Source organism: Microplitis demolitor, chromosome 7 (genome assembly GCF_026212275.2).
Source record: "Microplitis demolitor isolate Queensland-Clemson2020A chromosome 7, iyMicDemo2.1a, whole genome shotgun sequence".
In the NCBI taxonomy this organism is placed as follows: Eukaryota; Metazoa; Arthropoda; class Insecta; order Hymenoptera; family Braconidae; genus Microplitis; species Microplitis demolitor.
In genome coordinates this window covers 14,535,594-14,657,489 of record NC_068551.1, presented here as the reverse complement: position 1 = coordinate 14,657,489, position 121,896 = coordinate 14,535,594, and the positions used below count along the sequence as shown (strand labels likewise).

Sequence of the window (121,896 nt, the reverse complement as noted above, 5' to 3'; positions counted from 1 at the left end):
TGCGTCTTCGCTCAAATATTCATCGATTTTTATTTATTTTATTTTATTTTTTTTTCACAAAAAGGAAAAAAATTATAAATACTTATTGAAATGTTTTGAAATTTTGCTATAATTGCAATTATTCCGCAAGCTTTGTGCTGTCCATATACAGTACACTGTAAAAATTTTGCGGAGTGAATGTGGGTAACTTCGGAGTAAATGCGGAAGGGATGATTTTATATTTATTGAATCCTTTCGGAGTGAAATTAATATTCAAATTCCGGATCAGAGTTTTAAAACTCTGGAACTTCGAGTAACGGAGTAATCTCGTCTTGACATAAAATCCGGGATTACTCGGAATTTACTCTAACCGGTGGCCAAGTCACTGGACTAACTCTTGTCTTGGCCCGAGGTTACTCGCACGGAAATAAATTTTCTTTAATAAAATTTTCTTTAAATAAAATTTACAGTAGACTACGGTAAAATTTGTTGAAAAAAAGTTAAAAATCATATCACTTACCAACAAATGATTAGGTCGTGCCATTCGTCCCATGATTACCGTGAATATAACGGTAATTTTTAAAGGAAATTTCTTTCAGTGTATAACTAACTTAGTAAATTAATCTTGAGAGCTGGGGGGCTCGCCTCGTTCTCCTGAAATATTTGCTAAGTCTCACAATTTTTAAAGGAAAGGGCCTGGTGGTTTATTAAGTAAAAGATTTTTGTTTTACATTATCAAAAGAAAATACTTTTATTTAACCAAGTACCCAATTTATAAGAGTATGAAGCTTTCCCCAAATTTTATTTTATCGAATTGATTTAGAACTATTATAGCATTGAGAGTTAAATATTTCATTTTACGCGTGAGGAGACCAAGAAGTTTAAATTGGAGGAGAAGGATCACACTTACGGCATACCTTATGACGTGTTCTATCCTCGTAATGGTAAGTGGAACTGACCCTCAATAAGCATAGACAGCAAACGTGGCAACAACTAACGGGAACACAGCACTCACTTAAATTTTTCTATCCACTGCAGCTATTAATCAGACGACCAACTCAAGTTATGTACACAATAACCCGGGTCGAAAAATTTGATCTGTTTTTAATCAACTAAAAATTTTAAGTTATTTTTATTCAATTTTAGTTTTTATTTATATTTCATTAATATGTGAATTTTAATCTAGTTTTGCCCTTACTATTCCTTATTTAGACTATTTTCAGACTTATTTTCAATAATTTTTAGTCTGTTTTTGTTTTAATCTAGATCAAAATCAGACTTTTTCTGTCAATTATTTTTAGTCTGTTTTTATTCTAATCTAGATCAAAATCCGACTTTTTCTGTTTATTATTTTTAGTCTGATTTTGATCAATATTCGATTAAAAGAGATTCAAATTTTTTTTTTATAATTATAATGATAAATAATATAAACAAAAAAATTAATGAAAGTTTGATATTTTCTTACACATTGATATAAAATAATATTTATTTAATAAATAAATTAGCCTCAATTAACATATAGAGATTACTTAAAAAAAATTTAACTTCATCCTCCTTCTTTTCTTCTGATAGTGCATCCTAGTAACTGAGACTTTCTTTGAACATACATTCTGAGAAAAATCAACTATTTTCTTCTGGCTTCTTCTACCTCCAACTCATTCAGTTCCTTATCATCATCTGTTAGATATTTTTATAAATACAGAAATTTATTATTATAAGTTTATATTCAAAATGAAAGAGAATCTTAATTTAAAGAATAATTGGAGAAAAACCTTGCCATTAAAAAATGAATTATTCTAAGAAACTCAAAGATTGTGCGACACTGAGTAATCTTAATTTAAAAAAAAAAAAAAAAAAATTACGGGACAAAATTTTTTTTTAATTCTTTGCTTAATTAAAAGCGTTATATAAAAGGAATAAATTTGCATTCAAAAAATAATTAAAAAAAGAAATTAATATTTCCATTTATGGACAAAATTAATTACTACATGATTTATTAAAAATAACAAAAGTGAATAAAGTTCAATTAAACTGCTCATGGAAAGTGATTCGGGAACATCTAGATATAGAGGATTATTTAAATTTTCTTGATATTTAAAACATGCTGTTGCTATTTCATATTACAATGTCACAAAGAAATATTTTGATACGGTTTTTAATGTCAGAATATTTTTCGACTTTATTCAGTGAATTGAGGAAATTTTCGTTGAGATTTTAACGCCAATTTTACTACTTTCGTTAAATATTATTAATATTCTATCAAGACAACTAAAAAATATAGCTGCCAGATAATCATTAATTGCTGACATTCTTAAACAAAAGACACTAAGTAAATAGTAAACAAAAAAATCGGTCTGTCGGTTGACCCTGCGGGCCAGCCCCAAAACTTCCCGCCTATTTCGAGCTCCTTGAGCTCAGAAAATTGTTGTGGATACATTTTCTCTTCGAGCTCGAAAATACTTTTGTATGCCTTTGTTTTCGAAAGAAAACGTTTTTTACGATTTTTTTTCAAACGATATCTCTCGAACGAATAAACCGATTAAGACATTCAAGGCGACAATCGACATGTTTTATTGAGTTCTATAACTGATCAGATTTTTGAATTGATTCATCAAGTCGTTTTTGAAATACTTTCAAAATACTAAAAAAAAAAATTTGGAATTAATCGGGTCAGTCATTTCGAAAATATTTGGAAAAATCCATTATCCACCATTTCTTTCTCCCGCGATATCTCTCGAACAAATAAACCGATTGAAATGTCTAAGGCGGCAATCGGCGCGTTTTATTGAATTCTAGAGCTGATTAAAATTTGAAATCGATCGCGTCGGTCGTTTCAAAAATATTTAGAAAAAACCATTCTTCACCATTTCTTTCTCCCGCGATAACTCTCGAACGAATTATCCGATTTTGATGTTTGAGGTGGCAATCGACGCGTTTTATTGAATACTAGAGCTGATTAGATTTTGAAGTCGATCATATAAGTCGTTTTTGAGAAATCAATAAAAAACTAAAAAAAAAATTTTTTTTTTTTTTCGTAATTCGCAAATATTTTCGAGTCTATTCAATCACATGATCTGAAATTTTCAGGAAAGTTGACGGCCAACAAGCTCTTTCGATTGCCACCTCAACCATCCAAATCGATTTATTAGTTAAAAAGTTACAAAGAGTTTACACACACACACACACACACACACACACACACACACACACACACACACACACACACACACACACACACACACACACACACACACACACACACTCGGACATCATTCTGAAAATAGTCAGAATAGCTTCCTAGGACCTCAAAACGTCGACATCTGATGAAAACTCGATTTTCAAAAATCGGGGTGAAAACAATAACTTCCCGAAATTTTTGAAAATCGTCGATTTTCTTAGCGGGAAGTTAAAAAAATCCATTCTAGATCTTAGAATACTTTTTATAAATTTTTTCTAGACATAAATGAAATTATTATAAGTCCACGATTTAATCTAGTTTTGTCCTTGCACAATTTCAGAATCAAAATTTTTCTAAGTTCCAGAATTAATCTAGTTTTGTCCTTCGGTATCGCAATTGTTTTTTAAAACAGCAAATCAAAAACAGCTTAAAATTTTTATAAAAGATCAAAAATAGATCAACTAGATCAAATACAGACTAATTAGTCCAAATGCAGCGCAGTTAGACTAAAATCAGACCAAATATTTCGACCCGGGAAGTTAAAACTGGGACTTAAGGAGGTTCAAGCGAATCTAATGTAAAAATAATTTTCTAACTTTAAGATTTGAAACTTAGTATACATATAAATAAGTATTAAAGTTAAACTTTATTTTTTAATCTCGTTCATGGATAGAGATACATATCCCCGACTAAAAAGTATTGTGGGATCGCCCAGAGTATACATGTGGACTTCATTAGGTTCCAATAAGGCATGCCCAATAATCTAAAATCAGAAAAATATATTTCGTTACCTGATAAAAAAAGATTTTAAGAAATCAATAAAAAACTAAAAAAAAAATTTTTTTCTTTCGTAATTCGCAAATATTTTCGAGTCTGCTTGATCAAATGACCCTACATTTTCAGGAAAAATGATGACCAACAAAGTATTTCGATTGCCGCAAGAACCATTCAAATTGGTTCTTTAGTTTAAAAGTTATAGACCGGTAACACACACACACGCATAGACACATATAGAAACTCGAACATCGTTCTGAAAATAAACAGGATAGCTTCCTCGGACTTTTAAACGTCGGCATCTGATGAAAACTCAATTTTAAAAAATCAGGCTGAAAACAATAACTTCCCGAAATTTTGGAAAATCATCGATTTTCTTAGTGGGAAGTTAGAAATCGGGGTGAGACCAATGACTTCCTGAATTTTTAGTAAATCGTCGATTTTCTTAGCGGACAGTTAATGAAATAAAAAAATGAATAGCAATAAAAATAATTATTTCAACTATTTACGAGCAAACGAAAATAAATATGTAAATTTGTATGAATATGAAAAAAAAGTTTGTTTGTTCTATCGATTTGAAATAAACCTCATCGCGTTTATATAGATGTCAAATATTATTTTTTACGTATAATTTAAATGTGAAAATATTTATTAAAACAAATACATAATTTTCATGCATAAATCTTTTTATCACAATTTCGTCGAAATACGTACGCAATTTTAAAGTAAAATTTTTAACATAGATGTGATGAAATGTTTCGATGTAAAATAAATATAAGCATTTTTTATTTAAGACTGCAGTAACAGTAGGAACATAGCCGGAACATTGTAATGTAAGTGTGACGACAAAAAAGAATCACCAAGATTATGTCACTCGGTAAGTAACATGTATGTAATCTTAATGTCTTATTTACGTCACGAATTTGACGGATCACATACATTACAATTTCATTATATCATTAGAATTTAAAACCTACGTTTAATTTGTTACGTTACATATTCTCTGGACGTTATATTACATAACGTTAGCGTGTTCACTGGGAATTATTACTTCAATTTTCAGTAGCATTTATCTGTAGCATCATTATCGTAGATCGATTAAGTATATGGTCGTGCAAGTACATTTTAAACGAAATACTGCAGTATTTTAAGACCAAACCTACTTCACTGAGTTTATAGAGTCGTTGATGGGGTGACCAATTACTATACTGTACTGAACAATTATCAGTAGCATCGTTTGCGTAGATCAATCTAGTGGCTGGGTCTTAAAATAAATTTTAAATAAAATAAAGCAATATTTTTAGCCCTAACCTACTTCACTGTGTTTATAGACTCGTTGAAGGGGTGACCAATTACTACACTGTACTGACCAATCATCTGTAGCTTCGTTTGCAGTGATCAACCTTGTAGCTGAGCCTTTAAATATATTTTGAACGAAATATTAAACGAAATTACTATACTGTACTGACCAATTACCAGTAACATCGCTTGCGTAGATCGAACTAGTAGCTGGGCCTTCAAATATATTTTAAAAGAAATAACGCAGTATTTTCAGTCCCAACTTACTTCACTGTGTTTATAGAGTCGTTGGAGAAGTGACCAATTACAACACTGTACTCTGACCAATTATCTGTGGCATCATTTGCGTAGATCAATCCAGTGGCTGGGACTTTAAAAACATTTTCAATGAAATAACGCAGAATTTTCAATTAACATGTCCTTCAAGATAGAATTACATTCGTTTGATTGGTGACCATTTCTCAGTAATATTATCTGAAATCTCATTTCACATATTAATACGAGATATTTACAAGCAGTAAATATTCCACTATGACAATAGAGTCGTTCGTGCTCAAACCTATTCCCACACTGTCCGTTTTAGTTATCTGAAATAACATTTTCAATATGTGAATGGTAACTATGCTTCTAATTACTTCATACGCAGAATTATGCAGCATCGACTAGATTTTTCTGTTTAGTATTCTCTGGTATCTTTGGCGTTCAATATAGATGGTCCCGACCTCCTTTTTTTACTCAATTGCTTGTTGCGTGTCGTTTCATTTTTGATTTATTCAAAAAAGCCCTGATTTTTAGCGTATAACATGTTCAATTACGATGTTGCAAACATAAGAAAATAAATGTATTGCTTAATGTACTAATATTTTACTGTTTGTTAGATAGAAACGTGATAATCGTGGAGGAGTTCATATACTTAAGACCAAAAAAATGAATAGCACTATGTAAAGCAATGACCAAATTAAAATTCATCGTGACCATTTATATACTTCTGATTTTGATTAAATTGAGCTGTGAAGTGAGTCTGTACGTTCATTTTGGGGTACTAATATATTTCAGGTGACCTTGGAGTTTTGAACTTCTTTTTTTGAATTTTCTGTTTCTGACCAATTAATGATAATATTTGACCATTTTTTCTCTTTTTCGGCACCATCAAAATCACGGCTAAACGATGATTACTGAAACTACTGAAAATCGCTTTTTCTTGCGCACAGACCGCTGACCAAATTATGAATCGCATTGACCATTTAGTATTAGTCAATTTCCATTCGAACAGTATGTTTTTGGGGGCTGAATGTTGAATTTACCGTGCTAAAATTTTTTATATGGCCTTGGAATTTTTAAACTCAAAATTCCGAGAGTCAAAACCCTAACCAAATTACGAAAGTTACTGACCAAATATCACCAATTAGTGACCAATTATTCTAGCTGTGAGTGAGTCTAATATTCCTACTTTCCCGTGCTATCGTCGAAGAGCTCGATGTTTTTTTACACGGTCAGACATGATTTTATAAATTGTAAAATTTTTTTTAAAAACAACGATTCAGAGCTTTAAAAAAAAAATAACACTATCGTCACCCGGTTACCGTGACGCTCTCTCGTAACTGTTTGATCATTTGTATAAAGCTTAACCATTTTTGTTATTTTACCTGAAAAGAAGGGTGGGAGTATATGGGTAGGAATCTCTCGTGCGAGACGCTTGGATAATTTAGATCAAACTTCGCCGACTTTCCGTCGGCTCGCAAAGTTTTACAATTATGATTCGCTTCTTGCACTTCGAGATTACGAAGGTAGCTGTTTAGAGTAGAAATTTTCTGTATTTAAATTTTCTTTATTTAATTAATACAGCGTAAAATGAAAAAATGGGCTAATGAATGCTCTTATGGAACTTATAACATTAATAGTTTTATAATAATTACAGTAATATGCAACAGTGCGTTTCGACTTGAAAATCGAGCGCCAAAGTCTAGTTGACCTATGGCGATCTATTTGAATGACTTTACATTAATTAACACTCATTAGTCACTCGGGGCCATGTCAGAGGGCCCCCTGGATCGAATTCTACTTAGACAATAGTGGGGTAGTTTCCTACCCTCAGACTTTTCCTTTAAAATGGCTAGCAAGCAGTTGTTCGAGGACTTAGGCCCTGGCTACCACCCAGAGCGGTCCAGTAGGATAGTGGACTGATGACGCTTAGCGAGGTTCCTACTCTACGCCCAGAGCTCAATATGATTCACTTGAGCCGGCCTAACGATAAGTCTCGTCACATCTAGTCATTCAGTCCAGTGATAATTTTATTCAATTTATCTTATGTCTTTGAATTTGTTTGTCCGTTATTAATAGACGCATTGATTATTTTATAAATTATTTATTAGAAGAACGTTTTAATTGACCACATTTTGAGTCAAATTTCTATTCGCGGTTACTTAGTAAAGTTAAAGTTAAATTAAAATTGTGCCGATAAAATTCGTGAGTGTTACCGCACCATTGCTGTTCATTTCCTGCCATTTCTATCACCGAAGATTGGGTCTACGACGTTGCTGCCACGTTTGCTGCCTACGCTTATTGAGGGTCATTTTCTATCTACAACTACAAGGATGGAGCATGCAGTAAGGTACAGCGTAAGTGGGATTCCGTCTTCCCCAAATTAAATTTATACTTGGTCTCCTCCTGCGTAAATTAAAATATTAAAACTTATACACCAAATTTTATTCTAATTAATTCTATTCGAGAAATTTACATATTGTAAATGGGTATTTAGTTAAATGAATATAATATTTTCTCTTCGATAATGCAAAACCAAATCTTTCACTAAATAAACCACCAGGCATTCCTTTTCCTCAATAATTAATAAGCCCAAATTTCATGGAACGAGGCGAGCCCCTCTCCCCCAGCTCATAAGATTAAATTAATTAAGTTAATATTAAGTAACCGAGGCCTGGACAAGAGCTAGCCAACCAAGGCTTCACCGGTTATAAATAATGATGAATTAATTATAATCCTGGGAAAAAATGATTTTGCCTAATTATATATAATCACTTATATATATTCAGATCCTAAAATTGGCCAGATCAGATTATATATAATCATGCATGAACGAATATAGTAATTTTTAAAATCTCTTAGAATATCTGTAAGTTATTAATTAAGTAGTTTGATTAGGATTTATTGTTTTTATCAATATAATTAATTAAAAAAAAAATCCTATCCGTTCACTACTGTTTTAATACGAGGTCACCCGTCCAATTAATGTCCCACGTCGATGCTGCTTAACTTTGGTTATCGCTGGATTGTAGTTTGATCCTCTAGTCTGTTATACACTTATAATTAATTAAAGTTTATGGCATTACTTAATTCAAATATTCAAATCGATACATCTTACGTAAATAAGGCGACTAATGATGAATTTGGTGTTGTACGTGAATTAAATAGAATTTATTAGATATATATATAATCAAATCTGTTTATCTATAAACCTATAAATATTTGTATGTAAATCGATATCGATTTATACTTTTACATCACTGTCGAAACCTTTGAACATTTTTTAAGTATTGGGGATTTAAGTTTGATTGATAGTTGACAAAATAAAAATTTAATAACATTGATATTAAAAAATTATCATATTATGTAATATATATATATATATATATATATATATATATATATATATATATATATATATATATATATATATATAGGACCTATATACATAATTAAATATTTATAGGTTTCATATCAATTAAGTCTGATCAGACCTAATTACGTATAGACCTATATCTGATTATATATGTGTTTATATCAGTCAGATCTGATCTCATCTAGTCATGTATTAACTCATGTATAATTATATATAAGCCTATATATGATCATACATAGGCAGATATAATTCAGATCTGATCAGATCTAATTATATATAGACCTATATATAGCTTGATATATAGTTCGAGACATAATGTATTAGTCAGACATGATGAGATTAAATTATATATAATGTCATGCATAATTATATATAGAGGTAGATATGATTATATATAATCATGCATAATTATATTGGGAAACTTAGAATTCTGATACGCCAACTGGTGGCTACAACTATAACTACTCGAAGTAGGCTAAATCATGAATGTTTACATGTGTCTATACGTCTATCAGCTAATATATAAATAATAAATACTTTATTGTCTCTATAATTATTGTGTTTCTATGAATTAAAAAATTGTTTTTGTTTAATTAAAAAAAATTTCGAATTTATAAACATGGAATTACCATCAAAAATAAGTAAATGTAACATATATTGTTTGTATGGTTGTAAAAGTCGTGATTCTAAAAATGATAGTACATTTTTCAATGTTCGTCAAAAAATTGCAAACATGGTTACTTTGAAAAATAAAATGGATCAAAAAGATAAATTCGACCGTTTTGATGATTGCTGACATAAATAAAACAGTTTTGCTACCACGTGCTTGCATGAACCATCAAACCAACTTAACAAGATAAACTCATACCAACGATCCTTTCACTTTTGAGAACTTGAACATTTATTTTATCCGGATCATCTCGAATACTTGATCATTGAAGACAAAAAGTAATGAGTGTGAATGCAGTAGACATCAGACAAATTTAAAATCATTAATGAATAGAATAAATAATTAATAAAATAAAATTTTTTAAAAATGCGCATTTAAAACATTTTGAAATTAATAAGTGCATGTTTATAAATATTAATTTTTAAATTAGTTACTCTATTTATGGTTTTTAATTTGTCTGATGTCTGCTACATTCACATTCGTAAAAAGTAATAATTTTTAAACAATTATTGTCCTCACTAACTTTACCAAAGTTCAACAAGTTTCCGTGATTTATTATATTTCCATCACCGGTAAAATTTTTATTTTGAGGTATTCCACACACAAATTGACAAATGTCTTGAATTGACACCCGCATTATTTACTGTAATAAACTTTAACACTTATAATGATTTAAATAAATGATCAAAACATAAATAAGCCAGTTGATTTTGTATAGTTAACATTCAGAGCAGCCTACTTTGATTACTTTATTTTTTGGCCACCAAATGACTTATATCTAAGCCACGCCCATTCTAAGGTTCCCAATATAATTAGGCAAAATCATTTTTTCCCGGCATATTAATAATAATATGTAATTTAGTAATGTAACTCACTAAATAATAATAGTAAATTAACAAAATAAATTTAACCAGACGAACTAGGTGTTAAAACTGACAATGCAAATTTATTATTGTCAATTGTTATTGGCTGTTGGTAAAAATCAGCAAAAACTCTTGAATTTAAAGACCAACCGTCCTATATTACCTCACGGGTAAAACAGATATATTTGTTGTGAATATTTTATTCCGAATACCATAACAAGCCTCACGGGCATAAATACGTATACGCTATGTCAAGGAAAAAACGACCGCATCTCGTGCTAACGTTTAACCATAATTATAAGACTAACAATTACCTCCGTTGTTTGACGCATTTGATTCAGGCATCATAAATAATGGGGTATCTTGGACATCTCGTGTAAAAGTAGTCTTTCTTATGAGAGCAAAACCCGACAACATTTCATCTATTTGGTCTTCCAATTTACGCAGACGTTTGGACGTCCTCACCTTTGAATGTTCTCGGCTTTTGGACCTCTTCTTATCCATTACTCAAAAATAATTTAACTAATCGCTCTGATGTGTGGTTTGTTTGACACGAAAAATATGAATGAGTAAACAGTTACAAGAGAGCGTCACGGTAACCGGGCGACGATAGAGTTATTTTTTTTTTAAAGCTCTGAACTTGTGGTTAAAGACATAGAAGTAGTGATACTACCTTCGTAATCTCGAAGTGCGAGACACGAAGGATAATTTAGTTTAGTCAGCCGACCAAAAGCTATCTTTTTTATTTTAAAAAAGGAAAACACATGATTCTTTGATAATAAATCATGATGTTAAGCATGGCTAATTTAGTTAGTAATTAACATTTATAACAAAATTTTCAAAACATTTTTATAACTATAAATATAACTCTCAAACATAATTATTATTATGTTTGAGACATCGTGAGAGCTAAAAAAACGACCAGATGAAAAACAGAGTTCTACATAAAAAAAAAGAAAACATTAACGATAATTTACTGATCGAGTGTATTTTGGTGTAATCTATGATTTTAGTCCAAAGACTGCCAACAGATGGTGTCTTGCAAGTGGCACCATCTATTAGATCCCCTTGTAATTAACCATTTTTGGAGGGTATATTGGCCCTTAAGGTAGTTTGGCAACCACAACTCTCAAACTTGACCTTCATTGTTTTATTTTTATTTGAAAAATGATACTTAAATATACTCGAGAAAAACAAATCAGAATTTTTTACTACGTCGTTTAAGAAATATAATTAATTAAAATCATGTAATTATACACGGGCTCTCATGGTTCCCGGGGAAAAATGATCAGACCTGATCATGCCTATTCATGTATGATTAGGCCAGAGATTAGACCTGATTATGCCTGTTCATGTATGATCAGGCTTGAAATTAGACATGATCAGGCCTGATCATACCTGCCTATGCCTGTTCATGTCTGAAGCGTTAAATACGCTCAGGCCTCATCATACCTGTCCATGCCTGTTCATATCTTTTCATGTATGAAGTGTTAAATACGCTCAGGCCTAATCATATCTGTTCATGCCTGTTAATGTCTGATCCAGCCTGATATATGGGATTAAATTTAAAATCTTAGTTATAATTAAGTATAACTAACTTAGTTATCTATCCTGCAATTTCTCCACCTCCTCTCTCTTTTCCCATCCCCAAATCTTCACCCCATAACTCACCACCGACCTCATTAACTTATTGAACAGCCATATCCTTCTCCCCCAGTCGTTCCTAAACATTCTTTTCCCTATTCCCCATATCTGCCCTAACACACTCGCTCCTTTTCTCACTCTCTCTCTAACATGATGCTCCTGAACCCTCCCCCCCATTCACTTTCAATACATACCGGAAATACATATACCTTCTCACTTCTTCTATCTCCTTTCCCAACCACCGCCAGCACACATTACTATACCTCATGATTTTTGTCTTTCTTGTATTTACTTCTAACCCTTTTTCTTCTATATACTTTTCCAGTGTCCTTGTCATTCCTCTCATTTCCCCCTCCTCCTTTGCCAAGAAGACCACATCATAAGCATAAGCCAACGCATACACCTTTTTCCCTCCTCCCAGCTCCACCCCCCTCGCATCTGCCTTTTTCTAACTTATCATCCATATATGACAGAAACAACACAAACAGAAGGGGACTCAGCGGGCATCCCTACCTGACTCCCCTCTCCGTCCGACACTTCTCTCCGCTCTCCTTTCCCACTCTTACTTTATTAGCCGTCTCACTTAACACAACTTCACACCTCCTCACCAGTTTTTCCCTAACCCCCTTTTCTTTAAACATTCGAACAATTTCCTCCTATCCACCAAGTCAAACGCTGCCCTCAAATCTACGATTAACAACATCAGCTTCCCTTTATCTTTCCTAACCTCCCTGTTCACCAAATAATTTAATACATAGATGTTGTCTATCGTTCCCATTCCTTTCCTAAACCAAGCTTGACTACGTGGAAGCAACCCTTGTCCATCTACCTCCTCTCTCAATCTCTTTTCTAGCACTCCTACGTATATCTTATACGCAGCCTGAGTCAACGTCACCCTCCTATACTCTTCCACTACTCCGCCCTCTCTCTTCTTCACAATTGGTATAACCACTCCCTCTCTTCATCCCTCTCACCACCCTTCTCCTTTCCACACCTTACTACATAACTCCCATAATGCAACCACTACTTCCTCTCCCCCATACCTCCATACTTCATTCGGTATACCATCCTCCCCCATTGCTTTCCTATACTTCAGTCCCTTTACTACTTCCTTAACCTCTTTCAACGTAATGCCTTTCTCCTCATCTTCGACACTCTCTTCTCCCACTACTTCTCCAACTGCTCTTCCCTCCACACCCCCTAAGAAACCTCTAAAGTATCTGTCCCATTCTTTCATCTCAATACTCTCATAAACTCCCTTCTTTTTCTTTCTGCCCTTGTTAACTACCTCCCAGACCTGTCCCTCTGTCCTTATTGCTTTACATTTCTCCTCCCATCTCTTCCTCTCGTCCTTCTTTTTGTCCTCACACAATTTTCTGAACCTTATTTTTTCCTCCTTATATCTCCCCACATGCCCTTCCTGTCCCCTAACTAACTCCAGCTCCTCCCTTAATCTCCTGTTAGCCTCTCTGCATTCTTCATCCCACCAACCATTCACACTTCATTTACATCTCACTTTCATTGTTTCTCCTATGCCCTCTCTTACCCTCTCACTCAAATCCACCCACCCTTCTTCTACTCCTCCATCCCCCCATCCCAACCCCTAAACTTTTCTCTAAACATCTTAACTCCCCTCTCCGTCCATATCCCCTACCTCCTTCCTTCCATTTACCCCTTCCTTTCCCTTCCCGTCTCTCTCCGTCGATCCAAACCACTACCGGTAGATGATCTGAGTCAGCCCTCTCTACCACCTCAAACTTTTCCACTCTTCCTTTTGTCGCTTCATTCATAACTACATAATCTATAACCGACCGTCCCCTCTCCCCTATGAACGTCCAATTCCCCTCCTCACCCCCTTTCACCGAACCATTTAAGATTTCCCACCCTCCTTCTTCTCGTAAGCTGCACAATCTCCTCCCTTATTAACTACCTTATCTTTCGACTTTCTCCCCCCACATGTCTCTTCCCCATTCACTCCGTACTCAACACCCCCTCTTCCCCCGTCCTCGCATTAAAATCTTCCCTAATTATCACTTTCCCCTCCACACCTTCCACCCACTTAGCTAACAGCTCTGACTTCCTAACTAAATCTCCTTTAATATATACTCCTACTATCCACAACCATTCCTTTCTTAACTGAGCCTCTCTCTCCGACCATCCTTCTTTACATTTTCCTGCTCTACCTAATTCTATCTCCTCCATCACCCCCCATCACCATTCCTCTGTTCACTCTACCCTTTCCTTTACTCCCCACCACCTTCTGTATCTCCCATTTAAATCCATTTTTATATCTGCCAGACACTCCTTTTCACCTTTTTTCATCCAGCCACGTGTCTATCATCACTATCACATCCTAATCTTTTAACCCCACCCAGAAATCCTCATCCTTTTTTTTCAATCCTGCCACATTCCAGAAATCAACTTTGTAATACTCTTTTTTCCCCCTCTCCTCTCCCTTCCCAGCCCCCTCTTCCCACCACCTTCCTTTTCCTTGTCCTTATTCATTTCCCACCCTCTTTACCCAAATTTCATTCACTTCGTCCCACACTTTCAATTCCTCACTCACCCACATCTTAATGTAACCTACTTTCACCCTCTTTGCCTGCATTCTCTCTTTTTGCGCGTCTCTCTCTATCATCCACCTGGTCCTTCTGTCCTCTACCATTAGGTCATCATCAATTCTTTCACTCTCCCCTTTTAATCTGCTTTTTGCCTTCATAACCTCTTTCTTTTTCTCTATCCCCTCTAGTTCCACCCATACTATTCCCCTCCCATCTTTATTTATACCTCCAACTTTTCTCATTTTTACCCTACCTCCTGCCACCCCCAGTTGTTCCCATATTTTGTCTACCTCCTTCACATAGTCCTCCCCCTCTTCTAATTTAACTCCTCTAATTACAATATTTTTCCTTCTTGTCTCCCTTTTATCCATTTTCACTTCTAGCTCCCTAACTCTTCTTTCCTCAAACGCCTTTCCCCACCTCCTCCGTTTTTATTCTCTTCTTCTTTCGCTCCCTTACCGCTGTTCCCACCTTCCTTCCTATCCTTTTCTAAGCATTCTACCTTTTTCTCTAGTCCCTCTATCCTTTTTCCCATTTCCACCCTCTCCTCCTCCCACCACCTCCTCATTTCTTCTTTTTCCTTTCTAGCCTCCGATGCCAACTCTTCGACTTTCGTCCCAATCTTACCGCACTCCGACTTCATTATCTCTTCTACCATTTTTAACATCTCCTCCATTTTTACTTCCTTCTTCTCTTTCTCCGGTGTCTTTACAACTATCCTACTCCTTTTAAAAACCTCAGCCTTTTCCAACTCTTTTCACAGTCTAACTTCCCCCTCTTGTTCTATTTCTTTTCGCTTACCTCTAAGCACTGCCACTACTAGTTCCCCTTCGCTGCCCTTCTACTTAGCTTTACTCGTTCTATCACTGGTCTTTTTACTATTACCTCATCCCCCATTCCCCTCACTACTCAGCTCTTCTACCTACTTTTTTCTTTGCCTTTCCTTTGCCTTGCTTTCCCCTTTTCCCACGCCTCCCTCCGACTTGACTCTTTAACCTCACTTTCTTTTTCCCTCACTAACACACCCTAATACCTTCACTTATCCCTTTCGCCCATTTCACTATTATATTTCCACATACTCTAGAAAAATTCCCTCTTTCCCCTCTACTATCTTCACGATTCTTTTTCCCCTATCTTCGCCTAAAACCCCAAAATATTTTGCCTACTATAAGACCCACTCACACTCACTCTGTCGCCGGAAACGGAAGTCTATAGCTAACTTAGTTATAATTATATATAGCTAACGTAGTTATAATTATATACAATTTATATATAATTTCATATTCAACTATAAATCAATAATTTATAAATTAGATATAAAATTTTGTCGACTATAAATTTATCATGTTGAAACGGTGCAATTTATATCCCACGTGGAGATGATGAGAGACAAGTTGCACGTTCACCAATTTATTTCTTGCAATAAATTTCCACAATATTCACTAAACTCAAATTAACTATTCATTACGTTATTTCTAAATTAATAATACTGCGACTTATTTTTCTGAGCAATCCACGATTCTAAGTGGCTGAGGACCCAACGACTATCTTCCAACGTTGACAGTTACTTACTTTGACCACCGTTACAGGAACAAAATGATACCAGCTTCGTAGAAGGCTTACCTGTGTCGTCACTTGACTCTGAGTATCTGCTTCGCCACGTGAAATAATTATTTAATACTTAACTAAGGGCAACGGAATATATTTTCTAGTGTAAAATAACTTCTCAACACGTGATTAACTAATGAATAATTTTATTATAAAAATACTGATTCTAATGAGCACTTAGCCCACGGAAATAATATTCCCAATTTAATAAAAAGTAGCGACAATAATGCCCAAAAATATAATCTGAACGTTAACTTCAAAGATTCCACAATTATATTTAGATTTTATTATGTTATAATATAAACGTGACTGTTCACGGTAATGGCGGACCAGAGAAGGAAGCTTTCCTCTCCCCGTAAGTTTTTCGTGGGTCCATCACTTTTCCACGTGGTGATTTATGGTTTTGGTACCATCTATGATCAGGCGTCGATACAGGTCATCGAACGCTAATTTGGTTGCTTTGCCCCACCCTAGGAGACACGCTGTATAGGCCCGCACAGTATCACTCCTGCAATCCGGCTGCGTATACCTCTCAATTGATGGTGAGAGAGGACACCAATAGCGCGTCGCTATTGGCTAATTGGCGGGTCGATTTAAGTCCCTCTAGGGCTGTGAACACATCACTTGGGGTTATCGTTGGAGAAATATTCATAAATACTTCTCTAGCTGACTAAGGTTCCTTGGATAACCTTCAACAAAGAAAAGGTGCTTCTCTGGTTGGGCACGCGGATAGTTTAAATAATAAATATTAATCAGAAATGACGAACGTCTCGTCATAATGCATAAGATATAAAATTTTGTTGACCAAGAATCTATCACGTATAAGATTTTTATTACTTGAAGCTCATACGAAACTTACTTTTTAAGTCAATCTCTTAGGTCAACAGGTAGTGGGTTGAACTTTCGAGCGCAAGGTCCACGGTTCAAATCCTGCACAAGCCCGAATTTTTTTTTTAATCTTTTTTTTTATAGAAATAATTATATATAATTGTATATAGCTATACATGATCATATAGGGCTATTTTTTTCCTGTAATTTCTTTACCCGGATGGGCATGATCAGACATGAACATATCTGATCAGACCTGATCATGCCTGGCCAGGTCTGGTCAGACCCGGTCATTTTTTATATCTGATCAGACCTGAAGACTCATGCCTGTTTATATCTGATCAGATCGGATCACTTTTTCCCGGGATGTCTTTATTCAATTCTACAAAAAAAAAACATTTTTTTCGATAATTTGATACCTAAATCGTATGATAAAAAAGTTTCGGAATGATTTACCTCATGGTTTTTTTAAAAATAAATTTCTTAATACTGTGATTAGTTATCTGTCGTTGTTTTTTAGACGGACACTTTCTTTCTCCTACGTTTACTAGAGAAAAATGGCAGGTTCATTGTGCACGCTCAATTTGAAATATTCACTGAGTGAATCTTCTAATGTGCTTCATGATATCAATAATATTATTGAGTGCTATTTCCACAGTTAAACATTGTTTCATTTTTTCAAATATTTATAATTCCAATAATGATAATAATTATGATAATAATAGTAGTTGATTTATCGAGTGCGATCGTGTTTAAGACGCGAGTGTGAAGATTGGTGCCCGAGCCGAAGGCGAGGGTACCAACACACGAGTGTTATTTAATAAATACATTAGTTTCTGTGACAGATATTTGAAATTTACTACATTTTGTGCCTATAAATGGCAGGTTATAAATACGCGTTTATTTATTTGGTAAGATTGTTTGAAGTATTTGTTGAAAATTAGAGAAAAGTCGGTCGTTTGCTATCGCACATATAACCAAATAATTTTTATTGATCCGATGATGACGTCACTATAAGAACGATTAGGTATCTTTTTTACCAGCTATATCTTATCCAATATTTTCAACTGCCGGCTATAGGCGCTAAATGTCGTAGATTTCAAGTGTCTGTCACAAAAAACATATATCATTCAAAATTATTTACATAAGCGCAGTTGACATCCTTTATGTCGAAGTTACATTTACCTATTTAAAGAGTAAATAAACATGACATGTTAGAGAGATTATGGTACAAACTGTAAAAAATTTATGTCAGTTGGTATAAACTCGAACTATTCTAGTTCTAGTCAATAAATTTTATAATTATAATTAACTTTTATATATATTGATTTAATCCTAATTAACACTAATATTAATGATGACGATAATTGATGAAAACAGTTGTTTCATTACTTGTAAAAAAAAAAAAAAAAAAAAAGTTATTTTTTCGACTTGGGAATGCGAGGGCCAAACTACCTTAAATTTTTCCTTATCACAGAAATTATGTTACTCAAAAATTTCACTTAAAAATTTGATTTTTTAAGTCGCTTAAAAACATCGAATATTTGTATTTTAAAATAAAATTTTCAGTAGAACATTTATTTTTTTTGTAGGTATAGTAACGCTTGTCATAGCGAGAATAAAAATTACAAAAAAAAAAAACTCGATTTTTTTAATAATGAAATTTCTAAAATTTCTGTGAGCTTATTTGTAAACTGAAGGTTTTGAATTCAAATGTAGTAAGAATTTTTTTTAGTAGATTTTATAAAAATCTTACTGTTGTATGTGTCCTCATGACGCAACTTTACAAAAATTTTAACATTTTTTACCTATTTAAGTCAAGTAGGTTCCAAAAATACTATTGGTGAAAAAGTTTATATATGTATATATATATACGATATAACGCGTGGTTCTCCCACAATAGCATCCACAATTCTGTACCGATCTTAATGAAATTTTTTTTGCATACTCTTTAGCTAAAGAGTTCGGTTCAGTTCGAAGATGAGCTAAGTCGGCCGAAAAGTTTAAAAGTTATAGTCATTTAAGGATTTTTTAATTTTTCAAAAAATTCAACTTTTCTTGATTTATCTTTTGATCCTAAAGAGATAATCTTTTTTTGGTGATTGAATCTTTATGTTCATTTGATTTGCTTTAATTTAAACTATGTTACTTACTCTTTGGATAATTTCTTCTAATACTTTGATGAATTTACAAATTTTCAGAAAAATAGAAAAAAACATTTTTTTTTACTTTCTCATTTAATAACTTTCAAGTAATACATAATAGTTGAATCTTGTTAATATTTTTATGTAGCTTATCTAATGAGCTTCATATTTCAGTAGTATTTTTTTTATATTCAACGAAAATTACCTATTTATTTATTGAAATTTAGCTGTTGCATTCGTTTTTCCACTTTTTAATAAATTCATGTAACTGTTCCAATTTTGATTCCTGCCGTGTACACTTTTAAAATCTCAAAATTAAAGTATACATAAAGTATTTTTTTAAAATTGACAAGCATAAACATAATTGATCTTATAAGCTTTAGATGAATCTTTAAACGCCACCGCCTACCTTACAGATTTGAATAATTAAATAAATAATGAAAAATCTACTTCCATTTCGGCTGCCGAATGGCTTTTTTTTACAATACACTAACTTTTCAAGGAGTGAGAGTGAAGAAAAAAAAATAATTTATAAATCTAATCTAATAAATATATTACTTTTTAATGAAATTATTTCAGATAATTTTATATATTATTTATTTGAGTCTTTGAGGGTTCCACTTTTCCCTGCTTATCTTTATTGAAATGGTATAAAAATTGACGTTCATTGCATATACTATATTCATTAAATGCTTATCAAAGATTTTTTTTAATTTGCTTTAATATATTGGTAACTCGATAAAGAAAAAAATAAAAAGAGGATTATGAACAAGACGATATAAAATGAATTAGATATAGCGGATAAAAAATGAAAAGGTGGAACAAGAAATTTAATAAAAGTACGAATATCGCCAATAACTCTTCACTCATTTGCGAATAATTTCCACTTTATCGGAAAATAATTATACTTTACGGCAGGGTCTCTTGACGGTTCTCAAATCGTTCAATTATACTTTTCCCCTGGTTACAGTCGTCTTTGTCTTGCTGATCTATCGAATCATGTCATTGCTCTTTATCTTTTGTACCTTTCGTGTGCGTTTAATATTCTATCTTTCTCGTTTCCGTCTTCTCAACCGCTTTCTTCAACTCTCACACTCTCTTCTCATTCCCTTTTATTTCGTCTATCTTGGCAACGACAGATTTTCTATCCGTTTGTTCTATAATCGTTTTTGCGTTCTCATTAGTTTTTTCTACTTATTTTATAGTTGACTTATTTTTATTAATTTTATATTATTTCATGAATTTTAATATTTAACTGTAATTCAAATAATATTAAATTTTTAATTTATTGTTTCGTTTAAGAAACTTTATTAATTTCAAATTTAATTGATTCATTAAATTTTTTTAAATGAATAAAAAATATTATCAAAGTTATATATATTCGAAAGTACAGTCTCCAAATATTTTTAATTGTTTTTCTTTCATTAATTTCGGAGAACATTATACAATCATCTAAGCTCATTTAATTATTTTGTTGCGGGTTTTTACTGAAAAAAAAAAATCAAGAAGGTTCACGGAAAAAAGAAAACAGGAATAATTGCTGTTCGAGCGAGCATTTATTACATTTTCAAATAGTAACGCAGCGCTTCATAAACGAAATTGTAAAAGTTACAGTTTGACGCCGCGCAGTAAGTTTTACATTTTATGCACTATACTAAACGACACTACGTGGAACAATAATTTTATATGAGACGACCGTGAAACAGAAGATTCTTATTACTATAACCTTTAATATTAAGGCATGGCTAAGTGCAACATACACTCACATATACTATTTCAAAAATATTTACGGACAATAGAGCAGGATTAGTATCTGCGTACATTCAGTTTATGACAGAGGGATTAACCTTGCCAAGTCTGGTCGCACCTATTATTATAGTCGAATATTAGGGCGCCACTGGAAGATGGATTCGGCCTTCCAGAACCGGATGTTGTAAAATTTTATTTTAAATAAATAAATTAATTAAATTAATTACTCAGGGTCGTTTGTAATATTTTGTGAGAGAGGAGAGGGATAATGAAGGAGGCTGAAGTAATGTATCGATAAAATTTTAATTTAATTTTCAATTATCAAGCACCTTGCTTTAATTTTATTTTACCTTTATGACAATTATTATTTTACTTATACAACTAATATTCTTATGACAAACTAAAAATCCTTATGACAAAATAATGCATTTCCTGAACGTTACTTATGACAAATTAATGCGTTCCCTGAACGTTACTTATGACAAGCTAATTGTGTCCCCTAGATGTTTTCTTATGACAAACTAAATTTTTATATCGTCTCCCGGACGTTTCCACACCCACACACCCACTTATATATCGTCCCCTGGACGTTAAACTTTATAATTTTGTCCCCTGGACATTAACCTTAACCAAATTAATAAATCGTCCCCTGGACGTTAACGAACAATTTATTTAAAAACATCCCCTGGAGGTAGACTTATTTTAACTTAATCTGTCCACCGGACCTATATCACAGACACAGTCAATTTTACTTAAAATTACTTGACTCGACTTCTAACTCTGTTTTATTCTGTATCAACATGACTTCACTTTCGTTTTACTCGATACTCGAACTTGATTTTTCCAGTATACAAAATTCAATAATAATAAAATTTTTCACAGTAATTTCACTAATCTTATTTAATTCAGTTGTTTTCATTAATTAATTAATTTTTGTTAATTTATTGAAATATTAATTAATTAATTTTTTTACTGATAAATCTTTTTAACATATGCTTCCAAAATTCATATATTCATTTTACGCAATTTTTAACTTACCGCTAAGAACATTGCAAATTTTCAAAAATTCGGGAAGTTATTGGTTTCAGTCCGATTTTTGAAAATCGAATTTCCAAGAGATCTTGACGTTTTGAGGTTCTAGAAAGCTATCCTGACTAATTTTACGATGATGTCCGAGTGTGTGTATGTATGTACGTACGTACGTACGTATGTAAATATCTATAACTTTTGAAGGGATGAACCGATTTTGATCGTCAAGGTGTCATTCGACGCGGCTTGCCAATATTTAGAAGCTGAAAAAAATTGAGCTTGATCAGTAGGGCTCGTTAAGAGATATTCCAAAAATAAAATTTTTTGGAAAATGTTTTTTTTAGATAACTTTTAATGTGCTAGATGGATCGATTTCAAAATCTAATCACCTCTAAAACTTTATAAGCCACGTCGAATGCCATTTTAACCATCAAAATCGATGGATTCGTTCAAGAGAAACAGTTGTCGAAAGAATTAAAAAAAATTTTTTTTTTAGTATTTTCGAAATTTCTCAAAAACGACACTTTAAATCAATTTTAAAATCTGATCAGTTGTAGAACTCAATAAAACGCGTCGATTGCCACCTTAACTGTCTCAATCGGTTTGTTCGTTCAAGAGATCGTTTGAGAAAAAATGGAAAAAAAAACGTTTTTTTTTTCGAAAACAAAGGCATACAAAAGTATTTTTGAACTCGAAGAGCTCGAAAATGTATCTACAACAATTTTTCGAGCTCAAGGAGCTAGAAAACGGCGGGAATTTCTGGGGCTGGCCCGCAGGGTCAACTGACAGACCGATTTTTACTGATAATTTTCATTGACACGTACTTCAATACTCATACTCAATTTACTTCTACTCACTCAATCTACGACTGACAAAATAATCTGTTTCTAAATTTCCTCGACAACGATTTTATCGTAATTTTCTAGCGTCTTTAAAACTCTGATTTTTCCGATTTTATAAATTTTATTTATAATTATTTTATAATTACTTTAAAATTATTTGAAGACTAGAATTGCGTTGAAATTGACTAGAATATTCGGCCATTGAGTTGGCGTCACGAGGCCTGAATTTAAGATTTTACAACACGGAAAATTTGTCTAAAGCGGCCGACAGGTCTGGGATAAATTTATAATTGATATTGAATTTAAATTAAATAATTTATCGGACAATTTACAATTGATTATTTAATCCAGAGCCTTAATTAGTTGTAATTTACCTAGATACCATATTTTGCAATCAACCGACGAGCTGCTAGCTGATGTTCTGCCTTTCTTCTCTATAAGCTGATGGTCGGCTGGATTTAGCTGGTGGTCTGCTTTTCTTAACTTTGTTGGTTTCGTCTCGTTCTCTCGTCTCGTTTTAATTAAATTATTTTTAGTGTTATAATCTGTCAATGATCTGTACAAATTAGTAATTTTAATTTATTAGAGGTATCGGCCAAGGAAAAATAACAACTAATTGTCGAACATTTTTGGGGCCAAAGTAATCGATAAACTCGATAATACATTTCAGACGTTTTAGATTAAAATATTAGCGTGAGCATAAAAAAATTAACTTCATTTTTTCAGATGATATACCGAAAATATCATTGAGGATGAAAAAGAAAATGTAACGACAGTTTTAACTCTTTTGATATTAAGATTGTAAAGTGTAGTATTGCAATTTTTCAATCGATTGAATTTTATACAATTTTGTGAAATTATTTAATGTTTCGCAAAATTTTATATAAAATTTTTTTAAATTTCACATCACAACAGAAAATTAAAAAATTTGAAGAAACTTTATATAATTTTTTATAATTATCATCGAGGCCGACAAATATTGTTTTTATAAAATTTCATATAAGTTCATGGAGTTTCTTTAAATTTTGTAAAAATTCATTACAAAAACTTATGAACTCTGTCTTTACCGGCATTTCACTCTAAATACATCAATTAAGCACAAGAACTCTCGGCATGTGGACCAGTGATCAACGTTCAGGACTACCAATCAAGAGGAGCCGTGTTTGAACCCAGCAGACGCCCAGGATTTTTTCATCATTTACTGCTATCAATTCTTGTGTTTGAATTTATAATGCGTTCGCACGGTAATAATCAAATCAAAAATTCGGTATTAAATTTTTTTTTTTTTTCAAAAATATTTTTTCCGGGTTGATGATATTGACATCACCCATATGTCATACTGACGTCATGGAATGTCACACAGACATCACATTTACGTCATGTATTCGTCATTAGTTTCACATCATAATCTTACGTAAAAAAGTGTGAAATAATGAGTCACACCTGACTCATTCATGACTTATATCTTACGTAAATGATGACATAGCGTAACGTCAAATTAACGTCAATGTGTTTACTGGGTTATATCTTCTTCGATTCGGGTCTCTTCGATTTACCTCCGGAAAACTCATCCCCACTAATTAATTAGCCAAGGAGAGGGACAGATATTCCGGTCTCACTGATGAGCGACACCTGGTGACACGTCGAGTTACTTAATTTAATAGACCGGATAGTATTTAGGACCTGTTATCGACCGTGGACAAATTCAAATTTAAATTAAATAAATAGTCATGGGAATGTAATTTACCCTTTTACAAGTTAATTGCCGTGGTACGGTCTGAAATTTCAATATCTAAAATGTAAAACTTACAAATCCAAATGCAAGTGATTCCATGGAATTGAAACACAAATTTTCAATGTTCAACGTTTAATGAATGGTTGTCAAACTGCAAAAGTTAAAAAAGTAAATTTTAAATTTTCTGAAACTTATTAACGAAATTTTAAAATGTAGTTTTACTATTTTTACGTTTGAAATAATAAAAGTTCGTGATTGCTAAGACATTGATGATACTTGACATAGAAATTTTAAAAATTACAGTGTGAGATGTAACAGTTCCATTTTCTACATTAAGGTTCATAATTGAATGCCCATACTGTAAATCTTCTCGAACCACTCAACAAATTTTCTTATTTGATACATTAATTTTTACACAACGGCTAAAATGTAATTTTTACAGTTTTAAAGAGGAATAAATGATTTTTAAAGAAACAAACTTTCTGTGAGCAAAAGGTAATAATTATTTTACATTTTGTTGTGTACGATTTACATTTTCAAACTGTAAATATTACTGCTTAATTTGCAACTTATTTTTTACAGGATAAAATTTAACAATTACAGTATACATTTTAACTTTTCAAATTTTTAATAAAGCGGGCTGGTTTTTACATTTTATTCTGTAACTATTCCAGTTTTACTTTTTCCGTGTTTTCAGCAAAAAATTATTTCTTTTATAGATTACGTTTGTTAGTTTTTTTTTCACCTTCGATTAGGATTTATTTTCAAAACACAGATTGGCATGTTATCAGTATATGGGGTACCGTTTTTGAACACTTTGCTTTGGTAAAATGAATTTGTGAAAACTTCCCTGTTTAAAAAATTTCATAGAATCCAATAGATTCTCATATTTTCCTATAGAGATTTTATAAGAATAATGAATGAGTTTTGTAAGAAGTGCTATAGTTAAGTATAGGGCCTTATGCATACAGTTATGAAATCTATTGGATTTTTTAAGCAGGGTTAAAACATAATTTGATTTATAAAGAATGAAAAAAAAGAAGTTGTTAATATGATAATCTTATTTAAAGTATCTTTAAAAGCGATGAATAGAAATAATTATGATGCTTTTGAATATTGTATAAATCATCTTATCAAAATTTTTAAAGTGTTTAGAACAGGAACTCCAAAATACCGGAACCAGTACACGAAAAAAATGAACTATATATATTTAGAACGACAAGTAATGTAATGATAAAGTAATCAGTAAATACTGTCATTCTAAATAGTAATTTTTTTATTTACAATTAAAACGTGAATAATTACAGGTATAGTATAGTATACTGAGTAGGAAACATGTGGTTATTTTTGTACTCATTTCTTTTACATAGTTTTTGCTTATATATAATTATTAATTTTTGGACATTATATTTTTGCAATCGTAAATTTTTGGTGAATTGGTGTATATATAAGATTTCCACTTTTACTTGTTATTTTACTTGTTTTTGGAGATAATAGTATTTCATTACTTTGGAAGTTATACGTGGTGGTTTATTAGTAGTGAATACTTGAAGGTTAGACTTTATGATTTATTAGTGAATAATAGATGATAATGCCGTACGTTCTGTGTTTTTCTGAAATTACTGATGTTGTTCATTGCATTAAAGCTAATTGTCAACATCAACACAAATTTCATCCAGCTTGTGTCAAGTTGAAATATAGTCTTAGAACAGCGACTGAAGCAGTGGAATATGTTAAGAGGAAGTGTCCTGATTGTCTGAAACTAGTCTGCTGAATTTAATGTCAAATTTAGATTTACGTTTAGCTAAGCTTGATAAATTTGATGAGCTGGATAAATTGGGTGCTTTTCAACAGTCAACAAATGAACTTCATGATAAGTTTGATTCCTTGAAAGCCAGACAGGATGAACTAGTTGTGAAACTTGATGATTTACAGCAAAGAGTTGATGATTTAGAGAAGGGCAAAGGTGCCGTGGGCTCTACTGATGTTACTGACAAAATATCTAAGGCAGCTGATCTGCTAGTCAGCTGTAACTTTGAACAGAGAGCTCTACAAGTTAAAATATATGCTCTTTCTGAGAAATTATCTATTTCAGGGCTACAAGAAAAGGAAGGTGAAGACTTGAAAAAAGCTGTTGACAATCTTCTAACTATGAACCCTCCGCTGGAATTGTCTAAGCTGAAGTTTGCAAGAAGAATTGGTAGGCCTGTGCCTGCTGGGACACGTGCGGCCAAACAAAAGCATAGAGATGTTCTAGTTAAGTTTGATAGAAAGGAAACTGTGGATTCCATCATTATGCAAACTAAAAGCATGGATATTCCAGGTAATAAGCTAATTGTTGAAAGTGATTTATCATCGGATCCTGTTCGTCGGCATCCGTCAGCACTCTACAAATTTAGACAGGAAATTATGAAATCTTATCCTAAGCTCTTAGCCAAAAATGTCTGGATATCTGGAGGAGTAGTCTTTGTAAGATTCTCCTCGGAAAAGCCTCCGCTGAGGCTTTTGCCATCATCTGGATTTGATGTTTTGAAGGCTAACATACAATAACTAGGATCTGCTCAATCATCATCAACGTCTTATATTTTAAATAATTTAACTTTAACTTCACAAGATTATCAGCCACTCAATATCTGTAATGTTAATATTTACTCACTTAACAGCAATTTTAATTTATTTAAGGAATTTTTTAGAACACATATTTTTGATATCATAGCTGTTAGTGAAACCTGGTTAAACTTTAATATGTCGATGCACAGTTTGGGCCTCCATCATTTACTATATTCAGAAATGATCGTGCTAACAAGAGTGGAGGAGGAGTGGCGCTGTACATTCAGAATTCACTTTTATCAAAAGTTGTTCTTTGATCTAAGTATATTCCAAACCATTCAGAATATTTTCTCATGGAGGTATAGCAATCTTCAAGGCAAAAAATTCTGGTCGGTGTCGTTTACAACCCTCTGTTATCTTATTCACTAAATCTACTAGAGTCTGATCTGGATGATGTTACGCCACATTACAATCATGTCATACTCCTTGGTGATTTCAATATTAACATGAATGTTGTCAGCCCAAAATCAGATGTATTTATGGAATTCTGTGGATGTCTAGGAATGGACTTACTTAATTATAAGGATACTTATCATAACGCTAACAGTCATTTATGGATAGATCATTGTTTAGTTAGAAACTTGGACTTAGTTTTATCATCAAGACAATCTTCTGAGCCATTTCTTGCTGACCATGACCTTATTTCACTACAGTATGATTACAAAGTGCTGATTTCTAATCGAAAGAAATTTTGGTGTAGAAACTGGTCTAGAATTGATGGCGACTATCTACAGCAATTATGTTCAAGTTTAGATCTCGAATATCTTATAGATAGTGATTCTGTTGATACTATGAATAATTGCTTACATGAACATATTAGAGATGTCGTTGAAGCCGTTGCACCGCTGAGAGAAATTAATGTTCGAGATAAACCTGCACCATGGATTAACAGTCATATCAAGATACTTCAACGTCGAAGATCGAGGCTTTATAGAATCTTTAAGAAATCGGGATTTGCGTTTAAAGAGTACGTCAATTTGCGTAAAGTAATCAAGAATAGAATTATAGAGGCTAAGAAAAATTACTTCGATCAGTGTTTTCGGGATCTTAAGAATGCGAAATCGTTTTGGAATGATTTGCGTAAATTAAGTTTAGTTAAGAGTTCGGATTCAACTGTTAATTCGAATATAGATCTAGAAGAATTAAATAACTATTTCGTTAATGCGGCTGGAGATCCTTTGGATTTAATTGATTATGAGTATTTTGATAGAGTAGTCCCAAAATATCACAGTTCCTTTGCATTTAAGTCTCTTAACTGTAATTAGTCAAAGAGGCAATCATGAGAATAGCTTCTATCTCGATGGGTCCTGATGGTTTTGATATCAAGATGTATAAAATACTGTTACCTTACTTTTTGCAATATTTCACTGATCTATTCAACTTTTCTCTCTTCTCTTGGATGTTTTCCATCGTCCTGGAAGCGGTATTATGTTGTGCCATTACCAAAGGTTCGCAGTCCAAATAATTATTCAGATTATCGACCAATTTCGTTAACATGTACGTCATCGAAATCGTTAGAAAGATGCGTCCATGATCAAATAATTGATTACTTAATTATTAATGGGATAGTTAATCAATATCAGACCGCTTTCAGAGAAGGGCTAAATACACAAGATGCTGTTCTGAAATTGTGTGATGATATTCGATCAGGTATGGATGACTCAATGACAACTATTGCTGTTTTCTTTAATTTTAGTAAAGCATTTGACTCGATTATCTTTGATATTTTGATTTATAAGTTAAAAGCTATGGGCTTCGAGATTACAGTTATTGATGGGGTTATATCGTATTTGAGAGGTAGGCAACAATCAGTCAGAATTATTATATTAACGTTACCAATGGTAGCATGTCGTCGTGGAAAGATATTTTGAGTGGTGTTCTACAGGGAAGTGTCCTGGGTCCACTGCTCTATTTCATCTATGTTACTGATCTTGGAACTCTACTTAAACGATGTTTACATCTATTTTACGCCGATGATCTAGTTATTTATTTAAGATATAAGTCACAGAATATCGATTATTGTGTTAGTACTCTTAATAAAGAAATTTATATAATCTCAAAATGCTGTGAAAAAATGGCTTAAAATTAAACCGGGATAAGACAAAATCAATCATTTTTGACACTTTGCGAAAACTAAATGACTTTCAAAAACTAACTATTCCTAATATCATTGTAAATGACGTTGTCATTAGCTACTGTAAGTCAGTAAAATATTTAGGTTTAATTTTGCAGGATACAGTAATCTGGTCTTTACAAGTAACTGAGGTTTGCAAAAGCACTATGAGAGTGTTTGCCCAATTGAAAATGAATGGTGATGTCTTCAAATTGTCTATTATGCGATGATTAATAACCACTCTAATCTTTTCTATCTTTGACTACTGTGGAGCAGTCTATACTGACATTACTAGTCTACAGCAAATGAGATTACAAAGAAAACTTAATGCATGTATCCGGTCCATTTTTTAAATTTCAAGGTTTAAACATGTCGGTTATTACTATAATGAGCTTCGATGGCTCACTCTAAGGTCTAGACCGGAATTTTTCTTATCTTGTATTGTTTATAAAGTAAATTTAAATCAAAAGCCTCTGATGAGGAAACAATTGTGTATTCTAGAGCCTCGTCTGCATAGAGATGAAGTCCGTCAGGATCATCTTGCTTTGCCAGGATGTCATAGTGCTAAGTATGACAAGTCATTTATTATATCTGCAATAAGAATTTGGAATCAATTGTCTGATTATTGTACTACAGAACCTACTTTTGCGGAATTTCGGACATCTTGTTATGAATATTTCTTAAGCTTAAACTAATGTTAAATGGATAATGGAATGATTACTTTTGAATTATAATTGTGTGATGATTGAGAGTGATATTATAATGTTATATTAATTAGTAATGTAATTACTTTTACTCTTTAGTATACTATGCTATTATTATGTTATACTGTATTATGGGATGGCCGCAAAAAGCTTTGACTTCATGGCCAATTAAATAAAAATAAAAATAAAAATAAAAATAAAAATAATAATAATAATAATAATAATAATAATAATAATAATAATAATAATAATAATAATAATAATAAGAGCCCACGGTGCATGTTGTGTGGCCAGCGGGGATTTTGTTTACCCCGTGGCGCATCGTGGGCAATGTAGGTCAGCCTACGATCTGCTGACCTACCAATCGCATTAGGTTAACTCCCTAATGTAAAGTATACCTGAGTTCAAGACGATTCTGAACCCAGAAGTGCTCCCCACAACCTGCCCTTCTCGGATGAGGGCAACCCACTAGCTGGGCGGAGCACCGAGATTCCGAACGATGACGACCATGGCGAACAACGGACTGTATTTAGGTGGACGGAGGAATTACGATCCGGTCTCTTGATGTGCTATAATAACAGTGAACCGGAGCGGAGAGGCTACATGGCGAGGATGAAGGCTTTCTGGAGCAATATGCATCCTAACCACAGCCATCTCTCACAACAACATCTTCGAGACTATGCCTCTCATCTCCGGCAAACTCGAAGATCACTGTTAATGAACAGACGATTATCTCATCGTCTGTCTTTTCCAGCACAGTTACATCAAGAGAGACGTCGTTCTTCTGAAGACGCCGACAATGATTTTAACACACGGCAAGTATGTATCTCAAAGAAGATACACTACCCAAAACATCTACTTGACACGGAGAACCAAGAACTATCTACCTGGATTCAGGAAGATTCTACTCTACTCACTATCAATCAAGCTGTATACGATGCTGCTTTCTTACTCTTGACTCCAGCGAGAAGAAATACTTCTTCTCCTGAGGCTAAGATGAGAGGGCGCATTGGGTAGCTTACACTGAAGATTGATGATCTCCGGAAACATGTTTCCCGCATCAGTGTGTGATTGAGTACGTAAATGCACGTAAAGCATTTACATCTAAAGTCCGCCGCATTGCGGCTGGACTACGATATCAGCATCACACACTGAATAAGGAAAACCTTTTTAACATCAGAGAAGGTTCCCTTAACAGGTTGCGGGCTCTAGTGACTGCTACAAAGTGACTAGAGAAAAACTGAAGCTACTTACCGATAACTCTTTGTTTCGGTCAAGTCCTTCACGCTTTCTGACATTTAAGACATCTATTTCTGGCGATCCCCCATCCATCGAGCGAGTAGAAGCATTCTGGTCCGAGTTGTATGGTGATCAACCAAACGTGAATCGTGACACTCCAGCTCTCAACGTTTCGAGGCATTTTGTCGACAACATCGCAACGACAATCTTGATGAAAAGAGCCCTGAAGTCAGCGTGGAAGAAGTTCGTTCAGCTCTGAATAATGGTAAAAACTGCTCTGCTCCGGGTCCAGATGGCATGAACTTGTTTTGGTGGAAGAAACTAACATCTACCCATAGTCATCCGGCCCGGATTTTCACAGCGTACATCAGAGGTAATGAACCAATTCCTTGCTGGATTGTAGAAGGGTGAACCGTGCTCATCCTGAAGAAAGGAGACTTGTCTGACCCGAAAAACTACAGGCCTATCACCTGTTTGAATGCGGTTTACAAGATTTTCACCAAAATCTTGAATAATCGCATTTTGCAGGAGATAGACCCTGTATGGCAGCAGATATACGAACAACGTGGCAGTAAAAGAGGCCTGTCAGGTTGCAAAGAGAATCTGTTAGTGGATCGTTGTGTCATTCAAGACGCGATCTACTATCAGCGCAACCTGTCAATGGCCTGGATTGACTACCGCAAGGCATTTGATTCAACATCTCATGAGCTTATTCTCTTTTTGCTCAAATGCCTTCGGGTCAATCGCGATACAGTGGGATGCATTCAGCGTACGATGCAACTTTGGCGAACACGGTTCCACATTTCATGTGGCAACGACAAACGTGTAACCGAAGTTGTACAGTACAAACGAGAAGTCTTTCAGGGAGATTCTCTGAGCCCTCTACTGTTTTGCATCTCACTGCTGCCAATATCTGTTACACTACACCGCACCCGTGGATACTTAGTGGGCCCACCAAATGATCGAAAATATTCGATCACCCACTTACTCTACATGGATGACCTGAAGGTGTATGCTCCTGATGAGGAACACCTTTAGACAGCCTTGAATATTGTAGGGGAGTATACCCAGGATGTCGGCATGGCTTTTGGGTTGGACAAGTGCGCGGTTGTAAATCTGGTGAAGGGTAAGTGTTCTGATGTGCGTGAAGATATCGAGTTAGTAGATGGGAGCGTCATTGACCATCTTGACGCCGGAGAGTCGTACAAATATCTAGGGATTGATGGGAGTTCTATGCAGGACGTCTCGAAAATCAAAACGACTCTCTGCAGTGAGTATGTGCGGAGACTCCGGAAAATCTGGTCATCAGAACTTTCCGGAAAAAACAAAGTCTCTGCAACAAACATACTTGCTGTCCCGATACTTCTCTACTCTTTCGGTGCCCTTAAACGGGCCCGAAAAGAGCTCAGAGACCTCGATATCAAGACACGCAGAGTCATGAATATGCATCGGAGCATGCATCCTAAATCCTCAGTCACCAGATTATACCTTTTCCGGCACATCGGTGGGAGAGGTTTACAGAGCTTGGAGTGTCTACACGATCGTTTGGTTTTGGGTATAACATACGAGATTGTCAATTTCACTGCAGACGACGACGACTTCCTTATGCAAATTGTTCATAGTCATGAGAATAGGCATAAGGGAGCGTTTTTATAAAAGACAGCAATGTACGCGGCAAAATCCCTCGGTCTTGGAAGAGTAAACCCGCTTATTGGACTCCCTAACGAGGAATTTAAGACAGTCGTCAGGAACACTGAACAACTAAAACTGCTCAGTACGCATATGGACAAGTCCATGCACAGCGTGTTCTTTAAACACGTGCGTGAACATGGCTTGTCCACACAGCTGACGTTTTCCTTCCTTAAGTCAGCTGGCCTGATGTCCGAGACCGAAGGCTATATTTTTGCCTGCCAAGATGGTGTAATCAATACTTTTGAATACCGTGCTAAAGTGCTCCAGATGCAGCTACCCGACACTTTGTGTAGGGTTTGTAAACAACATCCTGAGACGCTTATGCATCTTTTGTCAGCATGCCGTGTGCTGGCAAGAAATGCATACGTCCAGCGTCACAATGCTGCTCTGCAAGTACTTTATTACCACCTCAGACATACTCACAGTATCGATAAAACACCAGTGCTGCCTTATCTGCCAGGAGATATTCCGCAAGTTGTTGAGAATGACCGTTGCCGTATTTATTGGAACATGCCATTCGCAACAACGCGGAAAATCGACCACAATAAGCCTGATATTGTGCTCTTCGATAAAACCGCTCGTAACATTTATGTTATTGAATTTTTAACTCCAGCTGAATATATCATCACGGTTAAAGAAGACACAAACACGAGATATATCAGGATCTCCTGTTTGAAATTGGCAAACTCTACCCAGGCTACCGTGTCAAGCTTGTCATGCTCATTTTTGGCGTCCTAGGAGGGATGAAACAGACTTTTGTATCTGCATTGGCTGGAATCCCAACTTGTTCTTCGCAAGTTGAGTTTTTGGCATCGCGGATGCAAAAGGCTGTCATACTCGGATCCCTCCGTCTCCTAAGGTAACGAAACTTGGCCTGCTGCGCATGCTGATCATCTTGTTGATGAAGCATCGCAGCAGTAACGATTTGGCGCTCAGGTAAGGCCCTCGGTAGAGTCGGACTACTGGGGATAACCCATTAAGCATTTAACTTAAAAAAAAAAAAAAAAAAAAAAAAAAAAAAATAATAATAATAATAATAATAATACAGGATAAGTTTGAAAATTTAGTGTCTATGCAAGAAAAATTTCTATTTGAACTTTTAAAGTCGTCGGATGCTTAAAAAATTGACGACGCGTACTATAAAATTTACCATTTGGGATGTTGAAATTCTCCCTATTGACACCCAGGTCCCGGGTTATAATTTCAAGCACTAATTTAAAATTTTTTTTTTTTTTTGTAGTTTTACCCTGTAAATATTTTATAATTTAATAAAATGAAAATTTTTCTATAAAATAACTAGTAAATTTCAAACAACTGATAATTTTTTAATCAAATTCGTCCAGCTTGATACATTTAGGAATGAATGTTATTTTTTGAGTAATTGAATTTTGATTGCAGCTATTACTCAAGCTGATTTATATAGAAAAAAGATAAAAGTCAGATGTGAATGAGAGTGCGGAAGTACGTGACTGATAGAGAGTGAAAAAGAGATGAGAAAAGGACGATGACGGGGTCATCATAGATTTATACTGATACTCTTTTTGTAAGGGAGCCTGAACGTGGGAGTTAACGTAGATGAAGAAGGCAAGTGGAAGTGAGTTGGAAGGGACTAAATTTAAGGGTAGAATCTCTTCTAGCATGCGTGAATGCGCTTTTATAAAGAGTGCGGAAGGTGAATTGATATAAGTGAGCGGTTATTTCGCGATCGTTTTGAATTTCGCTGTGAATAGCACTCGCATCATATATAATATATTCTTATATTACATACACTTATATTCAGACACCCATTATTGATTTGGTATCTACATGAAAGGAGGATCTAAATTAAAAATTAAAGCAATATGATTTTATCCAAAGAAAATTATTATATTTTTATTCTAGCATATACTGTCCCTACACGGAAAAAAATAAATAAAACTGGCTACTCTTTTTTTTTTTTAATTTATCAATAAAAGATACAAGCTGTGGACTACAGTCCATTTAGCCTAACACATGTACATGGGCTTGTTAAAAGTTACAAAAATATATATGTATCTTATTGTAAACTAGCTTTATAAGGTACTTACAATAAATCTTAAACTATGATATATAAGGCGCGAAGTCTTAAGCATCATTGCAAGTACAACAAATACTTAATTAGAAAACTTATATCTTGATTACCCTTCAATATCTATTTACTTAAAAAAAAGTTGAGATCATTGTACTTACACACTATTCAATAAAAAAGGCATGTCGAAAATTTCGTACTTACATCTCAATTAATTAATCAAAGACTATAATTAAATTCTAAATAAGTAAATACGTGTTAAAAACTGAAATTCTTTTATTAATACTATTGATCAATTTCGCAATTGCATAAATTGTCCCTTCCATCATTGTAGATAAAAATTTGGAAAATCCAAAAGTGCACGACTCATAATGCTCATTTATTATGAAATAATAAAATAATAATAAAAAAAACGGCGGGAAGCACGAATAAATTTAAAACATACACAATTTTCTTTCATTAAAATTTGTTTTTTTTTTTTTTTTTTTTATTATATTAGTATTTTTTTTTTATAATTATAAAAGAATTTACTCAAAACATGTCGATTAATAACAAAAAAAATATATGTAAATAAAAAAAAAATTTTTTGATTGTTAAGCACACTCTGATGCTTCGCATTATGAGTCGTGCGATAAAAAAAATTGAATTGAAAAAATTTAGGCTTACCAATTAGCAATAATAGAAAAAAAAATTAGTTTTACTGGGACGGTAATGCGCAAGCGCCCCAGGTAGAATAAATGTACGTATAATGTATAGATATATTACAATCCATGTTAATTTTACATAGATATATGTATGTATAGTTATACAGCCTTCTTATTCTTTTATTAATTGTAATTCAACGACACTGAGTTGCCCAGCCATTTGTAATAGGGGACGTACAAATCTTTCAAGGAATTTAAAAAAAACAAAAATTTGATTCAATTACTGGATTTTTTCGCAAGTTATCATGTATACGGGTTTCATACTTGACGGACAGGAAATTTTTTCAAACTATTGTAGCAACTGGTACTTATAAATTAATATCACTTATGCACTACAATAATAACACACTTATATTAGAAATAATAACACCACAATTAACTGCAGTAAAAGAAGGCAAAGAGATATATAGTTTATTGATGTACAGATGTTTGCTGTTAAGATGTCAATATAAGACTGACTGACTTAATCGCGCATCTATAAAAACAAGAGAAGAAGGCATTTATTTTCTAGTAATTTAAATATTTTAAAACATCAGTTTCACATTCGTTACACTATATTGATGTTTTTTCCGTTGTTATTGAACTAAATAAATTTTTGAAAAGTATGAAACTAATCTCCATTAAATTATCTTCAAAAAAGTATGCAATATATTTTAATTCCGTGAACTAACAATGGTATAATAATTTAAATAGTTGCCGAAGTAAAGCGAAAAATATTTTTCGATCGTAAAGTACACTCTGATGCTTCGCATCATGAGTCGTGCAAAATTGATTCGATATAGTAAGGTAGTAAAATTCTCAATTTCTTTAATTCTTTAACCAGTTCTTTTCTTGGTTCTTCATAGATCTTACATTGCCGAAAAATGTGATTGGCTGTGTCATAATGATCTAAAAATTCACATAAAGGAGAGCTCACAATATTAAATCGTGCTAAACTAGAGTTAAAGCTAGTATGGTCCGACCGAAGTCTGCAAATCGATGCCATTGACCTTCTTCACAAATGCAAATTGCTAAACTACGCCTGTTGTTTATTTAGAAAATAATTATCCATATAATAGGTTCCCTTTGCCTGGCCCAACGCACGGCACCTGTCACGAGACTCATCTCTCAAGAGAATCTTATTTTTATTTCGGAAATCGGATTAGGGTAAAGTCAACTGAGAGTCGTGGCCACTCATTATGGCATCTTTACCCGAGGAAAAATGTTTAGATCTGACCACATATAATTATATCTGATCAGATCTGACAAAGTAGATCTGGCCAGATATAATTATATTAGGAAAGTTTATTAAAGGAATTATAACTGATTGTAATTAATGAAAAAATCCCGGTCACTACTGGGCTTGAACCTGCATCCTTCCGATTCAAAGTCTTTGATGTTATCCACTGTGCTGATCCACGTATGTGATCGCGTGAGTGTAAATCACTAGATATGAACAATTTTCAATAATAATACAATGTATACATGATTATCTCTGAGCAGATATAATAAGATCTGATCATATTATGTGTTGTATTTAGCTTAGATAAAGTTATATCTGATCAGATCTCACGAGATACACGCAGATCTGACCAGATATAAACAATTTTCTATAAAAATAAGACGTTTACATGATTATATCTGAGCAGATATAATGCGATCTGATTGTGTCAAATCTCAAATTTGGTTCAGATGTAGTTACATCTAAACAGATTTTACGAGATATACGCAAATCTGACTAGATATAAACAATTTTCTATAAAATTAAGACGAATACATAATTATATCTGAGCAAATATAATTAGATCAGATTATGTCAAATGTTGTATTTAGTTTAGATGTAGTTATATCTGATCAGATCTTACGAGATATTGTAACAGTGCGTTTTGATTTTCGACTTGAAAATTGAGCGCGAAAGTCCAATTGACCTTACGGCCATTTACTAGAACTATGTTAATTGACACTCTTTAGTCACCCGTGGCCAGGTCAGAGGCCCCCTAGATCGAATTCTATTGAGACAATAGTGGGGTGGTTTCACGCCCTAAGGATTTTCCTTTAAAAGGGCCAGCAAGCAGTTGCTCAAAGTCTTAGGTCTTGGCTACCATCCAGAGTTGACCAGTAGGGTAGTGGATTGATGACGCTTAGCGAGGTTCATACTCTACAAACAGACCTCAATACAATTTATATGAGCCGGGCTAACGATTAGTCTAGTCATATCTAGTCATTTAGTCCAGTGAACAGTTTTATTTCATTTATTTTATATCCTTGAGTTTGGTCGTTCAGTATTAATAGCCGCAGTAATTTTTATAAAATATTTTTTTGAAGAACGTTGAATTAGCCATAAATACATTTCTAGTCAAATTTCTACACGCGTTCATTTAGTAAAGTTAAAGTTGAATTTGATTTGTGCCGATTAAACTTGTGAGTGTTACCGCATCGTTGCTGTTCGTTTCCTGCAAATTTCTATTACCGAAGATTGGGCTTACATCGTTGCTGCCACGTTTGCTGCCACTCCTGCTGAGGGTCATTTTCACCTACACTTACAAGAATGGAGCATGCAGTAAGGTAGAGCGTAAGTGGGATTCCGTCTTCCCCAAATTAAAATAATACTTGGTCTCCTCCCGCGTAAATTAAAATATTAAAACATATACTAAATTTTATTCTAATTAATTCTATTGGGAAAATTTTCATATTGTAATTATATGGGAATATTTGGTTAAATAAAATCATAATCATAGTGTAATTTGTTTTCTCAATTTTATTTTTCCAACCTCGTAGGATTAAATTCTTCTTTCCAGCCACATGTCCGGTCAACGGCAGTGGAATCCCGCGCGTACCTGAGTGCAAGCCAGCAACCACAAATTAATAATTTACATGTATTAAACTAAATTATTAATTAATTTATTAATAATTAATTAATAATAGTTTATCTTTGATTCTAAGAATATTTTCAGACTCATAATGATTGCATAGCGCCATCAATACGCTTTTAGAATCAGAGAAAACAGTAAATTTCCTGAAGTCGACTTAGGCAATCATATTTAACGTTTCCTCAATAGCCATTGCCTCTGCAGTAAAAATCGGTGCCAAATCAACAGTTCTATAACTATAAACTGCATTTATATTTTCCCAGACTACAGCAAAACCTACGAACTCTTTGTTATCCATTTTAGAACCATCCGTGAAAAAACATTGTGATCTACTTAATAACGAGATGAATACTTTCTGAAACTTTAAGACAACAACCTTAGCTTGGTTAATGACCTTTCTTTGGTCGAAATTAATCAACAGTTTAAATAATAAGGCTTCATATTGCACACAGTAGTGCATAGGAGCTTCGGATTGCTGAAAAACATGACTGATGCGTTCAAGGTTATAGAACTCCTGTATAAGACAAGGCACCGAGCGCCTTTTAATATAAGTAGGATCTTCTAGCAAATCAAGATAGGATTTTGTAACTGAAATAACTGGATGATGATTACGAGAAATTGCTTTACTGAGATAATTTCTGCCTAAACATTTAAATTTAGCTGTCAATGGGGGAATATCAGATTCTGCTAACACTTCGTTAGAAGGTGTCGATTTACAAAGTCCTAAAGCCAACTTTATAGCTTTAAGTTGTATTCTTTCAAGCTCTAGCTGTAAATTCTGACAAAGGTGAAAATAACTGGGCCCCATACTCAATTTTGGAAAGTATCAAAGCTTTATACAACCTCAAGAGAATACATGGATCGGCACCCCACCTAGGGCTGCACACACGATCGAGATGATATTGATCTTGTCTTGATCTCGTCTCGACTTATCAACACGAGACCAAGACGATACTATAGATTGCAATATCGAGACTAAGGCCAAGACCATCGAAAATCTCGCAATGTCTTGACAAGAACCAATACAATGTAATAAATATATTAAATATATTAAATACAATATAATAAATATACAATGTAATAAATATATATAGGTGTACAAAAAATTTCGACCCGTTTTTTGTCAAAAAAAAATATATTTAAAAATTTTAAATAAAATACAAATTTTAATCAAAATAACCACCATCAGCATCTACTACCCTTTGCCAAAGCTCAGGCAACTGATGGATCCCACGGCGATAAAAGGCTTGATCTTTTGTCGAAATGGAATCATCTATTGTTTTTTGCATTTCGTTTTCATTTTGTAAGTGTTTGTCAGCCAAATAATTTTGCAATGAACGGAATAGGTGAAAATCACACGGTGCAAGGTCTGGTGAATACGCCGGGTGCGGTAAAACTTCCCACTGTAAATCATTTATAGTGTGGTGGACGATTGAACTTCTATGAGGCCTGGCGTTATCATGCTGCAGTATCACTGGTCGAGGTTTTTGTCCCGCAAATCGTCTTTTACTGTTGATTTCATCTGCTAATTTTTTTAATTGACAACTGTAGCGTTCTCCAGTAACGGTTTCTCCTGGTTTGAGTAACTCATAATATAGCACGCCCCACTCATCCCACCAAATACAAAGCAATATTTTTTTCCCAAAAACATTACGTTTTGGTGTTGATGTCGTTGGTTGTCCTGGGTCTACCCAATGTTTTCGACGTTTAGGATTCTCATAGTAAACCCACTTTTCGTCCCCTGTTACAAGTTTCCACAAAAAACTTTTTTTTTTATGTCGTGAAAGCAACGACAGGCAGGTGTCAACTCGTCTCTCTCGTTGTTCTGGAGTTAATTCATGAGGTACCCATTTTCCTTCTTTTTGAATCTTACCTAAAGCATGTAATCTTTCAGAAATAGCTTGTTGAGTAACGTTTAACTTTTTCGCAAGTTCTTGTTGTGTTTGTGCAGAATCTTGATTCAGTAATTCTTCCAATTTCTCGTCACTGATTGTTGAAGGTCTTCCAGAGCGTGGTTTATCATTTAAATTAAAATCTCCGTTTGTGAATTTCCGAAACCATCTTCGACAAGTACTGTCATCAATAACACTGTCACCATAAGTTGCACAGATTATTCTTTGAGCTTCAGCAGCACTTTTTCCTTGATGAAATTCATATAAAAGACAATGGCGGATATGCTCATTACTTACTTCCATTTTTAACTTAATAAAAAAATATATATATCGAAGATTAATATATTAAAAGTTTGATGAATTTAAAGAGTACAAACAGCTGTGCATGTACATATACGTATTCATAGCTAACCTATAAATAGCTGTTAGATAACTCCATCTTTGAAAAACGGGTAGAACTTTTTTGTACACCTAATATGTAGAAAAGATTTTGTGTTTACACATGACTATAATTCGACAGTTAAGTTGGGTCTATTGACTTTTCTGAAATACTTTACTTTAAAGTAGAGATAAAACTTAAACTTAATAGGATTATTTATATTTATATGAATATCAAGTGTCTGATTAGAAAATATCAAATAGATATTTTAGTTTTGATTTCTCAATTTTTCGCATAAAATAAAATAGAATTCCAATCTCACGACATACTAGAAGTGCCCTAGTAACACGTGTTTGAGTAAGATTCTCGAATAAGTATCTTGAGTAAGACTCCTAACTGTTAGTTTCTTTGTCTACATATGTGTCTTTCACACGATCGTGTATCAAAAAACCTATGTCAAGATTTGTGTATGTCTTGCCCATATGCTCATGGTATCGTACGCAAGAATATTAAAGATATTTTGAACACGTGCAATGAAACAGTATCCGACGCATTTCTTGTCCCAGCAACTTAAAGTAGGTACTTACGCATGGCTTGCTTAAGATCTGCTCAAGGTCCAAGGTCAATTCTAAGCCTTGAACAGATCTTGAGTAAGCCATGTACAATTAATTTCAATTATAGTCTACCTCCAAAATTGAGTTATAATCTGGCACGAATTTCTTGTGTAAGGCTTGCAACTTAAATCTGGTCACAAGTATTTGCAGCAAGACACGTGCGTAAAAAAAGTTCCTAGCACTTGTCGATCTTGAGAGCAGACTTGCTCAAGAATTGAAAAAGATTGTCATGTGGGTTATAACAGGGATACTGCTAATCTGGTCGTCCTTTTCAAGGGTGCCACTGGAAGTATTAAACGGTCTTCCAGAACCGGTTCTTAATGTTCAGGGTCGGTGTAAATCTTAATTGTAAGATTTAGATTTTGTTTATTTTATGCCAAGGCACAGGCCAAATGGCAATTTCAATTACAAATTGATTACATACAAATAAGTAAATAAGATTATAAACGTGAGTACATAATATAGGTATAGAAGTAGAATATTTCTTCCAAAGGAACAGTAAATATTTAAGATACAATAAAATAATATAAAATAATGTAAAAAACTAAAATATTATAAAGGAATACAGTGTGACAGAGATTACTTGATTTGATTTGAATAGATTAACTCGATTTATTCGATTCAACTAATAATTTTAAGATTGTAATAGAGATAAAAAGGGTCAACCTAGAACAAAGTGAGGTCCAAACCAATTTTCTAGATTTAAGAAGTAATCAAACACTTTACTTTTAAAGACTTCTAAACTACTAGCATTTACAATATCACTCGGTAATTCATCCCAAAGCTTGATCACTGTTAAGATGTAGGATTTCTCAAAGTAGGATGTACTAAAATTTGGTATTTTAAAAGATGTGTATCTTTTTGCAGCAAGCCTGTCAGACCGTCGAACATCTGACTCTTCTACAAATAGGTCACGCAGATGTCGAATCAATGAGTACAAGAGAACAGTAGTTAATTAGAGCTATAATGGTTGCAGTAACTAGGAGTCTCCTTATCTCAGTGGTAAAGATGTTTTTCCGAGCTTTGAGGCTATAGAGAGTATAGTTCATTTTCCTCACAGTTTGTAGAATATGGTTATTCCACGAAAGATTTTGACTAATACGTACACTTAAGCACTTAGCAGAGTTTACATAGGGAATCACAACATTATCAACTAGAATGGGCGATAGCTCCATGATACATAGTTGTGTTAGCTTGCCATTTGAGTCTAAAATCATAGCTGTTGTCTTCGATAAGTTGAGCATAAGTCCATGTTCTCGTGTTCAGTCTGCAATAGCTTGTGCATCAGCAGTAACTTGTTCAACTGCTTCTGGAAGCTGATAGGTAAGGCAGTGGTGGTAAATATACATGTCGTCAACAAACAATTCATATCTACAGAAGCTGATCCACCAGACAACAGAGTTCATGACGATCAAAAACAGTATTGGCCCAAGTACAGAACCTTGAGGGACTCCAGACGAGGTCTTCAGAAGTTCAATTGGCGTTCCGTGATCATTTAAGATAGACTGAGACTGGTTTGATAAATATGAAAAAAACCAATTTATTACCTCAATAGAAAATCCCATTTCGAATAGAGATACTAAAATGACTTTATGGTCCACGAAATCAAATGCCTTGCTCAGGTTGAACAGAACCAGTATGGTAACTTAATTATTATCCATTGCTCCTCTGATGTCATCAGTGAGTTTGAGTAGTGCTGCCTGTGTATTTTCGTACCTACGAAATCCTGATTGGTATTTATCTAGTAGATTATTTCCTTCCAAGTAGGTTACTAATTGATTTGCGACTATTCTCTCAAATACTTTAGCCAAGTGGGACAAGTTAGCACTTGGTGTCGTATCCGATGGTGATCTTGGTAAAGGTATCTTATTCAGCGGAATAATGTAGATGATCTTCCAAATCTTAGGAAAGGTACAGGTGTCAAGAGATCTATTACATAGTGCTGTGAGAAAGAAAGATACTTGGGGAATGTGATCTCTTAGCCACTTCAGATCTATCCCGTCCGGACTATTGCCTTTGGACTTCAGGAGCGATAATTTGAGAGCCTTTGTAGCGTCAACTATATCGATTTTTTGCCAATGATAGGAGCAACCAACTTGGCGTTGAGAATAAGTCGGCAGATTATCAAGGACTTCACTGCTAGCAGCTGGATGTTTTCTTACAATACTAGTATAAAATTCGTTTAACTCAAGAGCATCAAAGAAGTTTAAAGGCGACGGCGAGTTTGATTTAGTGAGCCTAGTGATTCGAAATGAAGGTCATTTTTAACTTTGGTCTAATCACGAGCAGTTGACGAGCAAATGCTCGTCAATTGACGTCATTTTTTTTGGTCAGTCACAAAAATTCATGAGCATTTTTTTTTCTTTTTATGAAAATTCCTCTAAAAAAAAAAAAAGCGACCTATTTTATATGCAACCTAAATATTTTAAATATTCAAAATAAAATTTATCCTAAAATTCCGACGTTAGTAAATAAATCTGGCTTGCTCAACTACTTAGATGGAAAATGACCGTCAAAAATTTTTCGGTCATTTTTTGGTCAAATTTTTAATAATTTTTTATTCTCATTTCGCGGGAATTGACATTAAATTCAAAAAATGACCGGTGGTCTTTTTTTTTAGTTGGTCAATTGACGTCAAATGACGAGCAATTGACGAGCATTTGACGAGCACATGCTTAGCTTTACATCACTAAGTGAGCCCAAGGTGTTTAAGTTTACTCCAAGCAGACGAACCAGACGCCAGATTTGACAGTGCAGTCTTTAGATACAATTCCCGTGCAAGTGTTATCTCAACTTTTAGGTTCTTTCTCTTAGTTTTGTAGAGTGCAACCAGGGTTTCGTCACGAGCTCTGTTGGCTCGTTTGTAAGTTTCATCACGCTCTTTGCATTTAATTTTTAATTCTTTGGTAAACCAGGGGTTACTTTGGCGCACAACCTTCTTGGTGAGTTTAGGAGCATGTAGGTCCACAGAAGAAATCACACCCAACTTATAGAGAGAGAAACGCTCATTTGGGTCAGAGTTATTAAGGTAGTAGTCTGGTAACTTGGGTTCAAAAAATCGAAATTTTTTTTTTTTGCTTAATTTGAAAGTACAATGTCTTGAGAATACACTGTAAAAATTTCAGACAGAAATTCGAAATATTTCGAGAGTTATAACGAGTTTCCTAGAGCGCCTCGGAGTCCAACCTTTAAGGTCGACCGGCAGCTGCAACCGCTTGGACCCTTCTATTGTCTGCGCGCATTTTTTGATACCTGGGTCGATTCTGTTATTCTATTATATATATTTATGTATATATAATATATATTTATTTTAAAGTATATTTAAGTTAAAATTCACAGTACTCTGTTAGTATTTGATCGTACGTTGACACGTAAGCATCTAAGATGGATAGGAAAGGAAAAAAAACGTGGTACGAAAAGTCCTGGAGATCCAGGCATTAAGCGAAAATTTCACGGTAATAGATACACTTCTGAAAAAGATGTAACATTTGTGAGCAAGTCTACTGAAAAATTAAAAAATGAAGAAAATATTGAAGTAGCCATTGATGAAAGCTCAACGTACGCTCTTTTAAGTTTTACTTTAGTATTCAGTGCTTAAGAAAGTGTTCTGATTTGTAAAGCTTGCGAGAGTGATATAAAATTTCTTAAAAAATCTCAAGTTGGATTGAGATTTAACTTGTGTATAAAGTGTAAGTGCGATGAATTTGCTATCATTAATTCTTGCCCAAAAGTGAGGAATGCGTTTGAGGTCAACAGACGTCTTACTTTTGTTATGTGACTACTCGGTGTTGGTTTATCGGGTATAAACATTTTTTGTGCCATGATGGATTTGGAACCAGGGTTAAGTAAGAGCGGATACTACAGTATCCGTGATACAATACATATTGCTGTTAAAAGTGTTGCTAAAGTTTTATTTCGTAAAACAGCACAAGAAGAAAAAAAAAGAAAATGAACAAGAAGGAAATATTGCAGATGAAATAACAGTTTCGGGCGATGGTTCATGGGCAAAACGTGGCTTTACGTCACTACTAGGTATCGTTTCTTTAATCGGAAAGTACTCTAATAAAGTAATAGACGTTATTGTTAAATCTAAAGTTTGCAAAACTTGTGAAACGTGGGTGGGTAAAGAAAATACAGATGAATATTTAGAATGGTACGAGGATCACCAGACTGAGTGTACGGTGAATCACGAAGGAAGTTCTGGTAAGATGGAGGTTGACGGAGTTATTGAAATGTTTCAACGATCCGTTGAAGAGCTCGGAGTAAAATATAAAAACTATATTGGTGATGGGGACTTCAAGACTTATAAAAATTTACTAGAAGCAAATATTTACAATAATGATCCTAACGTTGAAAGAAATAAGTGCGTTTTACATGTGAAAAAGCGTACGTACAGACGAGTCAAAGAAGCTAAAAAAACTTTAACGCAGCTCCAAAAAGTTAAAAAAAAATAAAAGCTGCTGAAAAAAAATCTAAAAAAACGAAGAAAAATTATAAAGAAGAAAAAGAAGTTACAACGAAGAAAGGATTAACTCCGAAGAAAGATACCATTGATACCGAGAGCACCAAAGCTACCAAAAGCCTGACACTAACTAATAAATCAATGATCAAACTTAGTACTTATTATGGCTTAGCTATTATGAGAAATGAAGACTCTGTTGAAAATATAAGAAAAGCTATATGGGCAACTTATTATCATTTGATATCAACTGATGAAGAGCCCCAGCATTCTTATTGCCCAGAGGGTCCCGATTCCTGGTGCAAGTATCAAAAATTGAAATCTGAAGGTCATGAAGATACGTTTGTTCATCTACCTGCTTTCGATAAAGACACTGCACATCTTTTGGAACCAATTTACGAAGATCTGTCATCAGATGATCTTTGGGAAAGATGTTTAGGAAGAAACACACAGAATAATAACGAGGCTTTTAATCATTGTGTTTGGAGTTTTGCACCAAAACATATTTTTATAAGCAAAAAAACGTTAGAAATTGCTGCATTCACGGCAGCATGTATATTTAACTAAGGATTTTTCCCAGTACTAAAAATATTGGAAGTCATGGACGTTAAGCTCGGCCTGTGCTCTGTCGCGTTTGCAAAATCCTACAATAAATCTCGGATTGCAACATCGGAAAATGCCACAGCAATGTCATCGAAAGAAGCCCGAAAGAGTTGAAGAGCGGACAAAGTTGCGGAGAATGATGCCTATGAAGAGGATGAAGGCATATTATACGCTCCAGGCATAGATTGACGTAAGTATAAGTTTACTTATGAAAATTTGTTGTTGAACTTTAAACGCGTTTTTCTCAAAACATTGTTTTTCTGGTCGGCCCGGGTCCTAACTTTTTTTCTACTGAACCGATTGCTTTCAAATTTTAACAGGTTGTTCTACACACTTATAGTTCTCGTCGGTACTAACAAGAATTTTTTTCACCCCTAACTTTTTATTTTACAACCCTTTCTTTGCTAAAATAAAAGGACTTTTTTTTTAAAGTCCGCCATTTTGTTATTTATCCTTGAAATTTAACTTCAGTAGTTCTGACCAGAATGACATGTCTATAGATTAAGAATAATCAAGAATATTTGATTTCAGATAACATCAAGAGCCAAAATCTCCCGGGCCACCCACGTGCATTTTTTTTGAGGTTCCAACTTCGAGTGACAATAATAATAGTAATGAACTATTAAATTTTTTCAAATAAATTTTTTTTTATATTTTCAATATGTAAATAAAAACACTCTAAATATTCAAGATAATTCATTTTTATTTTCCTATAAAAAACCACCCTCCAAAGAAGTCATGAAAATAGGCATAAGTTATCAGACTACTACCTTAAGTACTGAGTTATCAATTTTTAGAGAGTTAATTAGGGAATCCGATAACGCTTGATGATCACAATTTTTTAAGTTTCTGAACGTAATTTTCTTACTTATTTGCTGTGGCTGGTCTATTTTATACTGGCATAGTAGATAGTCATGTCCATCAGCGAACGGAGAGTCGGATTTAGTGAAGGAGACCAATTTACTTACACTATTAAGTAAGATGACATCTAGCGAGGAGTCACAGCTATTTTTGTGGGATGTAGGGCCATGAGGTACACAATAAAGAGAAGATTCAGTGATGAAGTCTTTTAAGTGGTTCGTGGTGTAAGAGTTTTCCATGAGATTACAATTTAAATCTCCTGCTCTGATAATATTTTTAAAATTAGGAGCAAGTTTAGAGTGAATGTCAAAGAATTCGGTAAGCAGCATCCCTTTTGGTCTTCTGTAGATACAAGATAGCATAAGATGGGAACCAGTTCTTAGGGTGACATCAGTTATTAGGAACTCGGGTTGATTTATGTGATCACATGTTGAGATGTGTAAAACTTTAACTTTGAGAGAGTTATGGATCAAACAAGCCACTCCACCACCTTTGACGAAGCGTCAGGACGCTGTATCAGAATGTTTTAAAGTTCGGTCCCTACGTACAATTGTGTAATCGCTGAGTGAGAAAATTTGATTGTTAAGTGATGGTTTTAACCAAGTTTCGGTGAGGATTATAATATCAGGGTGAGTTTCATGCACTAGGTCAAGAAATTGAGCTACATGGCTTATCAGACTGTTTATATTTAGACTCAGTACATTTAAAAGTGAAGAATTATTATTAGCAGGATTATTAGTTGAATCAATTTGACGTTAATCAAGTTTGAAAAGATCAGAATTATAGGTGATATTAAGACGATTCGAGTTGTCATCTTTTTTGACATAAATCTGTCCACTTCGAGCCCAGGCATACTTGAAATTCATGGTCTTGGCTTTTTCCTTGGTCTTCAACAGTAATTTGTATGTTTCAGGAGGTAAAAATTCATTTATGTAGATATTCCCACCAAGATTGGTGTTTCCGATCTCAGGAAAAATGGTTTGTACTGGGAGAAGTTTTATTTTACGCTTGGTATCTATGATATGGTCTCTTATTTGAGGCGATTTCAAGCAGACAAAGCGAGTGTGAGCTGGGTGCGTTTTGGTTTCCAGTACTGCTAGGATTTCGCCTATTTTTGGGCTCAAACACGAATATTTAGGACGTCATTTATCAGTTGTGGCAGTTTTAAGTTGTTAAGTACCACTGTTGAGATATCGATAGGAGATAATTCTCTGATGACTGAATCAGGAATACCTAAGATGACCAACTCAGCCGAACTTTGGGTCACTATAGGTGCAGCAGGAACACTAGCAGCGCCACCTGCCGACTTTGAATTTTCAAGAGCAGATAGTTTTCCCAGAATCAACGCTTTGTCGGTTTCCATATGAGTTCTCAAGTTAGTAAGTTCTCCATCGATCGGTGCTATAGAATTTGCATTGACTTTCACGTTTATTTAAAGTGTATTCAGTTTATCAGTCGTCTTGGACTGCTCATCTTTTAACTCAGTAATTTGTGTGCATAGATTCCCGAACTGCTGATTTGTAGACAACTCTGAGACTAAGAGTTTTTCCATTAAGGCTGTTACTTTTTCATCTAGAGATTTTTTTGACCAGCCTTCAGGCAAGAGCGTCGCTGGAGAAAGGGCAGTAGGCGAAGAGAAGACAGAGTCGCTTCCGGGAGTCGATGACATGTTTGGTGCAACAGGTGTCTTGGGAGATTTGAAAGTAACAACTGAAGACGGCGAGACAGGTGGCGAGGGGGCGTATACTGATTTGAAACTCAAGACAGACGATGTGCTGATTTTGGTCTATTTCGATGAGTTAGCTCGATTTCTTGTCGTCGAATTAGAAGGATCCAATCTGAGAAGAAGATGGCCCAGGAGTTTCCTACAGCAATGAGTCAGTGGTTTGTGTTTGATATAGTCCCTAGCGCAGCTAGGATGATAATGCTGCTTACGGACGCCACAAGTAACAGTAGACTTCACAGGCTGTTTGCACTTAACACAGATATCAGAGTCCAATAGCATACCCCGTAGATCGTTAAAATCCAGAAACAAAATGTCAGTTTAAGCTGACAGTTCAAGAGTCCAACATAAATCATAATCGGTTACCATCTGAGTTGATGAACAGCAATGTGATGCTAACTTATCATAAGAGCAGAAGGGAAACTGATGATAATAAGTATCTATATCAACAATTCTTACATCAAAAAGATGTCAATTTGGATAACAGTATGTCACAACACTAAGCACAAAACCTAACCTCCTCAGAATTTGTGATCACTAAAACAGCTTCTGTTGCAATCCACGAGACAGAAATAATAATAATTTATTATTCAGCGTGAAGATTGCAATTTTTGGCATGCAAAGATCTAGAACAGAAAAAGCTCGGAGACAAAATGCGGCAGAACTTGATCAAATAAAAGAGCGAGGAAAAATGTGTATGTTTATGTACTCAAGTGGTAAAGTAGATTCGTGTAAGAGATGGAAGAGGAAGGATAATTTTATAAATAAATTAGACTTGTTTAATATAACAATTTTTCCTTTTATTTTATTTATAAACCTTTTAAACTTATACCTTTTCTTGTAAACCTTATAATTTTAATAACCTTATATCTTATAACTTTATACCTTCCCGAGAAAAAAAATTAGATATAATTATATATAAATCACTATATAAAATTATGTATGAGTTTTGGCTATATATAATTGCGTATAACTTTATAGAATTATACATAATAAGATATAATTATGTATAATTTTATATAATGATTTATATATAACCAATAACTACCATGAAAAAAAAAACCGAGTTATGGGCTCGAACCCAAGACCTTCTGATTCGGAGTCTGATGTGTTGACCACTGTGCTGAATCACACACTTGAAAAGTTGAGTTTATTTTATATTTTTTTTTGAATACAAATGAATTTTAGAAAATTAAAGATATTAATAAATGATTGATTCTATTATTTGTATTCCCGGGGAAAAAAATTATATATAATAAGATATAATTATATAAAATTATACATAATTTTGTATAATTATATATAATTATGTATGGCATATCTAATTATTCCAAACTTTTTATACACAAACATATATAATTATAGAAATTTATATATAGTTTTATATAACGATATGTATTTATATATAATTGTATAACTCTTTATAATTTCATTATATATAAATATATATAATCATATATTGATATATATATATATTTTTATATAAATATACATAATTATGTTATCTTATATATAATTATACATATATATACATTCGGTCGAAAAAATTTTGTACAATGGAGTTCGAAGAAATTTTATCGAATGACAATTTGTGAGTGAATATCAAGCTGTGCGGTGTGTGAATCATAAAATTTTGGGAAATAATTTAGAAACGACCAAACAACGTAAGATTATTTGTAAAAACTGCATAATGGTTTATAAAATAAAGTCTATAAAATTTTTTAATTTATTACCTGATTCATAAATGTTATAAAGAAAAACTTTTTTTTAAATTCTTGGAAATAGACTAACAAAACCCAAAGCGGGATGACAGCTAAAAAATTTTGAAGTTTCAACAATGAATTAAGTTATAAAAAACTGAGATATAAAATTTAAAAAGTTTCTGTTAAGTCTAAAAGATTTTAACTTCTCATTTTCTTTTAATTTGCCAAAAGAAGGAATTATTGCCCCGCTATTAGTAGGTATACCGCTACTGGTCTCTTTACCCTATAAACAATAACATAAATGAATACAATACAAATAATAGAATCAGTTATATATTAATATCTTTAATTTTCTAAAATTCATTTGTATCCAAAGAAATATATATAATAAACTCAACTTTTCAAGTGAGTGATTCAGCACAGTGGTCAACACATCAGACTCCAAATCAGAAGGTTTCAGGTTCGAGCCCATAACTCGGCAAGGTTGTTTTTTTTATGGGAGTTATTGGTTATATATAAATCATTATATAAAATTATACATAATTATATATAATTCTATACAATTATACACAATTATATATAATTATGTATATTTCTATAAAATTATATATAATTATGTATGCCCAAAACTCATACATAAGTTTTTTTTATATAGTGATTGTTATATAATTATATATAATTTTTTTTTCCCGGGTATGCTGGTCCAATAACACTCAAAAATTAGAGACGCAGAGGAGCAAAAACATACAAAGGTTGGATTTGTGTTTTTGTCTGTCTTTCTACGTCAGCAGTACATCTAGAAGTAGTCAGCGACTACGGCTCTAGTGGGTTCATAGCAGCACTCCGCAGATTTATCAGCCGACGAGGCATTTGCACAGCACTCTACAGCGACTGCGGAACAACGTTCAAAGGCGCTGAAAACGATCTCAACCGTCTGTTTACTTCAGGAACTCAAGAATCAAGAGAAATACTGGATCACATCACTGTGAACAGTATTACTTAGCACTCTAATCCACCAGCAGCTCCACACATGGGTGGAAAGTGAGAAGCTGCTGTCAAATCACTCAAACATTATTTCACTCGAACAGTGGAGAAGTCGTCATTCACGTTTGAAGAATTTACGAATCTTCTTACACAGATTGAAGCTATCCTGAACTCAAGACCATCGGAGCCGATCACTGAAGATCCAGATGACATTGATGCACCCACTCCTGGTCATTTTTTACTTGGACGAGCACTCAGCATGATTCCTGAACCGGCACTCATCGATACAAACAGTTCTCGATTGTCAAGATGGCAATTTCTTCAATAACTCGTTCAACAGTTCTGGAATCATTGGTTTATAAGTGATCTGCAAAGACAGCTGGCGATCACCAAGTGGCTACGTCCAACTCATCAAATTCAAGTTGGGTCACTTGTACTGCTCACTGACGAAAGGTTTCCACCTTCAACCAGGTGGCCTCTCGCTCGTATCATCGCACTCCACTCTGACAAAGATGGGTTGACCATGATTGCCACACTCAAAACAGTGAACTCGACACTCAATCGTCCAATCACGAAGCTCGCACTTCTACCAGTTGAACCAAAACCTCAAGAAGATGACGACGAATAATGCAACTGGTTCATTGGCATACTCAACGAAAGATCACGTACTCAAGAATTCATCAATCATCAACTCTGTTGCTGATGGCAAGCGGAATGTTGCGTAATTGAAACTATATTTGAATTTAATTATAGTTTCACTTCCGGCAGATAGAGGCAGCATCTACTGGGGCCTAGTCTATAAATTTAAAATTGGACATGTGCAGTACGGCGCATGCGCATCTACTCTTTCCTGCCTCGTATCGAGAAGACGGCCGCCATTATCTTTCGCTACAAGCATTCAAGTGATAACACGTGTTATATTCAATCTTTTCATTTTGCGCTCATCTCAAGTAAATAATTAAAAATAAGAAGTTAATTAATTTAACTAAGCATCGAGCTCTCGAATTATATAATTATTTATATAATCCAGCTAATAGTACTCCAGAAAATAATTCGTTAAAAACTCACGGAATTCAAGTGATCAACGACCACATTTTTGAAGAGGCTACTTCGACGGAAACCACTACAGGTGCATTATTCTTTATTAATTAATTAATTCAAGTGCTTATAAAAATAAAAGACTCTATATAATAATTAATTAATTATCAATATGCTCAATATTTTCATAAAATTAAAGGTAAATTTTTGCTCGGTAGCCTCTGCAATCATGCTACCACGTGTTTAAAAAATAAATTCAATTCAGTGCAATCTATTATAAACTCATTCAAATCAATTAAATTAAGTGATCATAAATAATATAAACTCAATAACCTCATTTATTTATGCATTGGTGTTATTAAAAATAGTAATTCAAGTGTTCAATAATTAACATCGCTCGGTAACCCCTGAATTCATGTTACTTATTCTCATGACATTTTTGCGATCAACTCAGTGTTCAAATATATTCAAATTAATTATTTGAATTATCTACTCGAGCTCTATTTTATAATTTGCATTCAATTAATTACGAATTCACGAGCTCAGACAATTGACAGTATTAATAAATTAAATCAACGATTTAATTGTGTAACCCAGTGATATTATGTGCTGTGACAAATAAAAATATTGTTATATTTTTTAATATGCGTATTTTTCCAATATCCCAACCACCAACTAGTCCTGGCATGTATTTATTTAATTATTATTACAACAAATGTCAATAAAAAATGACGATGTTTTGCATTTTAAGCATAGATCACATGTGAATTAAACATATTTTTGAGTTAGATGCATAAAAATAATATGAAATATCCTCGCAGAGAAAAACCGATGCTCGTGTTGAGGAAGTAATACAAAAAAAAAACGATTCGGCTTCGTATAAAAAACAAAAAAATGAAAAAAGAGAGGGAAAAAATTTAAGAATTATTGATAGTCTGGACTGATATACCAAGTGCTCCCACTGTCAAACAAGTCAAAGATGGACAGAACTCTGGTTTTTCTCGTGAAAAAAAATCTTAAGCTTGTTAAAACCAGAATTTTAGGTATTCTAATGGTCTAGGTTGGTAATTAAAACTTTTACTGCCGTAATTCTAATATTGTACGCATCAATATTTAATTGTTGATATGAATTGAATTTAATTAACGAAAAATATTAAACAACTATATAGATACAATGAAGCAAATCACAATTGCGCTGCTCATGAGTTTAGGCATATAATCCACCGAGCAGCTTCATTACTTAGTCGATCACAATGTTTTCGAATGAGCAAAGAGGCTTCGAAAATAGTTTCTCCGATGGCACAGACGTTCCGGATATTGATAATATATCTTGAGCCATTTTAGATATCGTTGGGAATCGTGACTGATAGTTCTTCCACCATTGTAAGATATCCTCGTTTGCAGTAGTTCTTGGTTCGTTCGAATATTGTTTCAATTCTCTTTTGGAACCGTGTAACCTTGTCGATGTTGAAGGAGCTGAATATAAGATGTTGACATCTATTGTATCTTCATCAACGTTATTACTTTCAGCCTCTTCAACTTTTAGCCCAGGAAGTAGGTTTTGGGGTTCGTATTTCTTATATATTCCCTTAAACTTCAGAAAACTCTCTTTTTTTATTTCACGGCCCCAAGATGTCAAATTGAATGTTTCTAGCTTATGCCTAGGATTTAAAATCAAATCAGAACAATAAGTCCAGTTGGTTCTGGTATAGTGCTTCAACATTTTATTTTTTGCGGCTTCGAATCCTCATACCAGTTGCTTATCTGCATTATCCCGATCAATTTTTTCATCAAGCTGTTTAGAGATCATTTCGATTCTGTACGGTAGGAGATTGAATGAAATAATAACTAACGGAAACGTTGTATATTTATCGACTCCTAGTTTTTCTGATAAATTTTTTAAATTTATCAAAAATTTATACAATTTTTCCAGAATGAACAATTCTCGAGCGCGAATTTTGTAATGACTTAATTCCGGTGTTATACTGCACAACATTATGATTGCACCTTTCAGTTTTAAAGTGGTTCCGATCATGTCGTGGGTGGAATTCCATCTAGTTGGGCAGTCTAGCGTTGGACGCAACGATTTTGGAACACCAGCAGTTTCACAGGCAGAATTGAATTTCTTGTACACAATTTTGCTCCTTCTTATTATACTGATGATCGACCGAAACTTCATCAGAGTATTTGATGAAGCTTCAGTCAGAGTGGAATTCCCATTATCTGTATCAGTATCAGTCGAATGTGATTTTTTTTTATCCACTTTCATTTTAATTCAAAAGAAAATGCTTTTCACTTTTGGATTTTGTACTTAAAATACAAAAATAATAGGAAAAAAATTTTTTCAGCTTCTGACTTTTAATTAGCTTTTAAAGGGACTTCCTACAGATTCTAGAACACCATTTATATATTTTTTACTACCACCCGTTCTCAAGTTATTGATAAGAGAGAAATTAATTAGTAACTCTGTAGTGTTTAATCGAAAATTTTATGAAAATTTGTAATAAAATTGAAGAGTTTTGAATATTTTTTTATTTATAACTAATCAATAACAACAAAATTAATTTATGAACAATGTCAACACAATATAAACAGTAATAAAAATTCAATAATATTAAATTGAAAGTACAAAACCCAACTTCAAAATAACTTAAGAACGGGTGGTAGTTAAAAATATAAAAATGGTGTCTAGAATCTGTAGGGTGTTCCCTCGAAAGCTAATTGAAAGTCAGAAGTTGAAAAAATTTTTTTCCTATAATTTTTGTGATTTAAATAAAAACTCCAAAAATAAAAAGCATTTTCTTTTGAATTAAAATGAACGTGGAGTAAAAATAAATCACATTCGTCAATTATTAGATGTTCTCAGGATTTTGTATAAAAAAAATTTTTTTCGTTAGAACCACTCCGTTTGATCACTTATTTATTTAAAAAACGAGTGGGCTACCTCAAAATGTTAAGTAAAAAAAATTTTTTTTTCTTAAAAAATTTTTTTGTTTCATACGGTACAAGTTCTACCCCCATGCTAAGAAAAACAAAAAAAAAATTTTTTCAACCCACCCTAATATATATTAGGATGTCCCAAAAAAAACAAATATTTTTTTTTTTTACCTGTTATGAGCTCAAAAGTTACTCTATATTATAAAAAAATCCTTACTAAATTTCAGCCGGATATCTTTAAAATTGAGCTATCACAAGGGGGGTTCCCTTCTCCATTTAAAATACACGTAAAAATTTTTCATTTTAGTTTTTCGTTATAAAACTATGAAAAAAATTTTTTTTTAAATTCCACTTAGTACAATTCTGTAGGAAATCAAATTCTCTACAAAAAAGTGCTGATGCATTATGTACGTCAAACAAACTGAAAGAAAGTTACGAGGCTTCAAGATCGACAAAAATTTAGCTTCCTCAGTGTTAAATTTTTTTGTATTATTTTTTATTTTTATTCTATCAAAAATTTTTTTTTTTCAAATTTTAACAAGCACGGTTTTGTAGAAAATTTAATTTCCTATAAAAAGTATCTGATCCAGAGGCACGGTCGTGTTTCGCGCCAAGTACACGTTCAAACACATATATATATATATATATATATATATATACATATGTGTGAACGTGGCAGCGCGAGTCGACCGTGTCTCTATACCGGTGTCATATGCCTGTTTAACCTCTCTCGTATTTAAATTGATTAATAATAGATAAATATAAATTATATCTGTTATTTACGTATTTCCTTATTAATCTTCCATCATTCTCTACCGATTCGATGAGAAATCTTTGAGCTTAATATTTGAGTTATCATTTTTAAATTTCTAAATTTTTGCTGGCGCCATTTTTGATAATTTTAATAAATTTATAAATCTCTAATTTTTGATGAATTGTGTATATTTTTATCAATATATATTTTAGTATGTATGTATACTTTCTTGTCTTAGCACATGAGTATACTCAATAAATTGTAAACATTTTCATCAATATATATTTTAGAATATAGGTATAATTAATTTGTTCTTAGCATTTGTTAAGCAGACTTTATTAAGGACCAGTTTTTTCAAACTGAGTTCATTTTAATCCGAGTTTGAATTCTTTTGTTTACGTAATATACGACTAATTTTTGTGTTACTTCTGATCAATCATTTATCGTAATCTTAAGTGTCTGACCTTTCCCCGATCCACCACCCTGAGCCAACATTTTTGATGATTGTTTGTTTGGTGATTATAAAATCACCTGGCGCCCAACTTTACAATTTTGACAAGATAACCAAATAGTACGTGTACTCGGACTTCACTCTGGTAGATCCTCGGTGGTGAAAAACCCGTTACAATCTATATATATATATGTAATGTAACCAGTCTTGTCATCACGATAGCGTCTACAATTCTCATCGGATCTTAAGGAAATTTTCCATAGTCATTTTATAAGCGATTATCTTGATTAAGTTCAAAGATGAGCTGAATTGGTCGATTAACTCAGAAGTTATGGCTGTTTGAAATTTTTACGATTTTTCGAAAAAATCAGTTTTCCACCGTTAAAGTTCATATAACTTTTAAACTAAAAGTCATAGACAATTTCTGTAAAAAATATCTTAAGACGCGTTTTCATTTGTTTCTCTATTCGCACTCAACTGGATAAACGGTACTATCTCTATTGCACTTGTACATTAAATAGGAACTTTGTCCAAGCTTTTCTCGTAAACAAATGGAAGTTATCAAAAAATTCAAGTGCACTTCGCTAGTTCATAGAGTAAAGCATCGGGTCTGTGTCTTTATTTTGCGTTTAGAGCTTTTATTTCAGAGAAAAGCTGGGACAAAATTATCTGAAAACCGTTCTTAAAGCTTTTTTGATGAGCTTCAATTTTTGACCTTAAACTTTATGTTTCGACTATTTCTTCCAATTATTCGATAGTCTTGAAAGTTTGGATAGAATAAAAAAATTTGGAAAAAATAGTTTTTATTCCGAATAACTCATGTATTTTTCATTATAATCTAGTTCCGTCAGTTATATTTCGTTGTAAAAGATATAATCTGTGAACCTTACAAATATTTCATGTTTTCCAAGTCTATATATATTAGGGTGCTTCGTTTCCGGCGAAAGTATTTTTTTCGTTGCTTATCAAGCAAACTATTGTTTTGTTTGCAAAAACAAAAATTCCTGCCAAGTTTGAGCTCTTAATTCTAATCCTAAGTACTTTCCATTTGATTTCAAAGATTTCCCGTTTAAAATACACGTAAATTAAATTACTTTTTTTTTCAAGTTTCCAATACTCAGCTGCGTTTCATGATATCGACGCGGTTTTGGTCACAAATCGTAGGGCATTTGTTGTTCTTCAAAAGTGCCCATAGTAACTTAGCTGTAATTCCCGCTGTTTCACTTGTGTCCGTTGTAGAAGTCATTTTTCCTATGAAATTGACCGTTATTGGCTTGCAGAACGTTAACCAATGAAAGTACACTGAAAATGTGAACGGAAATTTTGTAGAAAATTTTATTTCCTTCAAAAAAAGTCCTGTGAGTCAAGTCGCTAGAGTCCATAGTTTCTGAGTTATAGCAATTTTATTAATTTGAAAAATATAATAATAAAAAAAAAAAAATGATAAGTGCTATTTTATTTTTTAAATTATTAAAATTCCTATAACTCGAAAACTATGGGCTTTAGCGACTTGATTCATAGGGTTTTTTTTGAAGGGAATAAAATTTCCTATAAAATTTCCATTTACATGGTTGGTGTGCATTCATTGCTTTACGTTTTGCAAGCCAATAAAGGTCAATTTGATACGAAAAATGACTTTCTCAGCGGACATCAGTGAAACAGTTCGAATTACAGGTAAATTACTATAGGCACTTTTAAAGAACACCAAATGCCCTACAATTTGCGACCAAAGCCACGTCGATATCATAAAACGCAGCTGAGTATTAGAAAGTTAAAAAAAAAAGTAATTTAATTTATGCGTATTTTAAATAGGAAATCTTTGAAATCAAATGGAAAGTACTTAGGATTGGAATTAAGAGCTCAAACTTGGCAGGAATTTTTGTTTTAGCATAAAAAACAATATTTTGCTTGATGAGCAACGAAAAAAATACTTTCGCCGGAAACGAAGCACACTAATATATATACATATATATTAGTGTCATATACCTCTTTAACCTCTCTCGTATTTAAACTTATTAATATCAATATAAATATCAATTATTACTGGTATTTACCTATTAGTTTATTAATCTATCATAAATAGAATCACCGATTGCATGAAAAAACTTTGAGCTTAATATTTAATTTTTCATTTCTGAATATCTAAATATTGGTTAGCGCCGTTTTTGATAATTTTAATGAATTTATAAATCTTGAATTTTTGATGAATTATGTAAGTTTTCATCAATACATATTTTGTTACATCTGTATATTTTTATTTCTAACCCCGTTTACTCGAAACTAGTTTGTCAATCCGAGATCTTAGAAATACGCGATTAAATTAGTATTGCTCGTACTTTTATAAATGAATATATAAAAATACTAACAATATTTAAAGTGCAGATTAAAAATCTCGGATTGAAAAATTGACTTCCAAAAATTGGCATCAACCTTAGTAAAAAAGTACAAGGGTCGCCTTTGTTTAAACTGAGCGCGAGCTACTGAAAAGTCAGGAAGGTGCTGAAAATTTTCGAAAAATCTACCTTCCACTCTGGCTGCCAGATGGCATTTTTTTGCACGTTTGAAATTTTCAAAGAGAAGAACAAGTGATCTTTCTATTCTGGACAGGTCGGACAGCTGAAGCACCCAGTTTCCAAGTCTGAGTTCTGAAATTATCGTATAAACAACTTCTATGTCGATAAAGTTATTAAAAAATTACAAGAAGTTCATTTTTAGATTGGTCGATGACTTATTAAAAGATATTCTGGTCTTTTCTATACAATACTTCAATATATATATATAGAGAAAATTTTAAACTTAGAACAAAATTTATTTCTGGGTTATTTAAACAGTAATTAAAAATTACTATGTCTGGCTCTCTAATTTTAATGTAGGAGCTGAAATCGCTCTTTTGGTATCCCTGCCTGAACCCAATATAAGAAAGTAATGTAGTTGACTTTTTTATTGCATTCTACTGCATGTTGATCATAAATTATTTCATACCTGATAAGGAACGTTTGGATCCAAACAGTCAGATATGCTTGAATCCGAATTTTGGTGCGATTCAAGCGGATCTAAGCATATATGAAAAGATCTAAGCATGTCCAAGTAGATCTGAAGATGTTTTATGACATGTATGAAAAAGTTCGGGAATTCCGGCGGTGAGTCAGCAGAATTCCTAAGGAATTGATATTTGTGTCAAAATAGGACTTCCGGGTAGATTCCGGAGAAAAACTAGACATGCGATTTTATCGTAATGGATGGTGAGAATTTCAGTCAAAAAAAAATTAATATCAGCTGATCGTACATAATTGCAGAAAAAAGCAGATATCCGGTGAAAAGGTACATGGATAGCAGAAAAATTATTGTTTAGAGTAGCCGATAGGAAAATTTCGATTCAGTGTCTTACTGCTAATAATTCATCGGAATCCGAACGATCTTTAAATGAATTGACAGGTATTTAATTTATACCGATGCCCTAAAATTTCTTCTCGAACACCGGATAAATTCTAGAGGAATTCTTATAAAGCTCTGGTGAAATTATCGGCAGTAGACTGAATCGAACATTTAATTTTTCTACTTTAAGAATAAATCACTGAATATTCATGTAATTTTCCGTTATAGCAGTTGGCTGGAATTTCGCCGGTGCTTTATAAGAATTCCTCCAGAATTTATCTAGTGTTCGAAAAGAAATTTTAGCGCATCGGTATAAATTAAATACCTGTGAATGTATTTAAAGATCAATCGAATTCCGATTAATTATTTTAATAACCAGCAAGCCACTGAATCGAAAATTTCCTTTCGGCTACTCATGTACCTTTTCGCCAGATGTCACTAAGATCTTACTAGGAATCCGTTACGTGATAAAACCTTTTTTTTAATCTGGGAAATCTTACATTATTTTTCTTAACTATAGTTATGTCTGAGCAGATATAACTATATATATGCCTAAACATGCTTAGACATAAACCTCACTTGATCTCTATATCCGCTTATACATAAGCTGGACCTGGGCAGATATAAGTATATATAGATATATATGCACATATATACAGCAAGATAAAATATTTGGATATAAGCACCCATGCTAATATCCAATATATATAAAATTGGATCCAAAAATTTTTTATCTGTTATGATTTGATCGTATGTTTAAAAATTTTTAAACGAAATTAATTGTGGTTAAAAGGAAAAAAAAAATCGGTCTATCAGTTGACCTTGCAGGCCAGCCCTGCTCTTCAAGCTCGAAAATACTTTTGTATGCCTTTGTTTTCGAAAAACAACGTTTTTCAAGATTTTTTCTCCAACGATATCTCTCAAACGAATTAACTGATTGAAACGGTTAAGGTGGCAATCGACTCGTTTTATTGAGTTCTACAGCTGATCCGATTTTGAAATTGATTTATCTAGTCGTTTTTAAGAAATTTTGAAAATATTAAAAAATTTTTTTTAAATTCTTTCGACAACGGTTTTTCTTTAACGAATAAACCGATTCTGATGTTTGAGGTAATATTTGACGCGGCTTATAAAGTTTTAGAGCCCAGTTGATTTTGGAATCAATCCATCGAGCACATTACAAGTTATAGAAAAACAACATTTTTGAAAAAATGTTATTTTTGGAATATCTCTAAACGAGCCCTACCGTTCAAGCTCAATTTTTTACAACTCTTAGATATTGACAAACCGTGTCGAATGACACCATGACGATCAAAATCGGTTCATCCGTTGAAAAGTTATAGATATTTACATACATACGTGCATACACACATACCACGGTGAGCCAAAAAATCAACCAATCAAATTTATGTTTTAAAAAGGACCTATATGCCGAGAAAAAAATTCTCCCATTGGGCAATCTTTTTAGCTTAATTTTAAAAGCCGTCGGTAGCCATTTGAAATTTTACATTTATACAACATGCAAAAAATTATTTTTTATCAAAAGTATTATAACTTTTGAATCATGTGAGATAAAAATTCCTCTCTAGAATATTCTTGTAGGGCATTAAATTTCCTAAAAAAAAAAAAACCCCGAGAGTCAAATTTGTAAGTTTGGTATTTTATATATTAACAGGCCATCAAAGTCTAGTTCCGACAACTTTATCTTCTCCGTGCGAAATTTTAGTTTGGAGTACACCAATACGATTTTATATAAATTGTAAAGCACAGGTCTACAATTGGTGCCCATGAACAGAGTCCTGATTTTAGCAGATATACTCCTTATAAAGGGAAACTCGAATCGACTGATGAGATCATTATTGTGTCTCGATCGAGCATTGTTGTTTTTAATAACATTAAACTTGACAAAGCACTGATTCACGAAGGACGTAGGGTAATACCTCAATGAATCAACCCTAAAACTACGCCCATTTTTTGGGAAGTTGGATAATTTGAGTTATAGTTCAATAAACGACCTAAACTCGTTATTTGAATGAGAAATCAAAAATCACGAAGCGCAACCTCTTAATATCAATATTATGAGCTCAAACTTTACCAGAATTTTTTTTCATCATCTTTAACAATACTTTCACGGTAATTAAAGAAAAAAAAATTAGTGCTTTTTTTGACTCACCCTAATATATATATATATATATATATATATATATATATATATATGTATATATATATATATAAACCTAATGATTATTGATATAAAAAGTCATCGTGCTAGGCAGCAGCAGCGGGAGTAGTTTGGTGCTCGCCACTAGATCGCGCCCACCACTTGTAGTGTCCCTGGTAAGAACCTTATTTCTGAATTATTATATTTCCAACTTGAAGCATTTACGGGACGAGTTACCCACTATAAATTAGCAAAGTGACGATAACCCTTTTTGATAATAATATAGGGGTATCCTGTATTACTCTATGTTATTAATGTTTCATATCGATGTTTCCCTGAACAATTTTTGTCATAGTACAAAAAGAAAGTGCGTGTCAAGGAACTCAAGTATTACTTTTCTAAATATGAATTTATTTAATTGTTAAATGAACATTCTATCATTTCAAAATATAAGTTGTTACATTCTGGCTTATCTATTAATTAGACAGAATAATTTTAAATTGACCAGGTTGACGTCGTTAGGGTGTCAATAGACCCCAGGTGCGTCAGCTGTTGACCTTTCTTTATTTTATGCGAAAATGTTTTGATGACTTACCATGGTGGAGATTATGGGCCCCATAAGTTGGCCCAAATAATCTCTTTCTTACGTAGTTTCTTCTCCTCCGCCGGTGCGTACTCGTCCTTGCCGGTGGCCTTGAAATAGGCCTCAGAATAATACCCGTAACGAGGGTCGTGGAAAGGGATGCTCCCACTAGGCGGACGGACGGATGGAACGTCCACTGGAATCAACTGCCAACCCTCACTGATACCAGTCCAGAAGACTGTGTTCTCCCTTGATGCTTCCTCTGGACAAGACGAGCCTGGAGGGCCCGGTTCCTCCTTAAGGGCGAGTGACTCCAGCTGCTGAATAATACCACCAAAACCCGACGGGTCACAAACTTCGCTCGACGCGATACCAGAACTTGGTAACTTATTAACCGGGCTTGGAATGATCAACGTTACCGGATCGAGGAGGACTTCCTCGGCAACGATCTCTAGGCGGGAACGTTGGTGAACTGAACGACCGAGATCCTCGTGGATCGTTCGAATGATCCGGCGGAACTGGGCCTTTTTGCCTGACCTTCGGCTTCTCGGCATAAATTTTTGGGATGCGGAAGGGAAGTGCTTAGGCGGCCGGTATCAGCGCCCAAAACAGATGAGAGTATTAGGCTGCCGGTAGCAGCGCCCAATATGAGGTATGAGATTATTAGGCTGCCGGTGACAGCGCCCAAAGTTTAAAATAAGGAGTGCGCATTTGGTAAAGTACGGATATATATTTTTGCCTTAAAGTCCGAATGACAGGATCAAGCCAGCAGTTTTATGTAGAGTTCTTAGCTCTTCTAGATCTTGTGATCGACTGCCTTGATTCTGTCTCTCCTTGGTATTATACATTATCAAAAGTGCTAACGTTGCATCTCAGGTTTCCTATGAGAGAATCGTCGTGGCCCGGGTCTCATGCGTCGTCATCTGTTTAGACTATCCGCGAGCCACGGCGACTTTCTTATCGCAAGAGATTTCCGTTACATTGTTGGTGATGAATAAAATAATATCGCCAACAACGTAACGATTTATTAATTTATTATTTAATTATAATTCTAAGAAGTGTCGAACCGTTTATTCGCCCACCGTGGCGAATAAATAATTCGAGACTTCAAAAAAAAAATTTCCAAAAAAAATTTTATTTAAATTTAATTAGAGCCAGAACGTAACAAAGTTTATTTTTTATTAATAACTCGTTTTCTAAGGCTCACTAATACATTTAATTGCTACTTCACGCGCAATTATATTTACTGAATATTTCATAGTTTCTAACAATTTGTTTTGTTGGTGGATTATAAAATATTTAGTTAAAACATAAAATTTAGTTGTCAGAAGAAAATTTTTTTCTCAGTGCATTCCTATATTTATACTTGCTACAACCCCTCTCGGAGCCTGGTTTTAAAAAAAGTCTAGGCAACGGTGGTTTTCGGAATTTATCGAGATTATTTTTCTCCAAGATCAAGTACGTTAGTCTTTCGAAAAATTTTTATTAATGGTGTGTGCTGTAGTGTGTGAGCATTAATAAAAAATAGTCTCTCCTTCACTCAGTTCGTTATTATTTTGCACATTCATAACAGTATCAATCTATTATTTTTAAAAATATCAATACCACTGAGTAAATAATGATTTTGTATTTTCTTATTCCATTTATTTTTAACTTCCCGCTAGGAAAATGCTTAATTTCCAAAACTTCAGGAAGTTATTGGTTCCGACCCGATTTTTGAAAACCGAATTTTTATCAGATGTTGACGTTTTAGGGTCCTAGAAAGCTATTCTGACTATTTTCAGAAGGATGTCCGAGTGTGTGTTTGTGTGTGCGTGTGTGTGTGCGTGTGTGTATGTGTATGACCGGTCTATAACTTCTTAATTAATGAACCGATTTGAATGGTTCTTGCGGTAATCGAAAGATCTTGTTGGCCATCAACTTTTCTGAAAATTTCAGATCGTTTGATCACGTAGACTCGAAAATATTTTCGAATTACGAAAACAAAAAATTTTTTTTTTTAGTTTTTCATTGATTTTTCAAAAACAAGTCGAACGATCGACTCCAAAATCTACTAAGCTCTAGAACTTAATAAAACACGTCGATTGCCACCTTAGCTATCTCAATCGGTTAATTTGTTCGAAAGATATCGCGGGAGAAAGAAATGGTAAAAAATGGTTTTATTCGATTATCTTTGAACTGAGCCATCCGATCAATTTCAAAATCTGTTTAGCTTTAGAGCTTAATAAAACGTGTTGATTGCCGTCTCAACCATCAAAATCGGTTTACGATAAAAACCGGAGTAAATTGTAATTTTTTAAATTTTTCGACGCCAGTATTTATTGAACCAATCACTCTATTGTAATGTTCAATGCGGCGATTAATGTGTTTTATTGAGTTCTATAGCTGATTAGATTTAGAAATAAATGATGAGAGTAATAGTACGTGTACGGCACGTTGTATGTTTTGGAGTATCTGTGTGATGAAGCGTGAAGTCAACGAGGAAGGTTTAACTAAGTCGCGGATAGTGGCCAAGATAATGTGTTTACCGACCAGTGAGGACGACTAGGCCCAAGTCTAGCCCTCGGGGTTGACGTGGTGATCGCGGAGGAGTGACTAAGATGTCGCCACCCCTTCGTGTTGGTATCCGTAGTTAGCTGGAGTACGTTTATGTTTATTTAAGGATGGCAAGCCTCGTTTGCAGTGTTCGAGGAAGCCAAAAATTCGCTAAGTTCGGATACCACGAAGATTGACATTATGGTGTAACGGGGTAAATTGAGTTTCATTATCAACCGAAATCGTGATTTTTCACGGTCGGTCAATTACCCTATCTGCAACCCCAAAGGAGCATTTAATTAAGTTTTTCGACTTGTTGCCGGGCACGCTAAGTGAAAATGCTAGCACGCAAGGCCCAATCATAATTTCAGAGAGGAGGAGTTTTCTGATCACGGCCGAAAATTATCGAGCAAAATTAATAAAATTGCAAGACAGGAGCGTCGGCAGGACCGAGTAACCACCCAGACGGACATACACGGAGAGCCAATAGGACTGGGCAACCATGAAGACAAGACTTGTTACCGGAACGATCGGACCTAAGGTAGAAGCCAACAACATAGACGCCATTATCAGACGCTGTTAATTATATCAGGTAAATTTATTTAATTGTGACTTGGTTAATTATTGTGGAACCAAGCCATAAAAGAAAATCCAATTGTTACAAGATATCAGGCAGATAGCTGGTACCTTTTATTATTAAGAACTGATTGTGTCTCAATAGCAGGTTGAAGGAGAGTTCGAGTATTTGGTGAAGACGAGAATTTGATCCGAGAGATTTAACACGAGGAGGAAAATTCGAGACAACCCGGTTAGCCCCGGCATACACGGTCGAGAACCTAATACACGAACAAGAGAGAACAAGACACGGATGAAGACAACTAATACAGAACGAGCGATGGAAAAGAAATCAACATAAATCGTAATAGGTATTTGTAATATATTCCAGGCAGGGAGCTTGAATATTTGTTAATTAAGATACATAGTTTAACGTCGTGTCTGCGGAGTATTGTCGTCTCAAGAAACGTGTAATAAAATAATTGAAAAGCCGGACTCAACAATAATTAGCTTTGATAATTCCAGGCAGGTTGTTCGCCGGAAAATTCATCTGGAATTTTCCAGGCTGGTCGTGTAAAGCATTGCCGGAAAATCATTTGCGTTCTAATCAAAATTATCGAGTCATTAATATTAAGATACAATTAATTATAAGTAAATTACATTAATAAATCAAATGAAATCAATAAATAATTCATAAACGTTAATTGTGTCGTGAAGTGAAATGTTAAAAATAAATGTTCGAGTTTTGAGTAATGGGATACAGAGGTTGTGATAAATTGTCAAGCGGTCACATAAAAAAATCATAAAACCGGCTTAACAAAATTGTTGATAGAGGAAAGGTTAACGTTTATAAGAAATTAGTTGTTGTTAAATTTATTAAGTGATTTTAAAATAGTAAATAATTATATGGAAATTAAATTTATATAAAGAAATAGAGGTAATGGAATTTTATATTGGTAAAAAGTGTGCGTGAGTGTAAATATGATTAATATGGAATTCGGTAAAAATTGAATAGGTGTAAAATCACGTAGAGGGTCCAGAGGACCACGTGAAATAATTATAAGGGTTTTATCACGTAGAAGGTCAAGGTGATCGCAGGAATTAGTTGTGAAAGCCGCGTAGAGGTTGCAGAGGACCACGCGAGAGTAACATAAGGTTTTAGTCACGTAGATGGTCGTGTTGACCACGTGGAGATATAGGTTAAGAAAGTCGTGTGTGTGTAGAATAGTCCAGGGGACTCAGAGTGAGTGTGTGTAATATAGCCAAAGGTAGTTGGCTTCATTAAGGCTTAATTAATTATTGTTTATAAATCGTCAAAGATAGTGACGTTAGTTTATAAGTGATAAAAGGTTTATAAGAGTTAATAACATTATAAGGTCATAAGGTTTATTTGATAAAAGGTTTATAAGGTTAAATAAATAAAGGTTAAAATTGTGAAAAGTGAAATGAATAAATTAATCATAAATTATCTTTCTTATCCTTCTCTTACAAATTAATTTTTTAGAACGACCCTAATGATCTAAGATCCGGCTCTGGAAAGCTGTCATCACTTCCAGTGGCGCTCTTGATAAGGACGACCAGAGTAACAGCATAGCCCTGTTATATTGGGAAGATCCGTGAGTCCACGGCTTATATGTGGTGGGAGAAGAATGGATGGAGAAGTGAGAATGTGAGAGTGACTGGGAAGGGGTAGAGCGTGCGAGTGAATAGAGTGGGAGATTGGAGAAAAGTAGTTGTGTGAATACCGTGGAGTAAGTGAGTTGAGATTCGGAGTCACTCGAGTAGGAGTGGACCCAGTAGCCGGTCCACGAAAAAAGTAATCGGTTTCGGAGCTTGAAGAGCCCAAAAATTTTGAACTATTTCGTTTTCGACGTCTCTTAGCTCGAAAACAGCAAGATGCTTGGGGTTGGCTCTGAGAGTTAAGCGTTTTTTAGAATTTGCTTTTCTATTTTTTAACATATATTGAAATTTATTTAAAATAAAAAGTAAATAAATAAATTGCACAACTCAATTGTGAAGCAGTAAGATGTACTCTAATAACGCTTACTTGATCCCAGCTGATTCATTCAAGAAAAAATCTGTCTATTGGTTGACCCTGCAGGCCAGCCCCAAATTTTCCCGCTGTGTTCAAGCTTTTTAAGTTCAGAAACATTGCTGTGAATACGGCTTCGATCTCTTCGAGCTCGAAAATACTTCTATATGCCTTTGTATTCGAAAAAAACGTTTTTTACCATTTTTTTTTTTTTTTCAACAATATCTCTCGAACAAATAAACCGATCAAGGTGGTTAAGGTGGCAATCGATGCTTTTTATTGAGTTCTAGAACTACTTAGATTTTGGAATCGATCGATCGAGCCATTTCTAAAACATTTTAAGAAAACTGAAAAAATTTTTTTTTTGTTTTCTTCTATATCTTAGAGTTTATTTGATCAATCAATCTGAAATTTTCAGAAAAGTTGACGGCTAACAAACTCTTTCGATTGCCACCTCAACCATCTCAATCGGTCAATTCATTAAAAAGATATAAAGAGTTTACATCCACACACACACACACACACACATCTAAAAATAGTCAGAATAGCTTCCTAGGACCTCAAAACGTCGACATCTGATGAAAACTTGATTTTCGAAAATCGGGGAGACACCAATAACTTCCCGAATTTTTGAAAATTAATAATTTTCTTAGCGGGAAGTTATAAACTTGAGCTCGACAACAGCGGGAAGTTTCGGGGCTGGCCCGCAGCGTCAACCGGTTTCTAAATTTTTTATTTTATTTATATGTTTTAATAGTAAATAGTAAATTTTTTTATTCTATTTTTTTTTTTTAGTGAAGGTGATGGGGAAAAAAAGAAAAGCGCCAAGTAGAGTGGTTCGAAGATAAAAGAAAATAAAACGGTCACAAATACAGTAATTACAATCCCTTTATTTGTCGTGTTTGCAATGTCTTTTAGTCGTTATCTCTATCTCATTCACTGTATTTTATACCAACTGGTAGTCCGGATACATTGCGGTCCTCGCTTGGTAGCGGCGCGTCGTTGTACAGAAGTTAATAAAATCCGAGCAGCCACATCGTTGTGCTGGGAGGGGGTGGGGGGGGGGGGGGGGTAGTTTATTTAACTGAACGTATAGCCGCTTCGTGCCATGACTCTCTTTTTCATTTTATTTTTTCTCTGAATTTATCTACTTTACTCACACTCTCATTCCCTCACTCATTGGTTACGTGTGCTGGCTATCTTTAGTTCATTTATCTCATAAAAGTAAGCGTCTCTTTCGAGTTTCCTGTCTTTATCTATACGAGAAGGCAGACACAACAATACAATAGCACTGCCTCAGGGGCCAATAAAACGAGACGCTATGCTATACGCGTGACTGGACCTGACTTTGTCAAAAAAAAAAAAAAATCAAACTAAAGGTTATTTTGCTTTTATATGTTATTATAATATCATTAAATAAAAATTTTTAATAATATTACTAGTGGTAACTGTAATTTAAATCAGTTTATTATTATTAATCATATCTAGTAACTACATCATACATTTTATAAATAATTAATTAATGTAACGAGACTGAAGTCTGCCTCTTTTTTACAGGAGACCGTTTCCTAGCCTTTTTGGGCATACACGCGCACATTTTATGGATATCATAAAAAAAAATAATTTTCGTATTAATTAATTCAAAGAACTCTAAAAATGGGTTGGCCTTGTTGGTCAGCCCCAAATCTCCTCAGTGTCTTCAAACATTAAATATAGTTAAGAAATTTATGTATGTGCATGTATATATACACGGAGAAAATGTTGGCTCGAAACCTACCAATTTTTATTATGCTGTCGACCAAACTTGAAACAGGAAGTGAAGTATTTAAAAAGTTATTATGCTCATACGAAAAATAATTATACTGTATCACAATACTACGCGCGAGAACCTTATCGATAAGCTTCAATAACAATTACTTTCATACATTATATGAATTGTGATGCGGCATAGTAATTTTTTAACTTCTCGCTAAGAAAATTAAAAGTTTTCAAGAATTCGGGAAGTTATTGGTTTCAGTCCGATTTTCGAAAATCGAATTTCTATCAGATTTTGACGTTTTGAGGTTCTAGGAAGCTATCCTGACTAATATCATATATAACCCGGTTCGTTCAAAAGTTGTGGGTTTTTATATTTTTTTAAATTGAAAAAAAAAAAAAAATCGCTTATTGTCAATTTTTCCCCAAATAACTTTTGAATAAAAAGCGATAGCTTATTTCTATTAAATTTATCTGAAATCTTATGAAATTAGCTTTATAATTTTCGTTCTTTTACTAACCATTTCATTATTTTTTTTAAACAGATTAATGACTGAAAATTTTTGAAAAAAAATTTTTATACGTCTTCAACTCTCAATATCTTCTGAATGATGCATTGCAGGATAATACCATTGATTGCATCCTGTAGCTTATAAAATAAGCTTCAAATTACATTGGTGTAACGTGATTTTAAAATGTATCGTTCATTCATAATTGCGTTTAAAAGCAACTATATGATTTGGTAAGAAAATATTAAGCCTTGTGGCCACTATAGCTCCAACAATTCTGAAGGAATCTATAAGTAAAACGATACACATATTGTTTGGTTCGATATAGCTTAATCAAGTTAAAAAATGTGCCAAATCAATTTGTTACTTATGACGACATAGGTGTTTGAAATTTCACAAATTTAGAAAAAAAATTATCATCTGCTGTTTTATCTGTTATAAATAACTTGAAACCAAAGCTTATAGTAGATTATCATTCGAAAGATTTTAAAGCTTTTGTTATTAGCTTTTAACTCTATTACTCAACTTGCCATTTAGACGGTTTCTTTATATATTTTTATAGCATCGAAATTTACACGAAATGATATAAAGACACTTATAAAAATTTGTTATCAATTAACTTTTATTGGAAAACTTGAAAATTAATAAATAAATGATGCACTGAGAAACAAATGTTCTTCTGATAACTAAATTTTAGTTATGACAACAAAATGATTTGATTGCCCATTGCCAATCACATATTTGGTTGTTTTAACGAAATATTTTATAATCCACCAACTAAACAAGTTATAAGAAACTACAAAATATTTAGTGAAGATAATTACGCGTTAAGTAGCAAGCATAAAATCAAATTGATTACCTGTAGAGCTTATAAAGTAGTCATGATTAAATTTATTAGTAAGCCTTGGGGAATGAGTTATTCATAATAATTGAATATTATTTTGAAATGACCAAATATTTATTTAACAATTGAATAAATGCATGTTTAGAAAAATAATTTCTTTTCTTGACACGTACTTTTTTTGTACTATGATAAAAATTATTCAGGGAAACATTAATTTCATAGTGTAATACAGGATATCCCTATGTTACTATCAACAAAAGGGTTATTGTCACTCTGCTAATTTACAGCGGACAACTAGTCTCATATATGCTTTAAGTTGGGAACATAATAATTCTGAAATAAGTTTTTTACTAGGGACACTACGAGTGGTGGGCGCGATCTACACGAAGAGAAATGAAGCTCAACATAAATGAAAAAATACTGTCTTATTATCAATTTCTATTAGATCTTTTTAAAAAATCATAAATTACGGTAATTTTTATGAAAAATTGGTAGAAAGTAAAAGATACGCAAAAAAAATTATAGAATATCATAATGATTTGTGAAGTCTTTGGATTTTTATAACCAACAAATATAAAAAATAGTAGGCTATGAAAGTAATATCAAAATGAATCTTGAAATTTCATAAATTGGGAGTAAATATTTGATAAATGATCGCTATTATTTGAAATGTAAATAAAAATTATTATGTGTTTCATATTATAGTTTTTCAACGATGGAATTATAAATTTTTCATAATTTCGTATCAAAAATTAAAGTCAGCACAAAAATATATTCATTTTAAACAGTATTAAATTCGAAATAAATTCATAAAAGATCAAACTCCTTTATAAAATTTTTTATACAAAAAAATGGTATTTTTGTTGTATATGATATAAATTTGATAATTTTTGATCACACAAAAATTAATAAGAACCAAAAATAATAATTACTACAATAGAATAACAAAATCTACAGATTTTGTGACGACATTTATATTTACTTAAATTTTTATTGTTGTTGTCTAGGCATAAATTCTCAAACATTGATACGATTCGAAAATAGTAAAGCTAGCATAATAAAAATTCTTGAAATTTTAAATTATAGTTTTGTCAGTTGATAATTCTCATTACATGGTCAGTATAAATTCTACTTTATCAGTAATGCAAAATTTCTCTTGCCAACATAATAAAACTTGTAGAATTTAAACTGATACTTACTCACTTGAGAAAGAACACTTATAGGATATCATTAAAGTTTAAAAAATTAATAACAGTCCAGGAAAAAATGATCAGACCTGATCAGACATGAAAAATGACAGGCATATTCAGGTCTGATCAGGTATGTTCATGCCTGTTCATGCCCCTCCGGGTAAAAAAAATATAGATAAAAAATTTCCCTATCTAATTATGTAGAGTTATTTATAACTATATACAATAATATATAATTATTGCTATAAAAATAAAAAAAAAAAAAATAAAAAATTCGAGCGTGTGCAGGATTTAAAATTTGAACCACGCGCTTGAAAGTTTAACCCACTCCTTGTTGACCGAAGAGATTGACTTGAAAAGTACTTTTCGTATGAACTTTAAGTAATAAAAATCTTATACGTGATAGATACTTGGTCAACAAAATTTTGTGTTTAATTTGTTAATTATTGATTTATCGTTATATGAAATTATATATGATTGTAATTACGTTAGTTATACATAATTATAACTAAGATAGTTATATTTAATTATAACTAAGATTTTGAATTTAATCCCATATATCAGGCTGGATTACACATGAACAGGCATGGACAGGTATGATCAGACCTGAGCGTATTTAACGCTTCAGACATGAACAGGCACGAACAGCCATGGTCAGGTCTGATCATTTTTTCACGGAAGTCTTTACACCCATTTAATAAAATTTCATCAAAATAGAGCAATTTATAATTTCTCGAGAATAATTTTTATTTGTCTTTCAGTAATTTTACAACAGTGCTTAAACAAAATAATCATTTGTTCTGAATGTTCGGATTTTGGTTATTTTCCTGGTCATTACTCCGCAGGACTTCATTCAAGAAGCATCTACTTTATTTAGCAAGTGTCAATTATTGACTTGAGCTTTATGGGGTTGTGTAATTGTGAAAATCTTCAATTTTATTGATTTTCATATAATTATGCTTATGAGATTTCTTTGTACAACTATTTGTATGTTGGATAATAAATTATACACTTTCGAATAAGTATATATTATATTTTTTTGTAGTAATAAAATAAAAAAATATTTGATGTATTATTGCATATAATAATTCCCCATGGAAATAAAATACATAAAAAATATATTTCATGATGTATGTGAAATATATGGGGCATATAAATGAAATATAAAAAACATATAATTAGAATATACGTGAAATGTACATGCATATGGATCAATTCTCCTCTTTATTGGATAGAATTTTTCCGATGTTTATTTAAAACTTTGTACAACGTTTCGTCAGATTCGTGACTTCCTTAGGTACTACAATTAAAACATATACATTATACATACATATATGTCACATATATTTTATATATTTAATAATTATATTACAAATACATAACTTTCGATCGTTTTTCGTAAATGAAAAATACTTTTCTTATATAGTCAAAATGTACATCACACCCGATGAAAAAAGATTTTATACAATTGTATAAAATTATATATCAATTGGATAAAGAAATGGCCCGATCTATTTGTATACAATCGTACATAATTATATCTTATTTGTATATAAATTGTATATAATCACATAATGTTTTTGAATATATTATATATAATTATATACAATTCTATATAATTGTATACAAATATATACATTTGTATATAATTTTATTTTTTTTTCGCACTTATATGGAATTATAAACGATTGTATATGATTCTATATAATTATATAAAAATTTTATATAATTATGCATCACCTTTATCCAATTGTGTATAATTCATATATAACTGTTTACAGTGTTACGTCCAGCTAAATGCTGAACATTAGATTTTATTTATAGATTTATTTTTTTTATTCTCATTCTTTTTTCTCTAATTAAAAATTATGCGGTGACCAGATTTCATTTTATTCTTTTTTTTTTCATTATTTTTAGAGCGATAAGACATGAAGTAGTTTCTAAGAATGCTTTTAAAATGTTTAGACTTGTTTGCATTGACATTTGTTGATCCGGGAAAAAAGATTAAGATCTGACCAGATATAACTATATCTGATCAGATCAAATTATATCTTGGCAGATCTATTTATATCTGATCAGACCTAATATTTAGATATGATCAGATCTCATTGTATCTGGCCAACCACCGTTTATATCCGGTCAGATCTAATCAGATATAATTAGATCTAGGCTAGATACAATGTCAGACATGATTATATCTAGTCAGATCTCTGGATATCTCGTAAGATCTGATCAGATATAACTACGTCTGAACTAAATACAGCATTTGACACAATCAGATCGTATTATATTTGCTCAGATATAATTATGTATACATTGTATTATTGTTGAAAATTGTTCATATCATAAATTCATTCATTCATACTGATCATCAGACGCGAGTCTAGTGCTGGTGATAGTACAATAAAATTCTCATTGTCGAAAGATAGACTCGAGTCACTGAGTGCTATCTCTGTCAATACCGGTGTATGTTCTGACGTATACCAATAACTTGGTGAATCCAACTTGGTTGGATCTTGTTGCACCTGCGAAGAAGCAAATGCACGAGGTTCATGTTATTAAGGAGAAGTCGAAACTACTGTTCCGAAATCATCTCCAAGGAGTTACCTCTGTCGCCAGAGTCTACGAGAATCGTCAGCAGATCGTAGTAGCATAAATTAATTCGGGCGTATAAGATACTGCGTATTGTAAGTTTTTAAATTATTTATGCGTATACTGTTGGCTTAGCGAGAGTAAATATTTCTAACTATTTCTTTATTTCTTTCTATCTATGTAATGGTATGGGTTATGATTTATTTCCTGCATTGTAATTTTTACAAAACGGACAAAAATTATAACAATTCAGGAGAGAGATCACGGGACAAAATCTTGAGCGAGAATGTATGCACCAAGCGGAAAGACTTGGATAAGGAATAATATTACTAAAATATATCCAGGAAATAAATAAACAAATATTGGCTACCACTAGATTCCTATTACTAAATTATTCAATCCAAATATATTTAGAACTCAACAAATTATTACAATATCCAAATATTGTTTACTATTATTAATTAGTTATAATAAATTTTTATTAAATGAAAATATGCTCATAGAAGCCAAATAATAATAATAATCAATTAAATTATTTCAGGGAATTACTTACTGGCGAATTCAAATTTACTCAATATAATTAATATAAATTGAACATTACTGAAGATTTTGGTCTTTTTCTTTATTTTATATTATTTACTCTGGGGAGAGAAAAACGCGGGTACTCAATATGAATTTGGCAACACTGGGTTGCATATCATTAAGTTATAAAATAAATTTTACCCAGAGAAATAATATTTCAAATACTCAAATATTAGGTGTACAAAAAAGTTCTACCCGTTTTTCAAAGATGGAGTTATCTAACAGCTATTTATAGGTTAGCTATGAATACGTATATGTACATGCACAGCTGTTTGTACTCTTTAAATTCATCAAACTTTTAATATATTAATCTTCGATATATATATTTTTTTATTAAGTTAAAAATGGAAGTAAGTTATAACGTAAACCGTAATTAATATCCGCGACGGAGACGCGGAATAACCGGTAAACCGAATGCGGTCACCCACGTGTGAAAATAAAAATCATAAATAATAATAAATAAATGATTTTAAATGTTTCCTCCAAATTAAAATAAATAATAAGTTATAAACAATAATTAAATTATAAATGATGAACTCTTGGAGTGCCTGAACCAGCTCCTCAGGCTGGGTTAGTGCACGCAGGCGCCAGACCGTTTATCCCAAAACGGACAAAATTAAATTCAGGGGGAAAATCTGCGAGGAAAATCCGAGCAAGTGACACACGACAAAGCGGACAAACAATTGGGGAAAATAAAATAAAATGAATAATAATAAGAAAAAAAGAAAAATAGTAAATATATAATAAATAATTATATTACCAAATAATAAATAAATCAGAAAAATTAAATAAAGCAATAGGGAAAAGATCCAGGAAAATAAATATTAAATTTTCCCCGACAGCTGTTGGTTTCCGTATTTTAATTGAAACAGTACTCAATATAATTAATAATACTTTACAATAAATAATTTTTGTTAATTTTATTATTCAATAGAAAAAAAAAACCAATTATTTTACTTAAATTTTTCCAGACAAAAAAAAATAAAAATAAAAATAATAATAATCCTACTTAGTTTTATCTCTCAACACGCTTGAGAGAGAGAAAGACACGGAAGTTACTCACTCACACTCAAAAAAAAGAAATGAATTCCTCTATATGAAACAAATTTATAAATTTTTAAATAAAAATATCACTAATAATTTTTATGACCGCTGGGGTACCAGATAATCAGAATAAAATAATACAATGCTATGCAATTATGTTAAATAATAATAAACGTAAATAATAATTGATAATCTTATACAAATATTCTAAATAAAATAGAAAAATAATAATTATATTAACTCGGGAATTTTTCATCCGAGTGCTGACATCAGTGCTTGAGGAATGTATAAGTACTGCGTGTATTGTACAGCTATATACACTACCAATATGTATATATATATGTATGTACCGGCAACGTTTCACGACGTTGCATACGCTTTATCAATATATATATATATTTTTACCAAATATTTTCACTAACATACGGAATAATATTTAATGATACTTAATAATAATTCTATCATGTATCATTCGATAAATAATTAATAAATACAGATAAATAATTTTCTCCGCGGCGACCAACAACTACCGGGGGAGGTTACCAAATGAAAAATATTATCTAGCGAAATAAATACAAAGTACTTACTCAAAAACAACAAATGATCAGCAAAATAATAATGAATTTTATAATAATGAAATACTATTCTTATTAATTCACCCAGTGAACTAATTTATTTTTAACAATAAAAAAAAACTTTATGGCTTAGCGACAAAAGAAAATGCACGTCCGTCCACAATGCGTCTCCGTATCTTTCTAACTTAATTGTCTCAACCTCCACCTGTTGGTCGTCGCACACATGACACTACACATGTCCCCTTTAATTTTTATTATAATTACATTTGTCAGCCCTGGGCCCTACTTAAATTAAAAATATAAATATAAAACATAAATTCACAGACAACTGAATGATACATAATTAATTAATTAAATATATGAACTATTACTCTATATCCTTCATATCGGATAATAAATTAATTAATCATAACCCAAATAATAAACATCACTGGACGTCATCAGTTGGATGACAAGTTCCAACGAAACAATATGATAACAATTGTTGGGGCATAATATAACGCTGAATTATGCGTCCCAACTAATTCAAAATTATAAATACGTACTTAAAATAACCAAAAGTCACGCATTCGTGTTTTAAATCATAAATTATAAAAATAAAAATAAATTAAATCACACATGTGCTCTCTCATACCCTTCGCGCATGCGCGAGCACCGTGTACGGACTGCCGTCTCATCGGCGAAATGGCGGAATGCCCGCGCAACCATTCAAATTCAAATTTATAATTAAAATAATTAACTTAAAACTAAATAAAATCAAATAATTTGAATCGTTACGTGACAAAGTAATGAGCATATCCGCCATTGTTTTTTATATGAATTTCATCAAGGAAAAAGTGCTGCTGAAGCTCAAAGAATAATCTGTGCAACTTATGCCGACAGTGTTATTGATGACAGTACTTGTCGAAGATGGTTTCGGAAATTCACAAACGGAGATTTTAATTTAAATGATAAGCCACGCTCTGGAAGACCTTCAACAATCAGTGACGAGAAATTGGAAGAATTACTGAATCAAGATTCTGCACAAACACAACACGAACTTGCGAAAAAGTTAAACGTTACTCAACAAGCTATTTCTGAAAGATTATATGCTTTATGTAAGATTCAAAAAGAAGGAAAATGGGTACCTCATGAATTAACTCCAGAACAACGAGAGAGACGAGTTGACACCTGCCTGTCGTTGCTTTCACGACATAAAAAAAAAAGTTTTTTGTGGAAACTTGTAACAGGGGACGAAAAGTGGGTTTACTATGAGAATCCTAAACGTCGAAAACATTGGGTAGACCCAGGACAACCAACGACATCAACACCAAAACGTAATGTTTTTGGGAAAAAAATATTGCTTTGTATTTGGTGGGATGAGTGGGGCGTGCTATATTATGAGTTACTCAAACCAGGAGAAACCGTTACTGGAGAACGCTACAGTTGTCAATTAAAAAAATTAGCAGATGAAATCAACAGTAAAAGACGATTTGCGCGACAAAAACCTCGACCAGTGATACTGCAGCATGATAACGCCAGGCCTCATAGAAGTTCAATCGTCCACCACACTATAAATGATTTACAGTGGGAAGTTTTACCGCACCCGGCGTATTCACCGGAACTTGCACCGTGTGATTTTCACCTATTCCGTTCATTGCAAAATTACTTGGCTGACAAACACTTACAAAATGAAAACGAAATGCAAAAAACAATAGATGATTTCATTTCGACAAAAGATCAAGCCTTTTATCGCCGTGGGATCCATCAGTTGCCTGAGCGTTGGCAAAGGGTAGTAGATGCTGATGGTGGTTATTTTGATTAAAATTTGTATTTTACTTAAAATTTTTAAATATATTTTTTTTTGACAAAAAACGGGTAGAACTTTTTTGTACACCTAATATAATTTTAAAATAATACGTGAAATACTAGTGTAAGACAAGGAGTCACACATGCAAACCTTGTTTAATCTTCTAAGGAATATGTTCGACGCATCTACCTGCATATGCACCAAGCTATGGGACGTACGCCGAACAAATTCAACTTATTATTACAATAATAACTCAGTTTTAATTATTTATCAATCAAATACCGCGATCGACTCTACTGAGGGTTCAGCGATAGCCGATGCAACAAATGATAATGCAATTGATTTACCGGCGTTGACAACAATTTACTTCTGAAGATTTCAATAATAAACAAAATACAAACTACACTTTTGATTCAACATAATAAAATACTAATTGTCCAAATTAAATAAACTTGAACTATTTAATTATTTTACTACGGCAACTGGGCCAGAACAATCTTATAAAAATTCACCGACAACAACACGTCTAACTTTACAAAATCCCTCTGACTATATTTCACGTCGTTTTTCCGATGGATGGGTATTACTCACGTGTTATCCTCACTAATGACCTCGGACCCGAAATTATAAATTAAAATAAAATATTTAAATTTATTAAGTGACCTGAGTTATATCCTCATAATAAATTAAACAAAATTGTCTATCCATAAACATAATCATAATAATTATTAACTCTTTAAACAATAAAATGTTAATAATTTCAGTGCACCACCGGCGGGAGAGAGATATTGATTTTTATCCCTACCGTATCGACTTACTCTTCCTTCGGTCGATATTTTTATGTATACTATACGCACACGTGTGCTACTGACTGAAATGAAAATATTGATTAAGTACATAATTTTTTAAATAATTATCAAAACATAAATATAAAGATATTAAACAATAATACCAATAAATTCAATATTAAATCATAATTAAATAATTTATCGACATAATAAAAATATTCAGATAATAATAAATTATAATAGATAAATGCGCTTTGTTTTAGCTAGGAGGTGTTGTTAATCCCATTTCGAGATGGGAAAGTGCGCGCAGCGATTTACGTTTGAATCGCTACGTGGCATGTGTAAGAATTAAGTGCTCATTAAGTGCTGTCAGTACAGGCGAAAATATTAATGAAAAAAAAATTATTTTTTTTTTATATACCCAACAATGCTAGCTACACTATGCAGCATTCTATTCCTCCAAAAAATGGCATTAGTATTTATTATGAATGTTTCCATAAATAATTTTTTTAAAAATTAATTTTGGACTTACAAAAAAAAATTATTTTGATAAAAAATATAGAGTCTCTACTCTATTTATTGAATACATTGTATAGGAAATTAATTACATGTAGTTCTATATTATTATATAGGGCCATTTCCCACATATACATAATTATATATCATTTTTTTCCCGGGTATATACGGGGAGGGGGGGGGGTAGGGAGTAGGGTAGGCAAAACGGGGTACCTTCAAAATTTCATAAAAAAAAATTTTATTTTTAAATGTTTTTGAAACATTCCAAAATCACTTTTGAAAATATACTTGAGCTTATTTTTGAATATTTTTGGTTGAACTTTTTCAAAAATCAAGTATAGGTGGAAAAATTTTAATGGCTTTTGTTTTATGCTAAAAACTAATAAAAATTTATTTTTTCTTCCGTTGCATCCAATAATTGTGTAAAATGTAATTATTCTTTAAGTAAATTACTTGCAAAAAAATTTAATTTGATCAATTTTATTTGATATGCAGAAATTTTATTTTCACTTTTTAAAGGGGGTATCCTATTTTTCCCGCAAAATTAAAATTTTTTTTATTTTAGCGGCAACTGAAATTTTTGTTTATTCACTTTGAATATCATTAAAATCAAAAAGATTTAGCGTGTTTGAGTCTTTGAAACCTTAGTATTTTCTTGAGTAACCCGCTTTACTCCCGCTTCCCTTCCCCTATACATGCATATATATATATATATATATATATATATATATATATATATATATATATATATATATATATATATATATATATATTATAACGGGTTTTTCACCACTGGGGATCTACCGGAGTGAAGTCCGAGTACACTTACTATTTGACAACCTTGTTCAAAATTTTAAAGTTGGGCGCCAGGTGATTTTATAATCACCAAATAAATAATTATCAAAGATATCGGCTCAGGGTGGCGGATCGGGGAAAGATCAGGCACTTAAGATTACGATAAATGATTGATCAGAATTAACACAAAAATTAGTCGTATATTACGTACACAAATAGTTGATCAGTTTCACAAAAAGCATCGGTTACAAAAAAATAATAAAAGCCGTTGTCGGCTTGACCCAATATAAACAAAATTAAAAAAAAAACATAGTTGGTCGAAAAACAAAGTCAGTTCATTGAAAAAAAAAAAAAAAATAACAGTCGATAGTCGAAATTAAATTACAATTATTTTAATTCACCAACACACATACGACGTAGTTCTTAACGGAAATACTCGACCGGTGACGTCAGAGTATTTTACATGGCAAGACTCGGCTGCTGCAACGAATGAGAAAGAGATCACCCGCAATTCTCAGAAATACTCGAATAAAATAAATTAAAATAAAATAATATTTTATACTTCGGTCACGCGTAATTCCACTATCACATAATTATTGCGCATAATTAATTATTAAATTAATTATCATTTGCACAAACGCGTTTCACTTGTTCATTAAACAAAATAGGTCGGTCGTAAACTTTACTCAGTTCTCATGCCGAGGCTTCGGCTTGTTCACTTGTTCACGAAAAGCGATTTATTCGTCGCGATTAATTGTTCGTTTTTCCACCTCGGATTGTTCTTCACGGCGTAAATCAAATTGTTCAAAAATCGGATTTGAAATTGTTCTTTTGGTCGAGTCGAATTGTTCAAATACAAAAACGCGGCCGTTCAGTACGAAGTCTATCCCGGATCTCTCTTTTTTTCAATCCATGCGTTGGATCGTTTGCTCGGTCGAAGTCGACATTTTTGATTTTAGATGTCACTAGGAATTGCTCATCCGGTAACTATTGATGATTTCAAATAAATTCAAACCACGAGTCGATGTCGAATTTTTCATCATGTTACAATATATATATATATATATATATATATATATATATATATATATATATATATATATATATATATATATATATATTGTATATATATACATGTATAGAAGACTTCAAAAAATATAATCAAAATATATTTACTCACATGAAAAAACTTTTGTAAAATTGAGAAAAGGATTCTGGTGTAGGTGTAGTTGATTCAATAACTAAAGATTAACACAAAAATTACAGATTATCAATTAGATGTTTTATTAACAATGTGTACAGCGAAAACTTGTGATGCAAACTATAGTAAATTCACGTATAAAAATTCGACACGTGCTCGGTAGCGTATCAGAACGCGCTGTAATTAATTTATAACTAATTAGCGTAAGAATAATTTATATGGAGCGAAGCGGTTTGACGGATAGCTGTATTCATACTGATCAATCCACGATGAAGATCGAGATGATGAAAAACGGCGGCTTCTTCCTTCGTTCCCGTTCGGTGGTGACGTGGCAGCTTCGCTGCATGAAACGAATTTTCCCATTGGCGTAAAAGCGCGCCAACAGGAAGTAGTCGATAGCCAATTTTTCTCATTGGCTGCGGAACTCTCGGTATAAGGCGAATTCTCTGACTGGCCGGCTGATATAAGACGAATGATCTGATTGGCCGAAGGGTAGCGGGTTCTCATGTCGACTTGACCCGACACTATTCTGACCTTTAAGTCAGTAGCAAGTTCGGCAGCTCCCGGACTCAGCGGAAATGCACGAAGCTTTTCAAATTAGTTAAGCTCGTGACTGAACAACTTTATATGTGAAAAAATAAATTAAAAAATATATGAAGATCATGATGTGATATATTGTACAATATATAAATTAATATTTATATTTTTGCCATGTTCATATATGATAGTATATTGAAAAAAAATATATTGCTGCAATATATTAATTATTTATTGTGACGTTATTTTTCGTAGGGGGGTCATTCGAAGTGAACGTCACAAGCACTAACTGATTTTATTGTATTGATGAGCATGGTAACTCAAGACTTATAGTTGAGCTTATAGTAATTTTCGATTTTGATACAGATTTTGATTCAAGTTATAATTTAAGAATTAAATATGGAGTATCGTCTAGCTACAGTTATGGGTTTGGTTAAGAACAATTATATATAGTGTAACATGATGGAAAATTCGATATCGACTCGTGGTTTGAATTTATTTCAAATAAGAAATAGTTACCGGATGAGCAAATTTTAGTGACATCTAGAATCGAAAGTTTCGACTTCGACCGACTAATTGATCCAACCCATGGATCGTGAGGGAGATCCGGACTAGACGCCGTACTGAACGGTCACGTTTTACGATTCGAGAAATTCGACCCGACCAAACGAACAATTTTGATTACGACTCTTGAACAACGTGGATTTTGTTCTATAAGATCAATCCGAGGGATTAACGAACAATTCATTGCGATAAGTAAATTTTTTTTTTTCAAATAACCGCCGTCGTGAACAAGCGAATAAGCCGAAGCCTCGGCACGAGAACTGATCAAGTGTACGACCGATTGATTTGGTTTTATGAACAAGTGCAACGTGATTTGTGGAAATAATAATTAAATTAATGATTGATTGTACGTACTAACTGTATGATAGTGAAATTTCACGCGTTACCGAAATAAAATATTATTTTATATTTTATTTTATTCCAATCGAGCAATTCCGAGAATTACGGATTATCGCCTTCTTATTCGTTGCGGCAGCCGAGTCTTGCCATGTAAAATACTCTGACGTCACCGGTCGAGTATTTCGTTAAGAACTACGTCGAGTGTGTTAATGAAATAAACGACGAGTTTTTTTTTCTTTCGACAACTGACTGTTATTTTTTTAGCAAAACTGACTGTTTCCGATCAACTACGTTTTGTTGTACTTTGGTTTATATCGAGTCAAGCCGACAACGGCATTTATTATGTTTGTGTAACCGACAATTTGTGTGAAACCGATCAGTTATTTTGTCTATTGAATATACGATTAATTTGTTTAATTCTGATCACTTATTTTATCGTAATTTTAACTGCCTGACCTTTCCCCGATCCGCCACCCTGAGCCGAATTTTTTTTTGTTTTGATAATTATTTATTTGGTGATTATAAAATCACCTGGCGCCCAACTTTAAAATTTTGAACAAGGAAAAACCCGTTATATATTTTCAAAATATATTTTGAAAATATATTTTGAAAATATATAACGGGTTTTTCTCCACCGGGGATCTACCGGAGTGAAGTCCGAGTACACTTACTATTTGACAACTTTGTTCAAAATTTTAAAGTTGCAAAACACACTGGTGGTGACGGGAATATCTTGACGAAGTTGATCAAATTAGTCGGGTCGTAAACGGCTTGTTCGAAATGGCGATCGCAATCTCGTGTAGATCCGTGCCTTCCGACCTTTCGGGCCCCACGTTGGGCGCCAAAATATATAACGGGTTTTTCACCACCGGGGATCTACCGGAGTGAAGTCCGAGTACACTTACTATTTGACAACCTTGTTCAAAATTTTAAAGTTGGGCGCCAGGTGATTTTATAATCACCAAATAAATAATTATCAAAACAAAAAAAAATTCGGCTCAGGGTGGCGGATCGGGGAAAGGTCAGGCAGTTAAAATTACGATAAAATAAGTGATCAGAATTAAACAAATTAATCGTATATTCAATAGACAAAATAACTGATCGGTTTCACACAAATTGTCGGTTACACAAACATAATAAATGCCGTTGTCGGCTTGACTCGATATAAACCAAAGTACAACAAAACGTAGTTGATCGGAAACAGTCAGTTTTGCTAAAAAAATAACAGTCAGTTGTCGAAAGAAAAAAAAACTCGTCGTTTATTTCATCAACACACTCGACGTAGTTCTTAACGAAATACTCGACCGGTGACGTCAGAGTATTTTACATGGCAAGACTCGGCTGCCGCAACGAATAAGAAGGCGATAATCCGTAATTCTCGGAATTGCTCGATTGGAATAAAATAAAATATAAAATAATATTTTATTTCGATAACGCGTGAAATTTCACTATCATACAGTTAGTACGTACAATCAATCATTAATTTAATTATTATTTCCACAAATCACGTTGCACTTGTTCATAAAACCAAATCAATCGGTCGTACACTTGATCAGTTCTCGTGCCGAGGCTTCGGCTTATTCGCTTGTTCACGACGGCGATTATTTGAAAAAAAAAAATTTACTTATCGCAATGAATTGTTCGTTAATCCCTCGGATTGATCTTATAGAACAAAATTCACGTTGTTCAAGAGTCGTAATCAAAATTGTTCGTTTGGTCGGGTCGAATTTCTCGAATCGTAAAACGTGACCGTTCAGTACGGCGTCTAGTCCGGATCTCCCTCACGATCCATGGGTTGGATCAATTAGTCGGTCGAAGTCGAAATTTTCGATTCTAGATGTCACTAAAATTTGCTCATCCGGTAACTATTTCTTATTTGAAATAAATTCAAACCACGAGTCGATGTCGAATTTTCCATCATGTTACAATATATATATATATATATATATATATATATATATATATATATATATATATATATATATATATATATATATATATATATATTAGGGTGGCGCCAAAAAACCGGCTATTTTTTTTTCGATCTCGCATGAAAATTTGTTGGTTTACGATGTTTTAAGAAGCCTCTCCAAAAATTAGCTCGATAAAGAATTTTCAAGAGGTCACTCACGAATTTTGAAAATATTAAAAATGATTGAAATTCCAATTTTTAATTTCTAAATTTGTTCTTTCTCGTGGCAGCAATAGTTTATACTTGTAAATTGATGACTGTGTTGAAAATTTCAGCCCAAAATTCAAATATTTAAACGGCGCTCAAGAATTTTGAATATTAACTGATAATTCGTAATTGATAGTTTGAATTCGTTGTTGTATTTTTTTATGATTCAATTATTGTCATTTCAGTAAAATATAACTTCTGCATAACCAAAAATATACAGGACAGTTTTAAACAATAAAATTTGGTAAGTTTTGAAGAAGCGAAAAAACCAACAAATTGAATTAAAAAATAAAAAAGTATGCAAATAACTTATTATTTCTATTTCTCAGGTTATAATTTCGTTCATTGTGTTGCCAATTGGTGGTGAAAAAATCGAGAAGCTTTATTACTAATATTTAAGGGACGCTTGAAAACTTTCAAAAGATAGCACCCGGAAACATTCAAAATTTTTGAGCGAGGTTTAAAAATTTTAACTTTAGGCTTAAATTTTCAACGTAGTCATGATTTCAAAAATATAAACTATTGCTGCCATGAGAAAGAAAAAAATTTGAAATAAAAAAGTCGAATTTCGATCATTTTTGATATTCTTAAAATTCGTGAGCGACCTCTTGAAAATTTTTTATCGAGCTGATTTTTGGAGAGGCTTCTTAAAACATCGTAAACCAACAAATTTCCATAAGAGACTCGAACAAAGAAAATAGTCGGTTTTTTTGCGCCACTCTAATATATATATATATATATATATATATATATATATATATATATATATATATATATATATATATATATATATATATATATATGTAGCGTGGCTACAATGATAAGTGATCGATTAATATCAGCAATCTACGTTGAACATCGATTTTTCTGATTTCCGTCTTTACCTCATTCGTAGAGACACAATAAGTTATACCGCTGGACTGCATATACGCATCTAAGCATTTTCTATTGTATTCTTAATTTTACTATGTTAAACTCGTTCGTTCAATAAAAACATTTATTTAACATAATTAGTTGCCTTAAATAATTTATTTATTATATTCAATTTTACCCTTAACCACTAAATTGGTGACCCCGACGTGATTTCTTTTTAAGGGAAGCGTCGAGCACGCGCATTACACAGTTTATAAAAAATCTCGCGAGTTCTCGCAGCATTTTTGCCGTGAATATTTTGTCGCGTTGCCGACAAAAGATGTCGAGGAGAACGCCATTATCACTCCGTTTGGCATTTTTGAGTTTTCACACCTGACTTTTGGACATCGACGACATACTAGTCGCATCCAAAGACGAAGAGGAGCATTTAAAACATCTCAAGATATTATTTCAACGTCTTCGTGATTACGGATTAGTAATAAAGGTTCCAAAGTGCCAGCTAGGCAAAACCGAAGTTAAATTCCTCGGTTATTTAATCTACGAACACGGCATTAAACCATTGTCGGAAAAAGTTGAGGCTATCGTTAATCTCCAGCCTCCTAAAACCGTTAAAGCACTTTGTGGATTCCTCGGCACAATTAATTTCTATAGAAAATTCATTAAGAACGCTGCAGAAAGCAGCGTCGTTAAATAAAGTACAGGAAGGACCGAAAATCAAAGGATTGCATCCTGTCAACTGGACAGCTGATTTGCAAAACACCTTAGATGCCGCTAAACGATCTCTCGCTGATGCAAAACTACTTGTGCACCCAAAAACCGATGTGGATTGGGCAGTTTTTACTGATGCATCAGAAATCGGGATCGGTGCCGTCTTCCAGCAACGCATAAGCAATGACTGACAGCCGCTGGCTTTCTTTAGCCAGAAATTACAGCCGTCGATCCAAAACTTGTTGACTTATGATCGAGAACTACACGTGATCTACGAAACCGTGAGATATTCCCAGCATATTTTCGAAGGTCAACACGTAACGATCTATACAGATCATAAACCGCTTCAACACACATTTAAACAGCGTACCGAGAGAGCTTCACCATGGCAATTTCGCCGTTTGGATTTCATTGGTCAATTTACGACTGACATTATACATGAGTCGGGCAACGACAATATTGTCGCTAACACATTGTCACGAGTCGAAGCAGTGTCTACTGCCATTACATCGGAAGAACTTGCTGATGCACAGAAGCAAGATCTCGAGCTTCAACAACTGTTGCAACAGACAACAGTGTTACAGCTTCGACGAATCAATTTCAACAACGTTTTAGCATTGTACTGTGACATTGCGTCAAGTACAGTGTGACCTTACGTCCAGAGCCGCTGAGAAAGAAGGTGTTTAATTCACTGCACTCGCTAGTTCATCCCGGAATTAAAAGATAGCTTAAGTTGGTCTCTAAACGATACGTCTGGCCGTCGATTAATAAGGATTGCCGTGAATGGGCGAAATCTTGCATCGATTGCCAGAAAAATAAAATTCAGAGACACGTGTCATCGCCGATCACCAGTTTTGAACCTCCAACTGAACGATTTGAGCACATTCATATCGACCTAGTGTCTTTAAACTCGTCAAGAGGCTTCAATCAGTGCTTAACGATCATCACCGATTCACTAGGTTTCCTGAGGCTGTCCCGTTATCCAATAGAACTGCAGATGCAATAGCACATGAGCTATCACTGCACTGGATTTTTCGTCACGGTGTGCTTAAACGCATTATCTCGGACCCAAGGTACGTAATTCGAATCGTCATTATTTCAGTCGTTATAAAAATGCATGGAATAAACTACCTACATACTACACCATATCACCCGCAAGCCAACGGTCTTGTCGAACGTTTACATTGTCAGCTAAAAGCAGTACTTTTGTGTCATCAAGAGTCATGGTATGACGCATTACTTGGCTTATGCGTTGCTTGGAAAGACGACATCTAGACGACCCCAGCTGAATTAGTGTACGATGAGCCAATTTGCTTGACTGGTAAGTTACTAACTCCCAGTAATAAATCTACACCTCATGACATTGTCAATACATTAAAACGTCACTTTAATCCATTGGCACCGACCGACATGTGACGTCACGGCAAACATTCTGTTTTCTGTTTCAGGAATCTTAATATTTGCAGCCACGTACTGGTGCGAAACGACAAGGTTGACCATCTTTCTCAGCGCCGTACGAAAGTCCATATCGTGTAATAACCCGACAGAATAAATACTTCATCGTCGATTTTCGTGGACGTCAAGTTACTACAATTCGGTGTCAGTAGTATGTGAATAAGTGAAGTGTAAATATTAAAAAAAAAATAATTATGCCGCGACGGACAAAGCAATTAATTCTCGATGATGTCTCGGACATCATCGAAGACGCTAGGGACAATAAACTGAGGAGTGAAGTGAACAACCAGTTAGAGGAGTTACAAAAGAATAGGAAGGAATACGAAAAGCGGTTCGACAGCTTGGAGTCCGAATTCTCCAGAATGGAAGGCTTCCTTAGCAGGATTGCAGATAAACTAGAGGACACATCGAAAGGAAACAAATCCGGTGATGTACCCCGTAAAAACAAACGTAATAATAATAATAATAATAATAATAATAATAATAATAATAATAATAATAATAATAATAATAATAATAATAATAATAATAATAATAATAATAATAATAATAATAATAATAATAATAATAATAATAATAATAATAATAATAATAATAATAATAATAATAATAATAATAATAATAATAATAATAATAATAATAATAATAATAATAATAATAATAATAATAATAATAATAATAATAATAATAATAATAATAATAATAATAATAATAATAATAATAATAATAATAATAATAATAATAATAATAATAATAATAATAATAATAATAATAATAATAATAATAATAATAATAATAATAATAATAATAATAATAATAATAATAATAATAATAATAATAATAATAATAATAATAATAATAATAATAATAATAATAATAATAATAATAATAATAATAATAATAATAATAATAATAATAATAATAATAATAATAATAATAATAATAATAATAATAATAATAATAATAATAATAATAATAATAATAATAATAATAATAATAATAATAATAATAATAATAATAATAATAATAATAATAATAATAATAATAATAATAATAATAATAATAATAATAATAATAATAATAATAATAATAATAATAATAATAATAATAATAATAATAATAATAATAATAATAATAATAATAATAATAATAATAATAATAATAATAATAATAATAATAATAATAATAATAATAATAATAATAATAATAATAATAATAATAATAATAATAATAATAATAATAATAATAATAATAATAATAATAATAATAATAATAATAATAATAATAATAATAATAATAATAATAATAATAATAATAATAATAATAATAATAATAATAATAATAATAATAATAATAATAATAATAATAATAATAATAATAATAATAATAATAATAATAATAATAATAATAATAATAATAATAATAATAATAATAATAATAATAATAATAATAATAATAATAATAATAATAATAATAATAATAATAATAATAATAATAATAATAATAATAATAATAATAATAATAATAATAATAATAATAATAATAATAATAATAATAATAATAATAATAATAATAATAATAATAATAATAATAATAATAATAATAATAATAATAATAATAATAATAATAATAATAATAATAATAATAATAATAATAATAATAATAATAATAATAATAATAATAATAATAATAATAATAATAATAATAATAATAATAATAATAATAATAATAATAATAATAATAATAATAATAATAATAATAATAATAATAATAATAATAATAATAATAATAATAATAATAATAATAATAATAATAATAATAATAATAATAATAATAATAATAATAATAATAATAATAATAATAATAATAATAATAATAATAATAATAATAATAATAATAATAATAATAATAATAATAATAATAATAATAATAATAATAATAATAATAATAATAATAATAATAATAATAATAATAATAATAATAATAATAATAATAATAATAATAATAATAATAATAATAATAATAATAATCATAAAAGAAATAATGACACAAACTCTGCTTCGTCTAATACGGTTCCTCCTCGGAACATTAATGTCGAAGCAGACATTCATGCTGACGCGGAAATAATAAATGCGAATTCGGAAAATAAGTCAGGCGAAAAATTTAATAAAAATAAACCAAAAATGATTATGATATCCAACCTGTCGTTTATTTTTAGACCTATTGATTTAATTAAGCCAGTCACATTTGATGCTTCTGTGTCTGCTGATAGGTATTTAAAAAATTTTGAAATCTATTCAAATCACAACGAATTGACAGATCAAATCAATGCGTTATATTTAGGAGCTTCATTGAGAGGAAAAACTCAAACAATTTCAGAAAAATTATCGTCGGGCGATTAAAAAAATCATGATAAAATTAAAGAAATTTTAATATCGCGATTTAGAGAAAGAAAATTTTCTTATGTTTGTTTAAATGAATTACAAAATAAAGAACAAAAATCTGACGAGTCTCTTGACAGCTTTGCTTAAACAATAGAAAAACTCGCTCGCCTCACGTATCCCGATTTGACAAATAGTTTAGTTGATCGTCAATCTCAACATTTTATTAGTGGGTTATTAGATAAAAGATTACAATATTTTTTAAGACCTGAAAAAATTTTTACTTTAAGTAAAGCTTTAGAAAGAGTTTTAGAACTAAAATCAATTAAGAAATTAATGTATGGGAAAATGACCCTCGCGGGTTTGGAAGTACCGAAATAATACCGGAATTATACGAGATAAATACTGCATAAATATGGTATTTATTAAGTTATTTTGGTCAGTTTTTTTGCCGCATTATTACCAAAAATTTACGAAATAAATTCAGAATATTTACGGTAATAAAACAGAAAAATACGGTATTTTTACAGCATAAAAACCGTAACTATGCAGCAAATTTATAGTATATTTTCGGAATTTTTGCAGCTTCAAACCGTTTTATCTGAAAAAAAATTTATATAATTATATAAAATTTGATTTAGTTATATATAATTTTATGTTATTATATATAACTTTATAAAGTTACATATACAATAACTGTCATGAAAAAAAAAAAAAAAAAAAAAAAAAAAAAAAAAAAAAAAACCCTCAACTCGTGGGCTCGATCCCGAGATCTATTTATTCAAAGTCTGATCTGATAGCCATTATGCCAAATCACTTACCTGAAAGATGTTACTAATTGTATTGATCCGGATACAAACAAATTTGAGAAAATTTAGAACAACAATTTTCCCGGATAGTTATTTTCACTTACATTCTTTTGTTTGAATAAGAATTGTGTGAATTAATAGAATAAAATGAAAAATTTTACATTTTACACATTTTCGATGATTTTAAATGCAGAAGCGAACAAAAAATAAAACCATATCTTTGACAATTTTCTATTTTCTCAGCGTAAATCTGGAAAAATTGCAGGATACTGACGGTATTATCATCACAAAAACAACGGTATTATTATTATAACATTATCGTATTTTAATAGTTTTTATACAGCATTTTTTCGGTAAAAGTTCGGCATTTCTATAGTAATATTACTGTAGTGATTTGGTAACTACAGCATAAGTATAGTAAGTATATGGCATAACTACAGGAAAAAAAACTGGTCAATATAACCATATTAATACCTAATTATTACGGTAAATTTACGGCATGTGCATAAATGCCAAAAATGTACAGCATTCTTAAAACCACAAGGGGAAAGTTACAATGCAATCAAATAATAATTTTAGACATTCAAATAATTATAAACCTAATCTTAAAAGAAAGTCGGAATTCGATAATAATAATGCTAATCTTAATAGTACTTTTGCTTCTACATGTTGAAACTGGAAAAAGAGGTCATCTTAAAATAGATTGTAAAAATCGCTAAACTCAAAATCAAAACTATTAACAAAATTTTCAGCAAAATAAAAGACCCAGATATAACAAAAATAATTAAACTAACCGGCATCAGGGAAACTAAATGGGGTTGATCCAACCCAGACGGATCAACCTATTCTATTAAAAAAATTAAATTAGACAATTTAAATCCTGAATTAAACTAAATACTACACGGGACTATTAATAATATTCCTTGTAAAATAAATATTGATACTGCAGCTGACATTACTATCGCTAATGTTGATTCACTTAATGATTTACCAAATAATAATTATAAAACTTAGAAAATTTTTTCTGAATCCGGTGAAGAATTTCCATATAAATTTATTTACAAAACTCGGATTACAATTTCGAATTCTTCCATTAATTTAGATATTGTTTTTTCAGAAGTTGGAGAGAATTGTTTACTGGGTGAAGATTTCCTAAAACGATCAAAATTAATAAAAAAATTCAATAAACTTTTAAATAAAAAATTTAACAATAACAGAAGGATCTATGTAAGTCGGTTCCGCCATGATATCTCCCCGACAAAATCTCCCCACGATAAAATCTCCCTACGACAAAAACCCTCCAGGACGAAATCTCTCCAGGACAAAATCTCTCGAGAACAAAATCTGCTAGACGCGATCTCTATAAACAAGATCTTTTAATAATCTATGTAATTATTATGATTTCTACACTTACGACTGGAATCGTATTCAGGTTTTTTTTCGCATTTTATGTGTATATCATAAATATATAGAGTATGTTCCACATACATGTATGAAATAAAATTATTAAATATCCTTGACCATTAGGGATTAAACTGATAAAAATAATTTCAGAAATTTTATTCTGGAGAGATTTTGTTCTGGAGAGATTTTGTCATAGGGAAAATTCGTTGTAGGTAGATTTTGCCAAGGAGAAATCTCGTCGGGGAGATTTTGTCCGGGGGGATTTTGTCCGGAGAGATAAAGTCGTGTTAATGTAAGTTAATTAAAAACCAAAACAAATTCATTATTAGCAGAATTTTTGAAAGAAGTTTACGTTATCTTTTAAAAGCCCTGAAAGTCAAATGGCTTGTTGGTTAGAGGTTCTAATTCAATATGATTTTGAAATTATTCATTGCCCTGGTAAAAATCATCAAAATGCTGATGCATTATGTCACCGTCCTTGTGATTATAAAAAATGTCAAAAATTTGATTCAAAAATTTCAGAAGATTGTCTCTATATCCAACACATAAATTTAGAAATTTCAGATTCTATTAATTGGGGTAAACACCAGATCGAAGATAAATAATTGTTGAAAGTTATCATTGATTTTAAGAAAAAAAATCTTGTACCGAATTAGCAATCTATTTCTCATCTTAACTCCACCTTTCAGGTTTATCTACGCTATTGGGATTCTTTAAAAGTAAAAAACGATATACTTTATAAAAAGTGGGAATCTCCAAATCTCAAAAATATCATTTGGCAAATCATCGTTCCAAAAAGTAAAATTAATGATGTTCTTCATGAAGCACATAACTCTTCACCTGGTGGAAATTTTGGAATCAATAGGACACTTGACAAAATTCGTCAAAGATTATATTGGGCAACTTGTAAACAGGATGTTGAGTTATGGTGTAAAAATTATAAAGTTTGTATCTCGAAAAATGGTCCTCATCGTAAACCTAAAGTAGAATATCAGATTTATAATATAGGATCACCATTTGGAAGAATTGCAATTGACATTCTCGGTCTAGTTAACAAATTTTCGTCAGGAAATCGTTTTATTTTAGTCGTCACAGATTATTTTACTAGATGGCCACAAGTAATTCCTATTCCAAATCATCAAACATCCTCAATCGTTGAAGCATTAGTTTGTCATGTTATTTGTCGTCATGGTCTTCCTTTAGAAATTCATTCAGATCAAGGTAGAGAATTTGAATCTTTAATTTTTAAAGAAGTGATGAAATATTTAGGAATAAAGAAAACACGAACTACTCCTTTGCACCCTCAATTAAACGGCTTGGTTGAAAGATTGAATAGGACAATTCTTCAATACCTCTCAAAATTGATCTCGAAAAATCAAAAAGATTAGGATAAATAGTTACAACTTTTCCTTTTAGTTTATCGCTCTTCTAAACATGAAACTACAGAATTTTCTCCTGCAATGCTCATGATGGAACGTGAACTTAGGGTTCCTTTGGATCTTCTTCGAGGTTCTCCAATAGACCTGGAGAGTTCGAAGGAGTCTGAGACACTGTCTGATTACGTGAGTCAATTGAAGGAAAAAATGAATTCAATTCACAATATTACAAGAAATAAATTTGAAATTTAATCAAATAAAGCAAAGTCAAATTTTGATTTGAAAAGAAATATGTTAACTCTTAAAGAAAAAGAATTGGTTTGGCTCTATTTCCCCCATAGAATCGAGGGAAAATCTCCAAAACTACAATGCGATTGGGAGGGTCCTTATGAAATTGAAAATAAAGTAAACAACGTAGTATACAGAATTAGGAAAATACCAAATGTAAAATATAAAATCGTGCATGTAAATCGTCTTGCACCATACTGTGATCAATAAGAGAAAATAAAAGAGAAGTCTGGCTGGGGCCCTGAACGATCTCAGCGTAGACGTTACAATGGGTTCCTGGGATTCTGTAGTCAATTAGTAAGTCTAGGATATCTTGAAAACTGATAAAATTGAAGATTTGTCTGGACGACTTACTAAAGACTGGTATAGTCTGTAACAGAAGTCTGGCAGTGGAACCTAAACATCCACACTGTAGATGTCGTGAGTTCCCGAGATACTGAAAGTAGTCTGGCTGAGGGCTCTGGAGGATCTCGGTGGTAACGTTGTTTGGAAATTCCCGGGATTCTATTACGACTGGAAATAACCTACGTTCGATTATTAACAACTATTAAACAATAAGATATAACGATGAAATATGTTTCCCTGCTATCGTCGCGTCACCGACCTATAACTAGAGTCATAGTGCCATGGTCACATGACTAATTATTACCTCAACGCATGACCGTGAGGACAAGTGGGGAGTGAGCTCAAAAACTTAGCCCTAGGACCCTGCGGTGATTGAACTACACTTCGATCTTGGATCTTTGCAAGCACGCACGTGCTGAAACACTGAATGACGAGTGAGACGAGAATTGTAATAAATTATTAGGAAAATTATTATTATTATTATTGTTATTATTGACCACTAGGAATTGACATTTCACTGTCATTCTTAGCAACATGATGACTAATTATTTATGACGACGATTAAGAGACTTTATTTTAGTTATAGTTCTAATCTTTAAGGAAATACTTTTTTTGAAATTAACGAATTATTATAAGTAGTCCAAAGTATTCAATAGACAAGTAATACCACTAAATTTCGAAAATAAAATTTAATTATGAATATAAGTTATTTACTTTGTTGTAATAAATCATCGACTATAAAAAATTAAGTTTAATAAATAATTTAAGACTTAGAACAAAACCTTACAAGAAAACCAAAAAGTCTGCTTATCCGTTACCGATCATGCACCGTATTTTATCAAGTCTTCAGGGTGCCAAGATAATTTTGGTACTGGATGTCAGTGATGTTTTTCACCATGTTCTAGTTGAAGAAAATAGTCGTCAATATACGGCATTTTGTGTCGACGGTCATGGTTTGTTTGAATGCATCCGTATGCCATTTGGTTTAACTAATGCTCCAAGTACTTACCAGGAAGTTTTAGGTACAGTACGATGTGAAATTATAGAATCATTATAAAGTTGTTCTGTTCAAATAGAAGCTGAGAAGAAGATTTTTGCGTATCTTGACGATTGAATAATCATCAGTAATACTTTAAAAGAACATAAAATTCTTCTTCTTGCTGTATTTGAAGGCTTCAGAAATGCTGGTATCAAAAAGAATAAAGAGAAAAGTTATTGTGGATGTACTGAAGTCCGTTTTCTCGATTTTATAATTAAGGAGGTATGGGAGTAAAGTCGAAATAATGAGATCAATTTAAAATTTTAGGATCGATAAAAATATATTTAATACGTGTTGTGTTAAAGTTTCAGAGACCTAGGGTTCGTAGTTTATTTATAAAACGAGATTGAATATAGGTCTTTTAACATTGTAATGATATACCAGATCTTACATCTACTCTAGTTTTAATAAATTTTGTGATGAAAAAATAATGAAAAAGCTTTGAAAAACTCAATGTGTAAAAAAAAAAAAATTTCAAAAATTATTGAAAAAAAAAAACAAATCAAGTTGAGGGTACTTAGTTATAAAATTAATTCAGTTTAAAAAATCTAAATTTTAAAAAAATAGTCAGCCATAGCAAATGTGGGTTATGTTGACGGCAACGTTGTAAATGGTGGGTCACGCGGGAAATTCAAAGTTTCAATGAAATAGGTTAGCGGAAAAGCCAAATAAGTAAAAGAAAGTATTGCAAAATTATTACTATTTACTATAAAACATAACATAAATATTTACGTAGTTAAAAATAATGTTTTTTTCCATTACTCATTTTCCTTTTATTATTCGAAAATTTAGCAATGAACTAACACTCGGTCTGAATAGCATTACTTGTAAACATAACATACATGTACATATCATCAGCACGAATAGAGCAGTCGACGCATGCGCAACCGCGGTAAAATTTGCGGCGTTGCCCAACTTTTTGGAAAATATTTAAAATTAAATAACTCATTATTTTATTAAAATTTAAAATAAATTATCAATTATTTTATAATAACTTAGTTATTTAATGCATAAAAGATTATTTCGGTAAGCTAAATATTATTAAATTACTAGTAAAAGTTTGTTACGTTTTCTGAAAGTGCAGTCTCGAGCTGAATTAATCCTTCTCAAGTCACGTACTATGGTATATCTACATATATGTATTGTGAGATGAAACGCAGTGAACAGACTGTACGTTCCAAACCTCCTTAATGAAGAGGGTACGAAACTCTGTTTTAAAGTGGCTCCATTTTCTAAAAGACCTGGCAGGCCGACTAGCCCGATAGACAATTGACATCTTCGCTTATAATTTGGAAATTGTTCATTATAGAGGCACACCAAAAGAATCACCCGATGCCCTTTCACGTCGTTATGAGTATCCGGATGATCCTGAACAATGGAACACCGAATTAAATTCATTACTGTGTAATATAACAGCTCAGAATACTCCTTGGTATGATGAAAAAGTTCTAGTAGTTCAAAGATTTCCAGACAATTATCGTGAGTAGAAATATGAAAATGATCGACTATATTTTTATCGTCCATCTACTGTTAAAGAAATCCTAGGTGAGTAAAATCTATGGAAAATTGTTCTTACTGAACCGGAAATTCATTCGAGCATTGAGAAAGTTCATTGTGATACACAATCCGGTCATTTGGGTATTGACAAATCTTATCAGCGACTACATGAAATTTATTACTGGCCGGGAATATTCAGAGATGTCGCATAACATGTTGGATCATGTGAAACTTGTATGCTGACTGAAAGTGATCAAATTAAGCCGCAAGGTTATACCGGTAAGCGAACACCAACCCAGCCCTGGTCTATTATTTCGATCGTCATAATCAGCCCATATACGCGATCCACCTCGGGAAACGAGTATGCATTGGTTGTCGAAGACCTCTATACGCGATACTTCGAAGTTTTCCCCCTAAAACAACAATCCGGAAAAGTCATAAAATGTCATGTAATACCCATATTTAATCATTGGGGACCGCCATGCCAAATAATCTCGGATAATGACAAAGAGTTTATTAATAAAGACATAAATAACTTAATCAGTCAATTTAATATTAAATTCACTCCTACACCTATCGGTCACCCGTGTGCAAATCCTGTAAAACGTTGTAACCGTACCATCAAACCCATGATCGTTGCATATGTGAGTCAAAATAAAAAAAACTGGGACGAACATCTAGACGGTTTAAAATTTATATATAATACCTCGGTACACACTGCTTTAGGTGTATCACCATTTTATTTAAATCACAGGCGTGACGCGAGATCAATTAATGACATTAATCCTGAAGAAAACCTTGATTTATCTGACGTTACCGCTTGGCAATCTCGTATGGACTGTATGGTCGAATTAAGACATTTTATTGAACAAAATATGTTAAAAGCTCGAGAACGTACTCGTAAACAGCATGAAAAAATATTTTCAGATATCCCAATTCATTTAAAAATTGGTGATTTAGTTTATTATTTGAATAAAAAGTTAAGCAAAAAAATAGATGGGTACAGTGCAAAATTATTCATTAGAATTTTGAAAAACCGATGAAAATGACGAAAATTGGCAGCTTAAGTGATTTACAAATTTTTTTGATCTAACCAAAGCATGATTTGTAGGTATTTCGATCCGCTGAATACTTATCTAAAGTTTATTTAGACCATAAGCCGTTAAAGGCTTAAGTAAATTCCAAAAAACCCTGGAAAATTGCAAAAAAAAGCAAAAAATTCCAAATACTGGGTTAAAAATTTTTTTAAAAAATTAGATCAATCATGATTCTCATGTATTTTGATCTACCGAATATAAATCTCGAACTTCTATGGCCCAGACATCTTTAAAAATCTAAATAAATGACAGAAAAAACACTGAAAATGAAAAAAAATCAAGTCTGTTATGATAAAAATCAATATTTAAATTAAAATCAAAAATTTTTAACATGTTATCCGATCTGTAGAAAATAAATCTAAAATTTATTGACCTAAATCCTCAAAAAATTTGAATTCTTTAAAAAAATCTTTTCAACCCCGTTTGTTTTTTAATTTTAATTCGTTCTCCGCTTATGTGTAACCCTTTTTTTTATCTTCAATTTTTTTTTTCTTTCTTCCTTCAACTTTTTTATCTTCAAATAACCTACATATAGGGTTTCTCTTCCGCTTTTTTGTTTCCTCGGGTAGATCTCTCTTCAGTGTCCAACAATGATCTGCCATCATATTGACATTCCATTGTCCTTGATAACGTTTTTCTATTACACATAATGTCTTGATGGAATCTTTCGCCTTGCTCTTCACTATAATCGTCAAGATTTTCAGGAAAGTGTGAAAGGTGAGAATGTAAATAGTGCAATTTTTGATTCATCAAGCAACCCAAAGTATTGTAATTGTACAACTCTTCAACTAAATTCACGTAATTCTCACTTTTCATATTCCCTAAAAAGTTTTGTGATACTTCTTTGAAGCTTGCCCATGCTGCTGTGTCAATCTCGCTCATTTCATATTTGAAATTATCGTCCTGAAATAAAGTCCGAATTTGGGGTCCATCGAAAATTCTTTCTTTCAAGTTGGCTTCACTTATAGCTGGAAACTTTTCCCCCCAAATATTTGAAACAGTTGCCATCTTTGTCTAAACCTTTGACAAACTGCTTCATAAGACCAAGTTGATATGAAGTAGCGGTACTAAGTACTTGGAAGGATCAATTAGAGGTTCTCGGGTAACATTGTGAGAACCAGGATTCAAATTCGTTCTCGGTGGCCATTCTTTTTCAACATTGTGGTTTTTTCGATCGCGACTATCCCACAAACATAAAAAGCAGGGATATTTTGTGAACCCTGATTGTTGGCCTAACAGTAGTGTTGCCATTTTCAGATCACCACAAACTTTCCATTAATGTTCCGAATACTTTATTTTATCTATTACAATCTGTAAATTGTCACAAATCTCTTTTAGCTTGGTCGAATGAGCTGCTGGAATCGGTGCCAAAATGTTTCCATTATGAAGAAGCACAGCTTTGAGACTTCTCTTAGACGAATCAATAAAAAACCTCCATTCATCTTTTTTGTATGAGTTTGGTTTCAACTCATCAATCGAATCTTCCACATCTGAACAGTATACTAATGAATTTTCGCTCTCGAAAAATTTTCAGAACTCCTTCTCTCTATCACGATTATAATAAGCTGTGGTGTCTTTATCTAATAAATTTTTCTCTCTTAAGGCTGATGCTAAATGTTCAGCTTTTACTTTGGGTAGTCCTAAGTCTCACACAAGGTCACTCAATTCTAATTGGTTAAAGACTTCAGGATTTTTACTTTGACTAACACTATCGGGCACGTATTCTTCATCCGCAGAATTGGTTTCTTCGAAGACATCGTCAACCTCCATCTCTTTGTCTTCATTCATCAGTTCAGGAGCTGCAGGTTCTTCGACAACCAAAATTTTTTCTGATTGTACAATTGATGTTACGTTGGCATATTGAATTTTAAGTTTGGTTTTCGAAGTAAAACCTGCAACGTCCGTCATGCAAAAGTAGCAGTTTTTTAACTCGTCGGTGCAGACCAAATAACGGCTTTTGAAAATTTCAAGCACTGTTGATTTTTTGTCTACTCTGAACGAGTTAGCATCGTATAACACCGATTACAAACGGAATGTGGTACCCAAGTTGCTTCCCAGTTGGTAATTTAGGTATCGAAGCAATCTTCATATACCTTTTTTATTTTATTTGAAGAAGATCTACGGTACTTCATTACTTCAAACTCTCCACATATGTAATAAAACCAATTGGAGCTTTTGTTACATATGTGAGAGACACTTCTTGTCATATTAAATGCTTCAGAAGCCAAGTCACCCACTAATAAAGAGCTGCAGAATTGGTTTCTTCGAAGTCATCGTCAACTTCTATCTCTTTGTCCTCATTCATCAGTTCAGGAGCTGCAGGTTCTTGCTTGATGACGACGCCTGCGAGCCTGCTTTGTCACTCTGACCAGACGCTGATACTGAGATTTCAGGTCCCTGCATCGTAAAACACTTGTGCCTGCCATGACATCATACAAGCCGTTAACCCAGGAACTCTGCCAGACGGTTCTGTTGCCTGCCGTCACCACGTGGAGGGGTCCTGGTTACAAGGACAAGCATTCAAGCAAGAAATCAGGAATACTTATGATTGCGATAGAACGGAGTTCCGAAAATTCATCAGTATACTGACCAGATATGAAAGGTTGTGTTGATTCATCTAAGATAAGTTTTAAAGCTGAGCTTCTTCATAATGGAAACATAGTGACACTGATTTATAATTTGCAAATTGTATTAGATTTTTTTTTGTTAACTTCCCGCTAAGAAAATCGCAAATTTTCAAAAATTCGGGAAGTTATTGGTTTTGGTCCGATTTTCGAAAATCCAATTTCTAACAGATCTTGACGTTTTGAGGTTCTTGAAAGCTATTCTGACTAATTTCGAGATGATGCCCGAGTGTATGTATGTAATTATGTACGTACGTACGTATGTATGTATGTAAATATTTGTAGCTTTTGAACGGATGAACCGATTTTGATCGTCAAGGTATCACTCGACGCGGCTTGTCAATATCTAAAAGCTGAAAAAAAATTGAGCTTGATCGATAGGGCACGTTCAGAGATATTCTAAAAATAAAGTTTTTTAAAATATGTTTTTTAACAATAACTTGTAATTGTTATGTCCGCTGCTTAAATTTAAATTAATTATCCGGGATTTCTCCCTTTGGTAGCGATAGAAAAATTTAGACGAGCGATTTGGAGGTTGCGGACAACATTAAAGAATACGAGGAAGAGGTATCTTCCTATAATTTATTATTTATGGTGGATCCTTTGCCGAATGGCTGCCTCAGCCGATCAATTTGCAAATTGTATTAGATGAAATAAAGTATTCGAAACATCAACGGAAAGTTTGTGGTGATATAACATTTGCAACAGTACTGTTCGACCAACAATTAGGGTTCACAAATAATTCTACTATTTATGCTTGTGGGATAGTTGAGATCGAGCACATCACTATGTTAACGATGCCAAATTAGAAGAAGGAATTTTTGATCCCCGAATGGAACCTCGAATTTGGACTTTATTTCAATTACAATTTTGGGTTGCTTGATAAATCTTGAATTGCACATTTTACATTCTTACTTTCTACATTTTCCTAAAAATCTTGGCGATTACAGTGACGAGGATTAAGGCAGAGGATTCCACCAAGAAACTAGTGTAATGAAAACAATATCAAAATAAGTAGAATTAACTAAAATTTTTAGAGGATTTAGGTCAATAAATTTTAGATTTATTTTCTACAGATCGGATAACATGTTAAAAATTTTTGATTTTAATTTAAATATTGATTTTTATCATAACAGACTTGATTTTTTTTCATTTTCAGTGTTTTTTCTGTCATTTATTTAGATTTTTAGAAATGTCTGGGTCATAGAAGTTCGAGATTTATATTTGGCGGATCAAAATACATGAGAATCATGATTGATCTAATTTTATAAAATTTTTTTCAAAACAATATCTGAAATTTTTTGCAATTTTTCAGGGTTTTTTTGGAATTTACTCTAACTTTTAACCACTTATGGTCTAAAGAAACTTCAGATAAGTATTAAGCGAAACAAAAGTTATAAAAACCATGCTTGGTTAAGATAAAAAAATTTTTAAATCATCTAAACTGCCGATTTTCGTCATTTTTTTAAAGTTTTCTCGAAAATTTGACAGTGTACAGGTCAAACGGACCTCAGATTCGGATTTAGCGAGTCGAATTACATAAAGATATATGGAAAATATAGAGATATAATCGGTTGATTAGTTTAAAAGTTATGGCTGTTTGAAATTTTAACGATTTTTCGGAAAAATCAGTTTTTAATCACTTTTAAAGTCCATATAACGTTAAAACTAAAACTCATAGATAATTTCTGTAAAAACTATTTTAAAGCTTGACTAATAAGCTTCAATTAATGATCTTAAACTTTATATTTAGATCATTTCTTTCAATAATTTGATAGCTTTGAAAATTTCAATGGAATCAAAAAATGTTGAAAATATGGTTTTCATTCCACATAACTTAAGCTTGTCCCATTATAATCCAGTTTCGTCAGTTGTATTTTATTGTGCACAAAATAACCTGTAAATTTCACTGCTATTTTATATTTTAAAAGTATTTCTTTTATTATTTATGATGCATCAAATTTACCTCTAATCCCGATGATTATCACTGGTCTTGTCATTACGATAGCGCCCAGAGTTCTTATCAGATCTTAATGACATCTTTTACACTTATTCTATAGGCGATTACGTTGATCAAGTTTAAAGATGAGCTGAATCGTTCAAATAGTTTTGAAATTATGGCTACATGCAATTTTCATGATTTTTCGTAAAAATCAGTTTTTAATCACTATTAAACTTATATAACTTAAAAACTAACATTGTAAAATGAGCGATTAAACTAAATAGATCTGGTTTAGGCGGAAGGAATTTAAAACACTTGAAAATTACACAGTTTTTATCAATAAATAAATTAGTTATTTATTTACACTATATACACTAGGGTGTCCGCTATTTACCAAATTAGATTTTTTTACTTGGCCATGATAAAAATTATTTGTGATCCTAAAATAATAAAAAAGTTTATTCTAGCGCCGTTTAATCCTCCCTAAGTAATGATACATTCTCATTTTAGTACAATGAAAAAAATTTTATTACTTGCTTAAAAATAAGTGCACAGCAATGACCAATACATATTTTTGTAGGAAATTTCTCGCTCCTCAAAAAAGGTCGCTTATGTTTTTTCCGTGAATCCAACCGTTTAAGAGATATTGAAGGTCAAAGTTTGATTTGTTTAAAAAAATTTGCGTTTTTGTTTGAAATATGATAACTCTTCAACACCCAGACATTAAATTGAGCGCTATAAATTTTCTTGTACGAAATTTATTACTCTTCAAAAAAGGTTTCTTACACTTTTCTTGTAAATCCAACCATGTAAGTAATATCGAAGCGCAAAGTTGATAGATTTAAAAAAAAAGTTGGAAAGTCCAAAATTGCACACCTCAAACGCTCATGTGATAGTTCAAAAAAACTTTTTAAGAACCTCTAGTTTTCATTTGATGATTTTGACTTGATTTTCTCCATGAAAACTGGTATATTTCTAATATAAAGAAGTACTTAACAGTAGAAATATCATATATCTCATTGAATTTGGTTATAGTGTGCAGTGGATAAGTTATCAGGAGTTGAAACGTTAAAAAGTTTTTTTTTCTATATTTTCTTTTTTAAGTTTCAATGCCTCCAAATTATTGGAAGGAATAGTGAAAAAACGTAAATAAAAGGACAAAAATTAAAGCTTAATAAGCAAACTTTAAGACTCTTTTTACAGTAATTGTCTATGAGTTTTAGTTTCAAATTTATAAGAGCTTTAATAGTGAAAAAATGTTTTTTTTTTTTTTTTTTTTTTAAATCGAAGAATACTTACATAATACTTCATAATAATTGATGTTCAAAAGAACATAATTATAAGAACAAAAAGTTTGATCGCCGAATATTTTTTTTCATCGTCAAACAAAAGTTCTGCAATTGCTCGAAAAAAACAATTGCCATCACTTTTAACGTAATCGATTTTAAAATTATGCAGAAGCTCTTTAGAAAATCGTTTCTTTGTTACAGTTTTTTTAACAGAATAATTTCTTATCAATTCTGTATTATCAGTTGCTATTCTATTTTCAATATCCGAACAAACTCTTAAAATAGTTAGGTTATATTTATTTTGGATAATTTTTATTTCTTGAAGAGATGTACTTTTGTGTATTTTATTTAAAATTTCAGGAAAATTTCGCCAATCAATTTCATTAAAATGAATTGTTTCCTTTGAAATATTTCTATTCTTTCGAGTTTCTCTGTGGAGTCTATTATTTACGCGATAAAAGAGTGAGCGCATAATAGTTTTACTTATAGGTACACCTTGCCATGTGTCACCATCGAATTTAGAAGAATTCAATTTTCTATGAGCTGCTAAGAAGTGCCAGTTAACCTCATTAATTAAGGTTAAAGGTATTGGTGATTGCATACTAGGGGGTATTACTTTAGTGATGAGTCTCATTTTATGTGTTATTTTGCTGAATCCAATAACAACTACAATTATTTTCAGCGCATCGCTAATAGCATAAAGTAAACCTTCGTTTCCCCAAACATCTTCACGAGCTATCATGAGTAACAAATCATTTATTTTTGGGTGTATCATTTCACAACCATTTACATCTTCAACTGAAACAGCACCACGAGTAATTAATAGTTTATATTTAGTTTTATTACGGAAAATATGATTTATAATGAACAGTTTTATATCGGTATATCTTTCTTCATTATAATAAATCAATTCAGCAAACGCTCGAAATAAACAATTGCTATCACCTTTAACGCTTACTAAGGCAAATATATTATTGAGTATACGATTAATTTCGGTGTTTTCGATTGATAAACCTCCTGTTTTCAACTTGAATTGAGGATAATTAAAATTATCCGACCGATCACTTGATAGTTCGCTTAAGTTTTTTGCGACATTATTGTGAATTTCAACAGAAAGTTCACATATGATTCCGTTATTTTGTTGTAAAATTACTTCAATTTCTTCCATAGACTTACTCCGTGCAATTTCAAATAAAATTTGTGGGATTAATGAGAAAACCGGTTCATAAATTTGATCTTTCTACTTTTCATGTGGCTCAAGTTTAATGATTTTACATTCATTCTTTTTTACAAGTAGTTCTTTTTCAATTTTAGGAGATATATTGACTTTGGAATAATGTTCAATATTAGAACCATCAGTTTTATTAGTATTTTTATTTAATACTTCTTCTATTTGAACATTCACATAAATTGGTTTTGGAATAGATTTTTTCGATGTTTCCAAGTGATCAGTCAACGTTCTATCGCGTACTTTATTTTTATTGTTACAAAAATAAATTGGTTTATGGTCCGCAGTAATACTTTCATAAGTACCTGATACATAATTCTTTAAATTTGAAAATATCATATCGATTTGTGTATTAAAATTTATTGTTGGAATCGCTGGAGATAAGACTCTGTTCATATTCTAACACCTATTCATATACTTCTCGAGCCATGAAACTTCATTGATAAAACAATCTTCATTCAAATCACCAATTACCACTAAATTATCACCTGTCTGACAAGAATTAATCATACTGTCCATGCATTTCATAAATAACCCTCGAGTAGTGTGAGGTGATTTATAACCTCCTATGACAAATAAGTCATTTAGAGATAAAGCTACTAAGTCAACATGTTCAATTCTATTCTCTGATTGAGAATCATGAGTCACATTGTTGATGATAGGAACATGAAGATGATGCTTTTTATATACGAGCAATCCTCGAAGAAATTTTTTACCAATATTAATTTGGTCAGATCTATAGACAATATCGTATCCATCAATATGAATATCATCTGTCGGTAACGAACGTGTTTCGGCAAAACTCATAAGATCTGCTCCATGAAACCATTTATCATTTCGAATACAGCCTATGTTTTTATATAATGATAATGCATTATGAAATATGATTTTAATTCCATTTAATTCATTTAAAGGTTGTTCACAAGTGATTAAGCGTTTTTCGTTTTTCAATCGTTCCAATTCGACTTTAAGATCACTAGCATCATCTAAAGGAGCCAGCGGCACAAAATCTCCAATGATATAGAGGTTATTAGGATCAGTAACACGACTATATGCAACATATTGCATCATTCGTGTGATTCCTTTATTATGAATACAAGCAGATCGATAAGTTTGACCCTGACTTTTATGAGCAGTTATACTTTCTGCGGAAATTAAAGGAAATTGTTTTCGTACCGCCATTTTTTTACCAACTGCAATGTCAGTAATTACTATCGGTAAAATTGGAACAAAGTTCGTATTTTTCAAGATATCTTCTTTAAGATGTTGTAAATTAGTGTTTCGAGTAGTTCGCCCAATATCACTAACTTCAAAGTCTATCCAAAAAATCGTAATCTCATCTGAGTTTTCTTTTTTAGTTACGTGTCTTAAAACACCTGTGGCTCCATTGACCAATCCGTCTTTTGTATTTATATTACGGGTTGTGGGGGTCATTCCTTCCACCCACTCCTGGTAGTTTAACATATTTTAATTATTTTTATTATTATTATTGAATCAATGAATTATTGTTAGTATTTACATTTATTTACTTAGCTATTTAAGTAATATTAGGATTAATTATTGTGATTGGTAATTGGTAGCATTTATTACTTAAAACTTTTTATTTTTGTACGTTAGCCTAACTGTGAAGCAACACCATAAGTTATACGAGATTATAATTTAAGCGGTGACGCTGAAAAACGTGGGAATATTTTTGTCCGCTGCAGAATATTTTGGGAAATTTTAGTTTATTGTAATATTCCGACAATATAATAAAATTCGCATCTGCAGCCGGCAAGAATATCATAAACTTAAGTGTGCAATTGTTATAAGATTAAGATAAATATTTTGTAAGTGTTGTCGGCTAAAACTTATGGGTTTTTCCCAAATCTTCTTTTCACATCCTTAATATTTATGACCTATTTTTTACTGAGAGCAATTAAAGGATTAGGGCCCGTAGTCGGCTGGCCAGCGACCCGGACCCAGTATCTCAATAAAATTGTTCCTCTCCTTCCTTTTTCTCTATCTCTAACTCTCTTGGCACTCAGCTTGCATCTCTATACCTGCACCTACGTAAGCCCCTATTACTACGACGACTACCTATGTGCAGGCAACTAGATGCACATACTATTTTCTATTTTCTCTATTTTATGCTACGAAGACTATCCCTCGGTACCCCCCTCTTTAAAAGAGTGAAGGACCCGAGGGATGATATTCGGAAAAGAGAGTTCCTCTCGACCGGTCGACCCATAAGCCTCGCCGGTCAATTCCTCGTCTATTTTCCTAGTTCACGCGTGTAACTTTAATATTAAATAAATCATTGTTAAGCTTGATCAACGTTCATTTACGTACTGTAACCCCCTACTTCCCAAAGGGTTAACATTACTTTAACACCAATTTTTGAATAGAAAGTTTTAGGTAAACAACCCGTCTTATTTGTTGGTAATTTATGAAGGGCGTCGAGGGTCTTTTTAATTACTTTTTCACTTAATTTTTTGTCTTGAATATGATTTTCAGCCTCATTAACAAATAGTTCACCTGGCATATTAGCAATTTTTTTTTTCATTTTGAGCATCAACATTTTTATTAGTATAAAAAATATGAACTGCATCATAAGGAATGTCTTTTAAGTTGCATCGTGATTTGAATAATTTTATATCACTTTCCATCATTGTTCCCATTGAAAGGTTATTTAAAGCATTAATAAAATCTTCATTATCTTGTCGCATAACTTTAGTTAATTTGTAATATTCGAAATCAATCCAATTATCTAATGCAAATAATGCACTATACGCATGATCAGCGATATTTGGCTGAAAAGGTTTACCTGGGTTTTTTTTTTATTCCACTCTACTTTTTTATCTCTTAAATAATGTTGAGCTGTATAATATATTGGTTTATCCATGACAGGCGGAAGTTGTCTTAAGTCCCCAACAAAGATAACTGATAAACCGCCGAAAGAAAAATTATTCCCTGTGATTTGTTGCAGACAAGTGTCGATTTGGTTCAAATGATTTCGACCAATCATTGAAACCTCATCTATAATAACTACTTTCACATGACACATTTCGAATCTTAATGATGTAACGACGCTAGAACTTAATGCTGGAAGGTTCCCTTTATTATAATTATCCACAGGTAAATACAACTATGAATGGTAACACCTCGAATCAAGAATGCAGCCTTTTCAGAAGGAGCAGCTAAAATTACTTTAGCTGATTCAATATCTGAACATATTATTTATTTGTTGTAATAGTCAGATATAGTTTGGTATAAAAGTTCAATCAGAAAAGATTTTCTAGTTCCCGCTTGACCACAAATCACTAAACGAACTGGTTTACCAAGTTTTTGAGCATTTAAACAATGCATCGTTATTTGAAGTTGTTGATCATTGGCTTTTAAAAGTAGCTCTAAAATATCTTTATTTTCCATAACTTTTGGAACACTTATCTTATAGTCTCTTTCTTTTGAATCAGAAGAATTTATTGTGAATAAGTAGATTAATTATTCGTGTTTGGCTTTAGTTTATTTATAATAGCAGTACAACGTTCAGTAAGTAACCGACTATTCGACTTGCACGTGGCAATAGCTAGTAAGGCCCTTGATAGACAGTACTTTATATACTAGACGACGGGTAGGGTGCAAGCTTGCACACAATGCACACTAATAACAACGTTGGCATTGCCAAATATTCAACACCCCCTCTCAATGTCTACGTCAAGTGGCTTATATCAGCCCCAATGTCTTGCAATTACGAAAATGTTTGACGGCTTTCAATGACTTAGTGAAGATGTCAGCTAACATCTCGTCGCTGGGTACATGCTCCAATCGCAGGGTACCGTCTAATATCTTTTCCCTGATAAAGTGATGACGAATATCTATATGTTTCGTCCTTGAGTGATGAGCCGGGTTTTCTGCTATCGCTATAGCGCTCTTACTATTACTGAATATAGTGCCATTCGTCGCTCCGTGGGCTCCCAGTTCCTCCAGGAATCTATTTAGGAATATGGACTCCTTGGCCGCTTCAGTTAGCGCCATATATTCTGCTTCAGCCGTCGACAAAGCAACAGTCTTTTGCTTTCTGGCCTGCCAGCTGATTGCAGCTCCGCCCAATAAAAACACGTATCCCGTGAAGGATCGTCGATCTGTGGTGCTACCAGCCCAGTTGGAATCTGCGTAGCCTTTCAACTTATCTATTGGTCGTCGAAAATGTAAGGAATATTCTGGAATATTCTTGGCTTATCATTGAATTGAGCCAGCACACTCACAGTGTGCGCAATGTCCGGTCTTGTGCCGACCGCTAAGTACATCAATGACCCAACCAGTTCTCGATAAGGATATTTCATGGTCATTTTTCCTGGGTTCGTATTTCCTTCCAGTTTCGCTTCTGGGCTTGCTGGTGTATTTGCAGCGTTACAGCTGTCCATCTGAAATTTACATAATATTTCATGGATATATCTTTTCTGACACAACTTTATTCCATCCTTTTGGTCTATCTTTATGCCTAGACAATGTCTGGCTTCGCCGAGATCTGTTAATTTTAACTCTTTGTTTAATTTATTCTTCACGACGTTTAGTAAGTCATCGTTGTTAGTTATTGTTAGCATGTCGTCGACATAAACGGCGATTATGACTATGCTTCCTTGATGAATCATCTTGAAAACGCATGGATCCGAAGTTAGTGGTTGGAATCCCATTTTCTTCAATATACCTTGTAGATGATTATACCACCTTTTGCCTGATTGTTTTAGTCCGTATATCGCTTTTCTTAATCTGCATACTTGGTTTTCTTGCCTCAATGTCTCTTGCAACTTTAATGCTGCTTTTTTGCATTTCTGAATCACGTCTTTCACTGCGTACAATTTCATCCACGGCTTGAACTAGGAATTCTGGTAATTCCATGTATAGTTTTTCTTCAACGTCGCTATTTAGGTATGCTGTTTTTACGTCCCATTGTTGGACTTTTGCTTCCAATTCGACGGCTATCGCCGTCAATAATCTGACAGACTCTAGTCTGGCAACCGGCGCAGTGTGTCGTGATAATCAAATCCTGGTCGTTGCGTAAAACTTCTCGCAACTACGCGTGCTTTTCTTCGTTCGACGTTACCGTCCGCATCTAGCTTGTTTTTCAGCACTGTTTTTGTTCCGATGACGTTTTTGTCTGCTGATCTGGGCACGATTTCCCAGGTTCCATGCTCTAAATGTGATTTAATTTCCTCAGTGATTGCTTTCATCCATTGGCTAGCATCTGCTCCGTTTAAAGCGTCGTTTATTTGCACATCCGTATTAAGTGCCATCTGCTCGACAATATTCATCATCTCACCGTCGCTCTCCTCCTGGCTGTCTGAGCTTTTTGGCCCTCTAGGTCTCTTTTCTACCTGAATCAATGACGAGTCCAGTGGTCTCTTCCGATCTCGGGTGATGTCATCATCGAACACGTTGTCTTCGATTTCATCGTCTCTCGATATTTGTGATCCGACGGTGGATGAACTATCAGTCCGGAATACTTTCTGTGGTCTACCGCGACTCCCTGATCTTGCTAGTCTGGGTCTCCCTGGCAGTCTTTTGGGTATTATGATCACTGCATCTGCCCCCTCTTCTATTTCCCCCTCTTCGTCGTTTTTCTCCCCGCCGAATGGGGTCAAATCAACCTCTACATAGGTCTCGACTTCAGGTGCTTTTTGTGTTACATTTGTATGTGGTTTTTCAGGAATTTGGTCCTTCTCTGGTCCTTTCAAGTGGATCCACGGAGTCCTTCGCTGGCTTTAAATTCTCGTCGAAACGCACGTCGCGGGTTATCGATACCTTTCCACTGTCCAGACGTACTCTGTACGCCTTTGATTGTTGGTCGTAACCTACCAAACGCCCTGCGCTGGCTTTTGGGTCCAATTTACCACGTCCCACGCCCTTGTCTAGGACGTATGCTCTCGCGCCGAACACTCTCACGTGTCTTAAGTCTGGTTTTTTGCCATACCAAACTTCGTATGGTGTGTTCCCGCCGATACACCTACTCGGGTAGCGATTTCTTAAGTAATTGGCTGTGGCCACCGCTTCTGCCCAATATGATTGAGGTAGTCCTGCCTCAATTAACATGCACCTGACTGTGTCCAGTAGCGTTCTATTTTTTCTCTCCGCTACTCCGTTTTGCTGGGGCGTGTATGGCGCTGACAATCTCCTCTGGATCCCTTCGCGTTTCAAATATTCATTGAACTCGTTATTACAGTATTCGCGGCCATTGTCTGTCTGCAAAAATTTTATCCTTCGGCCAGTAAAAGTTTCAACTTTATTTTTATATTCTTTAAATTTGTCTAATACCTCACCTTTTGTTTTTAGGAAGTAGACCTCGCACCACGTGCTGTGGTCGTCGGCGAACGTCACCATATACCTGGCTCCTCCGTTTGAATTCTGCCTCATGGGCCCGCAGACATCTGAATGTACGATTTCTGATGGCAATTTGCTCCTGTCGACTCTCTCCGTGTATGGTCTAGCTGACAGCTTTCCGCGACAGCAAACGTCGCATACGTCGATTTTTCCTTTCTGTGACAAACAAATTCCGGTCGCTAATTGCTCTTCGAACAAATTTCTTACTCTGTTTTGGTCTATATGATCCAATCGCCTGTACCAGAGATTTAATAGACTCCCAGCTACTTCGTCGGACTTCAACGGTCTTTCTGAGGTCTCTTTACCTGTTCGGGTAACGACTCGGGCTTGTTCGTTTGTAGTTTCTCGAATAAAATAGAGATCTCCAATTTGATCCGCAACCAGGATTGTTTTACCTTTGGAATCTTTTATCATCGCCGTTTTATCGTCAAAAATTACTTTATTACCTTTATCTGTGATTTTTGATACCGACACTAAGTTTGTTCGTAGACTAGGCACGTATAGTGTATCGTGAAAATTCGCTGACTCACGCATTCCACCACTAATGGCTATTTTAGCCACGCCCTTAATTTTTGCCGTTGTTGAAGCGTCCGTCGCTAACTTCAATATTGAATCGCATGCCGTTTTATCTATAAGTAAATTCTCGTCGCCACACATATGCGTTGTACACCCGCTGTCCAGGCACCACTTCAACTTAGATTGACCTTGAATTTTGTTAGCCTCCTCTTTGGTTTGCGCTTGCACATAAAAATCTTCGGTTGTGCTCACTGACGCTCGTGAAGACTTTCCGCTGCCTTTTGTACGGCAATTTTTAGCAAAATGGCCATATTTACCACACTTGTAACATTTTCCGTGATTTTCATATTTATTATCACTCGTGCGTTGAGTGTTCATGTGCGACCTTGAGCTTGCTGCAAATGCTTTATCGTCGAGTTCTTGTGAGTCATTAGCTCTGGCTAAACTTTCATTAAGAATCTTAATCTTTACATCCTCCGGCTTTGGTAATGTGTCTCGACTTTCGATGACGCATCGAAAATTCTCGAAGCTTGGCGGCAGCCCATGTAACATCATTGTTGTTAACAATTCCTCGTTGATGTCGATGTCCATTGCTGCTAATTTGTCCACTACGTCGAAGAAGTTGTCTAGGTACTGTCGTATATCTCCTCCTTCGTTTAGTTTTCGCATGAACAGCGACTTTAACAGCGTCGCCTTCCTCGCCGGGCCTTTTGATGCGTAGATCTGCTCGAGCTTTTGCCACAGGTCATTTGCTGTTTTACAATTTTTAATTCCGACGGTGCCATTGCTAGGATGATGCTTGCTCTGGCCGATTGATTTGCTTCAATCCACTTAGCGACTGCATTTTCATTACCACTCACGTACTGCCATAATTTCTTTTGAATTAACAAGGCTTCTATTTGAATCCTCCACGTATCGTAATTGTCCTTCGATAACGCCTGTATATTACCGTTCGTATTTGACATAGTTATATCGCGCGATACGACGCACGAAATTGATTTTTATAATCAACGACGAAATACACTTTTTAACTCAACACAAAATTAATTTCACAGCTTCCATAACGTGCTGGGCCCATAACCTATTGTAAATAAGTAGATTAATTATTCGTGTTTGGGTTTAGTTTATTTATAGTAGCAGTACAACGTTCAGTAAGTAACCGACTATTCGACTTGCACATGGCAATAGCTAGTAAGGCCCTTGATAACAGTACTTTATATACTAGACGACGGGTAGGGTGCAAGCATGCGCACAATGCACACTAATAACAGCGTAGACATTGCCAAATATCCAACAGAATTATTGTTTTTCGCTTCAAGAAAAAGGTCAATTAATTCTTCTGGTTCTTTTTTTTTTTTTTTTTCAAAATTGAAAACATCTTTATCATCTTCATCATCATCAATACCTACTTCAGCCTCTTTAAAAATATCCTCAAGAAAATTTTCATCCATTTGATATATCAATCCTCGGTTTTTTTCTATCAAAACTAAATTTTTTTTATGAACTTTTTTTCTTTCGAGTGGATTTAGACCTTCAATTCCGGTTTTTTCGTCACGAAATGGTAATAATAACAGTAGTTGCTCTCGGTAATAATTATTTTCATCTAAATATTTATTATAATGACGTGTTCGTAAAATTTTACGTTTCACACGTTCTTTCACATCGCTTTCTTAAGTATAGATATCATTAACTTCATTACAACTGTTACTTTCATCATCTCAATTGTGATCAAATTTTCCTTTGAGTTTTTTGGGATCGCTATATCGTGGCGAAATCAGCTAAACACATTGATTCGTATTGCTTATCTCGCTTGCAATACTTTTCGATTATATTATCTTGATAGATATCTGTTGATTCAGATGCCATTTTTGATAATTCTTTTTTCCGTTTAACTACTCGATTTCTTTCTTCCATCAGAAAAGTAGGAACAAATATTCCCTTTCGAGATGCTTTAAAGAATGGCAAATGAAGTACAAGTGCAGCAGCTTCTTAAGCTGCTAATACTCTCGTGTTGATAAACGCATTTGCAAATTTCTTAACTTTTTCAAGGTTAGTAAAGTCTTCGTGAGCAAATTACTCAATCAAGGTTCTAAATAGTTTTGCCATATCTTTTTCAACTTTTACTATATAATCAATTAAATAACTTACACATGCATATGGATCACAAATAAACTGTATATCCATGTTCGACTTCAGTAAATTCAAAATATCTAGATTATATGCATTAACAAAAATTTCATTACTTCGACGTCTCAAAAATACACGCGTCGATTGCAAAGAATATCTAGCAACATTAATGTATTCATTTTCTGACATCTAAAGCTCTGTTAAAATTTGTGAGAATAGAATTTCTCGTGGAATTTCAGACAATTCCTTAAGATAATTCTTAACCTTTTCCAAATTAGCTTTTACATTTTTATTTCGTTCTTCTAACGGTAGTTTAATTAAAATCTTTGTTTCAGGCTTTGGCCATAAAGGATAATGAAAACGGCACGTTTTTAAATTTTTCGCACCTTTGTAGCACGTAAATGTATGTTTATGCAACTGACATCCCATTACATATGGATTATCTTTATCTAATCGACATGTTATGAATCGATCTATAAATTCGACGCATTTTTTTTTAGATTCGTTATTATCAGGATTATATCTCGGTGCATCTTTTAACCAGGCAAACATATGACGGTGCAAAACCCCTTTTCGTTGAACTTTATCTTTATAAGAATAATCTTCAACGTGATGTCATTAAAAGGACCATCTGACTTTGTGAGACACTGAATAATTGTTGTAAAATACCGATGAATGTAACGTGCACAAATTACCGGATTATTGCGTATTAATAAGTCTTTTTCGTTCGGATCAAGACATAACGTATCACTTGAACTGATTTTTTTGCTGTATTGTTCTTCATAAAGTTGTTGTAATATATGAACATTGTGATGCAGATTGCATGAAAATGTAAAAAATCCATTTGGTGTCCCAATTTGTGCCATTGCTGCTATTAAAAACTTCTTTTTGTCTTCCATGTAAGCAGGAGAACCAAAAACTGGCGCTAAAAATTTATATGCTTCATCTTTGTTAACTAATTTATTAACTATATCTCCGTCCAGAACATCTTTGGCTTTTAGGGACTCATTTTTACAGCGTCTACCTGTAACAAAATTCATCGAATCTCTCGTTCGTTTCTGTACGGTCATTTGACCAAGCAAAATAACGAAAGTTGGGTCATGGCGACAACGAGGATCCTTATGAGTAAGCTAAAGGTTATGTCTTTCATTAGCGGTTAAAACTTTCGCTTCATCAAAAGGTTCACTCCCGAAAATTTTTGGATGACAGAGAATTTCATAGTATGGGATATTATACATCGGCGTTGGGATTTTGTTTTCTCCAGGTGCAACAATTCGCGTAAGTTCTGCCATTTCACGATTTTGATCAATAACTAAAACGTTATCACTATCAAAGTTTCCGTTGCAATCATCGTCTTCATTTTCATTTTCATAAACCTTTTGAAATAATTCATTTTCAGGATCGAAGAGGTACTTTTTATCGTTTTCATTAACAATAAAAGGAAATTTTTCCTGAGTATGTTGAGAAAAAAAATCTTCATTTTCTTTAATACCGTATCGTACGTATAATGTAGATTTTTGTAAAAATCTCATAAACTCTTTAACATCTGCAACAACAATATTCTCAGCCATATAACTACTTTTATACTCTTTTTACGTTTAATTTTGATTTGAACTACTTGAGCTTCTTCAGGGCGTTGAGGCAAACATTTCATCATTTCTCCCACATCAACTTGAACATTCACAATGTTACCTTTAAGAGATAATTGTGGATGAGAATTATATTGTTGAAGAGGTACAATTTGCAAAAAAGGTAAACAAGGCGATATTAATCTAACTCCAAGGGGAGTTAAACGTTTTAGAAAATCAGGAATTTCTATAAAAGAAAGATTTTTCGTAGCAGCTCTAATTGAAATATTTCCCTTTCTCAAACTGTTCCAACACTGTATACAAAGAAACTCAAATTCTTTGAAATTGTAAGCATGTTGCTCCATAACAGAATCAATAAGAATTAATCTTTTGTAATCTGTCAACTTCGTAATACAATCATAGAGTTAACGCATACAGCACGTACAAATTTCAGGAGTTTCTCGATGCTTTGCTAAAACCCTAAGATATAATTTTGCAGTCTTGTCTTTGCCATTTTTAGCTTTTCTTGCAAAAATAGTTGATAAATTTTCATTATATTTCAATAATTCATTCATACGCTCTTTACGATTTGCTTCTTTTTGAATCTGGCGTAACTTAGGACCAGACACTAAATCAAGCCGAGCTTTTTTCAATGCGATATTGTTTTCATCGCTATGTAATTTACGTTTTTGTGGAACTTGACAGTGTTTTTCATAATTCTTTCTTTCTTGTTCACGTTCTTTTTGTCTAAAACTGTCATTTTCACGCAGTTTAGATATTCTCAACCGATTCTTTTGTTTTTCTTCCATAACATAATCACTGTTATTGCGATTAATTGAGTTAAACTTTCTACTTTTTAAATTGGTTTTTAATCGGAAACTTTTATCGTTTTTTCGATATTCGGATATTTTTCCTTTAGATTTAACGTTGTTAGTGAGATAGTGCTTCTCATTTGCTCGTAATGATTGTATTAGAGCAGCTTGTAACTGACGCCCTTTTTTGAGAGATTGTTTTTTTGTTTTAGGCATTTCAGTTATAGCCCTCAAAAATATTAAATGTATGATCTAATATAAGTCTTATTTTGCGAATAATTACAAAATACAGATCCAGTAAAATGTATAAAAATGATTAGTTATTTTAAAACTATACTACTGTAAGTACAAATTCTAAATAAATAAATTTAAATGTACTAGCACAAACAAACTTGATACACAGATACTGTTATCAAGTCGCAGACGAGAGTCGCTAAAGGCAGACGAGAGTCGCTAAAGGCAGACTAGAGTCGCTAAAGGCAGACTAGAGTCGCTAAAGGCAGACTAGAGTCGCTAAAGACAGACTAGAGTAATTAAAAGTGTCTCTAAATTTTACATTTTGAGTTACACTGGAAATACTCAGATTTTTATGTTAGCTGAAAATAAAAAAAATTGAAATAACAATAAAAAAAAAAAAAAAAAAAAACAAAAAAAAAGTAATAATTTATTATAAAAATCGTACTATAGAATAAAAAATAAAACAGAAGAAAAATATACCTTGAAAAGAATGAAGCAAAGAAGACTCTCTTGAAAATTTTTCTAAAAAAGTAATTATTTAACTTAATTTCGAAAAGTAACGACGTAGAGATTAATATAAAGAAAAAGTCAATAAAAAAGCGAAAGAGTACCTTCAAATCTACCGAGTAGAGTAGGCCTACGTGAAAAGTCTCTAAATAAATAATGAATGATTAAAGTTATGAAAATTTTTATGACAAAAACTGTAATAAATGTGTGAATTTACGTTAAGGTAAATATTAGGCTGTGTCAGAAAAAAAAAATATTTTTTATTTTAATTTAATACATCTAAAAAGTAACTTTAATAAAAAAAAAATTCTCCTAAAATTTCAGCTCTATATCTCAAAAATTGAGCTGGCACACGGGGGGGGGGGTCCCCTTTCCCATTTGAAATAAAATTGTTTTTTCTATTTTGTAAATAACTACACTTCTCACAAAAATTAAGGAAGCAAGAAAATTTTATAAATTTTTGAGTGATTTTTGGAAAGCTGTATTTTTGTGAAAAATAATCGTATCGAAAAAATAAAAAAAGAGGGTTGAAGCTTGAAATCTCTAGCTTAAAGATCTTCCAGCAAAATAATTTTTTGAGCCACGATTTTTGCGGAATCATAAGAAATAGCTCGAGGCAAAATTTTTCTAAATTTTTTTTTTTTTTCTAGTCTACAGGGCCTGGAATACTTTTTCAAAAAAATCCAATTTATGACTCGTTTAGGAAATTTATTTAGTTACAATTTGCTTTTTTTTTATTTCTCTGTACGAGCTATTTCTTATGATTCCGGAAAAACTGTGGCTCGAAAAATTATTTTGCTGGATGATGCAGGCTAGAGATTTCAAGCTTCAATTTGCTTTTTTTATTTTTTCGATACGATCATTTTTTACGAAAATACAGCCTTCCAAAAATCACTAAAAAATTTATAAAATTTTCTTGTTCCCTTTGTGTTTGTGAGAAGTGTATGTCAAAAAATTTTTTTTCCGATTTTTGAATCTAGCAGTCTTATAGGGAATTAAATTCTCTACAAGAAAGGTCTCTTGCGTCATACGCTAAAAGTTGATAGAAAAAAAGTCATGGAAATTGAAACTTAGAGAGGGAAAAGTCGAATTTTTAGGATGGGAAAAGAAAAATTTTTTTCATTTTTTCTTTAATTCTACAAAATTCTATTGTTATTGAATTTGATAATTAAGGTTTCTTGTATTTATGTTCTTTAATTTTATAATCCTTCAAAATAATGAAGGAATACAAAATTTTTTCTAAATAATTAAATTCATCTCAACTTTTGAGCTCAGCTCTGTAACTTTCTTTATATGAGCTCTGTTAAAACCACTCGAAAGACCATTTTCATAGATAATTTAATTCTCTATAAGAACCTTAATTGCAAAATAATAAAAAAAATTCTGCTAGTTAACGAATAAAAAACAAAAACTTTTTCATCCTAAAAATTCGACTTTTTCCCTCTAAGTTTCTATTCCCATAACTTTTTTTTCTATCAACTTTAAGCGTATGACAAAAGAGACCTTTTTTGTAGAAAATTCAATGTCCTTTAAGATCGCTGAATTTTTAAATCGGAAAAAAATTTTTGTAAAATAATTAGTTACAAAATAGAAAAAACGACTTTTTTTCAATGTATTTTAAACGGGAAAGGGGACCTCCCCTCCCCCGCATCAGCTCAATTTTTGAGATATAGAGCTGAAATTTTAGGAGAATTTTTTTTTTTATTAAAGTATTTTTTGAGATGTATTTAATTAAAATAAAGAATAAATTTTTTTTCTGACACAGTCTAGTAAATATACTGCTGTATTGAAATTTCCCTGATTAAAAAATCTAATTTGGAATGATTTGAAAAATCTAAATTATTTCATATTGTATCTTCATAAAATTATAATTTAAAATTCTCAACTTCGAATTATTTAATATTATAAAAATCTGATTTAAAATAATTTGAAAAAATAATTTAAACTCTTGAATCATTTTAGATTAAACCGAATTAGAAAATAATATCGCAATTTCTGGTTTCACGGACAATTTAAAATTATTAAAAATGATTTTAACTCTCCGATCATTTCAAATTAAATCAAGGAATCAGTAATGTGCGACATTATTTTCTAACTCAAACTAATTTGAAATGATTCGAGAGTTTAAATAATTTCAAATAATTTTAAATCGTTTGAGGAACCAGAAAGTGCGATGTAATTTTCTAATTTGATTCCATTTAAAATTATTCGAGAGTTCAAATCATTTCAAATAATTTTGAATTTCTCGAGAAATCAGAAATTGTAATATTATTTTCTAAGTTGATTTAATTTCAAGTGATTCGAGCGTTCAAATTATTTTAAATAAATAAAATAACCAAAAAAAAAAAATAAGTTAAAACATATTTTTTCAATATTTAAAATATAAATAATTAAAGTCACTTTAGCTAGCGCCTGTTCTCATTATTTTTCATCGTAGCTCGTTGACTTTTGTTCTAAACTCATGAATAAAAAAACAATAAAAAAAATTAATTTTGTGATAATGAAAATATTATCAAGTAAAAGAGTCATAACAATTTAAATACAATCAAAATTGACATTATTTTTATTACAATAATTTTATCACTCCAAGAATATGTACTTTCAAGATCTAATTATGATCTTTTATTTATAAAAATATATATTAAATGTTAATTTATCGCGGTATTATGAATAATAGTAGAAAAAGAATAAGAAAATTATAAATGTTGCTATTTTTAAATTTTGAAGATATGTAATTAAATAAATAACCTCGCTCGCAGTAAGTTATAATTTTAGAGTCAACAACTCCACCATACCTTTAAAATTGAGCCAAGTTATTGACTCCCAAATTTCAACAACACAACTAATTTTAATGTGTTATAAATGCATTAAAATAAATTTCAATTAAATATTGATCTACCAATCTATTTTTAGTTAAATTTTTTTACTTACATGATAATTAGTGCACAGATTCAATCGTCGTAACGTTAACTGTTTAGACTGTACTTAAAAAATGGCTACCTCAGCCGCTTATGGCTAAAATATTTGTTTTTATCCAGTTAATATTTTCTATGTTTATTCAGTTAATTTTTCTATGTTTATTAAATTGCCATAGATTAGGCTCAGAATAAATTACGATAAATAAAGAAAAAAAATTACTCTCTTCTCTGATTGCGTTGATAACTCATGATGGAACATAAATCGAAACAATGGCGTCCGTTATTCCGGAAACATATTCAGTTATAAACAAAAAAAAAAAACTAGATGCACCTAAATTTCAGTCACTTAATCAACTCGAATCGATGCTTAAAGCAAGCTGACTTTTGGTAAAACGTTACCTACATACGACATTTCGGAATTCCCAGAAAGTAATAGTAAAGAGGCAAGTTTTCATAAAACGACAAAATAAAGGTGAAAAGAAAAAGAAAGATAATAATAATAATAATAAGAATAATAATAATAATAATAATAATAATAATAATAATAATAATAATAATAA

At 32.7% G+C, this 121,896-nt stretch overlaps 1 long non-coding RNA gene across 1 annotated transcript; it reads right to left on the bottom strand.

Moving 5' to 3' along the window:
* Nucleotides 1-1,445: 1,445 nt before the first annotated feature.
* Nucleotides 1,446-77,389, bottom strand: LOC106693676 (uncharacterized). The gene is made up of 4 exons (XR_008403947.1): nt 77,241-77,389; nt 24,616-24,691; nt 23,180-23,361; nt 1,446-1,656 (listed from the first exon to the last, which is right to left on the bottom strand). It is a non-coding gene; the product is annotated as an uncharacterized LOC106693676 (long non-coding RNA).
* Nucleotides 77,390-121,896: the final 44,507 nt, after the last annotated feature.